This window comes from Leopardus geoffroyi, chromosome C1, assembly GCF_018350155.1.
Source record: "Leopardus geoffroyi isolate Oge1 chromosome C1, O.geoffroyi_Oge1_pat1.0, whole genome shotgun sequence".
Taxonomy (NCBI): Eukaryota; Metazoa; Chordata; class Mammalia; order Carnivora; family Felidae; genus Leopardus; species Leopardus geoffroyi.
This window is the reverse complement of record NC_059328.1, coordinates 13,455,295-13,596,297: the sequence shown is the minus strand read 5'-3', so window position 1 is coordinate 13,596,297 and position 141,003 is coordinate 13,455,295. Positions and strand designations below refer to the sequence as shown.

The window sequence follows — 141,003 nt, the reverse complement described above, 5'->3', positions numbered from 1 at the left end:
CTCAGTTGGTGGAGCACCCAACTCTTGATCTCAGCGTCATGAGTTCGAGCCCCGCTCTGGGCATGGATCCTGCTTCAGGGGCACCTGGGTGGCGCAGTCGGTTAAGCGTCCGACTTCAGCCAGGTCACGATCTCGCGGTCCGTGAGTTCGAGCCCCGTGTCGGGCTCTGGGCTGATGGCTCAGAGCCTGGAGCCTGTTTCTGATTCTGTGTCTCCCTCTCTCTCTGCCCCTCCCCCATTCATGCTCTGTCTCTCTCTGTCCCAAAAATAAATAAACGTTGAAAAAAAAATTAAAAAAAAAATAATAAAAAATAAAATAAAGGTATGACTAAAGTTGTAGTGTTGCCGTTTCACTCGTTGGCTCTGTACCGGGAGTCAGGATGACCCCAAAGCCAGACTGCATCCTGATTCCACCCCTTTGCCCACTCTCTGAAAGAGGACAAGCAGCCTTGGTTTTTTTTTCATGTGGATAATCAGAGTGTGAATGGCTCCCACCTCCTAGGGTAAGAACGCCGCTCGCAGGGTAGGATCAAGGGAGTTCATATATAGAAAACACCTTGGTAAACTTTCATTAGGTGCTAATGATTGTATCCAGATCATTCACTCATTTATCTGTTCTACAAATATTTATTGAAGACGTACTTGGGGACACACACTTGTGTTATAACAGTGAATGAGACCATGTACCTGCTTCACAGGGTTGGCATTTTGGCGACAGAGTGTACTATCTGGGGTCCAGGCTAAGCTACTAGGATGTGTAAACCTCACCATATGGTGACTTAAACAAGTTAAAATTTTTTTTTGTTTTACTTATTTATTTATTTACTAAATTTAATTAATTAATTAATCAATTAATTTACCTTGAGTAACATTCCTAGAGTAAGCAGTTCAGCCCCTCTGAGGGCAACTCTGCCAACTTCAATGTGTGGCTTCTACCTCTGGGTCCAATCTGGCTGCTGCAGCTCCTGCCATCTCATCTGCAACCCAGCAAAGCAGGAAGTAGGAAAGGGTAAAGGAAGTATCTGTCTTTCCTTCTAAGGCATGCCTCCAAAGGGTCCAATTATCACTTTTCCTTGGACTTCTCTGACCAGAACTTACTTGCATGACCACACCTAGCCCCAGAGGGTCTGGGAAATAGAGTCTCTAGCTGTGTGTGTTTTTTTTTTTAAAGAACTTGGGAATTAGGGGTTTGGGGGCACTGACTCCACATCCCCCAGGTGAGCCAGGCCCCTTGTGAGGTAGGTTGAGGTATCTCGAAGCTACGACTGCCAGATTTAGCAAATGAAGATACAGGCCCTCCAGTCAATTAGAATTTCAGATAAGCAACAATATTTGGGACGTATTTATGCTAAAAAGTTATTTATTGTTTATTTGAAATACTATGTTTAAAAAACATTTTTTTAAATGTGTATTTTTGAAGGAGAGAGACACAGTGCGAGTTGGGGAGGGGCAGAGAGAGAGAGGGAGACACAGAATCGGAAGCAGGCTCCAGGCTCCGAGCTGTCAGCACAGAGCCCGGCGCGGGGCTTGAACTCACGAACCGCGAGATCATGACCTGAGCCGAAGTCGGACGCTTAACTGACTAAGCCACCCAGGCACCCCTGAAATACTATATTTTATCCATCATCCTTATTCAAAACTTCCTTGGGGGTTTGCCTAAGCTAGCCTTCCCCGGATCTCCCACTATGTCCTCCCACAGCCTCCTCAGGCGCAGGGGACAGATGGCCAGCCCGCAAGTCTTAACTGTGCACCTAGTGCGTGCCAATGCTGCACACGTATGCGGGGGATGTGGTGCTTGCTCCCGGGGCCGTGGCAGCCGGGACAGGCACCTGCATCTTCCCCACGGAGGTGCAGCAGACAGAGGCTCGCGGTCTGTCGCGGTTTGTCATGTGGACAGCTGGACCGAGGGCAGCCCAGAGGTGCCCGTCCTGGAGGTCTGGTCGCAGTGGCTGAGAAGGCTTCTTGGAGGAGCTGAGCCTTGAACTTGGGGTTTCCATCTGGTGCCAGGGCAAGGCCCAAGTCCCGGAATCCCCCCCGCCCAGCCCTGGTTCAAATCCCAGGTCTGTTCCTTCCCGGCTGCGCGACCCTGGGCAAATCCCATGACCTCTGCAAGCCTGGGTTTTCTGATCTGTCAAATGCGGATCCAAACAGAACCCACCTCACGGTGTGGTCGTGCAGACGGCTTGACCCGGTGCTCCTTGCAAACTGTGATCTGGACTGACGTCTCTGGCTGGGTCGGTTTTCGCTGTTTTTATCGAGCCTTGGAAGGGAACAAAGGATTGGGGATTGGTATGCACGAAGCAGCAGACCCACAGGAGGAAGGGGGTGGGAGGGAGAGCAAAGGCAGAGCCGTGAACGGGGCTGGTCATCGCCCTGGCCACCCAAGGGGGTTGGCACCCGGGTTGGGCTTGGTGTGGAGGGTGTGACCGGGCTGGGGGCAGATGAGGGCCAGGGAGACCCTGAAGGCCAGCAGCCCTGTCCCTTCTCCTGTGCCCATACCCTGCCCCTCGGTACCCCTCTCATCCAGTCCAGTGCGCCTCTGGTTCCCGGGCCCTGCTGCGTCCCAGCCCACCATGGCCATGGCCATGGCCACGGCCACGCTGTGGAATTTCCAATTTTCAGCTAATGTGCGGGTCGTGACAGAGGCTCAGAGGCCCTGGTCGGACATAATGGCAGAAGAATTGTAAATGTCGCCCTGAGTGAATGGCAATGAGGACGGGCGGGGAGGGGACATTTTCCATCGGCCTCGTGGCAGAGCCCGGGAATACATTTTCTCTCGGAGTGTGTCGCATTAGATTTCCAGAGGTGCTCAGGCTCCAGGTACATGTCATTAGTAACAGTTTGGGCGATAATGAATCCTCTTATTTCTTTCCTCACAGCTCATGAATACATAACAAGGCCCCGCTCAGGCGCATCTGGCCTGGGCCCGAGCCTCCTGCCACCTAATCTCATCCTGCTCCAATATCCAGGCGACCCAGCTGGGGCCTGCCTTAAAGGAGCCGCCTGCCCTTTCCTGCCTGGGGATTTGGGCCGTGGCTGCCGGCCGGGGGTCGGGCACCACCGAGACCCAGGACGTGAAGGGGTCCCCAGATCCCGACTCAGTGGTAAGTACACAGAGTGTATTCAGCAGGCGCTCAGCAATGCAGCTTGGCGAACGGTGACGGCCTGGCGGGGGGAGGGCTGTGTGAAGGCTTTCCGAGACTACCTCGCTGAGTCTGGCCGGCCCCTCCATCAGGTGGGATTGTGAGGCGGTGACCCCATTTGACAGCAGAAGAGACTGGGGCCTAGACGTGTGGGGGCTCCATCTCGGGCTCGGTAAGGCAGGCCGAGGCAGAACCCAGCGCCTCTCCGGCTGGCCGGCGCCTCGGGAGGCGGCCAGGAAGGGCATTTTTCAAGTGGTTCTTGGCTTTACAAAATGTTTCCTCTGGAGAATTCTGTTTCTACCTTCACTGTGAATCTGTGCGCCTCTATTGTTTTACTGAGCAAATGCTTAGTGGAAGAACGGAGGGGTAAGTTTGTTTGTTTTAATTTGTTTTAATGTTTATTTATTATCGAGAGACAGAGAGAGAGAGACCGTGAGCAGAGGAGGGGAAGAGAGAGAGGGAGACCCAGAATCCGAAGCAGGCTCCAGGCTCCGAGCCGTCAGCACAGAGCCTGACGCGGGGCTCAAACCCACGGACCGTGAGATTGTGACCTCAGCCGAAGTCGGACGCTTCACCGACTGAGCCACCCAGGCGCCCCACAGAGGGGTGAGTTTTTACAAATTACTTTCCTAGATGTCTACCACCTTCTTTTTGCAAAAACTTCCCTCCTTCCTCCTCACCCTTTTGACCCTCTTTATTTTTCTTTAGGTTCCTGCTGGGTCCTCCCGGCCTCGATTATATCTCACGTCAGGTTACAGTTGTCGACCGTCCGCCTGGGAGGTGAGCTCTGTCAGAGCAGGGACTTTGTTCTCGGCTGGATCTCCAGGGCCACGGATGAGGCGGGTGGTCGGCAAGCAGGTGCGGAATGACGAAGAAGTTTCCTGGCGGGAGGAGTGCGGATTTCAGACACTGGGATGACAGCCCCTTTGCTGATGGCCCGGGTCTCGACTCTCTGAGGGGTCTGCCTCAGCCGGGTGGCACCTGCCTTCCAGAGCCAAGGTCCTGGTATTTGAAGGCCACTCTGATGCTGGGACCAAGCCCGGGACGTCCCTATTGCATGCCTTGCCCTTCTCCGGGCAACACTACAAGCACATTAAAACATTTAAACATTTAAATGTTAGGGGCGCCTCGGTGGCTCAGTTGGTTAAGCGGCCGACTTCGGCTCAGGCCACGATCTCACAGTCCGTGAGTTCGAGCCCCGCGTCGGACTCTGTGCTGGCAGCTCGGAGCCTGGAGCCTGCTTCCGATTCTGTGTCTCCCTCTCTCTCTGGCCCTCCCCTGTTCATGCTCTGTCTCTCTCTCTCTCTCTCAAAAATAAATAAAAATGTTTAAAAAAAAGTTTTAAAAAGCATGATGGGGCTGGGGGTGGGACTCAGGTTAGGGCTCCGCCATGGCCTCATCATCACCTTTCGTCACCTCTTACCCCCCACACTGTCCTCACCTGCACCACCCTCAAGGTCACTCCCACCCCCATCATTGTATTCTCTGTCCAGTCCCCAGGAAGCATAGACCTGGGACCGGATGCAGGGGCCTGGGATGCCTACAGCCCCATCTGGCCGAGGCCATGGCCCATGCCTGCCTTGGATGTGCCGACCCCACTCCACGCCACCAGGAATGTCGAGCTGTGCGGGACTCAGGCTGGCTGGGGTCACCCACAGAGTTACATGCTCAATGGGGTCAGTCCCCAGGCGCTAACCTGATGATTATTGAATACCTACTATGTGCCAAGTCCCGGGGCTAAGTACTTTGCATTTATTGCCTCATGTAATGCTTGCAAAAACCCTGAGAGGAAGGCCTCATTAGTCCTGATAATATAGACGAGGAAACTGGGGCCCAGAGAAATTAAGTAACTTGCCCAAGGTCACACAGCAGGTAGGAGGAGAGCCTGGACTCAAACCCGGGTCTGTCTGACCCCAAAGCCCATGATCTTAACCCCTGCCTTCCCTCCACCCGCCCACCACTGCCTCCTGTTTCTGGACTTCCACCGCAGCCAAGAAGCCTTCCGAGATTGAAGGACAGGGGAGGCATGAATGTTCCTTGTCCCCTGGCCATCATCCAAGTCCAGTTGTTTGTGGTCCAAGGCTTGTCTTACATAGACTAGGTGCAAGGCTTACCCAGAGCCAACCCCTCTCGGGGGCGTGCCTTCGAGCTGCGTGCCTGGAGGGCGGGTGGGAGCTGAGTGTCAGCGCCTCCGTGTCCAGCCCCGCCCCCTGAGGCGCCAGCACCCTTGGCCTAGAACTCACCACCCCTGGCTTTGCAATCTGCACTGCGTGCTTTGGGGGAAGAGGCGTGATCCAGGGAAAGTACACCTTTGAGGGAACAAAAAGGCCCTGATCCCAGCCCCCGCTCGGCCGCTTATTAGCTCTGCGACCTTCTGCGACTCAGTTTCCTCGTTTGTAAAAAGGGTGTAATAATGCTGTTTTTTCCTGTGCTCAAAACCGTGCCGGACCCTGGAAAGTTCTCAGGAAGCATCAAGCTGGAAGTCTAATAAGGCTGATGGCATTCCCTTCTCCTCACGCCGTTGTCGGTCCTGTAGTCCATTCCCTCTGGGCCCTGCCAATATCGTCCTTGCTGCCTGCCTCGCTGTGTGTGCCCTTTTGTCTCTCTAGCCCGTTGATGAGAGCCGCCCCGATGTTTCCTCTGATGGCACATCTCTGATCGTGTCAATGCTATCCCCAGGGACCTTCAATAGCTCCCTACTGCCTCCAAGACAAAGACCGAACCACTTGCCCTGGCATTCGAAGCCCTTCACAAACAGTCCTCAACCTCCCTGTGCGGTCTGGTTGGTACATGGCCCTCCCTGCAAACCCTCCGCTCCCCTTCAGGCCCCCACGCCCACACGAGGGTGGGCCTGCCTGCTGGGTTTGCCCTTGCTTCTCCCCTGCCTGGAGTGCCTTCTCGACCTTTCTCAGCCTCACTTGTCTTCTAGTGTTGAGTTTTGTCTCCTCCAGGAAGCGGGCCCTTTGTCTTCCCTCTCTGAGCCTCCGTTTCCTCATCTGTTTAGTGGACAGTCACCGTGCCAGCTTTGTGGAGCCTCCAGGAGAAAAGAATGTTCTCCGAGCACTTACGGGGGTCACCATGGGATCTCTGCTCTCGGCCCGGCCCTCCCCCAATGCCCCGGCACACAGCAGGGTCTGCCGAACAGCAGCCTGAGCAGCAGTGACGCCCCTGTGCTGAGAACCCCCACCCATGCCCTGCACAACCCCACCGGCCTCGCTGTTGAATTTGGCACTCGGCCCTCACCTGGGCTGCCGTGACCGGCCTGGAATTTCAAGCTGAATTTGATTTGACCTGTTCCGCGGGGCTGGCCCCTAAACCAAACCATATTCCCGCTGAGCCCTCGGTGCCCAGTATCCCCCTGAGACGAGGGGACGGAGCCTGGCTGGGCCACCGCCTGGGGCCACCTTTGCCAACCCCTGGCCAGTGCTGCCTCCTGAACTAATTCCCTAATCCCGCCTCCTGCCTGGCCCCCGGCGGCTCAGGAAGGGTTCTCAGGCCTGCTCTGATCCCACCTTCCTGCTGAGCGGGGACCTGCAGCCCCTCGGCCCCTCACCCCCCCACGCCAGGGCCCTGCTGAGGCTCTGAAACTCATTTAGGCCCTGTGCTGGGCTGCCTCGGCACCCCCCGCCCCCAGACCCCCAGCTAAGCCATGTAACAGGATCCAGATGTTCCCTCCCTTGTCCCCAGGCACCCTGGGATAATCCGTGACAGTTGGGGGGCCAGAGGGAGCAACAGAGCTGCAGGCACTGTTGGGGTAGAGGACGGGGAAGGGGTACGAGGCCCGGCGTCCAGGGTCAGTGGAGGGACGCCCGAACACGCTCCGGGGTGGGCTTCCCTGTCCGGGCAGCTCCACCCTCCCCAGAGAGTCTCCCCAGGTGAGGGTGAAAGTTCCCGGGCTTGCTGGCTGTGTGACCTTGGGTGGACTGCGGGCCTCTCTGTGCTCATCTTCCTCCCTTGCCGAATCAGCTATAACCCCCTGGCATTTGCTCCAAGACCAGGTAGGTGAAGGGCCGATTTGGCACAGGAGTCCGGCACATAGTAGGAGTTCACCAAAGAGTCTTGGATGAGTCATCCCATCCCCTGGACCGACAAAATGGGGATAGGAGTGCCTACCTTTCAGGGTTTCAGGGAGAACGGGCACACAGGAGGAGTTCAACTCCTGGCAGGTGCTTTTCTCCTGCCTTCCAGCGTCTCTGCCTGCACTTATGTGGCCGAAGGAGGGGTGATGAGCCTCCCGGAGCGTGCTTCAGAAGGCCTGGACCGGCTCGGGGAGCCCCTCAGCCCCTGGGGAACTCAGGACAGACACCGGGTGCACATCTAGGCCAGTCCCTTCTGCTGCTGGGCACCAGGTTTCCGTCTGAAACGTAAATCTCTTCCAACCCGAAACACAGTGGATGCTCAATAAATACCTGCTAAATGATACTCGGAGCGCCACCCCCCCCCCCCCCGCCACCGTCTTCTTCCTTCCTTCCTCCCTTCCACGCTCTCTGGCCTCCTCCTTCCCCTTGCTCCTCCCCTGGTGCTCCTCCCCCCACCCCAGATGGCGGAGGGCCCCTTGGGCTGATTCCTTCTCTCACAGGCACCCCCTTCAGTGCCGACACTCAGCAGAGGAGGGCCTGAGGACCAGGTGATGGCAGGAGGGAGGCCCCAAAAGAGCCGCCTGGCCTCCTGGGGGCCCTGCAGGTGTCGCTGGGGACACAGTGGAAGATGGTGAGCCTTGGTGTGGTGGGGGTCTCAAAAAGTCACCCAGCCTCTCTGCGTCTTAAATTCCTCCCTGGAAATAGGCTAAGAGTAGCTACCAAGCGCTGCAAGCTTCATGGGGCATCAGGCTCCGGGTTAAGGTCTTTACTACAGCTTCCCTCCCTTAACCCCATCAGGGAATCTCAAAGCGGTCCCCAGGCGGCAGCTTGTTAGAAATGCAAATTATCCTGCCCCATCCGGGCCCTGCTGAAGCCGAAACTCTGGGGTCTGTGTGGCCAGCCCTCCTGGTGATGTTGGGAACTCGAGCGTGAGAACCACAGATCCTCATCCTCTTGACCCCAGGCCGCCGGAGATGGGCCCTGAGTGGGTCCCTTCCCCTCTCCCACGGGACCCAGGGAGCTCCCCCCCCCCACCCCCCGCCGCTTCCCAGTGTCCCCTTCCCTGGTCTGGAAGCAGCAGCTTTCTGCCAAACACCTGTGATGCCTGCCCGTCCCCTAGCTCGTCACCGGGCCACGTGGACCCCAGTCCCTGTGACGCGTCAGGTGCCAGCCCAGCTCCTTTGTAAGTGGAGGAGCGTCTGGCAGCCATCCAGGACACTGTCCCGTGCCACCCTCTACTTAGTGACCGGGCGAAATGAGGTGACTTCAAGCACTGATAGCCTGGGTTCGAGTCCTGAGTCTTCTACTTCCTGGTTGTGTGCCCTCAGATACGTTTCTTCACCTCTCTGTGCCTGTTTCTCATCTTTAGCACAGAGATAACAATTCTGTTCTGCACACAAATACTCCGATCCGTCCTCCAAGCCTTCAGTCTCGGGGTGCTCAAATGCCCGGTTGGACGTCTGCCTCCTCTCCGAGGGTGTCAGCTCCCTGAGAGCAGCGTCTGACTCTTATCTCCGTATCTTGGGTCTGGCTTTTGGTGGGTGCTTAATAAATGTTCACAGAGTTGAAATGAGGAGTGGATTATAAAAAAAAAAAACAAAGGAATTAAAGTGACAGGGGCTGACAAAGATCTAGATACAGTGAGTAAAGCTTCGAAATGGCAGGAAAAATACACACGGTATGGTCCCAGGTCCTCACCTCCCGTAAACTCCATCTCTGTATACATGTTGAACACACGGAAAGGAGTCTGGACGTGTAAATGGCAAAGTGCTAGCAGGCATGGTCTTGGGTGGGGAGACTAATTTCAGTGGTAGCTGAGGACAGCCCTGTCACCTCGTTGAATTCTTACAAAGAGAATGAATCGAAGTGTTAGCTGTGTGTTAAAAACAAATAAAATGGTTCTCGTCCTCCTGTTAAAGGTTTGATGTGGAACCCTTTCCTCACTGCTCCAGACTCACATAGAAAGTGTGTGTCCACCACAGGGCCTTTGCACTGACTGTTCTTCGTGTCCGAGTGCACAGAATTCCCCAGCTTCTAGGTGGCTGCTTCCTCCGCACCATTCAGGTTTCTATGTCAAGATAGCCTCCCGGAGGCACCTAACTTCAGCGCCATCACCCCGTGGCAGAGCCTCACTCCTGCTTAGCCCAACTGCCTTATTATTTTCAGTCTTTCTTTGTTCAGTTGCTTGCTCTGTCTCCCCTTCCCAGAGCGAGAGCACTCTGAGGTCAGGAACTGTGGCCATGTGGTTCCCTGCTGCACCCCAGTGCCCAACACAGCTCCGGGATCAGTAAGTGCTCATGTAATATTTGTTGAATGAATAAATTCCTATTTAACTGCCTTTTTTTCTTGTTCTTTTTTGGCCCAGTGTTTCTGAGCTTCTCTCTCGCTCTTTCTCTCTTTAGCTTCTCTAGTTTAAATCTTAAAAAAAATTTGTTTAATGTTTATTTATTTTTTGAGAGAGAGGGAGAGAGAGCACGAGCAGGGGAGAAACAGAGAGAGAGAGGGAGACACAGAATCGGAAGCAGGCTCCAGGCTCCGAGCTGTCAGCACAGAGCCCGACGCGGGGCTCGAACTCCCAGACTGTGAGATCATGACCTGAGCCCAAGTCGGACGTTCAACCGACCGAGCCCCCCGGGGCTCTCCTGTAGTTTAGATCTTGGCCATCAAATACACCCCTGCCCTTGGAACCCTGTAGCTCTCCCTAACCCAGGCTCCCTTAGAAGAATTGTCTGATGGTGCGAAAGAGCTTCTCAGACAACGACAGACAAGAAATGCAAGTCAAGCCCTGTGAAACCCGAAAGCTACTCAGGAGAGGTGGCTCGGAGCTCGTGGCTGGGGATGGCCGCCTGCCTGCGTATGCTTTCAAGAGCAGTGTGTTCTTTGTTTTCCCTTACATTTCAAAAGATGCAAAGTTTTGTTCATTTAACATCATAATCCATGTGATTCAGAATCCAGAGGACAAAGGCGGCTCTCTCTGCCCCGCTCTCCGGACGTAACCAATGTAACCGGCTTCTCATACAGTCTGCAAAGGTTTTTCATGCAAATGCACGGCGTATATCTTTTCCTCTTTAATACACAAATGTGGTCCACCATGCCCACAGTTCTGCCCTTTATTGCTATTTGTGTCACCTCCCTGGATATCTTGGAGATCTTTCCATGCTTTCTTTCCGTGCTTTCTTCCGTGGAGTGCCTAGTGAGCTGTCCTTGGTGGTGGTGAAGGTCAGAGAAACCCAGGCTTGGATCCCCGGTTCCGCACTGGCCCCCGAGGGAGCCGCTTAACCGGAAGAACCTCAGAGTGCCCGCCTCCAAAGGGGGACAGTCCCAGCCCCTGCCTCGTGAGCTGTCGCCAGGGTTAAATGACGTGACGCATGTAGGAGTCTCAGCTCTTTACATACGAGGCGCTCGATAAATGGTGGCTTCCATGGCGAGTATTATAAGTGATAAAAATAGGCATTATCGCTCAGTCCCTATGGCTCGGCCAGGTGAGGGTTGTGGGCGGCTATGACGCTAAATGTCCCGTTGACACTGGACCCTCTGTTTAGAATTAGCGGTAGTGATGGCTCGTCAATGGTGGGCTTGGCACGTTTGTGCAGAGAGGGGTAGGGGAGGCGGGGGTCCCCGAATGAGCCCATGCACCCTCCCTGCGCACCATGGGGACAGACGCAGGGAGAGCTTTCCTCTGCTGTGTGAGTCACTAGCTCTTAGTCACTGGATGCACTCAGGCTCGAAGCTTTGGGGATTTTGTTAAATTCCTCGCGTCCCTTTCCTTTCTCTGGCCTGGGGCCATTTCCGCTTTCCTTGGACAGCCGTCATTAATAGAGGTGACGGCCAGCCCAGGCCATTTTCCGTCTCGTCTTCCTGCTCACGCTTATGCCTTGTCTGCCTCTACTGCCTGTGTTGGTTGGTTTTATGATTGGCTACTTCTCGGAGTAATAGAGGGTCCTCTCGGAGCGTTAAAGGAGAGTCGGGACAACGCCCTTCTCAATGGTGGGCCCTTGAACGTTCACCCTGCCCCTTCCCGTCTACCTTCTGGGAATGCTAACGCGCTTGAGATCATATCACAAAGTCAGTTTTCCGTCCTAAGTTATTTGGGCCATCACTGGAGTATCAGCCTTCCCCTAGGTAGTGAAAGATGTTGTAAATGTCCATTAAAACGGCTGCAAAGCAGCTTATCGAGTGGAGATAACATGTTCTCCTTAACCATCCCTCTGTCGTTGGACTTTGACTTGTTCTCATTTTATCTCACTCTCTGGGCATCCTCGTGGAGAGGGCTCTGCCCCCGTCAGAGGCTTTTCCCCTGAGGCTTGGATTCCCCGGACTAGAGAGCCTTGGCCAACAACTATGAAGATGTTTAAGGATCTCTATCCGCCCCCCACCTGCCCCCATCACCTCCACTCAGCTTTAATATGTGGCTTAGCAAATCTCCCTCTTCTGACAGCGTTCTGACACAATTTCATTAAAAAAAAAAATTTTTTTTTAACATTTATTCAGTCCTGAGAGACAAAGAGAGACAGAGCATGAGCAGGGGAGGGGCAGAGAGAGGGGGAGACACAGAATCCAAAGCAGGCTCCAGGCTCTGAGCTGTCAGCACAGAGTTTGACGTGGGGCTCGAACTCACAAACCGTGAGATCATGACCCGAGCCGAAGTCGGCTGCTCAACCAGCTGTGCCACCCAAGCGCCCCGACACAAATTTCACATTCCCCCTCCCCACCCCCCAAAGCATCTCTGAGGTTCCTGAAACCAAGGCCATCAGGACCTGGAACGAGCGACTTTCCAAGGCATCCAGGGTGGCCCTGCGAGGCTGTTGAAACGGCACCACGGAGCCCGGAGAACCCTGCCACGTGCCACAGACCTGCTCTCAGCCGTTCCCATCCACCACTCTGTCCTTGTCGCTTTGTAGCTCTGTGACCTTTCAGAATATCTTAGGTGCTCTGAGCATCGGCGAGCCTTAAAAATAGGGCTAACCCTGCACTCATCTGAATGTTGGCTGATGGTTTCCGAAGCCTGGGACGGTAGACTATCCATTCACTCCCTCGTTTACAATAAGCATTTAATTAATGCGGTGTCCGGCTCTGGGTCCGATTCTTCCCTCTCTGTGGTTCCATCCATACTCACTGGTGCAACAGAGCGAAGAGCTGGGGCCAGACAGTCATGGGCTAGAGCCCCGCCTCTCTCAATCACGAGCAGTGGGAACTGGGCACGTCACTTGGGGATGTCAGCGCATCTATCCGAGCCTCTGTTTTCTCTTCTGTAGTTTAGGAACACGAACAGCAGCCCATAAGGTGCTTTGTGAAGCTTGAACCACATAATGCACGTAGAATACTTAGTAAGCACTCAGCACATGTTAGCTGTAATAATAATTCCATTACATACAACGTCTTTATTTTTTTTTAATTGTTTTTTTTTAATTTTTTTTTCAACATTTATTTATTTTTGGGACAGAGAGAGACAGAGCATGAACGGGGGAGGGGCAGAGAGAGGGGGAGACACAGAATCGGAAGCAGGCTCCAGGCTCCGAGCTGTCAGCACAGACCCCCCCGACACGGGGCTCCAACCCACGAACCACGAGATCAAGACCTGAGCCCGAGTTGGATGCTTAACCGACTGAGCCCCCCAGGCGCCCCACATTACATACGACTTCTAAGAGGATCATTTCGCCCCCACTACCAGGATGACCAAATGCGTTCATTGCATTAAGTGGCAACGGCTGTGAAGGTAGGGGACAGGCTGATCTGCGTGCCTGCAGGAAGTTTCACGGGGCCCACTTGCGCTCCCAGGGGCAAGGAGGCCACCAGGGTCGGAGCCCCTTTCTGCCCATGACTCAGAACCAGACACCGGGAACAGATGAACTGAACACTCGTGGTCCTCGAATGTTGGAGCGAAGCAGTGCCCAAGCGTTAGAATAATGTCATAATCAAGAGTGACGATGTCATACCGTTACGATGTTAAAACGATTCCGTGTTGGAATGTGTGGCTATTATAGTAATAGAATGTGATACCAGAAGAACTTTGGGTTTGGGAGGGCAATTAAAGAGGATGTGGTCTTGTGCTGAATCGGCAGGCGTGCAAGGCCACGGGAACAAAAACGTAGTAGAACATTCCTGGGGGTTGGCGATGGTGGTTTTCGATAGAATTCTAAGAGGGAAGATTCAGAGCCGAGCTGGCACCATTTTTATATTGTGTGTTTTATAATTATAAATCTATAAATATGTTACAGATATGTAAATAGGTATATATTATGTAATTATGGTTTTTATAGGATAGCATGCACTTGGGAGCAGAATGTAAATTTAGGACGCATTTTGGAGAGAAGACGACGAAAGTCTGACGGTTTCAACGAATGTTGGTTTGGGGTGGGCCATTTGGGGTCATTTGCCCACCCCGAGAGCCCCTGGGCATCGGCTCTCACAGGCCCCTTTCTCCTTCCTTGGGAGCCTCATGGAAACATGTGCAGACTGCTGATTTCAGATAAGTCCCTTCATTCTATAGGTGAAGATGCTCAGGCCGGGGACAGCAAGTGATCTAACCAAGCCACGTGGGGGGGCGTTGTGGAACCATGAGTGGGATCAGACCTCCTGACTATGCCTTCCCCATCCCCTCTCCCACTAGAATTCATCAGTGAGTTCTGTTTGGGAGTAAAGCTAATTGTGTGCACATCATACTCAACCCATTAGCCATTGACACGCCTTTGGTTCCAAGGTTCTAGCTTATTTATGTCTTTTCGCTGAGAAAATAAATAGTTGGGGGCAACCGAGTGGCTCAGTCGGTTGAGCATCTGACTTCAGCTCAGGCCATGATCTCACGGTTCCTGAGTTCAAGCCCTGACTCAGGCTCCCTGCTGTTAGCACGGAGCCCCCTTTGGATCCTCTGTTGCCCCCCTCTCTCTGTTCCTCCCCTGCCCACTCTCTCCCCAAAATAAATAAACATTAAAAAAGAAAAGAAAAGAAATACTTAGGAAAAGGTGGTCCTCTGGTCTGCCTTGGACACTTAGCGCAGTTTTTAAGGGCCAAGAAGCTTGGGTTCAAATCCCAGCTGTGTGATCTTGGGCCAATGACATAACTTCTCTGTGACTGGGTTCTTCCATTTGTTAAGTGGGGTTGATAGTAACCTCGTAATATTGTTGTGGAGATTACATGAGATAAAGACCCTTAGCACAATGCCTGTAACTGAGTAGGTGCTCATCAACACGATGTTTACAAGAGTACTTACTCTGTAGCAATAAACTCTCCTTCCTGCCTCCACTCCACTCTCTCCCTGGTTCCTCACACACGAATCTTTCAATACCCTGGGGTCTATGCCAGGCACAAAACTTGACTCACCCCCAAGTACCAACGATTTTCTTTTTTCCTTCCTTTTTTTTTTTTTTAATGTTTATTCATTTATTTTTGAGAGGGGGGGGGGGGGAAAGAAACCCAAGCAGACTCCATACTGTCAGCACAGAGCCTGATGTGGGCTCAAACTCACAACCTTTGAGATCAGGACCTGAGCCAAAATCACGAGCCAGGCACTGGGGCACCTGGGTGGCTCAGTCAGTTAAGTGTCCGACTTCGGCTCAGGTGATGATCTCGCGGTTTGTGGGTTCGAGCCCCGCGTCGGGCTCTGTGCTGACAGCTCGGAGCCTGGAGCCTGCTTTGGATTCTGTGTTTCCTTCTCTCTCTGCCCCTCCGCCAACTTGTGCTCTGTCTCTCTCTGTCTCTCAAAAATAAATGTAAAAAGATTTTTTTTTAAATAAAAAAAAAAGAGTCAGACGCTTAACCAACTGAGCCACCCAGGCTCCCTGCAACGATTTCCTAAGTGGTAGACATTTTGGAGCTTGGATTTTCTTGATGAACTAGAAAGATTTTTTTTTTTAAATATCTCAAAATCCCTTAGCAAGTTGCAGCCACAGCACAAGAGGGGGAAGTTCACAGCTGCTGAAGGCCTGCCCTGTGCTCTCCAAGTTAATTCTCACGGCGTCCATGCAGAAGCATCCTTATTTCCATCTTACAGATGAGAAATGAAGGCAGAGTCCAATCAGATTGGCCAAGGTCAGAGAGCAAAAAGGGTGGAGACGAGATTCTGCAACAGCAAATGGTTGATCTTAAAACCCATTCTCTTTCCACCAATGCATCCTGTTTTGCTTTCTGAGCTGAAGAATGACCCAGTCCTCATCTGGCCCTGGGGTCAGGAAGGGGGTGGGAGGGTAGCGCGTACAAAGGCCCGTGAAGCACCTTCCGCTGGGTCTGGAATTGCTATGATGATGCCCTGCGTTGGTCTGGAATATCTGGTCACTTCCTGTGTAGAATGTGGAGTTTCTCCCTGGTGAGGGAGGTCCTCCGCACAAGGCAGCAGCAAGGTGGGACTGAGCCAAAGCAGGTGGGAATGCTTCGACACAAAAGCCCACAGGCAAAGTATAAAGCAAGGAGCTCTGCACTCTGCTTCTTATCATATATTTTCTCCTTAGGCTTGGGAACATCCCAAAAAGAGAGTTGGGAGGGTGATCCTGCCGAACGGAAGAGGGACCTCTCAGCTAACCCAGGCCGGGCTGAGGGAGAGAAGTGGGACCACACAACAGAGTGGAACCAGGTCCCAAGGGTGGCAGTTGGGGAGGGCGTGGGGTAGGGGCCGGGAGAGGTGAAACCCGCCCAGGAAGCTCAGAATCAAGACCAAGAACCAAGAGGGAGGTCAAAGCTGCCTTTAGGTGGTCTGGATGTGGATTTAATGGCTCAAGAGGTCCACCCAAAGCTCAGAGCAAAGGGACGGGTCATTCATGATGGCGGGCTTACAGACACAGGGAAGAGAGGGATTAGTCTCGGAATGACCTTCATCAAAGTCACCCAGCTCGGGCAGGGGGCAGAGACCCCCGCCCCGGGAGCTGAGACCCGCTGGCCGCCTCCCCGGTCCACTCCTGCCGAACCTCAAAGTTTCTTATCCAGCCCACGGGGCCAGAGCGGGCCCCAGGCAATGCCTGCTCATCCTTCCATCTCCAGCCATAAAGAGACAACAGAATGGAAAAATAATTAAAAAATAAGAGTGGAGGTGGGGGGGGGGGCGCGTGTTGGTAGGGGGAGAGCTGGGGGCTGGGGAAGCGATTTCCAGAGAAGAGACGGGTGGAGGGTTGGAGTGGCTGCCGTTGAGATAACCAACAGATGTGATTCTTCAGATAAGCGTAGCAATTTAGATAAATCTCGGGCTTTGGAGCCGGTCGCCTGCGTCCCTCTCCTCCGTCTGCCTTTTTTCAATTTTATCTCTGAGCCAAGGGAGGGGGTGGGGGAGGGCAGGGAGCTCCTAGGGGTGAGGAGATGGGAGGAGGGGAGGGCAGGGAGGGGGGCCAACTTCATCTTCGGAGACTTTGGCTTTTCTTTTTAATGTGTTTTTCCCAGAAGGTGGGAAATGCCAACACACACTCGGAGACCTAGAAGGCGGCCTATGTTTTTTAAAAAGCGGCGGACAAAAATCAAAATATTTGAAAATGTATTTCATGGTAATTATGTCATATTTCATGGGCTGGTGCCACTACTGAAAGAGAGGCTGAATGCCTTAATTTGTATAGAAATTGTAATCATTTGTTCATTTCAAGGTGAAAATTGCATTTTTTAATTTAAATTGTATCCTGCATGATAGTCTATTATCTAGTAAAATTGTCTCCATGTCTGAATGCCTTATATGCAGCTGCAATGCTTGTTACAAATCCACTTATATTCATAAAAGCAGGTGGACATCTCAGGAAATGGAAGCCGTTGTGTGTGCGTGCGTGTGCGTGCGTGTGGATGCGGGGACCCCTCTTACTCCCGCCTGCCACCCCCCGCCTCTGACTCTCATGTCAGCGTTCCAGACGTACTTAACAAATGATAATTAGTTGGAATAAATGAGGAAGCTGTACAGTGTGGAAGAGGAAGCCCCGGACTGGGTCCTGGGTCCTGGGTCCTGGGTCCGGGGTCCGGGGTCCTGGGTCCGGGGTCCTGGGTCCTGGGTCCGGGGTCCTGGGTCCGGGGTCCTGGGTCTGGGTCCTGGGTCCGGGGTCCGGGGTCCTGGGTCCTGGGTCCGGGGTCCTGGGTCTTGGGTCCTGGGTCCTGGGTCCTGGGTCCGGGGTCCGGGGCCCTGGGTCCTGGATCCGGGGTCCTGGGTCCGGGGTCCAGGTCCCTGGGTCCTGGGTCCGGGGTCCTGGGTACTGGGTCCGGGGTCCGGGGTCCGGGGTCCTGGGTCCTGGGTCCTGGGTCCGGGGTCCGGGGTCCTGGGTGCGGGGTCCGGGGTCCGGGGTCCTGGGTCCTGGGTCTGGGGTCCGGGGTCCGGGGTCCAGGGTCCTGGGTCCTGGGTCTGGGTCCTGGGTCCTGGGTCCGGGGTCCGGGGTCCAGGGTCCAGGGTCCTGGGTCTGGGTCCTGGGTCCGGGGTCCTGGGTCCGGGGTCCTGGGTCTTGGGTCCTGGGTCCTGGGTCCTGGGTCCTGGGTCCTGGGTCCGGGGTCCTGGGTCCTGGGTCCGGGGTCCGGGGTCCTGGGTCCGGGGTCCGGGGTCCGGGGTCCAGGGTCCAGGGTCCTGGGTCCGGGGCCCTGGGTCCTGGGTCCGGGGTCCTGGGTCCTGGGTCCTGGGTCCGGGGTCCAGGCAGGACGTCCCTCCCCCTTGCTGGGTGTCCTTCCGCGGACAGCTCGCCGCCTCCATCCCTACTGTTCGACTCTGAATCCTGGTTCTGCCTCTGCCTAGCTGTGGGACCTTACACAGATCCCTAAACTGCTCTGGGACTTAACTTCTTCATCTTTAAAATGGGGTAACGACACAATCCACTTCTGGTTATCGTCAGCAAGCCACGGCCGGCGGGCCAAATCCACCTGCCACTGTCTAAACAGTCTGCCGGCTGAGAGTGGCTTTTACGTTTTTTAATGGTTGAAATATAAATCTAAAGAAATTGTATGAGGGGCGCCTGGGAGGCTCCGTTGCTTAAGCGGCCGACTTCGGCTCAGGTCGTGACCTCGCGGTCCGTGGGTTTGAGCCCCGCGTCGGGCTCTGTGCTGACAGCTCGGAGCCTGGGTCCTGTTTCGGATTCTGTGTCTCCCTCTCTCTGACCCTCCCCCGTTCATGCTCTGTCTCTCTCTGTCTCTCAAAAAATGAATAAACGTTAAAGAAAAAAGAATTTATATGAAATCACATGAAATTCAAATTTCAGTGTTTATAAATAAAGTTTTAGTGGAACAGACAAGCTCGTGTCTGTATACGTGTCTGCTCTCACACCACATCAGAGCTGAGTAGTTGTGACAGAGACCATATGGCCCGCAAAGCAAAAAATATGTCTTTATAGACAAAGTTTGCCCATTCTCGAAATAACATAAGTGCTTAGCCCAGTGTCTGGCATGCCATAGACCTTCATCCTCTTTAGCAGTCACTGCAGGCGGGGGGACTTAAGGACGTTGGAGCATCCAGAAGGAAAGCATCCAAGGAGGGTTTCTGCGGCCACAGCTACCATGTGTCCAGCTTATACCTGTTATGTGCTGGTCACAGATACAGAGTTTCTCCTTGCGGCAAAAACTAGAAATGGTGACCTTGCTTTCGCAGAGGAATTTCATCCAGAGTTTTCTCAAAACTTCCATGACTTTTTAAAATTTTTATTTTTTTTAATGTTTATTTATTTTTGAGAGAGAGAGAGACAGAGCGTGAGCAGGCGAGGGGCAGAGAGAGGGGAAGACACAGAATCCGAAGCAGGCTCCAGGCTCCGAGCTGTCAGCACAGAGCCCGACGCGGGGCTCGAACTCACAGACTGCGAGATCATGACCTGAGCCGAGTCACTTAACCGACTGAGCCACCCAGGTGCCCCTCTATGGCTTTTCTTAAACCCTGGGGTGTCAGAAGGGGTTCTGGACCAACAGTTAGATACTCTATCCATCCACCTACTCTCGGGCTTAGTTTCTTCCCTGTAAAATGGGTCCCTTCCAGCGAAAGGGCCAGCTCCAAGTGACTCACGCCAGATGTAAAGGTCTAGCATGTTCTTGGCTTATGGCAGCCGCCTGGATGATTCATTTCTTCCTCTCCTTTCACTGGGGTAGGTTCCATAGTCCCTGCAGGACCCTGTTGAGGAGCACTGACTACACATCTTTTAGTCTGTCCATCCATCCATCCATCCATCCATCTCTCTCGCTCTCAATTCCAGGCTCCCTAGGGCAAAGGAAAAAGGAAATCTGCATTTAAACCCAAGCTGGGTGTCATTTGGTGAGTGACTTCATCTCTGAGCCTCATTTCCCCAGTCAGAAAGTAGTTGCCCTCTCCGTCACAGGGTTATGGGGGAGTGTTCAGAGAGGGTGTCAGTCAAAATGCCTCGGAAGCCGTAGAGAGCCATGCAGTTGTTACTTAACGATTTACCTTCCCCAGGAATCAGGTCGGGGACGACTTGCCCAGGGCCACACTGGAGAAGAAGGAACCCAGTTGAGTTGAAGGCCAGTGCTTGGTGTTACAGGTCGTTTATGTCCCGCCCAGCCCCCCCAGTTCTTATGTTGAAGCCCTAACCCCACTGTGATGGTATTTGGAGATGGAGACTTTGGGAGGTAATCGGGGTTAGATGAGGTTGTTAAGGGTGGGTCCTCATGATGGGATTAGTGCCCTTATAAGAAGTGAAAAGACAGCCGAGTCCTCTGTCTCTCTCCATGCACACACTCCAGGGAAAGGCCACGTGAGCACCGAGCAGGAAATACCCATCATCTGCAAGCCAGGCCAAGGTGTTTGCACTAGAACCCCAGCGTGCTGGCACCCCGATCTCGGCCTTCCAGCCTCCAGGACTGGGAGACAGAATCATTTATGCTTTAAGGTAAAATCTGTTACAGACCCCAAGCCGACTAAGATGCCCAGGTTCTTAGCCACCCAGTCTACTCCCTCCCTGGATGTATTTTACAAAGGGAAGAGAATGCCAGCCTCGTGGTAGCCCGGAGGAATCTGGGGTAGGAGAGAGTCAGGAATGAGGCTCTGGGGCCTCAGTTTCCCCACTGGTTGTCAATACCGGTTGTGCAACAGAATCAACCGGGGAGCTAAAATAACGTGACAATAAACATGCCTGATGCCCTTCTCAGAGGTTCTCCTCTACGGGTCTGGGAGGGGCCTGGACCTCAGTGTGTTTAGTCCCGTGAGCCCGAGACCATCCCAGCCCTGCCTGTGAGCCCAAGGGTAGCGGACGGGAAGGGTTCACATGGTGTGTCCACACCTGCCTCAACCCCAGCCAGAATTCCTGCAGGGCTCCCAACGTTCTACATCAGCTCCGGAGAGAGTCTGAGAACACGGGGCTCATTCAGCTGGAATGGATCCCGGGGCTGGGGAGCTGGAACCCCCGGGGCCCCGAGTTTACAGGTCTTCCCTAGGAGCATTTGCACTGTTCCAGAACAGTCTGCAGGTGGGGAGCTTTCCTGGCAACCTTCCGGGCACGGTTCAGCCTTCATAGTAACATTTACCACTTCCTGAGGGCCTACTATGTTCTAGACGCTTGCTTCTGTCCCCTCACTGTCCCACCAGCACCCCCCCCCCCCGAGTCGCTCCCTCTTCCTGGCTTCCAGTGCTTGCCCAAGGCCACACTGGAGAAGAAGGAACCCAGTTGAGTTGAAGGCCAGTGCTTGTTCCCTCCTGACTTCCGGTGCCATGTTCCCTGCTCTCCTCTCGTCCCCTCCACTCCTTTGCATGTTCCTTCACTGGGTTCCCTTTAAAGTCTGAAACCTGGAGTGCCCGCGTGGCCCAGTCCTGGCTTGCTTTTTTTCTTCTGTCTCTACCTCACTCGCTCCCTAAGTGGTCCTCTCCTCCACGCTCCTCGGTCTCCAGGCGGTGCAGTCTCCACACGGGGCCCCGAGGCAGTTCTCAGCTCCCACATGGCTGAACACACCTGCGGAACCCCTGCCCTGCCCTTGACTGGCTCCCCCCCACCAGCCTCCCCATCTCCTACCCCAAATGAATGACTGATTGGCTGCCTGAATGAGCAAACGGATGAATGAATATCCTGAGAAGAACCTGGGCCGAGCACTGAGAGGCATGAACACAAGCCACGGGTTCCTTCTGGAACTTTGGACAGTTCCCCCTGTCCTCTCTGGGCCTCGCTCTCAATATTTGTTGCAATAAATTCTCCTGCGAAGTGGGGTCTGTTACACCCATTTCATAGATGGAAAAGAGGGGTCTTGGAGGGGTTCAGTCCCACGCCACGGTCACCCGCTGGTAACTGACAGGGGTAGGATTGGAACATGGGTCCCTGTGGTTCCAAAGCCCATACGCCTCCCGCTGTGCTTCTGCTGATTGTGTCCATCGTCGCCCCCCGCCCCCGGCAGACTCCTCCCCTTGTCTCCAGGTTGGGGCCAGAGCCACGTCCTGCTGCTGCTGGCCCTGCATTCTGCCTGGGCAGGGGAGCCCGTCACTAGGCACAACCGCGCATCCCCCAGGACCTGACCACTCCCAGGCCTGCTGCACAGGCGTGGAGAGGACACTTCATAAACCACATCCAGCTGTCTTCCGGAAAGACCAGCTCAACTGCGACTCTGGAGAAGGTGAAGAAAGTTCTGCTAACTTGGCTAGTCTGGACTCAGCGGAGGGTGGCCGAGGCCTCTGTGCAACGGAGCTGAGCCCTCCTGATTATTTTCCAATCCAGAGTCTCTCGACCTCGGCACTGTTGACATTTCGGGTCAGATACCTCTCCGTCGGGGGCGGCCCTGTGCACTGTAGGAGTTTAGCAGCATCCCTGGCCCCTACTCACTAGGTGCCCGGAGCCAGCCACCCATCCATTTGTGACAACCACAGCGATCGCCAGCCTGCCACACCTCCTGGGGCACCAAACCACCCCTGGAAGGGAAACAGCGCTCTAATCTTAGACGTAGCCTGGCCCGTCTCTGTGCCGGCTTGCAGGATAGTACCCGTTATCCTGGCTGGTACTTTGCCACGCGGCAGGCGTCTCACGCTGAGTGACTCATATCGAGCCCTTGCTCAGTGCCAGGCGTGAAACACCAACACAGACGAACTCACTTACCCCTCACGGCAGCCCTCTGGGGTAACTGTTATTATGATCCCATTTTACAGATGAAGAGCCGTAGGCACAGAGACACTGGCCGAGTCACCGACCGAGCTCTGATCCTGCAGACGGCGGGGGCCCACATCCACGTTCTCGCTCCATTCTGGCGCCCTGGCGACTCACGGTGTTTCTGTCGCTCAAATTCCAGAGGAGAAAACCTCAGGTAGGTCGTGTGGCTGCGCCCCACGAGCTCACCTGGCGCCCCACAGCCATGGCATTTGGCCGAGTTGGAGCTTGGCCCCCAACCTTATGGTAAAGCCCACTGTCTTCCCACGGCTCCTGGCTGCCTTCTAGACTCCTAAACATGCTTCCAGCTTGACAGGCGCTTGGAGATCGTTCATTTATTCAACAGATACTTATTTTTCCCTTTTTTAAAAAAGCTTATTTATTTATTTCGGGAGAGGGAGAAAGAGAGCGCGAGCATGACGGAGGGAGGGGCAGAGAGAGAGTGGGAGAGAGAGAATCCCAAGAAGGCTCTCTGCCGTCCGCACAGAGCCCAACGTGGGGCTTGAACCCACGAACCATGAGATCGTGACCTGAGCTGAAATCAAGAGTCGGACATTCACTGGACTGAGCCAGCCAGATGCCCCTCAACTTGTATTTATTGACATTGACTCCACACCAGGCCTAAGAATGTGGGTTCTTCCTTATCCTTTAGAGACACGTGCTGAAATTGTCAAGGATGAAATGACGTGGATCTGGAATTTTCTCCAAAGTAGCCCAGGATGTGCTGGGGAGGTTGCCGAGGGTATGGATGAAATGAGCTGGGCGGGGAGCTGATGATTACTGCAGTGGGGGATGGCCGTGTCTTGTGATCTGCTCTCATGGAATTTTCCATCATATAATGCCTTTAGCAGTGTGGACGCTGATTCCCTCTTTGGGTTCAAATCCCAGTCTCACTACCTATGGGATAATCTTGGGTAATTCTTTTTGCCTCTCTAGACCTCGGTTTCCTCACCTGTGAAGCGAGGGGACAATAATTTGGGGCTTGCAGGGTCTTGGTGAGGATTTTAAATGAGGTAACACAGGGGTGCCTGGGTGGCTCAGTTGGTTAAGCATCTGACTCTTGATTTCGGCTCAGGTCATGATCTCACGGTTCATGGGATCGAGCCCTGAGTTGGGCTCCATGCCGACAGCATGGAACCTGCTTGGGGTTCTCTTTCTCCCTCTCTCTCTTCCCCTCCCCAGATCACGCTCTAAATAAATAAACATTAAAAAACAAACAAACCCACAAGGTAACACAGAGCCTGCCTGCCAGCTTCTGCCCTGAGCAGGGACCTGGTCAATAGCAGGGATCCCTGGGAGCCCCCCACTCACTGTCTCCAAGGGGACAGTGGAGAGCCAGTCCCATCACAGAGCTCATCCTAGTGGTGTCCTTGTCCCTCTGCCAGCCTGGGTCACCAGGGAAGCCCCAAGCTCTGTGATGGCCCTGGAAGGACCGTACCCCCAGAGTTACCCAGAGAGTGAGGCAAAGACAAAGCTCCTAATCCCCTTGAAGAACCCTGACTCTGTGTAAGTCAGTCTCCTTTGGTCCCAGCACGAGGAAGCCTCATCTGGAATTCTTGGTGGCCCAGGTGTCACCCTCGCATCCATCCAGGCCTCTGCCCTTGCTTCCTCTGTTTTCCCTGGGGGCTGGCTTCCTTCCCTTGACAGCTCTCTGGGCTGCCTGGATTATTCCCGTGTTCCCAGACTCTCTGGAGTTGGCGTGGAGCGCTGGGATTCCTCCAGGAATTCTGGCTGGGGCTGGGGCACAGGCAGGCACACCACGTGAATTGCTCCCCTCGGGGCCCGTCTGCCTCCCCTGCGGCCGGCCCATGCTTGTGGCGCTGCTGCTTGGGAATCGAGGCCTCACCCAGCAAGTATTCCATGAATTGCCTTACGTTTCCCAGAAGGCCTTGCACTAGTAAGTTGGAGCCTTGTGGCCAATTCTGTGCGAGAAAATGACAGTGCAACCTCTGTTTTTTTTAAGTGTCTTTTTTTTTTAAGTGTTTATTTATTTATTTTGAGAGATGTGGGGAGAGGCAGAGAGAGAGGAGCGAGAGAATCCAGAGCAGCCTCTTGCTGTCAGCGTGGAGTCGATGTGGGGCTCGAACCCACCAACTGTGAGATCGTGACCTGAGCCGAAATCAAGAGTCGGACGCTTAACTGACTGAACCACTCAGGCGCCCCTATTTTTTAATTAAAAAAAACTTTTTATTTATTTAAAAAAGCTTATTTATTTATTTATTTGTGAGAGAGAGCGAGAGCGAGCAAGGGAGGGGATAAGAGAGAGGAGAGAGAGAATCCCAAGCAGGCTCCTCACTGTCAGCGCAGAGCCTGATGCGGGGCTCGATCTTGTGAAATCCAAGATTATGACCTGAGCCGAAATCAAGAGTGGGATGCTTAACCCATGGAGTCACCCAGGTGCCCCGGAAATGACCGTGTGACTTCTGAGCCCAGGCAGCTAAGACCAGTGTGCCCCAGCCACCCTTCTCTTCCCCAGCCATGCATTCCAAATCGTGTAGGAGCACAAAGGAGAAACCAAACCTTTACTGTGCCAGCCCACCGAGATTCGGGGTTTGTCTGTCTCTGCAGCAGAGCCAAACCTCACCTAACACAACAGGGCCTTTAAAAGGGTCAGCGTCAGGGGCGCCTAGGTGGGTCAGTCTGTTGAGCGTCCAACTTCAGCTCAGGTCATGATCTCACAGTTCGTGGTTTCAAGCCCAACATCGGTCTCTGTGCTGACAGCTCAGAGGCTGGAGCCTGATCCCGATTCTGTGTCTTCCTCTTTCTCTCTGCCCTTCCCCCTGTTTGCAACCTGCCTCTCTCTCTCTCTCTCTCTTTCGAAAATAACTAAACATTAAAAAAACTTAAAGGGGTCAGCCCCACCTCCAGAGGGTCTGGAGACTAAAAGTGAGCCACGTGGACAACCGGACATGTCTCCCCAATAAAATCTGTGCACACCGAGGTTCAGATGAGTTTTTCTGGCTAGCGATATTCTGTGTGCATTGGCACACCTCATTGCCAACAGGAGTTATCGCTGGCTTTGACTCCACAGGGCCAGGGGCTCTGTGTTTGGAGCCTCCCGGGATTCCGCCATACATGTCTTCCCAGGGCGGATTTCCTTCTGCATCCTTGTGCTACCCTAAACCATTGCCCTGGGTATGACAGCTTTCAGTGAGCTCTGTGAGTCCTTCTAGCAAAGTAGCAAACCTGAGGGTGGTTTTGGGGACCGCCGAACTCTGAAAGAAAGGAATGTCAGAAGTGAGGGTGGTCTTGGGGACCGCCCCTCCCCCCCTCCCGGACGTCACACTGCCTTTGCCTTCTTCTGTCATCAAAGAACTATACCCGAATGTGGCACCAGGCAAATGGACCAGTGTACCCCGGAGATGTGATTCACGGGCCAGTCTGTCTTCTGGGGACACAATCACAGATGAGGAAAGTGGTGATGGAGGTCACCCCTCGGGAGCACGGTGTCATCCAACAGGGCCTGATGCCCTCACCGATGTCCCGCCCGTTATGGGAGTGGAGACAGGCGACATCTGATGGAATGGTACATAGCGCACAGAGGTGATGCTCAGATATAGTCACATGGAGGAAGTTCAGCGCCACCTGAACACGAGAAGGAGCAGAAGCAAATCTACAGCACAAAGATTTTTATGGAAATTCATCACACACACAAAGGTATTTTTCAGGAATCTGAGGATGTACATTCAACATGGAGGATGCTAATAGATAAAGATGATACACAAAGTAACACCATGATAATTGCATTTTATTAGAGGTTACAGAGCTGCGGGAGGGCATCAGAGATTATAAAATTACTCGCAGAACTGGGCCCCCCTTGTCTTGTCTCTTTTGGGAGGCCTTTGCCTCGTGCTGTCCCCTTTTCTGGCCTTCACTTGGAGCCAGTTTACCTGCCAGCATTGATTTTGATGAACTTCCTTTTGTTTCTTGTGCCTCATGTCTCCCACCTGCCTTCAGTACCCCACAAGCCCAGGCGGATGGGCAGATAGATCTTGACGCCTCCTTCCAGAGAGCCCAGGAGTCTCAGCCCTCATTGCAGCTTAGAATCACTTGGGATGCTTAAAAGATTACCCACACCCCCTGCGCCATGATGCTGGTTCAGTCGGCCGGGGTGGGGTCTAGCGTTGGCCCTTCAAGTGGCCCCGGATTGCGCCCATGGATGGGAACCACTGGGGCGGATGTCCCTCTTGCAAGCTTCCCTCTGTCCGAGCCTGCTCACGTGCCACTGACATCATCTGCCTGACTCTCCCCGACTCAGCTCTTTCTAAAATACCTCGAACAGGACTTGGCACAGCCTGGCCTCTCAGGAGAATGTTTCTTTGAGATGAAGTGGTTTCAAACTGTTCAAACAGATGAGTCACACACGTCTTATTCCGTTCAGCCTGGTGCTGCAATCATAGGATGTTTTTCAGCTGCTCCCCAGTTCAGCCCCTAATTCCTACCTGGATCCTTGAACTCTCACAAAGGAAAACATGGTCTTCTTTTTTTTTATTTTTAAAGTTTTAAACAGCTGGGATCACCCCTTCCCAGTGGGCTCACTGCTTTGGAGCCCATGGGTTTGAGGCAGGAAGCCCAGCAAGTAAGGACAGGCTCTGGGGTCATTTGGGCCTGGGCTTGGTGCTGATCTACTACTCCCCTGGCATGAGATCCAGAGCAGGATACCAACTGCTCGTCATAAAATGGGCTGACTTGAGAGTGGAGAGAGATTGTATATGCAGAATGCTTAGTGCACTGCCTAGCACCCATAAGATGTATCATTAATAGAAAACTATTCTTAGCATTTGCTTTGGGTGATGTTAGACACCTCTAAGCATTAAGGCCACCTGAAGAACCAGGGGCCCAAGAAGTCACAGAAGCTTGGGGCCAGTAGGCAGAGAGTTTATGGGTAACTCCAAGAGCCAGTGGCCATATGGAGCCCATTTACCTGCCAGTGGGACAGATCCAAAACCTTGTCTTTCTGGCCACAGGATCAGGGGAAAAGGTTCCTGTGAGCCAGAGAGTGTCGGAAATCTCTGGGATTTTAAAAATTGCTGTTTTAACCTCTGCCCTGCCCCCTGAGACCAACCACTATGGTGGAGCTACACTGAGATGATGGCACTGGTGGTCACCGGGCATCTAGGAACCAGAGAAAAAACCTGTCCATCTGGATAGAAGGGGCCCATGCTTTGAAGAGTGTGGAAGAAGTTCCACAGTTGTTGTTTTTTTTAAATATTTATTTCCTATGTCTTCTCCCTGAAGGCAGGTCCAGTCACATGCAGCTGTGACAGTCTGGGAACCTAAACACTAATAGAACCTTGTCTTTCTGGCCAGAAGGACGAGAAGCAGGGGCCCCTGGGAGCCAGGGGATATAGGGGAAATCTCCAAAAGGAAAGAGAGGGAGAAGAGGAATCCCTAATTCTTTCTTTGAATGGACACAAGTACTTATCTTCAGCCTGCGAGGCACAGAACACACATTAAAACACAGAATAAGATGTAGCAAAGGTTTTGAGGGCTGAAAGGTACTCTAAACCACTGCCCGAGTCCCAGACCAACACTTAAGTGGCAGATGAGTGCCACAGACCCAAACACCAGAGCAAAGTCTTTGAAAACTGGACTGAAGTTGAAATTCTTGTTCCCGAAGGCAAGTCAGACCTCGAGATCTGAACTCAAATGGGTTGATTGTCTGCTAAATTTAAACAACAGCAAAATAAACAAAACCCCCATTCTCCAAAGGATTTTAACAGGATCCAGAGTCTAACAACATGATGTTTTAAAAGCCCCAAATTACTTGGTGTATCGAGAACCAGCAAACTCAACCAATTCTCAAGGGAAAAAGCAATCAATAGATGCTAACCCTGAAATGACCCCTGTACTGGAATTACTAAAGATTTTAATGTGGCTTTTAGAACTACACTCCATGAGGTAGGTTGAGCAGTCTTGAAATAAATGGAATTATAGACATTCACGACAGTGAAATAGAAACTACAAAAAAGAACTAAATAAACATTTTATAAGTGAAGCATACAATATCAGAAAAATTATAAAAATCATGGGTGTGTTTAATAGCAAGATGGGGATAACAGAGAAAATAGTCACTGAACTTGAGAACAGAGCAATAAAAATTATTCAATTTGAAGAACAGAGAAAAAAAAGATTGAAAAAACATGAACAGAGCTTCAGACACTGTGGGACAATAATAAAAGATCTAACATTTCTATCATTGAAATCCCTGAATAAGGGGAGTAAGAGATAGATACAGGAAAAAAATATTAAATAAAAAATTATGGCTGAAGATGTCCCAAATGTAAGTGAAAAAAACCATAAATGAACAGATTCAAGAGGTCAGTGAGTCCCAAAGAGGACAAGCTCAAAGAAAACTATGCCTAAACGTAATCTAATCAAGCTTCTGCAAATAAAAGATAAAGAAAAGGCTTTAAAGCAGTCAGATAGAAACTACATGTACACAAAAGAGAGCAACAGTTCAAGTAACTGTGGACGTTTCATCAGCAACCTTTGGGGCCAGAAGACACTGGAACGTCTCTTGTGGAAGAAAATAAACCATAGACTCAGAATTCCATACCTAGCAAAAAAAAAAAATCCTTTGGAAGGCTAAGAGAATTCTTAATCAGCAGACATCTCTAAAAGAAAGGGCAAAAGAAGTTCTGGCTGAAGGTATCAGCTCTGAACTGATACCAGAGGCAACTTTGGAACTTCAGGAATAGAGAAAAGGCAACAGAAGTGAGAGATATCTGGGAAAATATAACAGACGATTTTTCTCCCCTTAAGATCTTTAAAATATATGATTGTTCAAAGGAAAAAATATAATATTATTTGGGAGTGTTCAATATATGTACATGTATACATATGTCAGCTATAATATCAAGGGTTTTAAGCCTTCTATATTTTATTTGAAACTTTAAAATATTAACTTAAGTAGAATGGTAAGTATATAATAATCTCTAGACCAATCACAGAAAAATAATATAAAAATATATGCTAAAAGGCCAACAGATAAACTAAAATGAAATAGATTAAAACAATCCAAAAGAAGGCAACAAGAAAGAAAAGAGAAATTTAAAAAGGAGGTTACAAAGAAATAATGATACAGTAGACCTAAATCCAATTACATCAATCATTATATTAAATGTAAAAGGTCTAAACATAGATCTTAAGGACAGAGATTGTCAGACTCTCACAATGCCATCTATAAGAAACATGATTCAGCATCTATATAATCATACTCTGAAAATTCTCCAGGATGTTTATTGCCCAGTTATTTTCCATTTAATATTTATCAAAAGTTCCATTGGGAAAAAAGTCATGTGAAGTGTGATTTTTTTTTTTTTGATAGGCTTACTCTTCCTCTTTAGATATTCCAAAAATGATCTTGGATCAAGTGCAGTCATCAGGGAACCCAGTATCTAGATCATATCCTGTTCTTATCTCTCCCCACCTCCCACCAGGGTTATTTTTACTGAATTACTAACAACCTGTATTGAAGAACTTTATAAGAATTATCCCTTGCAGCACATCTTTATATATTTCAGGAGTTTATTCTTGAGTTTGTATATATTACATCATATGGTCCTATTCAGGAAGACACCAGGGAGAACCATCCTTTAGCAAGTTTCTTATTTTCTCATTGACATAAGTACTCGGTAACTCATTGGTTTTCTTATTTTCCATCGGCTGCTAGGAAACTCCAGGCATCTCTCTATAACGTTAATAAGGATTCTTGCAACAAAAGACCTGGGGCACCTAGGTGGCTATGTCAGTTAAGTGTCCAACTCTTGATTTAGGCTTTGGTCATGATCTCATGATTCATGGGATTGAGCCCTGCATAGGGCTTTGTGCTGATAGCATGGAGCCTGCTTGAGATTCTCTCTCTCCCTCTCTCTCTTCACCTCCCTCTCTTTCTCTCAAAATAAATAAACTTAAAAAAATTTAAAAAAAAATAGCTCCCACTCCCCCAAATTATTCCCTGCTTAAAAAAATCCAATAGTCACATAAGTTTGTGAAACAGAGCTAAAGAAAGTGACATTGGTTTCTTTATGTGATCTCATGCAATCTTCACAATTGCCTTGGAGGTTGGTACTATCATTATGCCAGTTTTATAGATGATGAGAAAACTGGGTCCTCAGAGACTACTTGCCCAAGGTTAGCTAGTAGTGGTGTTAGGATTCGAACATAGGCTGACTTCAATATGCTCTCTTAAAACCATAGACAAGTCATGTGTATAAAATACCTGGCACCAAGGACATGTGCATCCATATGACATGGGCAGCTAATGGGCTGGCCTTAATGGCTAGCTTCACAAGAAGATGGAGTTCTGTAGGGTCAGGTGGGTGTGATCCAGCTCAAAGAATCAAGGAATCCAGCTACCCATACCACAATGCTTACCTAAGCCCATCTGCCTGGGAGTGGTCCTGTTCATGTCAATTTTACTGAAAGCTCCTCCTGTAACCCACAAACCTCACAGTAGTACCCGCTCTTCACCCTGACTTCTGGTTCCCACTTTCCTCTCTTAGAAGCCTACTCTCTACGGATCAATTCGACAGGGCTAGGGAAGGGGGTTTCATGGACTTCAAATATACCATGGAGGTAAATGCTTATTGGTCAGCTGTGTACTGGTGGGCATGGAGGGAGGTAGAACCAGATGGAGGTTTGTTTGTTTGTTTTTTGCTAAATTTCATGAGTAATGTATCCTAATTCTTAAACTCCCCTGTAACAGACATCCAAAATTTTTCCATGCTTCAAGGTGGGTGGAATGGACTTCCTTATACCTTGATCTTGGGCTTGACCATGAGACTTGCCTTGGCCAATCGGATGTTAGTGGATCTGACAAGAGAAGAAGCTTGAAATGGGGCTTGAAATGGAAAATGCCCTTTGAACACTGGTGATCTGGTGATCTATACTCATGGTCCTGTAGCTGCCTTCTTCATAGACCCCCCCCCCCCCCGGAATAAATATCATCAGACCTAGAGACTGAAGTCTTCCTGCCCATCTGTATTAGTTTTCTATTGCTGCATAACCATTTACTACAAACTTGGTGGCTTAACACAACCCCCCTCCCTTTATTATCTCACAGTTTCTGTAGGTCAAGAGTCTGGACACAGTATAACTGAGCCTTCTGCTCAGGATTTCATCAGGCTGAAATCAAGGTGTCAGCAAGGGCTGTGACTTCATCAGAAGGCTCAACTGTGGAAGAATCTATTCCCAAACCCATTTAGAGTGTTGGTAGAATTCAGTTCCTTGGGTAGGACTGAAGTCTCCACTTTTTTCCTGGCTGTTGCATAGATTACTCTCATCTCCTGAAGGGTGCCCTAATCTCCTAGCAATAGCCTTCTCATGACATAGCATCTGACTTCTTAAAAACCACAGGAGAACCTCACTCCAGTCTGCTGTGATGGAGCCTTGTGTAATGTAACGTAATCACAAGAGTGACTGTATTCCCACCTTTGCCAGACAGTGTAACCATGTTGAGGTTGTGACCATCCCACCATATTCACAGACCCCTCCCACACTCAAGAACATGTATACCAGGTGGCCTGGTATACCAGGTATACATCTTGGTGGCCATCCTACAGGTGGTCTGCCTACCATACTTTAACCCAAGCCTAGATTAGCCAAACCAGAGAAACCATGGATGACCTACAAACCTGGTTAAGTGAGAATTCATATTTGTTGTAAGCCAGAGCTTTGATGTGGCTTATTATGCAGCATTACTCTGGCAACAACTGACTGATACACTTCAAAATGCATTGTCCTCCTAGTTCATGCAATGTCCTATCTGCACTTAGGGAGCAGCCTGCTATGATGGACAGGACACTGGGACGAGTCATGGGTTTGAATCTCTACTCCTCCACCTTGTGGTTGGGGGCCTGGAACCAGCTGCCTCACTTCTCTGGGTCCATTTCCTCATGTGTATACTAGGGCCCACAATGCTTGCCATATGCAGATGTTGGGAGTGTTAACTAAAACAATGGATGAGAATCACCCGGCACACAGTAGGAAGCATACATGTTAGGGTCTATTCTCTCTAAAGCTCATATTTCTATCCAACATGCCCTTGTCTTCCAAGAATGAATGTGGTACGAATTCTGGGAGGGGTCACTGCAGTGCTGATATCTGTGGATTATCTGATGGTATCTCCTCATCAGATGATGGCAGTGACCTACAGGGCTCTCTGCCCCTGAGCCAGACTGTGGAAGACAGCCATCGGCATCCACCCTCAGACAAGGCCCCTCCTCCATGTCTCCGGCACTCCAATACTGGAACGTGACACAGAAGTCTTCTTTTTAAAAAAAATTTTTTAATGTTTATTTATTTTTGAGACAGAGAGAGACAGAGCATGAACGGGGGAGGGGCAGAGAGAGAGGGAGACACAGAATCAGAAGCAGGCTCCAGGCTCTGAGCCATCAGCCCAGAGCCCGACGCGGGGCTCGAACTCACCGACCGCGAGATCGTGACCTGAGCTGAAGTCAGATGCTTAACCGACTAAGCCACCCAGGCGCCCCAAGGAAGTCTTCTTTTGAAGAGCTCAGTCCCTATCAGTAACTAGCCATGTGAGAGTGGGCAAGTGACTCTAACTTTCTGACTCTTGGCTTCCTTTCTTATATATTAATGGTGAAATTCCCACCTCACAATGTTGTTATGAGCATAAGACAAAAAGTGCACGCATGGGCACATTGCAGGAGCCTCGTAGTTAGTGTTGCCTTTCCCTCAGAGAAGAGACCATCTTTGTGGTTCTTTTAGTGTCACTCCCTGCCCAGCCTCACCTCCAGGGCCCACCACGGCAAGGAGCATAGAGCAGGTCCTTAAAGAGATGCTTGCTTTCACATCAGTTTTTCTCATTTGGTCCTCATGAAATTCCCTCGCACAGGTGGGTGTGGCAGCCCCAAGTGCTGTTCCCGATAGCCCAGCCTCCCATCTCCCAGGCACAAGATGGATTATGTTTCCTTTGAAGGTCAGTGTGGCCATATGAATTGCTTTGGCCAATGGAACCTGAGCAGAAATGTCCCACACCAGCCACTTCAGGTGGATGCTTTAAGAACCAGTGTACAATTTACATCTCTCTTTCCTTCTGGTACCAGTGGCCAGCAGTGCTCGAGATGATGCCCATTCTCTATCAAGATGACCATGATGGGCCGCAGTCACAAATATGAGCAAGAAAAAAATTAAACCTTTCGTGTTTTAAGCCAGGAGATTTGAAGTTGGTTATTGTTTTCCAGCCTGATATAATGGGACAGACTTTATTCTCATTTGAAGGATTGGGGGAAGTGGCTTTTCTACAGTCACACAGAGGGTACCTGGGACCAAATACAAGGCTTGACATGAGGGGGCATTTTGATTCTTTCCAGGGGAGAGAGCAGAGGTGCCTGGAGCCCTGAACGTACCCTCCCTGGTGCCTCTGAGAAGTGAGTCCCTGATCCTTGCAACAGGTATTTACATCATTAGAGCCAGGAGAATGAATTCTCTGCTCAGAGCAAGTCAGTGGCAATCTGGGGAAGGGAAGGAGTGGGGTTCTAGAAACTGTGCTCTCAGGAGGACCAGGTATTCATAGACTCCACAACAGATGAAATTATACAGAAACCTCATCTCTCTGTCCTGTGTGTCCCTCCCCATCTCAGGGCTCCTGTGTCTTCTCTCTTTCCTTCACTAGTAAATTTTACTCCAGGAAAGATTGTGAAACTTATTCATATAAGATGTGCATGGGCAATGAGACCAGAAACAGAGGCTACTATGTTACAAAGCATTACGGTGGCAAAAGCTGACTGATACACTCTTCCATCCAATAGCCATTCTTCCTTTTTCCTTTAGACAGAAACCTGGTTTTATTCTGGGTAGTAGTGCGCCTGGGCAGAAGATTAAATTTCTCAGCTTTCCTTGGTCTGTAAACAAAGATTGTTGGATGGGACTCTTAGGAAAGCTCCCTTAGAGGGGGTCAGAGAGCTCTCTGAGGGCCCCCAAGGGCAGATCTGTGTCTGGGAGCAGCTTGGCCTCACTCAGCACCCAGCACTGAGTGTTGTTTTCCCAGCACTGGTAGCAGACAGCTCTGAGCCATCGGGGTACTCTCTGGGCCACCTTCCAGAACAGCTATTGGCTCAGTTTATTGTTAGGGTAACCTAGAAGATTCTTAGGGATTATCTAGGCTGCTTTTTAAAGAATATATAGAAATAGGGTCTGAGAAGGGAAGAAAATTATCTCAGGACCCACATAGAGTCACATGCAAAGCTAAGAGCAGAACTTGACCCGTTCTTGGTTCTCCCCCATATCTTCCTGACTTACTGAACACTAGGCGGGGGAGGGAAGATCCAATCTCCTGTAGTCCTAACCTGGAACACTTGGCTGGGTTAGATGGGCTCAGGTCCATAAAACACCTTACCAATCCTCCATATACGTTATCTCCCAGCAACCCCTTCACCTCTCCCCCTTCCTGTTCAGATCATCCCAGTAAACCCATACACTGGAATGACACAGGTAACCCAATTTAGAGCCAGGGGGACATATGTGGAGTAGAAGCTGCTGTTCCTTGCCCAGATCCCTTTCACTGAGCCAGTGCACCTGTACCCTAACGGACGTGTTGTCGCTGCTATGGGTACATCCTTGCACCTTTCTCTGGAGAACTGCCCCCAGCCCACAGGATGCACTTGGGCCAGAGTTGCTTGGGTACATTAGCCTTTACCCACATATCCACATACCCACATTCCCGAGGAACAGCCAGCAGCCATGAATGACTGACAGTTTAGCACAAGAGGCCAGTCCTCTAGTCTCAAGGTGAGACTAGCTCTGTGCTATTCATGCTCGAGAGTCCCCGGCACTATCAGGTTGAAACTAGACTCCAGTTAAAAGCCCCTCCTGCTTAGCTCCCTCCCTGTCCTGTGTTGCTTCCTTCACTCATTTGTGCATTTCTCTTGAGGGCTCCCCCTCCATAAATCCACCTGCCCATGAATCCCCATATCAGGTTCTGCTCCTTAAGGAAACATGGAAGCTTCTGAGCTCCCTCCTACCTTCCAAATTCTATGTCCTAGGAAAGGGACACTGAGGGCTCTAAGCTTAGCAGCAGGAAGTCTGTCCTGGTGAACAGAACTGAAATTTCATCAGAGAGATGCTTAAACAACAGCATTCCATTGGTCAAATACTGATTAAGCATCCACTACCTGTCTAACAGCTGCTTGGCACTGAGGGGCCCGGCGGTCCTATTCTGACACTCTAAATTAGGTCAAAGAGCTTCTCAGCCACCCCTCGGTCCCTTTTAGGGCAGCTGCCTAATGACAGTCAATTAAGGACACAGAACCTTGGAAATGCTTTAATTTCTTTTAATGTATAACAGTTACGCCTGAGTTACAGAGGAAGCGCTCACAAGCAGGTAGTTAAAGCAAATGCCAGTTTCTCTTTCTAATCTACTACTCCATATAGCTGAATAAATTATGGTGCGATTATATTTAAACACACACCCTTGCACCCACAAGCCCACTCACACGCCCCACTCACACTCTCAAGCACACACACTCACTTCTACATGGAGGCATATGGCTGTGAGTCAAACACGAAAGCAACCGAGTTGCAATCACTAGGAAGAAGGAATGATCTAGAGTGCTATGTGGATACGTCCCAGGTGGGGGATTGGCCGTGTTAGAGCTGACAGAAAGAGTCCCCAGTACACAGCTGCCTCTGAGCATTTCAAGATGGCGGCCGGAGTACCCCCATTTTGGTCTCGGTTCGGTGCCTTTGCAGGAGAGAGCGGACAACCCCAAAAAGCATCTAGTAGTGAAGGGAACATCGGGAGCTGGGCGAGAACATCAACCTGAGAGAGGCCCCAGAGAATGTCTTTTTCGGGCAATCATGGAATTTCACCAAGTTCCAGGATCCAAATCTCAGCATGCTTCAAAAGCTCCATCTGAAACAACATTGGATCTCCGTGGAGTCTGGGCCAAGTCTCGGACCTGCTCTGCTCTCAAGCCATAGTCAGATTGGAAATCTGACCTTCTCATTTGTCTTCGGGCAACCCCCCCTCTTCATCCTTCTTTCCTTCTGTCTCATTCCTCTATCTCTCTTCTTCATGTTCTTCTGGCAAAAGAATGGCAAAGGTAAATCAAGTAAAAAATAAGAGTGTGAAGCATAGCTTGGTTCTTACACATCACTTCTTTCTTTTTTCATAGCAAGAGAGAAACAGCAAATGAAAAAAAGAAAGCAATAAAAATGAAAGAACCCAACAGAGACTGGAATGTATAAATTGAAACACACAATATGCAGATATATCCCTACAGATGGTCTCTGGCCACTAGCACGACACACACTGTGGGGGTTTTCTTTCCTTTTTTAGTATATATATATATATATATATTTATTTATATAAAAGTCGACTTCCTATAAACGAACAGCACATCACCACATTTCCAACTAATGTACAATGAGCTCAGAAGAGGGACCTCCCCCCCCCCCCATAGGTAGGACCAACAGCTACTTGTGGTAAGTTGGAGGAAACATCTCTTATTTTGCTATGGATTCTATTTACAGGAATGGATGGGGATTGCTTCTGGGCTGACCTGGCCACGGGGATTCAGGCCTTCTTTCTTAGGCTGTGGTCAACCCTCAAGAGTTTGAAGCCTTGTACCTCTTGTCCCACATCATCTGTCCGGTGAGGTTGTGAGCTGCCAGCCCAAGATGGAGTTTTATGGACTGAGTTGGCTAGACACATTAATACACAGGATTTTAGGGAAATTTTGCCAGGTGGGGGTGGGGCTTCAGGGAGAATAAGTCCCATTTTCTACCAAGATGGTGGCTTGGGAGAACTCCAGAGAAATTGGACATAAAGAGAAATCACTTGGTTTATTCCCATTTCATCATGGGGGCCGGCGGGGGGGGGGGGGGGGATTTGAGATTGGTCCTAGCATGGGAATGTCACCTCCTGGGAGTGAGGCTGGGTGGTTTTGATGTCACCTGCCTGAGAGCTCTGAGCCAGGCCTCCAGGGGGGAGGACTGACCATTCAAGGAATGTGGATGAAGACTGTGGTTGATCTTAAGAGCTGCTTCCTGGCTGTGATGGTTACAAACATGGGGACTGGGTCACCAAGGGACAACACAGTCTTCCTTTCTGTCCAGAGCCTGAAGAACCAAAAGTCTCCCGCAGTAGATGCCCCAGTTGAAAACTGGGCTGACCTCCATGGGCCACACATGTCCAGGTATCTGCTGCTACCAAAGAGTCTGTTTGTCTCCGTGTATCCATAGGTTCCTCTAAACCAGAGATACGAGCCACCCTGGCCGTGGTCCAGGACAGGCTTGATGTTACCAAGTCTGAAGATGAGAAAACAGGTGAGCATTTGTCACAGAAGCGGCATCCACGCAGGAAAGTGTCCTAGCATCTTGCCAGCCCAGTTCCCCAGGAGGGAGGTACTCGGGTTGACTGAATCCCAAAGCAGCAGCCCTTCCCTCCGGGAATGTCTTGTTGGCTGAGAGCAAGCGGCATGGGTTGAGCAAAGAGGTGGCCTCATGTGCCCAGCTGTCACAAGTGCCTCTAACCTAGCAGCACTTGATAAAGGTGATCCAAGTATAGATGATAACAATGGTGATGGTGGAGACAAATATAATTTTGATAAATAGGTGAAGGTAGTAAAAAGTTCCAAGGGAGGCAAAGTGAGGGGCTCGAACCATTCCCCAAAGATTTCAACTTTTAAAGAGAAGGGATATGAAGAAGCCACCGGCGTGGCCAAGGAAGGCGCCTTTCCCCTAGTCTCTGGAACCTTGGGCATCCCCCACCTGTCTAGGAGCGGTGGCCTGAACACTGGCCACATCTGCCCCCACCTAGCTGTACTGGATGAGTAGACAGGGCCCTCTCGACCTAGAGTGGATCAACACTGAAAGGTGCCACTGTCAGTGGGACAATGACATGCCCCTTCCACTGCCCCCCCCCGCCCCCCGCCACCAAATGTTAAGGGGAGTCTGTGGTTTTGCCTGTGGACAAGCAGTCCCTGCTGGTCCCATAACCCCCCTCCAGAGCTCCAAGGGAAGCCCTCTGCTCCCCAGCAGCTTAAGGGGCAGATGAAGGTGCCCTTACCAGAGGGCCAGGCATGGAGGGGACAGGCTCAGCTCTCCAAGGGAGGCTTTGTGAGAAATCGCAGCTCCAGGGGTCGTGGGCTTGAAGGCACAGCACTAAAACCTCTGGCAACAAAGGGCTGCTCTCCACAAGCACAGGAACCCCAGCTAAGCAACGCCCTTCTGAGCCTGCCCTCTGCCCTCTGCCTCTCCATACACGACTTGCTCCCTTCCCCCTCCCGCCTGATTCAGAGAATGGGAAACTGAAGAGCCCGTGGGCTCCCTAGGCCCCGCACGGGGTGAGCAAGGCTGGAACCCGGACTTCAGTCTAGGAGCCTGCTGCTTCGGGGTGCCTGGGTTGGGTCTTTGGCTGCTGGCCGCCCACTGCTGATGAGCCCCTCTCCCCGGGTAAGCCTCTGCCTGGTCCTTCTGGAGCCCCCACCTGGGCTAGATTCCCACCCCCTACACCCAGCAGAGGTGTGTGGGGAGGGTCCTGGAGTCCTCAGAATTCCTGGGTGATTCCCCTGGGAAGACCCCAGGACTAGGATCCCCTCTCTGCTGGCGTCCCAGCATCCAGAGGAGGAATGGGCTGTGGTTCGGGCCCTGGGCCAGAGATCCACCTGGGAGGAGAGGGCTGGCTCCCAGCACTTCCAGCTGGGAGGGACCCTGTGAGCTCCACCCCCACCTCTGGCGTCGGGTCCAAAGGGCTCCAGTACCTCATCCCAGATACCATCCTCCTTTGGGTGCCCAGGTTGCTCTATTCGGGGTGAGCTTCCACCTCTGTGCCTGAGATAGCACAGAGGCCACGACAGGATTTGACTGGGGGAATGGCTGCAGGCTGACAGAAACCCTCCTGGAGAGAAAGTGGAGGGGCAGACTCCAAGGGGGTTGCTCTGGGTTCCTAAGCATAGGTGAACGGTAGACTGGCTGCACATCTCCAGAGGGCTGGCTATGAGAAGGGAGTGGGCTCCTTTCCTGGTCTCCTGAGACCCCAGGGTAATGAAAGGGCTGAGGCTGGGAGGCTCAGGGATCAGTAAGGATTGGGCTGGGACTTGGTCTGGGGCAAGTCGCCCCAGGGTCCCTAGTAGGCCTGGCCAGTTTCCACAGGCAGGAGTCCCAGCACAGCAGAATGTTCCCCAAGCTTCATGCGACGCTGTGTGGAGAGGCTCACGTTTTTGGCCAGGTAATCAACAGCAGCTGGAAAAAAAAAGAGAAGCTCCTAGAAATTAAGGTCCTTTTGCCTATTGTTCCATCTGCCCCGTATCCATCATCCATCCATCCATCCATCCATCCATCCATCCATCCATCCACACCTCTGTCCATCTATCCACCTGTTCTTCCATCCATCCAACCATCCATCCATCCATCCATCCATCCATCCATCCATCCATCCACACTTCTGTCCATCTATCCACCTGTTCTTCCATCCATCCAACCATCCATCCATCCATCCATCCATCCATCCATCCATCCATCCACACTTCTGTCCATCTATCCACCTGTTCTTCCATCCTTCCATCCATCCACCCATCCATCCATCCATCCGTCCACCCTTCTGTCCATCTATACACCTGTTCACTCAACCATCCATCCATCCATCCATCCATCCATCCATCCATCTATCCACCTGTTCTTCCATCCATCCATCCATCCATCCATCCATCCAACCATCCTTCTGTCCATCTATCCACCTGTTCTTCCATCCATCCATCCATCCATCCATCCATCCATCCATCCATCTCTTCATGAAGCTCATTCTCTTACCTCCTCTCTAACCATTAAGCAAATATTTACTTAACACTTTTATTTGCCCAGCTCTCTCACAGGTTCTATAGGAAAGTACAAAAGATTCCACATCGTTGAGAGAAGAATTAGTTCCCTTTCCAATACACCTGTACATATGCCTGCTATGGGGGATGTCCGGTGAATCCCACGGAGCCTGGGTAGTAATGAGGAAAAGATCCTTCTTTTTTCTCTGGAGCCTGAGCCCAGCTCATGGGTGAGACACAGCAACATCCCTTACATCCCTTACTCAAAGTTGAGCCAAGAGATCCATGCAGAACAAGGAGCCAGGACCTTGATATGCTGGGAGCTGAGACCTTTAGCCTTGAAGTTCTAGCCATCCAGAGGGATGAGAGTCAGAGGGGGTGTGCTTGTGTGTGTGAACAGCGGAAACAACAATCTCTGCATAGTAACAGGCACTAACATGAATGTTCACCCATGAACAATGCTCACGCGTGTACATGTGGACAGATGTGGATGAGCTGTATGTACCTGTGTGAGTAGAGCAGGGGAATGCCCACGCATGCCCAGGTAACCGTGTCCAGGTGAGTTGCACCTAAGCCAGGTACGCATGTCGGTGTACGTGTGTGCGCAGGCGTGACTGCTAGGTCTGTGTGTGCACGCGTTCTGTCTCGACTCTGCTGTGTCTGCCTGAGGCTACAGCAGAGATCAGCTCTGACCAAATGATGTGACTGGCATGGGACCGAGGCCTCTTGAGGCACAGAGATGCTACCTCCCAACCTGGAATCCATGGCCGAGGCCAAGGCGAGAGGAAATATAACGACTACTGCCCTGGACTCACGAGGCCTGACCCGATACTCTCCTTGTCACCTGCCCGCTGAGGGGCCCTATAGCACTCCACATGCCTCCCCAAAGTCGAGGGTCCCTGCCTATGGCAGGTGGGTAGAGCCAGGTGTGGGCACAGCCAGAGACAAGGCCCAGGGAGGTGAGTTGGGAAGTATCAATAATTGAGACCATATTCTTTAGGGGTTCAAATCCTGCACCTGCCAACTTTTAGTGTGTGATCTGGGGCATACCAACCATCTCACCTATACAAGCCTCAGTTTCCTTGTCTGTAAACATGGGGATAACGACAGCGCCTAGGTGGAAGAATTGTGGGGAGAAAGTGAGAAAATGCATATAAAGAGGTTAGCACTGTGCCTGGTACATGGTGAGCTCAGAGGCCTTGGGCTCTCACAGGACTGGGATTTAGGGAGCAGGTGTGACCTTTGATAGAGGCAAGAAGGAAAGGAACAGTGAATGGGGCAATCTGGAGTCCCAACTATCTCCGGTGCATGTGGCTTTGGGCAAATCATGTTGCCTCTCCAGGCCTGTCACCCCGGTCTGTAAGATGGGGAGAGCAGATCCCAGCCTCCTCAAGGGCTGTTATGAAGATCAAACGAGATGATGTGCTTTGAGATGCTGGGCACAGAAGACTCAGGGACTGTACCGATTCCTAAAGGATATGCAAATGTCCTGGGGTTTCTGGAGTGTCTGGGCTCTGTGTTCCTTAGCTTCCAGGCTCTAGGGCCTGAACTGAGGCCCTGGGTGCTGTCCCTGACGTCACTCAGCCTCCAGGCTCCCAGCTGGTAACACAGAAGGGGTGGTGGCCTGTCTCACCCCTCACTCCACGGTGGGGGCGAGGGGCAGGTGGAAGAAACTTCAATCTCTGGGTCTCTGGCCTCAGGGGCAGCCTGCAACTCAGGCATCTCGTCTCTGCTCCTTGGAGCAAGTCTTATCTGGGCCCCAGGGCCTGACCTTGAGGAAGCTAGTCTGTAGAGCCACAGCAGGAAGAGGGGGAGGAGCTACAGGAAGAGAGGGAGGAGCTACCCACCGACCGAGCTCATTCTCCGCCCACCGTGCTCTATGTCCCTCACGCATGCGCGATCTCGCTTAATGCTCACCACTGCCAGGCTGCTAGTTCCGCTGTCCCATTTTACAGGTGGTGGAGCCAAGGCCCTGCCCTAAGAGACTGTGTAACTGGGAAGGTCACGTGGCCCTCCGGCTGTGGACCCAGGCGGTCTGTTGCCAGCTCCGAACCACCCCCACGCGCCTCGCCCGCAGCGTCCTGGGTGTGTGCACTTTAGAGGGTTACGGAGCACTCGACACCCCAAATCCTGCGTGGGCCCCAGTTTCGACTCCAGGAAGTGTGGGTGGCTTCCCAGGGCACGCGGCCGAGTCAGGCGACCTCTCCTGACTCACCGAACGCCTCTGCCTGTTCCCCCTTATTCCACCTGTCGTCAGCCGGTGCGGCTGTCCCCGGGGGGTGGGGTGGGAAGGCCTGGCTCTGGAGAACAGTCAGAACAACAATGCTCGATCCCTCACATACGGAACGCTTACCACGGGGCGAGGCGGACACGGTGTCCTTTAATTTCTCACCAACCCCATGGTTTAGGCACAGCTGTTCCCATTTTACAAAGGTGGAGACTGAGGCACAGGAAGATTGCTGACACACGGTCAGGCACTGCATGTGAGACGGAGGAACCCGAATATGTCCTGCTTGTGCCTCTGGTCACTCTGTGTCCTCCTTTTTCGCCTCTCCTGGCTGCCAGCCAGGGTTCAGCCCACAGGACTTTCCCCAGGCCCTGCCAAGGTGGGCGATTTGACCCCAAGAAGCCCAACTTTACTAACGACCAGCCAACTTCAAGGGCACCCTCCGTGCGCGGAGCCCGCCTCTCCCTGGGGTCGAGCCAGGGACCGGCGAGGGCAGGGCTGTGACATTTCTCATTACAGCCTCTGTCAGCGGCCCTGCCTGTCCCTCTGTCTCTCTGCGTCCCCTCTCCTCCGCCTTGTGCCCGCGCCTGGGCTCTGAACGTCTCAAATTAGATTAATCGGGAGTTGGCAGGAGATGCCAACCAGTAAACAAATCTCAGCCGTCAGCGCCTCGTCAGCCCGCGGCCCCAGAGGAGGACCCTTCTAGACACAAATTCTTATTAGACTTGTCAGATCTATTAAAATTCTTTTCACACTTCTGCGTTCTATCAGCCCCATCATTAGTACGGCCCTGGCCTCTGGGAACACCAGGGCCATATTAATCTGCCGTGTGCCCCGTCCCTGCCCCCTGCCCCCACCCCCTCCAGGGACAGGAGAGACAGACAGATGGACAGATAATGGCTGGGAGCGAGAAAAAGTGTGGAGGTGTCCCTGGGAAGACAAGAGGCCCAGGGAGAGGAGTGGACTGAAGAGTTTAGCCACGTGCACCCTCCACGCACACCTACACCTGCAAGGGAGGCTCTCAGAGGTCAGGGCCGTAGGTGTGGCGGTGTTCGCATCGATGCCGGATCTCAGGCAAATACCCTCTCTGGGATCCATTTCCTCGCCTGTCTGCACGCCATACAAAGCAGCCGTGAGTGCCAGGCCCCATAGTAGATGCTCACTAAAGGGTTATCTATCCTTCCTTTACACGCGTCTATTTTGCGTAATTATACCTCGAAGCCAGGTACACATAAAGTCATGAACGTGAATCGACACAAAGGCGGGTCGAGGGCTGTGTCACTACTGATAACACAAGTTGGCGGTTTGGCCAGAAGAGAACCGGGTTGGAAGTTCAGGGGACCTGGAGTTCGCCATTCACCTACTGTGTGACCTTGGGAAAGTCCTTGGCTCTCGAGTCTATAGCCTGAGGACACATAACACCTACTCTGGGTAGGGTTTTGAACACGGCAGGAAATGAATACGCGATCTGCCCAGTGCCTGGTGGGCTAAACTCCTGCGTGGGACAGATGTGAGCAGGTGACAGGTGGACCTGGGCATACACAGGGGCTGTTTGGGACGTGCACACTCTTGCACGTGGACTGGGAGCCCCGCCATAGGCGTATTCAGTCACCCTTAAACACGGGGCAGGCGGTCAGTGGGAACACGACGGGTCCCTGTCCCTGGCTGTCCCAGAATGTCAAAGGTGAGGAAGACAGCAGAATGGAAAAACGTTGGGGGTCTAATCCCTGGACTCCCGTTTCCCGGATGGCAAAACTGAGGCAGGGTGACTTGGTGGCAGACTTCGTGATGGTGGGGCCAACACTCCCCCAGGCCCCTCCCAGCCCAGACCTGGAATCTTGGTGGGGTGGGGTGGGGTCTGCCCCGGGATTCCCTCTGGGTAGGGCTGGAAAATACGGCTCGGGAGGATCCGGGATTGGGAGGGGAGGGGGGCAGGGGCTGGAGCTAGATGGGGTGAGTGGGGAGGGTGGAGGGGAGGGGAAATCGCCCTGGCCGGCCTCTTCCCTTCTCGCCTCCTGGGCCCTTTCGCTTTTGATCCCCCCTCCCCGGTGGCCCCCATGCTGACTCTGGGGTTAATTTTATTTCCGACTTGGGCAGGCCCCCTGCAGCAGGGCACGGGGCTCCGGGGGTGACGAACGCCTGCCCCAGGCCGGGGCTGCTGCCTCTGCGGAGCGGCTCTAAACTCTTTATCAAGAGCATGTGTGTCCGCTCTGCCTGGGAACGCGGGGCCGGGGCCGGGGCTCGCCTCGGGCCCCTCTGGAAACACTCGCACGCATGTGTGCGCGCCCCGCTCTCCGCCGTCCCTGCGCACGGGTTCCACCCCCTCTCGCACTTCCTCCTCGTGCACGCAAACCCACACGGGCGCAGCTGCACACGCAGGCCACACGCGTACCCGCCCGGATGCACGGGGACACACAGCCACACCTGCGTGCACACCTTAGCGTGCACACACCCGTGTTTACACACTGCACACACAGTGTATGTGTCCGTGCTCCAAATATATACACACCCACGGACACATTCAAGCCTCCGTGCACGTCTGGATGCACACGCGTTGCCCGCACGGATAACCACACACCCCTGCACACTCTCGCACACATCTATTCACATGCGCACCTGTTTGGTGCACGTGCCATGAGGTGACACAGCATCACATGTGCAAATACACAGACAGACATGTGGACGCTCGGTCACACGGACACACCTGAATGTGCACTGAAACCCATGGGTGCATCTTACGGACACACATACCCACATGACCAAATGTGTGCACCTGTGCACTCACACACAAATTCACATGCACACCGTGCGGACACAATATGCTCACTGAAAGTCAGATATGCGAGGGGCGCCTGGTGGCTCGGTCGGTTGAGTGTCCGACTTCGCCTCAGGTCATGATCTCACAGTTCGTGGGTTTGAGCCCCGCGTCGGGCTCTGGGCTGACGGCTCAGAGGCTGGAGCCTGCTTTGGATTCTGTGCCTCCCTCTCTCTCTGACTCTCCCCCGTTCATGCTCTGTCTCAAAAATAAATAAACGTTAAAAAAAATTTTTTTTAAAGAAAAATAAACATTAAAAATTTTTTATTTAAAAAGCAGGGGGGCGCCTGGGTGCTCAGTCAGTTAGGTGCCTGCTTCTGCTCAGGTCATGATCTCATGGTTCGTGAGTTTGAGCCCTGCATGGGGCTCTGTGCTGACAGCTCAGAGCCTGGAGCCTGCTTCACATTCTGTGTCTCCTTCTCTATCTGCCCTGCCCGACTTGCTCTCTTTCTCTCTCTCTCTATCGCAAAAAATAAACATTAAAAGTTGAACCATCGGGCGCCTGAGTGGCTCAGTGGGTTGAGCGTCCAACTTCAACTTAGGTCATGATCTCACAGTTCGTGGGTTCGAGCCCCGCGTCAGGCTCCGTGCTGACAGCTCAGAGCCTGGAGCCTGTTTCGGATCCTGTGTCTCCCTCTCTCTGACCCTCCCCCGTTCATGCTCTGTCTCTCTCTGTCTCAAAAATAAATAAACATTAAAAAAAAATTTTTTAAAATTCAGATATGCGAATAGTCACGTATACATACACTCACACATTCACACACACAAACGCACATCTACACACAAAAAGATGCGTGCACAAACACATGTATGCTGAAATACACGATACACACACACACACATCACACGTATCTATGAGGCGTGTTTTCACGCTCACACGCATACATACATGCACATACACATATCGAACACACACGTACATGGGGCAGGGGCCATGAACACAGCCAGGAGGTGGAGACGGGCACAGCTGGCCCTCATTTAGCTGTGGAGGCCAAGGCCGAGTGGGGAGGAAGCAGAGGTCAGTGAGGCCGGGCGGGGGTGCCCTCAGGCTGGGACCTCAGCCTCTCACCACACGCCCTTCTGATTAGTTTGACACCAGCAGGTGAGGCCTTGGCCGGGAGGGGGGCAGGAGGGGAGCCCGGTGACCTCGGCTCTCTGTGCCTCTCCACTTGCCCTGCCACTGCCCCATCTGGCAGCTGGGGGCGGCGACCGGGCCTGCCTTCTGCAGCCTTCGGTCCGAGGGTCTGGTGCCCACCACCTCCGGGCAAGATGCCGGCGGCGGGGGGACGGTGGCTGGGGAGGGCATGTGAGACCAGCTCCGAGTGGGGGGGCAGTCGGGGCTGAGGACGGGGTGGGGGGTACAGGAGAGAGATCAAAATACAGCTGTCCCCCCTACCCAGGGGGCAGAAAGGGGCAGGGTCTCTAGCATCACACCAGCTTCATGTGGCCATCGAGCCCCTGAAATGTGGCCACAGGCAACTGAGGGACCGAATTTTACATCGTAATTTAATTTGATCTAATGTAAACGCTAAAACTGCAATGTAATTTAGCTTCGTGGTTGGGAAACTTTATAGCGTACTTGGAAACTTTATAGCGTGCTTCTCCGTTGTGATTTTATGAAATTTAAAGACAGACCAAACAGTTTTCCAATGAAAACTTGGTGCCTGAATTCACATGGGCTGGATTTCAAAGACGCAGCGTGAAGAGAAAGAACGGGAAACATCCCATTCATGACTTTGTACGGCTTATGTGGCAAAATGATCATCACTTCAGATATGCTGGGTCAAACAAAATATGCCGGGAAGAACAGCTGCGCTCGTTTCTTCTGACGTTTTAATCTGCGGCTACTGGGAAATTTGAAACGCCACGTGTGGCTCATATTAACGTTTCTACGGGGCGACGCTGCTCGAAGGCCACGAAAGTCGCGGGAGTGCAGGGGCCTGGCTCGGCATCACCTGAGGACAACGGTCCATCCCGTCCGGACCTCAATTTCCTCGCCTGTGGAATGGGCGCCCCCACCCCAACTCCACCTTGCAGCTCTCTGCAAATAAACAGAACGTCCTCGGAGCGGGGCAGGGAGGGGGAAGAGGAGGTCTAGGGCGCCGGGCACTCACTCTGGCCGTACTGGCCGTACTGGTAGCCAGCCACGGGGTCCACGCTGTAGCCGGTGGTGCTGTAGGTGGGCGGGCAGTAGGACTGGGAGGTGGGCAGGCTGTCTCCCGGCTTGATAGAGTCGGCCCGCTGGCTGCAGCTGGCCGAGATGGAGGTGGCCGAGTCCAGACCGCCGTGCAGCGGGGAGATGGAGAAGTCGGCCTGCGGCTGCGGTGGCACGGCGCTGGGGTTGCTCAGAATGCTCATCACCTGCAGGGGAGAGACCATCAGTGCGGCCCGAGCAGCAGGCGTGGCGGGGGGGGGGGGGGGGGGGGCTCGGAGGACGGACCCCGCAGACACGTGTGTCTGTGGGGGGGGGGCGGGGGTGGGGACGATGCCAGGCGGGCCCCAGACAGGCCTTTGCTCCCTTAAGATCCCCGCAAGGCACCGAGATGTTCAGTTTACTCGGTCTGCTTGCCCTCGTGGGTAGGACGGTTAGTGGTTTCTCCTGGTTAGGTTCTGACCTACGGGATCTCCCCTGGCTGAGAGCTCCAGGCAGCTGGGCAGGGCTTCGTTTGCCTCTGGGATATCCCCATGGCCTGGCTCTAAGGGACACCTTGTGCCTGTCCAATGAATGAATGAATGAATGAATGAATGAACGAATGAACGAACGAACGAACGAATGAATGAACGAACTAGCTATGTCTCTCCCATCCGACGGGGCGTCCCTCGGACGGGAAACTGCGCGTCCCATCAGATGGGGATGCCCCCATCTTCTGACACAAAGGTTAGAGAAGGACTCTGGGTCTGTCCGGCTTCCCCATGGCAGGCCTGCTATGCTCTTGACTTGGAGACCCTTGGAGATCCTACAACACCAACACCCATGGCCAATGCTTCCAGATAGCGTCGTAGGCAACCTTCTTTGACTCTGGTAGCTCTCAGCTGTCTGTGACCATCACCCCTTCCCTGCTTGGCCCATACAGCAAACGGGAAGTCACCATCGGTGCTGGCAACCCAGACAGGCAGGGGTGAGGCTCATCTCTGTAAACTCAGCTTAAAGAACTTGGTGCTGGCTCCCTGGTGTGTCCACTTACTCATTCAACAAACATGCATGGATGGTGACTGCGGCCCCAGGATTTCAGAGGAGGAAGAGCCATGGTCCCTGTCCTCGGCAGGAGGGTGTCTGGGGCTGGTGGGGGGAGGCAGCTGAGAGCACAGCATCTCTGCTATGACGTGGTGAGGGGCATGACAGAGGCAGCTCTCAGGGGGCTCTGGGAGCCCAGGGGAGGGGACTCAGCCAGTGTGGTAGTCCAGGAAAGCTTCTGGGAGAGGTGACAGTGGCTGTCCGGCTCTCCAGGAGAGAGAGTGGGGAAAGGCAGTGCAGACAGCTGGGTGGGGACATGGGGGCACGGGTGTCCCGCTCAGTCCAGGGAGACGATGGCAAGGCAGGTCGTTGTGAGCTGACCTGCAGGGCCCAGCCCCTGGTGGTGACACCCCTTATAGGAATGAGGCCGCCGGGCCAGGAGGGGAGGCTTGCTGGTGGAGGGTGGCAGGGGGGATAAGGTGGGGTCTGTGTGCAGGGGGCTTTGCACCCGCCCAGCACTCCAGAATCAGGACCCCGGCTCCCCTAAGCCTCGTCTTCCCTTTCTCCTTCTTTTCCTTCCTCCTGGCATGAACTCAGATGACCCTCCCAATCTAGAGCCCTGCAGAGATGTGTGAGGCGAGCTCTGAGGCCCCCTCCCCAGACGAAGTAACCGAGGTCTTCAAAAGCCTGTGGCTTCTTCAGACCTCACGGCAACTCTTTGGAGAGCAGCTCAGAGTCCAGAGGCCAGAACCCACCCGCCTGACAGGGTCAGGACTGACTGTCAAGGATGAGTGTGGGCGTCTGACCTCTTCAGAGATAGGTCCTCACCCCAGGGGCTGGCAGCCTCTGGTGGGGGCGAGTGGGGCTGGGGTCCCAGGGGCTGGGGCATGAGCACAGCCTCTCCGTGACCCTTCCCTCCGTGCTCCCAACACAATCCCCTCACCCTGGGCTCACTCTCCTCAGTCTTTTTGCTGCCCACCCCCTGAGCCCGAGTCAAGGGCACTGGGCCTCGGGGGCTGGTCTTGGTCTTCTCCGCAGCCGGCAGGGCTCAGATGGGACTTAATGGTTCATCAGCCCCATCGACCTGGAGCGGGAGAAGGGGGGAGTCTAGGCGGGTGCCCGTGGAATCTCCCGAACTCACTCTCTTTCAGGGGAGGGTCCACATAGGGTACACGGGTGATGGCAAGAGGGACCCCGTGAAGGGGGGGGCGGTGTGAGGATGGCTGACACCATTGGACTGTGTTTGTTGCTTTCTGACTGTGGAGACAGGTTCTCCCGGGTCGAGGAGTTTGTGGATCGCAGGGCATCTGGCACTCGCCAGGGAATTAGGAGACCCGATTCTCTTCCAGGCTGCCTGTCAGGTTCCCACTCGAGACCTTACTTTCCATCTAAGAAAATTAGGAAACTCGCCACCCGTCCCATCGCCCCCAAATAAACATCAGCCTCGCTATCCCTTCCAAGGAGGCCTGGACTCCGAGAATAGACTCAGGGGCTCAGGGAAAACACACAGGCCTCGTTTCCTTTCCTCCAGGAGGATAACTGTAGGGGGCGGGGAGACTCTCGGGAGGGTTTGTCAGCTCTGGTGAGACCCCGGTTTAATCCTCCCCTCCCCGCACACCACCAAGATGCCAAGCTCACGAGAGACAATGGACTGGGGGAGGGGAGGGCTGGGCGAGGGGAGGGAAAGGGGGAGGGGTTAGGAAGAGGACAGGCATGTTTTGGGATGGGCTGGGAGCCACGCACACAGACAGTACTCATCCTGCAAGACGGAGACCGGCAGAGAACTACCACGAGTCTGACCACAGCACTCAAGAATTATCAGTGGCTCCCCATTACCTCCCAGATAAACAGGACAAAGTCTTCTTGTGATCAGACCGCTGCCTGCCTGTCCCAGCTTCTCCCCCTCTTTCTGCCGGACACGTCGTATCCCCGAGACACCAAATAATCCGGTGTCTCCCAAAGACATCCGCCATTCATTCATTAATTCACTCAGCAAACATCATAGAGTGCTACCATGTGCCAGGCCGCAAAGAGGGCTGGGCTGTGAGCTCTTTGAGGACGGGATAGAACCATGGCTCATCTACCTTTGCAGCCCCAGCACCTCCATTGTGCCTGCTACATACTAGAAAAACCCTGTTGAATTCATGGTTATCACTTAACAAATACTTAGTGAGCACCTAAGTGCTCACCTTAGTGAGCCAGACACTGAGCTGGGCCCCGAGCATCAGCGACTCAATGCCCTCCTGGGGCCACCAGTCTAATGAAGGAGACAGACAAGAAACAAATTATATAAATTCCTGATACCGAGAAGTGCTATAGAGGAAAAATAAAGGGGGGATGTGAAATAGGCAGGCAAGAACTCCCCAAAGAGGTGATATCCAGCAAGACCTAAAAGGGCCAGCCATGGGAGGGTACAGCAGAAGAGCCTTCCGGGCAGACCAGTCAGCAAGTGCAAAGGTCCTGAGGTGGGAACACACCCAGCAGGTTTAAGAAAGAGCAAGGAGGTCAATGCTGAGTGAAATCCCGAGAGTTGCAAGGCCTCCTGGGGCCTCTGTCAGAAAGGGCTTGCGTGGTGCCCAGTGGCTTGGGAGGCCTTGGACCCTGGGCCATTAACAGACAGCTCAGAATCAGCTCAGGCCCAGGGAGATTTTCCTGTAATGGGATTTGTTCAGTGGGATTTGCCCTGGAACATCAAATCAAATCCACATCTGGGATAGGTGTGAATAGGGATGTGCTTACTCTCTCCCAGAGTCCCTGGCGGCCTCTCTCCATTTCATCTAACCCCCTGACTCTAGGCATGGCAGTTTCCAAGCTATTATCTCCCCTATTTTGCAGATGGGGAAACTGAGGCACAGAGAGGCGAAATCACAGAGATCACACAGCCAGTAAGTGGCAGCGTTGTGATTTGAACCCGGGTCTCCCTGCCCTCTAGCTGTGTTCCTTCCCAACAGGCTGTGCTGGAGACCGTGGGGGAGGAGAGGCCCTTGGCGACCCTGACAGAGCGGGTCCTGTGGACCCAAGTGGCCCTCCATGCCCCCCAGTTGGCCCGGGGACCCCTGGGAGCAGAAGCAGGGCCCGCAGAAGCAGGAAGCGTTTGCCCAGGGTTAGGGGCCCAGCTGAGAGGTCTGGGGCCTGCAAACTTTTGAACTTGAGGAAGTCCCAGTCTGATGCGGTAATCCACCCCCCTCAAGAATGCTAAGGCCTCTCCCCCGGTGGGTTTTACTTTTTTCCCGGTGACCTTGCTTTCGCTAATGTATTACTTCTTGGTACGTTACCGTTACTAACTCAAAATCAATACCGACCTCCACATCTGTAAGGTTTTATCTGAAGGCAAAGCTCCGGGCTGTCCGTCAGGCTGAGTGACAGCCATCCCTTCCTCTGCCCCCACCCGCCGTGGCCCCCGCCCGCCCCCAGCCCCTTCCTCTCCCTCAGCTCTAAATCAGTCCCAGCCTCCACCAGACTAAATCAATAAGGGGCAGCCTCAGCCCCCTTCCGCCCGCTGGGGAGAGGCTGGCTCGCCGGTTTGGGGGTGGGGGCTGCAGGAGCCCCGCGCCAGCCCTCCTTCCACATCCTCCGCTCGCCACCCCCCCCCCCCCCCCCCCAGGATGCGGTGGCGCGCTCCGGTCCTTTAAAAGAAGGGGATGGGAAAAATGTAATTAATTCCCTCCGCTCCTGAGCTGGCCCCAGGGCCTGGGACCGAGGAGGCAGAGCGGTGGGATCTGCACCCTCTGTGATAACCGAGCGCGCTTCGGAAGCGAGGCTGCAATTAGAAGGGGTTCGCCATCACTCGGGCTCCGTGGCAGGGTGCGGGGTGGGCGGAGGGGGCCGCGGAGGGACACACAGGAGGGGGGGGGGCGGGGATCACGCCTGGAGAGGTCAAGGCAGTGGGACCCGGAGATGGGACCGGGGCTGGAAGGAGGCCAAGGACCACCTGGACCGTGGGCGGGTCAGGGAGCCCCACCCTGGCACGGACAGAGGGGACCCCGAGCCCCCGGAGGGACAGCCGTTTCACACACACACACACACACACACACACACACACACACACCCCACTCAGCCATCAGGGCTCCCAGGAGCTTCCCTGCAGCACCGGGGACCAGGATATCTGCACTAACATTCATGCTCAGCCCAGGGTGAGCTGTGAACCCTGGGCAGTTTCTTTAGCCTTCTATGTCTCAGTTTTCTCATCTGTATAATGGCACCGGCAATAACTGTAGCTACCGACAGGGTCCCTTTAAGAATTAAACGGTCCGTGCACGCTGAATGCTTAAGACAGTGCCAGGCCCACGGTCTGTTCTCCGCGCACGCTAGCTGCCCCTCCCCTTCCACCTGGATCAGAAGGGACTGAGCTTGAAAGCCACCCTTGAGGGCGGACTCAGGGAGCTCCTCCCTGTGTCTTTTTCACCCCCTCCTCCCCATGGGGACTGGCACGCAGTGGGCGCTTTCTGAGTGGGGAATCTCTGCTCCCCCCGCCCCCGCCCCACAGAAGCTGGGGCCTGCACCCTGACAAGGGAGCCGGGTGTGAGTCAGCGGGCCAAGGCACACCTTCACGAGGACACCCCACCTGAGTCCAGGGAGGCGAGGCGGCCCCCAAAGCCTCTGTCTGGATCACCCAATAGCTTCCGGGACACTTGCCCCCACGCCCGCTTACACGGAAGGGCACGTAAATACATACAAACCCGGGAGACTGCCACGTGTTCACAGGTGGGGAAACTGAGGCCCAAAGGGGGCAGTGACTTCCACTCCAGGAGAGTGGCACCACAAACTGATGGGAGTATAGCCCATCCCTGGGCTTACGGCCGCTCCCGCCTGCCCTCAGCCTCGGGTTTGGCTCCAAAAGGACCGGCTGGTGGGGCCCACTGAACGCTTTTATCTCCGACGACAGCCCTGGTCCCCCATCTCACTAATTCATTCTCCTGACTTCCAGAAGAGGTGAGGGGGGCACGGGGGGAGGGCTGCCGATTGCCCACTGTCAGGAGAGAAGGCAAAGGTATGGAACACAATGCTTGAACTTTGTGACATCTGTCTCTGGGGACTGAGGGACTACCGGGGGCAGCCCCGCTCGTGACTTGCCCTGGTCCCTAAGGGTCTGGGGCCTGGAGTCCCTCACTGGGTCCACATGGAGCTCCTGGGGGCATGCCCGGCTGAGGGTCAAGGCTGCTCCACTGGGGTCTGTCTGCTCAGCTCTGTGTCTCCGCCTTGCTCGCCCACTGGAATCAGCGGGGGAGTCTCGTGAAATGCTGGTCCCAGGATCTCACACCCCCGCAGGCTCCCAGGAGTCGGTCTGAGGCTCTGGGCATCAGGAGGGTTTAAAGCCCGCTCCCCCGGTGATTCTAACGTGCAGCCAAGTCGGCAAACCGCGGCGCCCAAGTCACTGCCGTTGTTGCTACCCACGCGTAATAACGGGCGCCAATCCGCACCCACGCGGATGGACACGTGGGCACGCACGCAAAACACGCTGACGCGCGTGCTGACTGCACGCGGCGTTATGCAGACAGGCCAACGCGAACACGCACAGAAGGATACGCACGGGAAAGTGCACATACGCACGCGGCCAGGCCGCGCGCCGTCACACGCTTCGCGGATGCACACGCAGGCAGACACGCTTACACAGTCACGGACACCGCAGTCTCACAACCCCACGGTCGCCGGCTCCCGACGGATACGCAGACACTCTTCACACAAACACCCCCCCCCCACCCCCCGCCCGTCCCACTGCCTGTCCCCCAGCTGCACACTGGGATTACTGCAAGCGAGAAATCACCCACCCAGGCAGCCGAGCACCCCCCGCTCCCCCTCTCTCCTGCTCGCGTCTTGCTAAGAGGATCGGGGCCCCCTCCCCTCTCCCTGCCCCCTGTGGACAGCGGTAATGGGCTTCGGGTGCTGACTTTGAGGTTCCAAACAAGATTTCCTGCACGTCTCCCTGTCCCTGCTCCCCCCTCCCCACCCCCTCCTTCGCCATCCATCTCTCTGCTCACGGGCCTCACCCTCCCTCCACCATCCACATCTCAACCAGGAGAGCCGGTGCTCAGCCTGGCCGGCAAGGTCCCCTCCCTCCTCCGCCCCCACCCCCACCCCCACCCCCCCAGCCCCTCTCAGATCCTTTTCTAAGCCCGGCTACTGCCATTCTCTTGCCCACAGCTCTTCTACGAAGCAGTCACCCCACTTTCCAGATGAGGCACAGGCTTAGGGGCTCACCCAGAGTCACCTGGCGAATGAGTGGCAGTCCTCTACCCCGACTCCTAGTCCGGTGCGCTTGTCCTGCCCTTGACTGTGGTCTTCGTGTACCATATACAGCCCTGGGTCATTCTCAGGTTGATGTGTGCATGCGTGCATAATGTGTGGGTGCAGGTGGGAGGACCACACGTGGGAATACTGCATGTGTGTGCACGTTCGTGAGTCTGCATGCACATGCCAGTGTGGCTTATGTGTGGGTACGTGTCCCGCCTGCCCCTCTAGCTGACCTCCCCAAGGGCACACCCTGGGGCCGGGGGGCCATCTGGTCACTGACTGCTCTCTCTGACCGGAGGGGCATTTGCCATCCCCAGACTCCTTCGGATTTTCTCTCCCTTCCACGTCCAACACAGCCGACCTCAAAAGACTCAGGGGGGCAGGCTCTGTCTGGTTGGGGAGGAAGGCAGGCAGGATAATTTCTGCAGAGAACGGGCTTCAGCCTAGATGGGGAAGAAGACTCGGGAAGGCTAAGCCGGGATGAGGCCTTGGGCTCGGGCCTCACCCAGAGGACGCTTTCAGCCTTTCTGTGGCCCTGCCTTCTGCCCTGGGCACAGCCTGACCCTGACCCTGGATTTGGCCTATTGCCAAATAGGCTTGCTGTCCTACTCCCAGTGCCTGGCACATAGTAGGTGTCCAACAAATATTAGTTGAATGAATGAATGAATGAATGAATGAATGAATGAATTTATCTGTTATCCCCAGCACAGGGCCTGGCATAGGGGAGGGTGAATGAAAAGAATAAACAGAGGGGTCTTGTGGCATACTCACACCAGCCCCTCAACTCAACAGAGCCCCCTCCCCACCCCAGGGGTCCTTGGAGGCCTAGCTAAAGACGGCCCGGGGGAGTGGGGGAGCTGGACAGAATGACTCCCCACTGGTTGTCTAAGAAGTCAAAGATATTCTCTCTCTCTCACAAACACACACACACACGCACACACCCATTTCCGATGTTTGCTCCGTGAGATGCCAGGCTCCAAAATCCGGAAACATCTAGAAATATCTGGAAGCACCGGAGGGGGGCTGGCCTTGGCGTCCCCTCCCTGGGTGGTTCCCGGGTTCGATGGTGTCCATGCCAGGACAAGGCCCAGGACTCCCGGCCCCCAGCAGGGGCTGGGGCTAGCGGGGTGCGGTGGGATTCAGGGACCATCTCTGATGGCGCGATAATGGCGGAGGGGGATTAGAGCGAGCGCTCTGAGCGGCGGCCGGGTTGGAGAAGGAAGGGGCCGATCGCCGGGAAAGATATGACTATTTAAAGATAATGATTGCATAAATTTAATTAGCACACTTTCACGCGGCAAATGGCCGTTTTGTAATTAATGTATCTGGCCTTACTAAGCATGAAAGATCCCATCTCCTCCCCCTCCCCTCCCGCTCCCCCTCCTCTGCGGCCCTAATGAAAGACAGAGAGCAAGTGACAGAAACAGTTTGTCAGTGGCTCCAGGTGTCAGGGGCCTAATTGGCTGAGCTGAGGGGAGGGAAGGGGTGGGAGGGCTGAGAGGGGGGCGGAGGGGGGCCTCCTGGACTTTGGGCCCAGGTTGGGAGAACAGGAGGGTGGGGAGGCCTAGGCTCTCAGCCTCCCTGGCGTGGGGGGTGCTCCCCCTCGGTAATTGCCCGAGACGAGGACGCAGAATGGCAGTGACAGGGAGTGAGTGGGGGCAGGGAGGCCTCGTTAGTACCTGGGCAGACAAGCTGGCTCATATCACAATGCGTTAAGGGCTCGCAGCCATGATAGCTCAGGCCCGCTTCCCCTCTCTAAGAAGCAGAGTCCCTCAAGCAGACAGAATGCGTGAATGAATGAATGGGCCTCAGTTTCCTTTCCTAGAAAATGGCCCTCGGTTATGGAGAGTCTCAAAAGGAAAAGTGATCAAAGGTGTCATTATTAAGCACCTACTGTGCATGCCAAGGACCTACTGTGGGCAGGCAGCACTGCCCTTCACGCCTTAGAACGGCGGTCCGAGGGGCGGGTGCTTTAGTCTTCCCGAGATCGGAACGCATTTTACCGTCATCCATGACGCCTGGCTGCGGCTGCGGCCGCGGCCAGATAGCATCAAAGGCGGGCAGCAATGGTGACAGAGCCGTGTCTGGTGCTTTTGTTGACCTCTTCCGGTAAGATCAAGGGTGGGCCAGCATCAAACCGTCTTAGATTCGAGGAAATCTGGGTATTGGCTGTTCCACGTTACAGGTCGGGAGACTGAGGCTCGGGGAAGCTAAGTGATTCGCCCCAGTCTACACAGTAAGTGGGGGGCTGGGATCTGAACTCAGAAGCTCTAATCCCAGAGACGATTCTCCCTCCAGCATTTACCTAAGGGACCCACTGCAGGGCCAGCTCAGCACCTTTCCTGCCCCCAGGGTGCCATGCCCTGCCATCCCGGGTAAGATACTTGACTGACTCCAGAGAGGAAAGCCTCTTTGTTAGGTGGGGACAGCTGTCCTGCAAAGGACAGCGATGTCCTGCGAAGTCAGAGCGGCCTGGTTTTCCCGTAGGATAATCAGGTAGCAGAAGCGAGAGGGTGGGCAACAGCGATGCCCGACCTTTGCGCCCTGGCCGCCTTGGGGCGTGTGCACACCCGCCTCTCCGACAGTGCCTGTCCACTGTCTTCACCAGCTGCCCTCTGCCGGCCCCTGCCCCGGCCCCTGCCCGGTTTTCTCCAAGGGAGGCGGGGCAGGGAGGCCTGGAGCCAGCCTAGGCCCGGTGGAGCAGGGCCCAGCCAGCCCTCTCCTGGACCAAATTCAATTTCAAAGCTTAATGAGTTTGCACAGGAGCCGGGTGAGCTCGCTGACGCTACTCCTTGCCGGCTGGGTGGTTCCCGGCCGGGCCACCGAGCGCTCAGCGGCCCGAGCAGGGAGAGCCCTGGGCTCCATCGAGAGCGGCGGGGGCACCGAGCGAGTGAAAAATGTCAGAGCAAATTGCTGTTGACAGCGTTAATATCTGCACCTCATAGCAATAATTACATGTAAATAAATAGCAAAATCACACTCAGCTGGAGGCAGCTTGGGGAGGACGGACGCTGCTAAGGACCAGCTGGGGACCCAAATGCTTCGTTCCATCCTTTTCTTTCCTTCTGAGAGTCTCTGCTCCCCCCTCGCCCTCAACCAGATTCTTCTTGCTGCACAGGACAGGGACCTCGAGCTCCCGGCCGCTCATAGTAAACATGGGAGGGAAGACGAAAACATGTGGGTACCCCCACACCCCGCTCTCATCCAGCTGTGGGGCAACAGCTGGAACGAGCGTCCGCCCGCCTCTGTCTCCTCCCTCCCTGAGCGGAACATTCCACCTGCGGGTCTTACAGAAACCCACACCTCGGCCCTGCCCTCCATCCTGGGCACCCTCCCGGCTGCCTCCTGGCCTTGACCTCCGTCCGCACGGCCACCCCCTGATTCAGGTGGCCGGGCCAGCATCCTCTCAGTCGCCCAGGCCCCGGGCAGCCCGGTCATCTTCACCCCCCCCCCCCCCCCACCGATGGGTCCCAACACCCACAGTGCCGTGCAACATCACGTGCTGGTGCAGAGTCGCCGGCCGAACGTGGCGCAACTTCCCGGGGAGCCAACCTGACCCGATGCTCCTCGATTGTGTTACCGTGAGCGACAAATACGGCTGCACCGTGCCCAAGAATACAAAGTGTGCGTGCGTGTTTGTGGGGAAAAGTTTGAGAGGCCCAGTGTGCAACCAGAGTCCCCTCTTGCTACGTGTTCGGGGGCCCAGGGGTTTGCTTTTGTTTTTTGTCTGCAAGAGCGAGGACCATGTCCTGCCCACGTCTGGATTCACAGGACTTGGGCAAAAGGCCTCTGGGGCTGTTTGAGGGAGGAAGAGAGGAAAAGGCAGCGGAAGGCTAGAAGGAGAGAGGAGGAAGGAAGGGGAAGGTGTAGGGAAGGAGGAGGCAGGGAGAAGGCAGCTGCTGTCCAGGCAGGCGATAGTCTTCAAAGGGGCCCAGGTGTCCTGAAGTGGCTGGATTGAATCCAAGGCTCCGTTCATTCCCTTCTCCCCAGAGGGACCCAGGGGCCCTGTCTTCCGGGGACCCAGCCTCCCTCCCATTTCCTGTCTGCGTGGTGCAGAGTTCCCACGAGTCGGGGCTCCGCTGCCCCAGGAGGAGTGTGGAGGGCCCTCCAGCTACTTCGTTGCCCGGCCTGCCTTGCCTGCACAGGGCAGGGAACGCAGACTCCATTCTTCGCGAAACAAATATCTTCTCCAGAGCAGCCCCCGCGTCCCACACCGTCTTATTTAGTTCACCGACTAATCCACTTATCGAGGATAAAGCGCCTGTGAATCCCCATTTGATAAAGGCAGTCACAAAATTAGCAAAAATGTGCCCACGGCTCCCGCGTACCAAACAAACAAGAGGCTGGGGACGGCTGCGGAGAGATGTTGTCTCGCTCTAGTCCCCGGGGCCCCCGAGAGATTCGGGAAGAGATACAGCAGCTCTCTCACTGGCGCTGAGGGCTGGGAAGGCGATGCCGGGGGTTATTCGGGGAAGGGGGTTGGGCAAGGTGGGGAAAGGAGCCGGAATGGAGTCCCTGCCTCATCCCACACGGCACGCACCCCAACGCCAGCGCGGGTCCCTGGCTCCCGTCACGGCCCAGCTCCACGACCCTGTGCCTGCGACACCTCCACACGTTCATCCACGACATTCATCATCCTTCAGCGCTGGCTCCGTGCCAGGCAGCGTTCCAAGCAAACTCGCTTGCCGCTCATGACAACCCTGTGAACTAGCCACCACTGTCATCCACGGGTTATAGGAACAGAGAGGTCGAGTCACTTGCTGAAGATCACACAGCTGGTAGCCACTGCCCCCCAACTGGAGGGTTATTATCGACAACTCTCCCGTTCAACCCTGGCCGATTCAAACTCCACCTGTGTCTCCAACCACGGTCCCCAACCCTGACAGCAATCCCCCAGCCCCCTGCTCTACCCCCCACTACTCGCGGCCCCTCCTCTGCCACCGCACAGAGCCTTCAGGTTGCTGAAGCCTGTACGCCCCCTCCACGATCTGACGACTGTCAAGTTCACACCTTCCGGTGCTCCTGTCAGAGCCAAAGTTATTCTCCTGTGCTCCACCTCCACCATTAGGGGCTGTGGTATCAGGGCTGGGGGGCGTCCTCCTCGCAGAGCCCAGAGGTCTCCCTATTTTACCCCAGAGGGCTCCGGGCACCTGGCTGACACCTTGTCCTGATCATGGCGGCAGGGCTATTAATGCCATCACACAGATGGGAAAACACAGACTGGAATAAAAGCTCAGCCAGAAGTCAACCGGCTCATCCGGAGGGTGGTTCTGAGGAAGAGGGAGGGACCAGGAGGGGATTCTGGAAGGCTCGGTCCCTGTGCTGCCCACACGGCCACCAGCTTGACTTGGGAAGGAGGGGCTGGTCTCAGGCCTCGGGGGTGGGGACATTAATCACGGGGAGCACCTGTCAGGGTGGCCTCTGGAACTAAAGGGAAACACTTGTCAGAAGGGCAGCACTTCTCACCCCGGGCTCCCGGGCCTCTGAGACTAACCACTGCCCCTCCAGGAGGCCATGGCCGGGAGCAGGGCATCTGGGGTTCAGGCCCCGGCAGCCCCCTTGGCTGGGGAAAAGGCCCTCCACAGACACCTAGACTGTAGGTGGGAGGAAGCAGCAGGGAGTAGCAGAGGGAAGGAACCAAGGGCAGGAGCCGGGGGAGGGGTGGGACTGGGATTCACGGCTGGCCGCAGAGCCCCTGCCCTCTCCAGCTTTGGGGCCGCCCTCCTGTCTCAGCCCCCTGTCCCGCCTCATTTCTATAAGTTCGTGTCCCTGAGTCCCCAGCACGCCTTGATCCCTGCTGGCCTCCTGTGTTTGCCCTTTGTCTTCCCTGCCTGTGCACCCCTCTCTGTCTCTGTCTCTCGTTCTTTCCTTCTCTCTCTTCCTGTTTCTATCCCTCAGAGTGCTTCGCCCCCCCCCCAGACTCTCCTTATCTCCCCCTGTCTCTCTCCCTCTCTCCCCCTGCCCCTGCTGCTTCCTCTCCCTGACCTTCTCTCCGCCAGCATCTTAACACCCTGTTTCTCTCTACGGTCTGTCCGTCTGTCCGGGCACTTCCCCGCCTTTCTGCCCATCACTCCTGCATACCTCCAGCAGGAGGCGCCTCTGGAATCACTCTGGACCTTCTCCCACCAAAGCTGAGCCCGCCAGGCCGGGTGCCGGGCTCACGCCCTGGTCCAGCTGGGGGTCACCATAGCATGGGACCGCAGGACCGGGGTAACCCTCAGCCTACCTCCCCTGCTCCCCCTCTGGGCCTTCCCTCCAAGGCCCCTTCCGTTCTCCGCCCTCTGCCTTCAAGGGTGGTCCACCGAGTCACTGCAGGGAGCTTCTGAGGCATCTGAAAACTGGGCGGTCAGAAAGGACCCCTCACCCAGTGCTTCTCAGACTCTCCTGAACACGTGAATCCCCTGGGGGCTTCAAGGGCAGACCAGACCCGGAGCCGCCAGGGTCCAGGCCAGCCTCTGTCTGATCTGGCAGCCCAGCACGGAGGAGAGTTGAATCTCTGCCAGAGGGCAGACCTGGGTTTTGGATTCCGACGCTGTCCCTTGCCGCTGACCTCGAGCTTTGCCTCTCTGAGTCTGCAAAATGGGCATGACGATTCTAGACCCTCAGGACGTGGCGACGATCAGATCACGAACAGGGCAAAAGTGCCTCACGGACCCCCACGTTCTAAACAAATCACGGAGGTCACTGCCATTATTATGGACAGTATCGGTGCTCAAGGAACAACTCTGCTCCTTTTCCTTTACTCCTGTCCCTTCGGGGGCTGAAGCAGGGTGGGACCCCAGCTGGGACAGCTGCTTCCTCCTCACAGGGGCAATATGGAATCAGCTGGGGTTGAGATCAGCACCCAGGGGGCTCAGGAAAGAACATGGGGAGCTGGGGGGTGGGGGGGGAGCATTCTCTGTGGTGGGGAAAGGAAGGCAGGCCCCGTGGGAGGCTCAGGAACTTCTACCCTGGGCATCACCTCCCAGTTTCAGGCTGGGTGTGCCCTTTGTGTAAGACACCTGACAGGCCCTCACAGGACCTTAATGCTGTGACTTCCGAAGGTCAGACCCACTGTCTGGAGCGAAGGTCAAGGGTCTGGTCGCTTGCTGAGCCCTCATGCTCTCTGCAGGGGGGGAGAGGGGAGGCAAGAGACCAGCAGGGTGCCAGGAACAGGGGCAGGGGTGGGGCTTCCTCATACATTCCATCCAGGGCCCCCTCTTCTGCTGAATGCTTGACAAGATTCCCCGGGGCTTTGCTGGCAAAGCGGGGACTGCCCACACCACTGCGGGCAGAGGCAGAGATGAAGGTAAAGGCCGCTGCCATACCCACTCGTGCCCTCGGCAAAGCCCTGCTAATCCCGGAGTCCTTCTAGGCGGTGGAAAGCATGCAGGGCCATTGTGGGTGTCTTTCTTAGCAAAAAGAGGCAATGCGTTAAATGAACTATTCCTAGGATGAACTATTTCTGGCTTGGACGTTGCTGGAAAAGGGATCTCAGTTCAATTCAAACAGACCCTCCTCTGAGGCCTCCCCTGAGGTCACTTCCTAACGAAATCGGAGGTCAAGGTGCTCATGTGAGGCTGACAAGGTGAAAGCTTGCTAATCCAGCGCTTTGATAATCCCAGGTCGCCTCACACGGGCGTCTTCCTTAAAATATAGATTCTCCTGGTCCCGGTGCAGACCTAGGGCTCCGGCCAGTCAGGGTGGAGCCCGGGATTTAGATCTTTAACAGGCATTCTGATCATTCTGATGCACAGGTTTGGGAGCCACAGTCTCTCCTGAAGCCTCCACACTTCAAAGAACCCACTCTCCAACAGTCCTGACAAAACCAGATTCTGCTTGCATGCCCCCCCCCCCAAAAACAAGATGCTCCGTGCTTTACAAGGCCACCCCTTCCCTGTACAGCCGGCCTGGACGTGGACAGCCCTTCCCCTTCACGTCCTGAGCTGAATTCTGCCGCCTCCCCATGACTGCCACACCCTGCCTCCAATGGGACCACCCTGGCGGTCTCTGTGCCCCCGACAGACAGCTCTGAGGTTTCTGGGGGGGATTGCGAAGGTCTCCTTTTGACCTTACTTTACAATATCTGACCTCCCGAACCCCCAAATCGCAGTATTGCTTGCCAAGGGAGATGGTTACCACGTACAATGGGACTTCCCAGTGGTCCGTCCAGCCCAGCCAGGCCAGCCCCGGGGAAGGTGTTTCCTTCCTCATAGGAGGATTTTGGGGGTCACGGGTACCCCCCTGCCCCCATCCCTCCCCTCGTCTGGGATATCGCCTCTTCTCTGGAGGCTTTTGGCTCCTGGTTTGCTTGCTTGTCTCTGACGGGAACTAACTGGAAGGAAGGTCCTCGAAGGCAGGTGCACGGGGCTGGGCAGAGAATGAATGTTCACGGTGTCCAGCTGTGCCCACGGCAGTTTACTGGCTCCCTACTGTGTGCTAGGCTTCGCGGCCGAGTCATGGGCCACTAGGGTAACCTAGCCCTTGCTTTAGGGGGAGACAGCGGTATCCAGAAAGTTAGAATTCAGAGCCCCAATTGCTACCCTGGGAGGCAGTGTGCCCACCCAGACTGGACGGTTGGTCTGGGAAGGCTTCTGGGAGGAAGCGGCCTCTGAGCTGACACCAGAGAGATGAATGGGGCTTGGCTAAGTGAAGAGAGGGAGGACGCCAATGTTTCAGGCTCAGGGATGGGCATGTGCATTGGTGGAGGGGGAGGGAATGAAGGGGAGTGGGGGTGGAGCCCTGACACTGCCCCGGAAGTGAGTTCCTGCCGGCTTCCCAGGGACGGCTGGCCCTCGTCCCATCCGCCCCACCACCAGGCCACCACTTTGCGTGCATCGGCGGGCCGGCTGGGCCGGCCGTGCGGGCAGGGCGGGCAGCGTGTTCCGGGGGCCGCCGGGCTCACGCTGCTCCCCGATCCCGGGCCCGGGCAGCAGGAATTAAGCAGGCCGCCGAGCCCGAGCGCGTCCTTATCTCGGGGAGACAGTTGTTGGGAATCACTTTGACTGAGTGGTTTTGTCTCCCCGCATTTTCCACTGTCAGGCGGCCTCGGGCCATGGATCAAAGGCGCGCGGAGGAGCGCAGGGAGGGGCTGGAGTGGGGATCCGGTCTCCTCCCCCGGTCCCCTCCCCCCCACGCCACCCCCGCCCCCGCCCCGACCCAGCTCTCCCACCCCCCACCCAGAACCGCGCCCAGCCCCCGCCCTGAGAGTGGGCAGATTGCGGGGGGGGGGGGGGGGGCGGGGGGACGGAGGGGGACGGGGGGGGGGGGGGCTGGAGAAATCGGGAAATGAGAGAAGGAGTGGAGAAGAATGAGAGATTAGGGGAAAGAGAGTGGGGAGGAGGGCTGGGTTTGCGGAGAGAAGGAGGGAGGGCGGAAAGGGGTCTGAGAGCAGGCTGGGTGCAAATGGGGTGAGGGACAAGGGGCAGGGACAAGTGGGGCACTTGGAGGGGAGGGCGTGGGTTAAGGAGAGAAGCGGGAAGCAGAGGAGGGTGCGGGGAAGAAATCACAGCTGGGACCCAGAGAAAGTTCTGGGCTGAGGGACAGGACATGGAGGCAAGACAGGCTGGAGGAGAAGGAAGGTGGGGGGCATGCCTGGCTGGGCTGGGGGGTGCCAAAGAGTCTGTCCTCCCTCTGAAGAAAGTGCTGGCCTTCATCACTCTGGAGGAAACAGGTGCCGGGTGGAAGTGACTGGCCAAGGCCACACGGGAGTAGGGGAGGCCCTCAGGCCTGACCTTCCAGAACAACGGCCCTGGAGACACCGGCTGAGATCTCAGATGCTCCCTGAAGCCCCAGGGGGAGGAAGGTTCTCTGCCTGTTTCCTCCCCATCAGCTGTTATCCTGCAGCGGCACTCCCCGGGGTGGCTCAGAACACCTGTCCCCACTCCCAAAGGTGTTGGAGAAACGTTCACAGCTGGGGAGAGGGCCAGGAGAGAGGAGGGGCTGGAGAGAGGACAGCCCTGGGGCTGAGGCTGGGGCAGGGCAGACACCTAGACCAGGAGGCGGGAAGGAGCAGGGGAACTCAGGGACCCTGGGGAAAATTAATTCTGCAACAGGAGGTCTGGGGCCTGGCCCTGCCCCCAACTCACGTGTGGCCTTGGAGCCCCTGTCTGCAAACAGCTCCCCTGAAGTGTGCCGGAGGCCAACATGCCTCGCGTATCTCAACATGCTTGTTCCTCAGCTTACTCTAGGAGATGGAACCTACTGCTAGCCCCACTTTACGGAGGGGTAAACTGAGGCAGAGAAGAACCTCTCTGGAATCGCACAGGCAGGACGTGACAGTACTGGTGATTGGAACCAGGCGCAGGGACCCCAGAGCCCACGTCTTGGTACCCCTGCTCTGTTGCCCCTGAGGGCACTGGGAGTAGCCGAGATCAGAGTCACGCGTGGGGCCCCCCACATCCTACCAGCCAGTGGGCCACAGACCATTCTCGCGACAGATGCTGGGTGAGAGCATGGGCTCTGGGAGCAGGCAGACTGTTCAAGTCCAGGGCCGGCCACTTGTTCGCGATTTATCTCAGGCCAATTATGTACACTGCTGGGTTCCTCTGTCCCCCCATTTGCGAGACAGAAATAATTGAGGTTCTCCCCTTCCAAAGGGGATCGTGTGAAGATTAAATGAGATCGTCCATGTGATGGGCTTAGCACAGCATCTGGCCTGTGATAAGTGCTCAAAAAAAAGAGAACGTTATTCTTAGGTAATATCTGCCTAGTAATACAAGTACTTTTATTTTTATTTTTTTTTTTTAAATTTTTTTTTTAAACGTTTATTTATTTTTGGGACAGAGAGAGACAGAGCATGAACGGGGGAGGGGCAGAGAGAGAGGGAGACACAGAATCGGAAACAGGCTCCAGGCTCTGAGCCATCAGCCCAGAGCCCTACGCGGGGCTCGAACTCACGGACCGCGAGATCGTGACCTGGCTGAAGTCAGACGCTTAACCGACTGCGCCACCCAGGCGCCCCATACTTTTAACACACTGATACGATGTGATAAACGCACAGGGAAAGCACAACTAACCCAGCACGAGGGGGAGAGCGAAGGCTTCCCGGAAGGCGGCCAGGTCCTAAGGAGTAAGCAGGAGTGGTTTTGAGATGGGGACAGGGTGGCGGACAAGGAGTCCCAGCAGAGAGAGCAGCAGGCACAATACCTTGGAGGCAGGGAAGAGCGTGACTCTTTGGGGTCCCTCAAAGTCACCCTCCCTCTCCTACCCGGGGTGCCACCGGCCTCCCAGGTCCTGTGGCTGGCCATCCCGGCGGCCTCCCTCCCGCTGGGGACCCCAGGGACCAGCCTGTGCCGCTCCGAGTCTGCCCGCCGTATTAATTGCTAATCTCCCTCATTTTCTTCCCCTCTATCTGCCGGGACTGTCTCATTCCAAGCCCCCGTACTAATCAGAAAGAAGGACAAATCCGCTATTTGCATTCTTTCCCACCAAACCAGGCAGCTCTGGAAGGCTAAACCCCTGGCCTGCTGGGAAGCCCAGAAGGCCCAGGCTGGGGCCCACGAGCCTGAGGAGGGGGGGGGCGCAGGCTGGAGAGGAGGGCCAGTCCCTGCCCACAGATCTAGAGGCTGTGACTCATGTGCTTGTACAAAGAACCCACAGAAATCTCAGACTCTGAGCAGGAAGGTGCCTTACGAACAGACTGATTCATCTCTTTCGTTGCACAGATGGGGAAACTGAGGCCCAGGGGGAGGCATCTACCAAGGTCACACAGAGGGTGAGAAGCGGAGCGGAGAGGGAGCTCAGATGTCCTGCCTTTCCAATCGGTGACCAGGCGTGGCCTGGGCTAAGCCAGACCTCCAGTCCCAAAAAGGACATGGCCAGAGAAAGGACATCACTCATTCAATTTCTAATCAGGGCAAGGAGAAGCAGAGACCGGAAGACTGTCACTTATCAGGCGCTTGCTATATGCCCAGCCTGGTACTACGTGTTTCACATGAACAAAGTCTCATTATTTGTCATAATTCTGCACGACGGGTAGTATCGGCCCCGTCTTCCAGCTGAGGAAACTGAGGCTCAGAGAGCTCATGTGACTGGCCTGTGACCACACAGCAAGTAAGTAGAGAACCCAGTATCCGAACTCCCGTCCGTATGATCATTCCACTTGTCCCTGATGTATCTGCATTAGACACCGTGTTAGTATTCGCTTGATGATTCGCTGCTGTCCTGTGTGCACCAACCTCCTAGCCCTTCGCTGATTGTCCCCTGAGCAAACCCCACCTCCCCGCTGAGACTCCTCCAGGGAGCCTTCCGTGACCATCCCCTTCCTTCCCCAGACCCCTCTGCACTTCCTATCCTCCGCGACCGGAAATCCCACTAAATTGTCCACGACAGTTTTGGTGGGGAGGCGGCCCCTGAAATACGCGAGGTTAGAGAGGGACAGCCCAAGTACATGTCTTTTTCGAGTCTCCCTAGACGCTGTGTGTATAACGGGAGTTAGGTAAATGGAGGGCATTGTAGGTAATGACATTCAAATATAGACTGAACGATCGGCTGCCTCCAACACCTGTTGGGAGCAGAGCGTAGCTGCAGACGCAGGGGGCTCACCACCCGTGGCTGATGGCCTACTGCGTGCCAGACGCCGGGTTCCGTGTGGTACCAACATGAGTCATCAGGCACTGGGTACTGCCTGTGGTCCCACCGAGGAGCGCGGGGGTGCATGGAGCATCCGGGCCCCCCTCCCCACCTTACTCTGCCCCGTGGGAAGCTCCCGCCCACACCTCTCCAAGGTGTGCTGTCCAGATTCCTGCACACGATTTGGTGGTGGGCAAAAAAAAGTCCCAGAGCGGCCCACGTCTCTTGTCCAGACTCAGGGATGTGGACTTAAGATGCTATCTTCCCAGAATCCTACCTAGTCCTCTAAGAAAGGAGAACGGGTCAGGGTCACCCTCCTACTTCTCTCTCTCGAAGATTAAAAAAAAGAGCCTAAAGTCACCCAGAAGCAATAAACCGCCCCCCTCCCCCCCCCCCCCCCAGTTCCTGTACACAGGCACGACCTGCCTCTCTCAACAGCAGTCTAGAAAGTTCCTGATCCCAGTCTTGCCTTCCCCCACGCCCGGCCCAGCCCTGGCCCCTCCACCCAGGAAAAGGGGGTGAGAAAGGCAGAGAAATAAACAAGGGTCTGTGTTCACAGGAGGCGGGGCTCTGTCCAGGCCTCTCCCTCTGGGCTGGAGCTGAGCCCTTGACTGACGGGAGCAGGTGGTTTTGTTTGGAGCTTCCAGGGGGGAAATAGCTCAGCTTTTCCCACTGAGGTAGGTTCACTGTGGACAAAGGCAAAGCTGGATGTGAGGCCGGATCTTGGCAGCGTGCGTCCCTCCGGGGGATGGCGGGGCTCGCAGATGCCCGGGGCCCTGTGGCCGATTCTCTGAGCCTGGAAGCTCGTCCCTGCCCCAGGGCTGGGCTGGCCAGGAGTCAGGGGGAGAGGGCACTTGGGGCGTGGGGTTGCCTGATGAACTGAGAAGACAGTACCCGTGGCCCCCTGCCTGGTACGCCTGACAGAGGCGGGCAGACGTGGCTTGTGGCAGAGGGTCTCTGGGAGCTGGGCTGTGGTGGGTATGGAGGAAGCCAGCCGGGGAGGCCAGATGCTGCCACATGGCCTTTGGCTTCGGGACTGAGAAAATCTGGCCACAGACTGTGGCCCTTCCCACCAGCTGACCCCTGACCCGCCCCCCCCCCCCCACCATCATCGTTGGTCACGGTGAGAAATGGGTACGTGGGTGGGTGGGGTGACTCAGCTCTTCCCTAACCCTGGGGAAAACCACTCAGGATCAGAGCTGTGTCCTTCCAACCTGAGCCAGTCGCTTGTTATGTCCTTGCTCATCCTTTCCCAAGGCCCGAGCAGAGCAGGGAGAGCATCCTGTGTGTTCAGCAGAAAAGGGTGCTTCCCGCACCCAGCATTCTTTCCCCCCAGGACTGGGCTCAGGGGAACACACACACCATGTGGTCCTGGACTGGAGCCCAACTCGGGCATTTTCCAACCAATGGAAGGGAGGGTAGGCGAGAGGGGAGGGAGGGGAAGGGGGTAAGGCAGAGCAGGAGGCCAGGGCGCGGATGCAGGGCAGAGGGAGGCGGAGAAGTAAAGGATGGATTAGAATTTATTAAGCACCTATTATGTGCCAGGCACTTTCCTCGAATTCTCGCTTTATCCTCACAGCGCCCCCGGAGAGGCAGAGATTATCACTTCCCGTTTTCAGATGAGAAAAAATGAAGCCCAGAGAGGTTAAGCAAGCTGCCCCAGGGCCACACAGCAGCTCAGTGAATGGCAGAACCAGAACTCCAGCCCAGAGCTGTTTCTCTAGCCCCTGAGCTTCCTCCTACTCGGGGGTGGGGTGGGGCGCGGGGGCTTGTGGCAGAGACCCCTGGGAGAGCGAAAGCCTGGAGGAGATCCTGAGAAGGCAAAGGGAAGGAAGCCGGAGGCAGAAGAGGCCAGAAAGGAGAAGAAGGAAGGGCTGGGCGGGGCACAGAGGCGCGCGCTCACTCGGCTGGGGGCTGGGGTTAAAGCCCCCGTGTTCCTACAACCCACTAAGCCGGAGAAATGAATTCTGATCCCTCCAAAACCCAACCTTGGAAAATGTGCGAGAGAAGGGTCTCCTTTCAGGGGAGCAAGAAATCCTGCGCACTCCTCCCGATGCCCCGGTAATGCCAGGATGTCCCCAATCTGCTTTGAGGAATGGAGAGATTAAGAATAATAAAAAAATTGCAATAAAATACGTGTGAAGGAGGGGGTAATTGTGGACAAACGCAGCATTCAAATTCATTTTTCAGGTCTTTTACACACCATTTCAATCTTATTTTCTGCTTGTTAATGAGATCTTGTTGCCTGGGCTAGGCAAAACCTTCCAATATCAGGACGTAATTGCACATAATTTTCTCTCCTACCAGTGATTTGCATCAGTTTTTAAAAAATTCTGGGCTATTTAACACCCCACCATCCCCCTCCCCGTCTTCCTGCCTACAAATCTCCCACTCCCTCCTCCTTCCTCGTCCCTGGTCCAGCAAGACTCATTTTAAATGCTTATTATAAACGCAGTGTCGCCAATAAAGAGAAAAAAAAACACACACACACACAAGGAGGAAGTGAGAGGAGAAAGCGGCACACAGAGTTTCCAGGGCTCATCGCACGAGGGGCACCGCGAGGCATGGCTCGTGGGTCAGGCAGATCGGTGTCAGTGTCCCATCTCGGCCGCTCAGCTGCTCTGTGGCCTTCAGCAAGTCACTTAACCTCTCTGAGCCTGTTTCCCCAAGTAGAGCGTTTCTGCGGTGCTTGAATGACTTCACAGAGCCCACGCGATTCCGTGGGATCTGGCCCTCGGCAGGTATTCAGCGGATGGAGTGCCTTTCCTTGCTGGATTGGGTCCCCTGAGGCCCTCAAGTGATGCCAGGAGCGAAGTCTGCTGTGGCAAATCACTCAGGAGACCCCTTTTCATCAAGAAATTAAATAAAAGCCTTGAGATTTATTCCTGCCGGTTTTAGGAGGAAGGGGACGCTTCGCATTGGATGATCTGGACCCTGAACCTGACTATGCCCCGTGGCTGCAAACTTCAGCTTCACCAGATGGACCGCAGGACGGACCTTGGGGGGTGGGGCTGGGGTGGGGGCGGGGGGCAGCCAGAGACCACAGAATAGCACAGAGGGCTCTGGAGGCAGACCGTTCCAATCCCAGCTCTGTCACTTTCCAGAACCTATCGCAGAGCCTGGCACGTGGCAGGCACACGGATGGATGGAGAGGTAGCTGACCCTGGACAAGTCAGTTTCCTCTTCTGTGAAATGAAGGTCACAAGATAACGGCCAGGGTTCGGTGAGTGAAAGCAGCCGGAGCATTTGGCCCCGTCCGTGCCGGCCCTCCGGAAGCATCCACCCCACCTTGGCCGTCACAGCCAAGAGGGAAAGGAGAAGAGAACATCAAGGAGCCCAAAAGGACAAAAAGGCTTGTTTTTACTGTGACTGCGGCCGTGTGATGAACCGCACACTCAGAGAATATTTTTCATTAGTTCAGTTGGGGGAAATCGTAAATATGTAAATCCCTTTTACGGGTTCCTTCCTGTGAAGCTCCAGCGAGGAGCAAAGGACACAATGAATGTGGGACATTATGAAGGAGCAAAATGAGCCACGGTGGCAAAAAAGAAACACCCCCTTCCTGTGAAGCAGTGGCAGGAGCCCTCCGCTGGGGGTCTGGGGCTCTGGGGGCCGGCCCTGCTGCTAAGCTAACTACGGTTTGGGGCAATTCTCTCCCCTGTCTGGGCTTTCCAGAAGTTTCCACTTCCAGCTCTGCTAGAATCTGCACTGAAAAAGTTTGGGGGAGAAGGAAGCTCAGGCCCAGGGCGCCCCACCCCCACCCCAGGGACACGCCCACAAGGGCCCTAAAGAAGCTGCCAGCATCAGACGCCCTGCCCGGAGCCTTTGGCCAGACGGGACTGTGTTCCTGATTCTTCGCTCAGGACTTCAGACTGCTCAGCGGCCATGAGCGACTTTCTGAGCCTGTCTCCCCTCACACCGGGAGGCCCCCGGGACAGCGCTGGCTTCTGCCATCACACCAGGGCATCTAAGGACGGGGGTTTTCCTCTTCTGTCTGACTGTGGGCTCCTCAGGATGGGTGAAGTCCTTCCTCGGCCAGACCAGGAGCCTCTCAAGGCAGTGGCTGCGTCTCCCCCATCAGACCGGGGAATTCTTAAGGGCAGGCATCCTAAGGGACCTACATATAGGTGTCCCCTTTATCTCCCTGCCCACTACCTCTGCCTCCCAGCGTGCCCTGTGTGCAATTCCTAGCCACGGCGGGCATCATATTACTCACTGTAATTCATAACCACGAAAGGTTCCTCTTGTCCTAAGCTGTCCTGAGTTGTTTTCTAAGAGCTGTGTCCAAGGACCTCAGCCTGGGCTAAAGGGGCGAGAGCGGGCTGGGCGGGAGGGTCTGCAACAAGTCCCCAACAAGCCATCAGGGACGAGACCGCACGGGCAGTACACTGACCCTTGAAGAGCACAGGTTTGAACGGCGTGGGCCCAGTTATACATGGAGGTTTTCAATAAATATAGCACAGCACTGCAAATGTATTTTCTCTTCCGTAGGCTTTTCTTCATAACGTTTCCTTTCCTCTAGCTTGCTTTATTGTAAGGACACAGCGTCAAAGAAACAGAACGTATAGAATAAGCAGTTAATGGACTGCGTATGTTCTCAGTAAGGCTTTGGATCAACAGGAAGTAGGCTGTTAGTAACATTTTAGGGAGAGTCAAAAGTTATATGTGAGTTTTCAATCGTGGGGTGGGGGGGCTCGGCACCCCTAATCCTCACATGGTCGAAGGGTCAAACTGTCTTTGTTTTCCTGGTACCTCTTCAGGGGGACCCCGTGCACAAAGCCGGGGCTATCTTACCGAGCGCTGAGCCCCTGATCTTGTAAAGCTGAGCTTTGCACATGGCTGAGGGGCTGGGCTCATTATTGTCTAAACCTCTCAGGAGGCCTCTGCCCGTGTGACTCAACTCTGCCCACTGGCCCCTAACCTGAGGTCCTGGCCTCAGTTTTCTCATCCATGACATGGGCTGAATGAGCTTTCCCCTCTGCGGAGCTACAGGGGACAGGATTTTTTTTTTTACTGCCAGCCAATCTCCAAAAAAAAAAAGAGAGAGAGAGAGAGAGGGCATCTCTGAGGCAGAGGGCAGTGTTAGTTATGTTCTCAGGCTCTAGAAATGAGGGCTGAAGCCTGGCTTTGCTACCCAGTATTTACCATATAAGAAACTCTCAGGACAGAGTGAGTCACAGGGGCTGGCAAGTTAAGCTGTCCTTGTCAACAGCGTATCAGACACACCGCATGGCCCGCTGTTCTATTATGTATTGTCTGTCTGTCCTGTTACACTGTCACCTCCGCAAGGGCAGGGGTCTTCATCCTTGACGCTCACTGATTCATCCGCAGTGCCTAGAACGGTGCCTGGCACGTAGTAGGCCCTCTGTAAGTATCTGTTAGCCTGAGGGCCAGGGTTCAGCACGGAGCTGCATAGATGGATTTCCCAGGGGATTTCGGCTAGGCAGTCTCTCCGTGGAGTCTCTGAGCCTTGACAAGCCCCCCTTCCCGGGATGGCTCGGAGACAAGGACCCGGGTCAGGCCCCGGGAGGGGGCACTTCTCCAGCCAGCAGCAAACTGACCAGTGCAATGAGCAGGTGCTCCGCAGAGCCCCAACTTCACCCCCACCCCCACAACATAATAATCGCCTTGGGGTTTTGTGAGAACAAAGGCCAAGGCTACTGGGGGGGGGGGCGTGGTACGGACCTGCAGTCTCGGGTGAGGGGTGATGTCCCCAGCCCAGACAGACCCCATCCCATCCCTCTCACCCAGGGGAGCTCCGGAGAACCTCCCTGCCGGTGGGGAGGCAGGGCCTGGGAAGCGGGTCTGTCCTGGTGGGGAGTGTACCCCCCCACACACCCCTCCCAAGACCACGGAGGTGTGTGGCTGGCCTGCCCAGAGGGCGGAGGGAGCGTACGGGGAGTCACAAATACCAGCAGCTTTGGTACAGACCCAGACACCCCCCCCTCGCTGTCCCCTTCCGCAGGACGTGTTCGAAGCTTAACCCCGGCAGTTCACACGGACAGAAGCGCACCCGGACTGCCCTCCCGCCCACCCTGCGCACGGCCCCCTCTCCCCTGCCAGCAGCTGTTCACCTCCTGGTCCCCTCTGCCCCTGTCAGACCCTCCATCTGTCTTCACACCTTTGGTGGGAACCTCTGGGCAAGTCTCTGGAGTCAGCCCAATCCATCACGTCCTGACAGCCTCTCCGCCTGAGGAGTGGAGGAAAGCCTCCCGAGGGTCTCTGGGAGGAGAGGGGAGCGTCCAGCTCGGGCAGGGAGAAGGCTGGGCTACTGGCTGCTTACGGTAATGGCTGGGTTTTTTTTCTCGTCTTCGCTCCCTCCCCGAGGCTGGTCTCTGGGCCCAAACAGTGCATGGAACACCCTTGCTCCGTATCCCTCTCATCGCTGAATCGTGCTCCAGAAGCCAAGCGCCCCCTATTTGCTCGTCTCTCCTCTGCCCTGTGACAAAACTGCCACTTTGGGGAGAAACTTCGGCCCCGTGGGCCGCAAGGAGCAGTGGTCAGCCCCGGACTCTGGGCCCTGGCCCGGCCAACGCCTCCCGGGCCCTGTTGAGATGAATTGAGAAGACTGGCCTGCATAATCTCAACATCCCTCTTCAGATTTCCAAGTGAGGCTCCTCCAGCCTGTTTCATACCTCGAGGCCAGGCCTGGACCACATCCTCAGATATGGATACCTCGGCTCTCTGCAGCCACGGCCGCCCAGCCAGCTCTGGGATCCTGTCTGCCTCTTGACTCTGGAAGGTCAGCTCAGCCGCTTCGTCCTCCGCACTAATGGCATGGAAGTCATGGCCTTGAGCACCAAAGAGGCCAACGAGGTTCCACCGGGAAAGCATTCTGGTCTGCAGGCTGCATCACCCCGGCCCCTAATGTGGGCCCCAAGAGGACCTCGGGCATCACTGTTAGGAGCTCTGAATTCAACTGTTAGGAGCTCTGGATTCAGCGGCTCGCTCAACTCTGCCCCGGCCTGGGGAAGACTTGGCACACGTCAGCTCATCCCATCCTCAACAACCCTACCAGACAGAGGCTTAGTACCATCCCCATTTCACAGATGGGGACAATTGAGGCACAGAGAGGGGAAGGGATCTTACCCATAAGTAAACGAGGAGACTAAAATGCAGTTAGCTCTCCACCACACTCACTAATGGAGGCACACAGCGACGGACCCAAAACCATGCAGAAAATTAAAACCTCGGGAAGGTTTTAGACCAGGGGTTGGCAATTTTTTTTTTTTTTTTTTTCCCTATAAGGGCCACGTAGCAAACATTTTTCACTTTGTGGGCCACGTGATCTGTTTTGAAACTTCTCAGCTCTGGCGTTACAGCCCCAAAGCAGCCAGAAATCTGTAAAGAAGCGGGCGTGGCTATATTCCAATAAAGCTTTATTGACAACAGCAGGAAGCTAGATGGATGTGGCCTGGGGGCTGTAGTGGACCTTCCCTTTGGCCCCCTTTTTTCTTCAAGTAACAGGGTTCTCATACTGATTATATCGTCCTGGCAATTGTGGGGGGCGGGGGGTTGACACGAGGACGAATGTTTATTCGGCCCCTATGTTGTGCCAGGCTCTGCGCTAAGGTTTCGGCCAGTTAGCAAGCTGAGCACAAACAACACCCTTCTTAGGAGGTTAGCAACACCCGGTTTAATCACTTTTTAGGTCAACGCGGGCTAAAGTGAGGCTCAGAGATGCTAACTTCCCCGACGCCCTGAGCCGCGGAGCTGGGGTTTAACCCTCTTCCAGCCTTCACCCTTCCTACCGAACCAGAGCCGTTCAGGAAAGCTTGCGTCACACTCAGAAGGTGGGAGGCAGGCTAAAACTAGCCTTCGATTTCCGCCTTTCCTCCGTGGATATTTGAGAACCCGCTGTGGCTACAGAAGGGGACCCATCAGCTCCTCAAAGCCACCAGGACGGCCAGCATCCCCGCGTCCTGCTCCCCAAACCACCAGCCACCACCATCAGCCTCAGCGATGCCTTCTGCACTGGATCGCAGGGTGGCCCCAACGACTTCCAACAGCCCCGGCAACGAGTGACGCAGCCAGCAACCAATCACACACGAGGGAACGAGCTCCAAGACCCAATGGGAGCAGAGCCCCCAGTCTAGAACCCCAGCCGCGTTTCTCTCTACCAACAGGAGGCGGTCCTGCCTCTCATTCGGTGGTCACGCCTGGGGAAAGGCAAGAGATGGGGGGAGCACAGGGTGGAATCCAGGAAGGACTCCTGGTTCGAGAACCAAGCCCCAAAACCACAGTCAGCATCCCACAGGAAACGGTACAAGGCTTCTGCCAACACGCTGCCTGAAAATGCCTGACTTTCGTGAACCGAACAGCCACGAGGTGGGCGGGGGGCCGGACTCACAAGCTCTGGGGGGGGCTGTCGGGCCAGGAGCACGTCTCTAAGGCAACAGCTTTTTGTTTCTGGTGGCCAGGAGCAGGGAAACCCATTCTCCGTACCTGCCCACAGAGTCACCCGGGCCTGCGGCTCGGAGATAAAGCCCAGGCAAAGGATCCCAGGGTCCTGACCAGCAAGGGTGGCAGGGGCGTCCCTGCTTCCCACTTTAACACTCTCTCTCTCTCTCTCTCTCTCTCTCTCTCAAGGTGCCCCGGAGCCCGCGGCTTCCCAGGGACCAGACTGGTGAGGCCACCTACCTGGGGAGACAGGCCGTTGCTGACAGGGTTCATGTGGTTGGAGGACGCCGCCGGGTTCATGAAGCTGTCTGAGTAGCTGGAGAAGCTGTGGCGGGCTCCGTAGGCAGAACCGGTGTCGGCGGCCGCGGCGGCCAGCCCCCCCTGGTGCATGGTAGACGGCGGGAGGGGCTGGGGCCGGTGCACGGTGCTGCCCCCGTCTGCGGAGAGACCCAGGAGAGGGCCTGAGCCAGTGGCCCCGGCCCAGATGGCGGGCGTCCCAGGGCAGGGAAAGAACCGTCCGTGTGGAAGGCGAGCCACGAGCCTCTTCCTCCTCGTCGCCATCCAGCGGACGGAGGGGACCTCCTCTCGCTACTCGGGATGGGACCAGCTGGCTTCTGGACAGGACGCCGGGGACTAGCCAAGGCTCGACTGACAGCTAACCGGCGTTCCAGACAACCTCCAGGCATCTGCACCGGCCACACTGCACAGCGTTTGGCACACAGTTGGTGCTCAATCAAAGTCTTCTGGACTGAAAGTCAGACCTCACTGGGGACTCTCTTAATCTACCCAGGCCTGTCCCGACAGCATTTTGGGGGCACCGACCACCGGCCAGGTGCTTCTGCAAATACTGTCTAAGGGTGTGAAGCGGGCACAGGATTCCCATTTTACAGATGAGGAAACCGAGGCTCGGAGGGGCCGGGCACTCGTGCAAGGCGAAAAGGCCACTGAGTGATGGGGCCAGGGTCCGAGCTGCCATTTCTCTTCCTGGCTGCTGGGCTGCTGTTCTGCTCTGTCAGGGCCCCTCCATGCAGCCTTCCGGGGGATGAGACCATCATCGTCAATTTCTCATCAAGAATTACAGGGAGGGGAGAAAAAGAATCATAGGGAGGATCCCCTGCCTCTCTCCTCAGTTTCCAGAACTCCAGCCTGCCAGCCCTTTAAGAGGGAGCCCCAGGGGCGTCATGAGTCAGATGTCAGGTAGTGGGGCTCCCAACGTGCGCCCCCGGGGCGGGTGGGAGGGTGGGGAGAGAGAGGAGGGGGAGGACAGGACGGAGGGAGGGGTCCAGGGAGGGATAGTAGCCTTGTCTGTCACTTCTGCGTTTTAGTAAGACCGCAGCGGATGCATGTGACTTCACAGTTTGAGAAGCTCCGTTCTAAACGTGTGCGGGAAGGCTACCTGTTAACCCTCACCTGGATGCTCTGTGGCCTGTTGGCAAAACCAAGAAGTTCAAAGGCAGGAACTCACTGTTCCCGTGGTAATCGTCTGTCCACGTGCAAACAGACAAATGGCCATTAAAAAGAAAATGGCCCTTGGGGGCGGCTGGGTGGCTCGGTCAGCTGAGCATCCGATTTCGGCTCAGGTCACCATCTCACGGTCCGTGAGTTCGAGCCCCACGTCGGGCTCTGTGCTGACAGCTCGGGGAGCCCGCTTCAGATCCTGCGTCCCCCTCCCTCCTTGTCCCTCCCCTGCTTGTGCTTGTTCTCAACGATAAATAAACGTTAAAGAAATAAATAGCCCTTATCGTTCCTTCTAAGTTAAGGAAGGGAGGAATGGGGGGCAGGGCGCGGCTGCGTGCCAGGACAATCTCGTGCGCTCACCTTGGGAGATGGTGGTGGTGGGGTAGGTGGAGTCCGGCAGCTGGTAGGGGGGCAGCGTGGGCATGCCGGTGGGCGGGAAGCCCCCTGGCAGAAGGTGGTTGAACGCTGCCAGCTGGTTGGCTCCTGCCTGCTTCCGCCAACGGGCGCGGCGATTACTGAACCAGACCTGGGCAGGTGGAGAGCAGAGAGCGGGGATCCCTCAGCTTGGCTCCTGGCGGAGAGCTGAGGCACGGCTACCACTGGTCCCCGAGCCGTCACCCTGTGTCCAGCCCGCGTCCAATCCCCGCCTTCCCACGGCCGGGGACGGGGTGCAGCGCACTTGCGTGGGTGTGAGCCCATCGTGGCCTCACCACCACCCAGCGAAGGGATTATTATGGGATTATTATTGTTCTCCCCATTTTACAGATGAGCAAACTGAGGGGCAGAGGTAGTGAGTGACCTGTCCACGTAATGGGGCGGGTCGGAGACACAGCCACGTCTGGGCGACTCCGTGCAACGTTCTCTCCACCGCAGCTGCTCGGGGGGCGACCATCCTTGTCTTAACACACGCTCCCTCCCACCCTTTCACGTCGGCCCAGTAGACCCAGGAGACGTGTACTCCTATTCCCATTTCACAGAAGGGGAAACTGAGGCTCACAGAGGTCAAAGAACTTGCCCGAGGCCACACAGCTATAGCTGAAATGAATCTGAGGTTCAAACTTCAATCAGTCTGACTTTCTAGAAGTCACTTGTCTGGATTTTGCAACGAGCTCTGGTCCAGAAAAGGAGGAAAAGGCTTATGGGAAAGCATATGGGCTTTGCATATGCCGTTCCCTCTAAGCCAGACACTCTTCCTACAGCCAACTCCTGCATCTACACGGAATACTTGTTGAATGAATGAAGGAAGGAAGGAAGGAAGGAAGGAAGGAACGGATGAACGAGAGAACAAGGAAATACAGAGCTTGCTCTGGTGTATCTTTGCCAGGGCCGATGCGACAAAGCTCAGATGGGAGCCCCTCCTGGTGGGGTCCCCTCCAACCTTCAGCAGCACAGGATCACTTAAGACCCTCCCCCCACCCGTCCAGCCTCCGCTGAGTGGAGGGGTGCTTCTGTGTCCCTGGTGTCTTTTGTCTTCCAGATCCTTCTGGAGGAGAGAAGCCGCACTTAGCTTTCTGAGCTGGAGGAACAGCGCAGCCGGCTCTGACTCGTTTAGGGTGCACAGAGCAAGGAGTCGAGGCAGTCCGGTCAGGAGAGGCAACTGGCTCTGGAATGAAATTGCGGCCCCCGCTTCTCCCCACTCCCCAGGGCACGGAGGGCTTCCCCAGGGGCGTCCTGACCGAGGGGCTTCTGAACTGGTGGGGAATGGGCAGTGTTTCCTCGCTCCCCGCTTCTGGGAGAGGGTGTGGGGCACATTTTTGTTCCCATTCAAAGTTTCCTCCTTCTACAAGGGAGGGACATCCCAGATGGCAGTGACACAGACATTCAGTAACCCTGAGCCTCTCCACTCCTCCTCCGGGCCTTCTGGGCGTGTGGAAGACAAGGTCCGGGCTTGGTGCTAACTTATCCTCGGTGCCTCACTGACACCCGTGCTGAGCTTCCTCTTGAACACACAGAAAAGCGCATCCGCAGCTGATGTTTTCCAGCAAGTCCCCCATCAATGTTGTTTAGTCTTCCCTGATGTGTGTTTCCAGCTGCCTGCCTTATGTGACAGTGAGAGACACTTTTATTTTCAAATATATTGATTTGGGGGCGCCGGGGTGGCTCAGTCAGTTAAGCGTCTGACTTCCGCTCAGGTCATGATCTCGCGGTTCGTGGGTTCGAGCCCCGCGTCGGGCTCTGTGCTGATGGCTCAGAGCCTGGAGCCTGCTTTGGATTCTGTGTCTCTCTCTGTCTCTCTTCCGCTCACACTGTCTGTCCCTCTCTCTCAAAAATAAATAATCATTTGAAAAAATAACATACATTGATTTTATTTTAAAAGCAAATAGTGGGGTGCCTGGGTGGCTCAGTCAGTTAAGCGTCCCACTTCCGCTCAGGTCATGATCTCGCGGTTCGTGGGTTCGAGCCCCATGTCGGGCTCTGTGCTGACAGCTCAGGGCCTGGAGCCTGCTTCTGATTCTGTGTCTCCCTCCCCTCAGCTCCTCCCCTGCTCACATTCTGTCTCTCTCTCAAAAATAAATAAAGATGAAAAAAAAAATAAAATAAATAAAATAAAAACAAATAGTGATTTGGATGATACACATATGTAGCAAAAACCTTGAAGTCAGATGGAGAATGACGCAGGCGTGGGACACGCCATTCCCGATTGGCACACCGCAGCTGCCCGTGGGTCATCCTTCCCTCGGATAAAGAATACCAAAGAGAGTTGGAAAAGTTCTTCCCCTTCCGTCCTTTCCTATCCTTTCCTTCTCTTTCCCTCCTTCCTTACTTCCCTCCTTCTCATCACGAACCTCTACTGGGACTGTGCTCTATGCCAAGCGAGATGTGAAGGATAGAGAGATGGACGGGACCGTCCTAGCCCTCAAGCTGCCCTGTGCCCCGGGCACACAACAGACAAGGCAGAGAACCACTGCCTCCCGGGACCTCAAGTGACTTAACACAGGCCAAGCGCTTAGAACAACATATACAACTATCATTCTGGTGGCCGAGCTCTTAGCTGGCATCCAGTGTAAGCTGCCCATTCACAGAGGGGGGGCTGGAGGCTCCAGGAGGGACAGGGGTAAGCCCCATCACCCCCTCCGCCCTTCCTCCCACACACAGACGCACCCCTGCACCAGAACCCCTGATCAGGGCTGAGTTCTTTGAAAGCAGACGCTGAGTTTTATTATCCACTTTTGATCCCTCCCACAACACCCAGCACTGGGAACACGATGCCATAGGAAGCAGCTGTTTACGGGGCTGAACATTCCATCTGGTCCTTCTCTCCACGGAGCACAGAATTAAAGAACATGACGGGCAGCCTTGGGTTCAAGTCCCGGCACTGCTGATTAACTGTCTTTAGGAAATTTCTTCCCTCAGGTTTTCTCAGCTGGAAATGGAGAGACTGATCATACCTGCCTCCTAACGTCACGGGGAGGATGACAGTGACCGTGTACGTGGAACACTGAGCATCGTGCCCCGCAAATGAGAAGTGTCCCGTAAGCGTGATCGACTGTGAGGGAAAGGTCAAGTCCAAGTCGTTAATTAGTGATGACTCCCTCCAGTGCTTCTGAAATGGGATTCCTCTCAGGGAGGCTTCTGCTTCTGGGGGAAACACTCAGGCTCAGAGATCTTGGTACTTGGGACACAGCGGATCTGTCCACCTCCGAGGAAGACGGATACAAGGTCGGGCTTGGCCCCTCGCTATTCAGGAGCGAAGGCTCCTCCAGAGAAAGGTTACTGGTCCCCAGGCACGCGTCCTCCTGCCTGATGCCCCCTTTCCCACCCTTCCTGGTGGCTTTCCGCCGGCTGAGACACTAGGGATGCCAAGTATCACCCTGCAGGCTTCAGAAGCAGGGCTGGAGCAGAGCCAGAGGGAGGCAACGCATTTGAGTTACTGGAACCCCGCCTGACACGTTTACCTGTGTCCTTGTTCATGCAAGCGTCAGCTCCGTGACAGCGGTTTCTGTCTGCTGACTCCCCGGGGCCCGCAACAGCGTCGGCACAGAGTAGGTGCTCAATAAATGAGTGCCAGCTGAACGAACTGGGGGTTTCCAGGGTGGCCAGGATTGGAAAGAGCAGGTGGAGTTTTACTAAGAATGTACCCTACTTCTGGAGCTCCTGTGTGCCAGGCACCTCCTAATGCGGAATATGTGGTTTTTTACAGGTAAGCACTCGTCCTTAGAACAAGGTAGACTCTTCCTATCACCTCCACTTTGCAGATAAGAAAACTGAGGCTGCAGATGTAAGTGCTGGGGCTGGGATTCACACCTCAGCGTCTGGCTCTGAGCCCACTCAGGACCCCTTCACCATCTCCCCGGGCCACTGACACGAGACGTCTCAGGACTGCGGAATCCCAGAATCACAGACTTTTAGAATCCGACACCCGAGACCTCAGATCCATAGGGTCTCAGCGGTGCTCGGGAGGCTTGGAGGTCTCTGCCCCACCGTCCACAGCAGGAACCCTAGCAGAAACTAGGGTTTCTGGTTGATGGCACACTGTATTTTGCCTTACACACTTCCAGGAATGGGGATCTCATCACCTCACAAGGCAGCTCTGATTGTCAATAAACAAAATTCCTAGGGGCGCCTGGGTGGCTCAGTCGGTCAAGGGTCCGACTTCGGCTCAAGTCACGACCTCACGGTTCGTGAGTTCAAGCCCCGTGTGCTGACAGCTCGGAGCCTGGAGCCTGCTTCGGAATCTGTGTCTCCCTCTGTCTCTGCTCCTCCCGTTTGCACCCTGACTCCCTTGCTCTCTCTCAAAAATTAACAAAACATCAAAAGAAAATGAAAAAAAAAAAAACAAGTGAGGATCCTAGAACTTTAAGGAGCCGCAGTGACCATTTCGTTCCATTCCTTTATTTATAGATGAGAAACTAAGTCTCAAGAAAGGAAACAGATCTATTGAAGGTGATACAGAGACCAAGGGAAACCTAGGCCTGCGGTTCCCAGTCCCTGCAGACCTTTATGTAGGCCTGGGGACGTTCCCCGACTGGCCCTGGTCCCACCCTCCGGGGCCTCTTAGAGCAGCCCCGTCCTCCAGATCGCTTCTCCGGGCCAAATGTTCTATCATCCTGGTCTCGATGTCTTTGGTCAGCTTTGGTCATTTGTTAAAAACCCAACGTATAATCGATCCCTCCTCTGCTGGGATCACGCTAAGTTCTCAGGCCAAGGTTGGGCACACTCACTGCCCTGGAGAAGCCCACAGGATGTTACGGGAGTCAGCATGTGCAGGAGGCTGCCTGGGCCCCCACACTGTGGGTCTGCCCGGCCTCTGGCTGCTCCCCCTGTTCCCAGCCCCCCTCCCTCCTTGGACCTTGAGTGACACCTGTTTCTGGGTCCCCTGGGCCAATAAAAGCACTGCCCTGACAGCCAGGAAATTTTACAAGGAGCGGTCAGGCTTCAAGGTGATGGGAAGCAGCCGCGGCCGCCAGACGTGGGAATGAGAAAGCACCCAGGAATGTGCCCAGGAGAACAGCTGCAGGACGATCAGAGCAGGGGGAGGGAGGCCCGGAGCCCAGGCCAGGCTCAGATATCACCCTGGAGAGGAGGGGAGAGAATGAGACAAGCTGGCTGCTGCCGCCTGCCCCCTTCCCCTCGGGGTCTCCCTCAAAGGCAGCCAAGGACCCCCCCGCTCCAGCAGTGGGGGTGGGGAGGGCGGAGCTAGGTACACCGGTTCCCGGAGCGTTTAAGTGCCAGTTGCTTCTAGATCTTGCCCCACGGCTTTCAGGTCCCCGGCTCTGAGGCAGCTTCTTCCTTCCGCATGGAAAGACCTTGGCTTTGGTACCTGCCAGGCCCGAGTTCCGGTCCAGCTCAGCCCCAGCCGAGCTCTGTCGCTTCTCTAGGCCTGCTGCTTCTGCACCTGCGGCCTGCCTGGAGGTGACCTGCCTGACAAGGTGGCCTGACGTTCCGCCGGGTCATGCGTGAGGAGGGCTGGGGCAAGGTGGGCGCCTAGCAAAGCCGGGTTCCCCGCTGGAAGTGTCCAGGGAGCAGTCTGGGGTGGCCCCTCCCGCAGACCCGCCTCCCCCGTTTATGGGGAAGGCAGGCCGGGAACGCATTCCCCCAGGAGCTAGCCGTCATGACCCTCTCTCACTTCCTCCCCGACCTGGGGAGAGGAGGCCATTCCCTCCCCCGCTGGGGCCAGGTGGCAGGTGGGGGCCTGCGAGCCCAGGCAGGTGCTGCTTTCGCCGCCCGCCCTTCCCCCAGCCCCGCCGATGAGGACCCACCCACCCCCTTGAGGGTGTGGATGGGGGCGTCCGAGGTCTGCCCATCCTTCCTCTGATGCTTCCAACCCACCAGGAACAAGCCTGCCCGGTGTGCTCACATGCTTCCTGTGACGGGAAACTCATTACCTGTCCTAAAAAGCCGGGCCCTTCAGAAAATTTCCTCCTAATCACTTCCTCCCCTCATCGGAGATTAGGAGACTCTTGTGCTTCCTGAGCCCTGTCCTCTGGCTCATCTCGGAAGGGATGACTGCTCTCCAGCAGGACCTCACTGCAGCTCCTGGCTGCCCAGGGCTGCCCACCGCTGGCCCAGCCGGTCAACCGACGCGTGCTGCCCGCTTAGTCTGCATCAAGTGCTGGGGGCATTCCTTGTCTACAAGGTCCCCGGACCACCTGCTGCAGAACCCCCTGGGGGCCCCCTAAACCCTGGGACCCCGGCCACACCTCCAACCCTCTCCGTTCCCGCCTCTTCGATACGCCCGCCGACACCCGAGGCGCCGCCTCACCTGGACACGCGCCTCCGTCAGCTTGGTCCTCTGCGCCAGCTCCTCGCGGGTGTAGATGTCCGGGTAGTGGGTCCTCTCGAAGGCCTTCTCCAGCTCTTCCAGCTGCTCGGCCGTGAACGTGGTCCGACTTCGACGCTGCTTGCGCTTCAGAGGGAGGTCGGGTTCCGACTCCACATCCGAGCCCTCGTCCAGCCGGTTCCCTGCAGGCAGGCGAGAGGGAGGGAGAGGGTGAGGGCCTGGTGAGACGGAGTAGCGCCCCGCGCCCGCCTTCCGACCCTTGCCGCGCGGACAGCCAGACCCCTCCTGAGTACAAGGGCAAGTATGTTCCCCGCAGCTCTGCTCATCACGGTGAAGGGGGGGAAGCAACCTCCATGCCCAACCCGAGGGGATTCGTTAAATACTTCCTGGCACAATGAAATTTTTTTTTTTTTAATCCCCTATCGTTGGGTATTTAGGTTAGTTCCCCTGACAGAGAAGGATGTCTATGACCGAAGACTCAGGGTAGTTTCGTGACGAAATACCTTTGCTGAAATTCCTAGAACGATATTCTCCAAAATGGGAGAAGTTGGCTGCGCGTTAGTGATACCTCCATACACCTGACTCTAAGAAAAAGGCGAGGCACCAACCGGCGCGCAAAGACGGATCCCGCTTTCGGAAAAAGCACGCGTGACACATTCCAGAACACCGTGCTCAAAAGATTAGCAAACGTTAACCTTCAGGGTGACGGAGCTTTTGTTTGTTTGTCTGTTTTCTTTACACTTGTTTATAGTTAGTATTTTTAAACTGATGACCATTTAGGGGCGCCCGGGTGGCTCCGTCGGTGGAGCGTCCGACTTCGGCTCAGGTCATGATCTCACAGCTCGTGAGTTCGAGCCCCTCGTCGGGCTCTGGGCGGACGGCTCGGAGCCTGGGGCCTGCTTCGGATTCTGTGGCTCCCTCTCTCTGCCCCTAACCCATTCGCATGCTGTCTCTGTCTCTCTCAAAAATACATAAAATATAAATAAATAAATAAATAAATAAATAAACAAACAAACAAAATAAAATAAAATAATGACCATTTAAGCAGCAATGCTATTGTTTTCAAGGAAAATACTGCAAAAACGAAAGGAGGAGGGCCAGGAGAAAGGGAGGGAGGGAGACAGAGCAAATGCACGTGCTTAGGGCTGGCAGTCAGGCAGCTTAGATTCCATACCTGGTTCTGCCCCTAAACGCCCAGAACCGTGACCCTAAGAAGGCTACCTTCCCTCCTTGGGCCTCAGTTTCCCCCATTTATAACATGAAGCGTTTGGACTAGGTGACTTCTGTACCCAGGCCCTTCCTGGGTTGCTTCAGGATCTCTGAGTAACCCTCCAGGCTGGAAGAGACCTTACCTGATGACCTTGGTTGTGACCATGGCCCCTACCTGAGAGTCCCCACTGATTTCCACCCAGGAGCCTGGGGATGGAGAAAAGCCTTTGCTTCCTATGCAGAGAGAGCCCAGGAGTCTGCGGCCAGCTTACGTCTCATCCCTGGACGGGGCTATCAGGCCAGCAATCTGCCTACCCCAGGTCCAGGCTAGAGAGGTTGCAGGAAGGGCTTGGTCAAGCTCCTTGGCCTCAGAGCTGAAGACACCCCGGGGACTGAACTGGTTTCCCGACTCCATCAGTCCTGTGCCTCTTACCCATCTTGGTCCAGCAGAGGGAATGCCAGCAAGGAGTGGCCTGGCCGGGGCTCTGGAGCTGCACCCTCCGTGGACCCTGGGGGACTATGGGGAGCACAGAGGAGGGCCAGGAGAAGAGGAGACCAAGGAAGGGAGAGGGAAAGAGGAAGTAGGCGGTCAGTGGTGACCTTCCTCCCACTCCTGCTTTCTCTTTCTTCTTTTGCCTTCAGTTCTCCCTCCCCCTCGCCTAGCATCCCATTTTGGGAATTTCTGGAAGCACTTCACGTTTCGTCATCCACTCGGTCACCGGAGCGATAGTGCTGCGCCCGGGCTGGGGACACTGTGCTCACGGTGTTCAGCCGGAGTCAAGCAGGAAGAGCCTCAGAGATCATGTGAGCCCACTGCAGATGGGGGAAACTGAGTCACCGAGAAGCAGCGTGACCTGCCCAGAGTCTCTCAGGAAAGGGGCACACCGGCCCCCTGCTCTCCTGTTGCCTGCCCCCACGCTGTCCTTGCTCAACTGCTTTAAATGTCTGTTATCCGAATAAGGGTAGGCCTTGCCCACAAGGGACACCCTCCTTCTTCCCCCAAACACCGCATATGGCCTCTTAGATGTTAGGCGAGGGGACAGGTATCCCAGGCCGCAGGAAGAGCACGTACAAAAGCCTGGCTCGGCAAAGTGCATGACGGGCAACGTTGTCATGGGGCTCCATCCACAGCTGGGACGTCATCCGGTCTTGAGCAACGCTCCTCTGCCCCAGGTCCCCTCCCCTCCAACCTGCTCTCTTGGCCATTGGGCAGTCGTCTGTGCTTTTGATTGGTCACTGCCAGGTTGCCTTTGATCGTGACGCCACAGGACAAGGGAACCAGTGGCAGGGAAGCCCTCCCGTCATTACTCATCCCTAAAGGCAGAGACCTGGGGTCAGATCTAACCCCCTCCTCTCTCCTTTCCCGGCTGCCCAGCTTCCCGTCACTGAGAGGAGGCTGTGGGGGCACAGTAGGCATCCTGGGGCACCTTCCCCAGCACAGCTGGGGCTCAGAGCCAAATACACCCAGTCCCAGGGATTCAATCCCGAAATGCACTGCATAACCCAGAGGGGCACGGGGAAAGGGGCCACGTGGGCAGAGTGGACGTGAAGCACGTTCATTAGACACAGGCTGGATTTGGGGTGGGGTGGGGGGGCAGCCTCCTGGCCAGCAGCAGCTCCTGCCCTCCCCCCACACAGCTGTGAGATGGAAAATTCCCGAAGGGGGTGGGACAGAGCCGGTACAGGTGTGGGGATAGCCCCAAGACAGAGGGATATGGCGACGGGCCTTCTCTCTGGGTTCCTGGTTTCTGCTCAGGGACGTGGGGAGTCCAATCCCGAGCAGGGAAGAAACAGCCCCACCTCCCAATCTTCTGGGGGAAAAACAGCCTCTGTCTTAGGAAGCTCCCAATCTGATGGAGGAGGTACCATCCCTATTCTGGGAATTTCCCAGTCTACTGAAGGAAACCCTGCTTCCGTAGGAACTGGGGCCAGGACAGGCACAGAACACAAGACAGCGACAGCCTCAGAGCCCCCTGAGAACAGAATGAATGAGGGACAGGAAGGGTGACAGGAGCCACCTGGTCTGTCAAAGCTTAAGGGTGGGCAGGACTGAGGTCCGCTCAGGACAGAGGCCAGCCTAGGCGAGGTGGATGGACGTGGGTAGAGAGTCACCGGGGGTAGAGAGTCACCGGGGAGCATCTTTCACGGCTTCTCCTTCAGCCTCTGCCTCTCCTTCCAAGCTTGCCAGCTCCCGTGGCGGATGACTCCGGAAGCCTCAGCAAGGCCAGTGAGGCGCCCTCCCCAAGCCCCCCACTGTCAGCCCTGCCCACGTGCTCAGGCCCACCCTGTCACTCCACGAGGTTCCCTGGCCAGCTCTTGGCACCCTTAAATGGCCAAGCCGGGGCCGTCTCAGACCTCCATGCCTTTGACTTTGACCGTGAGCTTCCTCTACCTGGAACACCACACCCCCTTCCACTGGGCTCGCTCCTGCTTACCCAGCACAACGCAATTCATGGGTAGCCTCCCCCCGCTCTCTGAGCATGTCCAGGCCGGGCTGCACGTCCATTCTCAGGCTCTCAAAGCTCATCGGGGGACACCCAACCTGCCTGTCTATGGGTCTCTCGGTCCGACTGGACTGGGAAATCCCTGCATGGAGCAGAGCCTACGCCTGGGACACAGCAGGTGCTCAATAAGGGCGTCTTAGACGAACAGGGCCTGGCAGTACAATTACAAAGTTCCTTTGGCCCCCAACACACGGCAGCGGTCACCACCCTACGCGTGTGTGCCACACCCTACGGTTTCCAAGCTCTGTCACTGTCCCCACTCCAGACTCTCCCAAAAACCATGGAGGGCCCAGCAGGCAGTATCAGCCCCATTTTCAGATGGTCAGTGGAGCCCAGGGGCAGGGAGGCTGCGAAGAAAACCCAGGACTCGGGACTCACAGCCTAGCGAGAGCCAGCTTTGCAACAGAGAACTCCCAGGCGATGGAGAATTCCATTTCTGAGCGCGAAAGCCAACGCGGCTTGCTCTCTACCCTCACCCCCAAACATTCCCTGCTGTCCCCTTCTGCCAGAGGAAAAGACGGGAAATGAGATGGTCACGATTGCTACACCTACCGACTTTCTCAGGAGGCAGGAGGGGAGCTGACCGTCTGCAGGTCCCTGTCATCTAGATTCGAGGAAGCCAGCAGTGGCCTTGAGGTCGGGGGTCCTTCTCTCAGCTCCCCCCGGCCCCCTCCCCCGACCCAGAGACGCCCTCCCACCCCTGCTCCTTCGCCCCCCCCCCCCCCCCCCGCTGCCTCCAAACTCAGCCTTTATTACAGTTTTAACATAGGCCCGGCTCGAGCTGCGGCAGAGAAACGAATCACATAATAGTTGATATGCGTTTTAATCAAGTAATTCGGGCAGAGCCGAGAGCTGGTGAGTGTGGGCCCGGCGTCCCTGAATACCAAACAGGCCTGGGCGCAGGTCTCGGAAAATGGAAAAGTCATTTACAGCTCAGCTGGGGGCCCGGCGAGCCGGGGCCATGGTGGGAGCCCTCCCGGCCCCTCCGCAGAACTGCTCAGCTGTAACCGGCGTGCCGTGCGGTGCGTGAGGCTGGGAACGTCTGCGGGAGCCTGGCCGCACACAAGGGCCGGGCAACCCGGCTGGGCCGAGGGGCAGGGCTCGCTCGGACCCCGCGTGAAAGCTCCCCGGAAGTGAGCCCCTCCTGTCCACCACGAGTGCCCCAACTTGTCTCAGGTGCCCATCCAGCACTGCCACCCAGGTGTCCGGATCGAAGGCCTGGCCCTCTTCCTCCACACCCTCTTCCTCTGTCGGCAACGCCTCCCATGCAACCAGCCCAGCACCAGCTCCGAACCCACCCTGCCCCGCCCCTGTATGCCCTCTTCCTCATTCCCTGGACTCCAGCAACCACAGGCCTTTGCCGAGGCTGTGCCCTCTGCTTCCAGCACCCTCCCCACGCCCCCCCCCCCTGCAGTGAGCAGGTGTCCAGGCCAATGTAGAGCGGGCTATTTAAGAGCACAGGTTCCTGATGCAGTTTGCCCGGATTCTGTGGATTCCGCACATGTAAAACACGGACGATGTTAGGGACGCCCTCCCCCCTTCCTTGCTTTGTATTTTTCCACCACACCTATCACAATTAGATAGGCTAACTCTTCTATTTTATGGCCCTCCCCACATTGTCCTGGCCGTAATTAGAGCTCCATGTGGCTGGGTGGTTTCATCTTTCTTGTTCACTGATAAATACCCAGTGCTTGGCACAAAGTGGCCACCCAAGTATCTGTTGCACGAACGAACGAACGAGTAAATAAATGAGCACACGAAGGCACAGGAAACCGTGTCAGGGACAGCAGTGCTCAGCCAATGCTAGCTGTCACTGCTCCTCGGCCTTTCTGATCAGCTTGGAAAGCCTTCCGAGCTCGCTCTCCGCCATCTGGCTCTGACACAGCCGTCTCTGTGCGCTCATTGCTGGGGCTCAGCAAAACCATCCACGCTTCAGTCCTGCTTTCTGGGAGGCCCCCTCGGGGGGGCTGGGAGGCACTGGAGAGGTGGGGGGGTTTCCGTCTGACTCCACGTCCTCCGCTATTTCTCACCAACGAGTCAACGGGCCCAACTTCACTCTCCCACCTCTCACTGTATTAGTGAGAGTTTACCTTCACAACCTAACCCTGACAAAACGTTTCTTTCTCCAGGAGCGTCCCTATCCGACCCCATCAGGCTGCTTTTTTTTTTTTTTAAACTTGAAACTGCAGGTATACAATTTGCATTACAAAATGTGGGGCCCCCGTGGGGTGTTCTCTGATCACCGCTTCTCTGCTAACGGCCTGGTACTGTTCTCAGGCACTAGAGGGCACTCTTTATACATCCCTGCTAAGAGGGGGCCTATCAAGGAAAAAGGAAATAGTACTGTTTGAAACGGTACTGTGTAGTTAAACTGCCAGAATTCAGAGCCACATTTTCTCATGATGCAACCACAACTCTTTCTGCGTGGAACCGTGAACCAAGCACAAGTCACATGTGAGAGAGAAGGGAGGGTTTCTGGAGGGCTGCAACTCTCTGGGTGCAGAGAATTCAAAAGTAAGGTGTCCCTGTTAAGGCAGGAGGTTGAAACTAACGACGTCACAAGGGTCCTTCCAACTCGGTCTCTTTAACCTGTTGGCGTCATATGCAGCAAATGGGGAGTTCTGGAAGGGGACAGCAGCTGTGGAGTAGGGGAGGGGAGAAGGCAGGACATTTTAAGACACTTAGGAGGGTCTCGGCTCACCATCCCCTTTAACTCTCTTCCTGGGATTTGAAGACAATCTTGAAAATAATCAGTTTTCCTGTATCTCTTTGTTGGGCTATTTCTGTCATTTACTCACCAGCCTCCTGTAAGGCCAGGAAAAGCAATGCTTGGTGCTGAGCAGAGAACAGAGCTCACTAGATCAGAACCTTAAAGGAAGCCTAACAACTGGGTCCCATCTTTTTTTTTAATGTTTATTCATTTTTGAGAGAGAGAGACACAGAGAGAGAGCATGAGTGGGAGAGGGATAGAGAGAGACACACACAGAATCCGAAGCAGGCTCCAGGCTCCGAGCTGCTAGCACAGAGCCCAACGCAGGGCTCGAACTCACAAACCGCGAGATCATGACCTGGGCCAAAGTCGGACGCTCAACCGACTGAGCCACCCAGGTGCCCCAACTGGGTCCCACCTTACAGAGTGTGGCCAGGCAGCCACAGGCAGACACTGGCGGGCAGCCGGGACAGAAGCTGGGAGACCGGAGGGGCCTGAGCTTGCGTTCGGGATCTGCCTCCAACAAGCTACAGGTGCTGGGTGGGTTGTTGAACATCGGAGCCTCACTTTCGTCATTGCTAAAATGCGACAGTGGTGGGATGCAGGGGCACCCGTCTGAGCAGCTGTACCTCCAGGCCCGGTCTCTCCTCTCATTCGGAGAGCCTGGGGCCCAGGGGCGGGGGATGGGGTGGGGGTGGGCCTGGCCCTCCAGACTCACGCCTTGACCTGCGGTGTGACCCTGAGCATGTCACGTGTCCCCTTGGAATCTCCATCTCCCCGTCCAGCCCCGGGAATAAGAACTCCGTGCGCCTATGCTCCTCAGGGTGCTGGTGCGGCTGCCCGCGTGGGAGCCTCAAAACATACCACGCGGTGCCTTTGTCCCAACGATCAACTCAGGAAGGCCACGCCCCCTCCTCTGGGCCAGTTTCCTCATCTGTAAAGCGAGGAAAGTAGGAACAGAGGCGTCGGGCGTGAAGGTTACATGACTTGCCCCAAGACAAGGGTTTAAAACGGTGCCAGGTATACAGTAAGCGCTCAACGTACGCGAGCTGTTATTGTCGTTATCGCGGCTGTCATCACGGGTGTCTGCAAACGACGAGAACTTCATCTACCTCCGTACCCTCCAGAGGCAAGCACGTTTGCGTGGCACGAAACACAAAGGCAAGGAAGGAATGCGTCCATGAACCAACGACTGCGTGAACAGCAGTCCCTCCCTTGTTCCCTTCCTTGTTCTCCTATGGCGAGTGCTCTGAACAAACCCCAGCACGCCCACAGACCGCCCGCACCCTCTTTCCCCAGGGGAGGCCGTCCCAGATGCCGGTGGTGCCCGCAGAGGAGAGGGGTGCAGCGGGCTCGGATACAAGGGCTGGCAGGCATGAAGGGCCAGCGAAGGAGACAGGCCCTCAGGAAGCTGGGCCCGGGGAGGCCCGGCTCGAGGGCTCAAGGTCAGCGAAGAGGAAACAGCAGCTGGGGCCGCGGCGAGGAAAAGGCAGGCAGGCCACCCGTTGGCGCCCCACAAAGCCGCTGTGAAAGGGCCATATGCCTGAGAAGTCAAGCCTGCCCCACCAGCCTTCTCTCCCCGTCACTCCCTCACCCCTCCTCACTGCTGGAACTCTGGGAGGCACAGAGGGGTTGCAGACAGTTGCAAAGTCATCAAAGGAGGCAGAGATGGTAAATGGCTCAGGACCCCCGGCCCCTGCCCCCCTTCATCCATCGAACCACCCCCCGCCCGCCTCCAGATTCAGCCGTGAGGAAGGGCTTCAACCTGGGGCTCGCTGAACCCTAAGACGGGGCTCTGTGGTCACACAAAGTCTCCTGCCACAGGACTGGGGACGAAGGATGCAGGAGAATTAACCTACACGTGGCTGATGTGTTTCGGACACACTATGTGCCTTTAGCAGCGTGAATCACAGAGTAAGGGCTGTTATCAGCTCCGTTTTATAGGCGAGGAAAATGAGGCTCAAACAGGGTAGACCAGCCCATGGCACAGCGACAGTGAAACCCAGGCAGCTGGCCCGGAGGCCCATCGGAGCCTGGCATCCGAGGTCCTTGCCCTGACCCGGGCATGCCTTGCCCTGTGGGCTCCTTCCAGACCTTCGTACCTCGCTGCGGCCCGAGATGATGCTCTAAACCACTTCCTAGTCCCCCCATCCTGCAAAGCCGCACCTGACGTCCCCCTAGACCACGAAGCTCTCCGTGACCGCTACACCCAGTCAGCTCTCCCTGAATGCCCGTGTTATCTGCTGCCCACGCCACCCTCCCGGCACCTGGCATCGACTCCTGCCAGAGACCAACCATTAACTTGTAATGCACATGTTCTGTTTACCAAATACACCATATCAAAGGGCTTGTAAGAGGGTTATCTGAACTTCTTGAGTGTGACAGTTGGGCCTCCTCCCATCAAACTGGGGACACCCTCAGAGAGACTGTGCCTTTGCTAGGAGTATCTTGAGGGTAGAAACTCTGTTTCTCTGTTATAACTGGGTGTTACCCTGCCCTGTGGTTCCTATCGTTCTAGAATGTTCTTTTTTTTTTTAAGTGTATTTATCTATTTTGAGAGGGGGGAGGGGCAGGGAGACAGAGGGAGACAGAGAATCCCAAGCTGATAGCAGAGACCCTTACGTGGGGCTCAATCCCATGAACCCGTGAGATCATGACCTGAGCTGAAATCAAGAGTTGGATGCTTAACCGACTGAGCCACCCAGGCGCCCCATCATTCTAGAGTGTTCTTTTTTAATTTTCTAGAATGTTCTTAATGACAGTCTTTGGTAGGAACTGCAGCCACCCGTTTAACAAAGAAACCATGCGCCTTGTCATCCCAGGCACAATCGGAAGCTGTGATTCAAGCTTCCCCAGAGTCACAGATTCTCTCTCAGGACCCTGTGCTGAGTCATTTCTATCCACCCAACTCCCGACTCTTCCCTCCTCCACCTTTCTTTAAATAGGCCTCCCAGAAAATTCTATAAAACCCAGTGTTCTGTTGCACGTCAAGGAGCACAGAGGAGCGTGGGCCCAACAGGTATTTATCAGTCCCCTCCTGGGTGCCCCACAGACCCACGCTGATAAAAGCAACAGCAGTGAATGTTCACCACAACGGAAACCAGCAGACATGTTGGAATCCTGCTTTCAGAGAGAGAACCACTCTCTTAAAGGTGGGCAGTGGCGTGGGCTGAGCCTAGAACACAAATACGAAGGAAGAATGGGGTCACTGGAAATGCAAGCCAGGACTGCAGGGTCACTGGGGCGAGTCACTCTAAGGGAGGCCAGCCTCGCTCCTTAGAAAGGAAAAGCTTCACCTGGGAGGCTCACCTAATAGAACAGACTTCCCCTCTGTGGCCCAACAGGAAAGCCATCAGCCTGAGTTACTTCTCCACCAGCAGTGCCAGGTTCGGATGCAAAATGTTCACGCAGAAATGCCCTCCACCCCGGCCACAGGCACCCAGTGCCCTGGCCAGATGAGGCAACGATCACCTGGCCCAGAGACGGCTCCCCAGGGAGGCCATGGGCTGGCTGGAGAGACTGGGGGCTCTGGATTGCAGCCCTGAAGTTTGTTCCTGGCTTTGCCTTCAACTTCCTGTGTGGCCTCTGGCAAGTCTAGACCCCTCTCTGAGCACCATTTGCCCTATCCCTAAAAACCAGAGGTCCTCCTGGATCTTTAAGAACAGCCTTGAGAAGGGGACGTCAGGTCTATCTGATTTATTCACCACTTTCTACTCCCAGAGCTTAATACAGTTGGCTTTCAATAAATGCCTGTCGCTGGATAAAGAATGGTCAATCGATGGCAGTAGGGGCGAGGTCCAGAGGGACTGGGATTCTAAGTTGGGGGGTGCCGTGTGGGGTACAGGACACCCTGAGATCCTCTGATTCTTGTGGGGGCAGGGAAGGACAGATTTCATGACCCTTATATTCTGTTTCTCAATAGTCCTCAGGCCCTTCTTCTTCTCTTAGGGGAAGGGGTTAGGGAAGGTTTATCCCTCCTCTCCCCTCCCCAGGCCAGTCCTGGGCCCCTTGTGTCTCAGGCTGGGCTGGTCGCTGGGCAGCCAGAGGCCTTTCATGGCGCATTCTCGCATTCTCGGCTGCCCCTCCCCACCCTCTCTCCCCAGCAACCCCACCCTGTCATGCTCCCATCAATCTGCGGCAGCCCAGCCTCTCCAGCTGGCCTGGCTGGGCTGTTCCCAGGCGGAGCAGGTCCACAGTGGAAGGTGGTGGAAAAATGTGGACAAATTTCTGATTTGCAACACTCTGGGAAAGAGTTTATTGCCATTGTTTGAGGACGAATGTATAAATAAAGCAAGGCGAAGATTGCAGGGGGAGGCTGATGAAAGGCAGAAAACGAGAAATTTTATGGCCATAAGGAGCGTACTCTAATGGTGATTTTTGAGGCACTGGACCATGGTAGTTACTTAGCCAAATGATCGCTGTGAGGCTGGGCAAGGCGGCTTATTTCTTAATTACTGTTACGTATTATGTCAGGCAGATACCCCAACCCTGGAAAACTTGGTCCCGGAGCGGACACCAGCTCAGAGTCAGGTCCCAGTGCTGGACTGATGGCAGGCTGATGGGAGGCACCCACCGAGAGCAGGGGGCCCCCTGGGCCTGCTGCCCTCTCTCCCTGCCCAGGTTCCCGCCTCCAGGTGTTAATCGGTCCACTTCAACCTAGGTGTTGGGCACGTGCAGGTTGCGGCTGATAATGGCACAGAGTCTGGCTTCCAGAGATAGTTGCAAAAAGCAGCCAGGGGCTCGTTTGGGACTCCTCGCTGTGAGTCTCGGCGCAGGATAACTCGGGACGGGACAGAAGGTGGAAGGAGACAGGCCGGGTGGTCAGAAGGGGGCCAGTGTGGGGAGGAGGGTGGCTGGGACACGCGCCCTCTGTTTCTTCACCTGTAAACAAAGGGGCGGAACCAAATCACCCCCTTTTGGGTCGTGATGCCAAGATGCTGTGATTCTCTTGATCTCAGAGTTGCTGAGGCTGAATTTTCAAAGGTGACCAGCACCTGCCCCACGGAACGCTTTTCTCTTACTGGTTCACCCCTGTCGAGTAACGCACACAAGGATCAAGGGGGTTACGGTTTACCGAGGGGGTCCTGTGTGCCAGGAGCTCAGCGTGCGGTACGTCCTCTCATGGAATCCTCTCGGCCATCTCAGGGGCCAGTGCTCCTGGGTAAACGCTTCCGGAAGGGGTGGAGACTTTCTCAGATGCGAAGTGGGAAAGCCTCCTTTCGACCCAGGTGGGTGCCCAGAGTCACCAAATACATTTTCAAGGAAATCAAGCCGCCTCCCTAGCATCTTCTAAACCAACCATTCCCAAGCTCGGGGCATCAGGACCCCCTGGAGGGCTCGCTGGAACCCAGACTCTGCTGGGCCCTCGGTGGGAGTTTCTGATTCAGCAGATGAAGCCGGAAGATAGATTTCCACCGACTTTTTCTGTGGCGCTCATGCTGCTGGTGGGGGTCATGCTCTGAGAAGCACTGTTCTCCAGAAATTCAGAGAAAAATAGCAAACAAACCCAAACCATGCTGCTGTGGGCAAAGGGAGAACCATGCGACTTCCTACCTATCTATTATCGGAATGGAAATGGAGGCACCGAAACAGCCTGCCTCTTGGTTCCCCCCCCCCCCCCGGGCCTCCAAAGCCCGCATATTTGTCACACATGGCGTTGGTGGGGAGGAGACACTCGGCCCAAGGTGAGCCCAGCCCAGGGGGCACACTTGGCAGGTGGACTTTCTTCTCTGTGGTCCCTGCTTCTGCCACTTGCCATGGCGCCTGGGTTATCAGATTCTTGACAGGCCACAGCCCGGGGTGCCTGAAGCCCTAACCAGGGCCGAGCCTGTCCCAGCCCACCTCAGCCTCCGGATGCACCTGTTTCCACCCCTTCTCTCCGCCCTGGTTCCATACTTAGGTCCTCTCTTCCTTTCCCCCACTGCGTCCACCAATCAGATTCCGTCACTTGTATTAACAAGGGGAAAGAGTTGTCACAGCATCAGGGGACCGAGCTTTGCAAGGCTCACCTCAGGGACTACACCTGACCCCTGCTTCCTCTGTGACCCACCTTCCAGCCTTCTAGTTTGAACGGTTGGCAGGGGCAATATTTCTGCTCCGGAAGGATGATGCTTTTTCTCTTTTAATCTGTTTTGTTCATTGCTTTATTCCCAGCGCCCAGGAGAGGGCGTGGCCCACGGAGAGGGCTCAACACACGTTTGTCGAATGGATGAACGAATGAGTGAGAGGGGGAATGAATGCATGGCCTCCTCCTACATGCCCAGATCCATGCAATAACTTGCAATGTTCCCACAGACGCCTGTGACTGTTTGCTCTTCAAGCTAACGTGATTACCGGTGAGTATGTTAGGGTCACCCTGCACAACCGTCTCATTAGAGATGTATTTATGCAACAGCAGACACCTGGCCCCACGCTGAGAGCCCCAGCTAGCCAGCTGAACCGTTCCAAGAGGTCTGGGGGATTGACGCTCTGTAAACCAACACACGGGTACCCCGCTGGATCCCACCCCCGTCTACATCCAGATGTTTGGTCCACTCAGAGGTGGCCCAGATGCAAACGTGGCACCTTAACGAAGGCTGCAAAACAGCCCCCACTGCCGTGGGAATGATCCCCCCGCCACTCTGGACTGCAAGCATCTCGCTGCAGAGTCAGACGGCTCTGGAAGCAGGTGAGCCAGTTTTTAGAGGAGTTAAAATCCAATTTGATCCCACTGCTTACGCCTTTTCTAGTTTGATGTGTTTTTGATAAAAAAAATTTTTTTTTCTTTTGATCAATAAAAATAAAATCTGTTACTCGCACCCTGGGGCAAATTATCGCCTCGGGCCCTGTTTGCTGAATCTTGATAGAATAAATGATGTTATTTTTTTTCCAAAATGGGGCTGGCCATAGGTTAGTTACGTTAACCTGCAACGATCTGGTTAATCTGCAAACGATCTGGTTCTCAGCGGGGGCAAGAGGGGTGAGGGATGGGGCTCCCCAGTTCTGAAGAATGAGAGGTCCACCCCACAGGGCTAAAACAGGGATAAAGGGCGTCCATGATGCTCTCACCCGGTGCCAGGTACTGTGCTTGGCACACATAAGTGGCATCACCCCACAACACTCAGCCCCGGGCACTGATTATCAGAGCAGTTCCACGGAGAAGCCTCAGAGAAGGGCAATGATTTACCCAAGGCCACACGGCTGTATGCGGCCACGTCAGGACTGGAATTCAGGTCCATCAGGAGGCTGGCTGAGGTCATGTGCAGACCCCCTGCCTTTCATTTCTCTGAGTGAGGGCAGCGAAGAGGCCTTGGGAACCGGAGAACATCCCCACTCCAACGCTTCTCTCCGACCGTCCCTTGCGTCCCTCCCTTCTCGCCGAGTGCCATCCCGCCCCGATCGGGGCAGCTGGAAAGACCGGCACCCTCCGGCCCGGGGCTGCATGCGCTGGGAGACGACGCAGCATTTGAGATACGGACGTGGTCATCACGGGAGGGTGCGGGGTCCGGCGCTTTCGCGAATGCACGCGGAAGGACACACGTCTACGGTCAGCCATGGTCCTGTTGTGTTCACGCGCGTGTGCACACGTGCTTCCGATTGCAGGCACTTCTGCCTTCTGTTATGGATTTCGGAACAACGGCGACGACGACAAAATAGGATCGCTCATTGGAAGAATCCTCTGGATCCCGCAAGAGGCCGGGTGGGGTGGGGTGGGCTGCGGTGGGGGTGGGGGGGTGGGTGGCTGGATGGCCTCACAGGCTGCACCAGATGTGTGATACGAGGCTAGGGGACCCGGTGACTAGATTCGGAGGGTCGGGGCTGAAAGAGGGGGAGATTCTGAGCCAGGGGAATGCTGAAGGGGGCCTGGGGATGAGGGAGGGGTTCATGTTGGAAGCGTGGAGGGTGGTAACCATTGTGGCGGCCTCAGGACAGGAACAAGCAAACGCCGAGCGCCCAGTGTGTGTCGGGCCCTATTTATACACTCCCTCGTCCCCACCCCCACCCCCCCCCCCCCGACGACGGCAGCGTGAAGGAGTCACATTCTTCCCGTTCTAAAATTCAGAAGCAGAGCCTCCCGTTAGGCCACCAACTCGAAGGCACACAGCAGAGCAGAGACGCAGGATTCGAACCCACGCCAGCGGAACCTCCCGTGAGGCGGGGAGGGGAAATGCCTCCCCAAAGCCCAGGGTTTGCCCTCCCAGCCCCCTCCCACGCAGCCACGGGGGCCCCCCGGCCCAACCTCCAGCTTCCAGCGCTCTCAGGCTCGGCTGCCTGCCCGCTAATTAGATTCCCCTGGAAATAAGAGTGCATTGTACAGTTCCGCTAAAGGCAAACTGATTTCACAATTTCTTTTCTTTCCTTCTCTTAATAACTCGCAATGTCTCAAGGAGGTTTTACTTACAGCCTGCACGCTGGAAAATTATTCTGTCTCTCGTGCACTCATTTTTCTCTTAAGGAAAATTGAAAACTAGATTTCTCCGGCATCACCGCCGCCCCCACCACCCCCCCCCCCCGCCCCGCCTGTCTTGCGCCCAGACTGTTCTAGTCTTTGGCCCCCTCTCTACCTCGAAAGCAAGGCCCCCTGCCTTCCTGCCCCACAGCCTGGAAAGGCTGGCAGGCCCAACTGATCTTGGGAACAGCAAAGACTTTCAAAAGTTGAGAGAGGGGCCGGGGGTGGGGGGGAGGGAGGCGGGGAGGGAGGCCTGCGGTGGGGGGGGGGGGAGGTGCAGAGGGGTCCTCTCCACTGCGGGATGCATTTGCCTTCAGAGAACTGAACTGACTCCAGGACTTTTGAGGGAGGAGCTGGGTGATGAGGGGCCTTCATTGGTCCCATCGGGTTCCCGTTAAGTGTCAGGGAGTAAATTATAAACAAATGGGTCCCATTTCCACTTCTGAGGGCATCTCCAGCCCTGCCTTCGCCCTCCACATTTAAGGGTACATCCCCTTAAGTGGTGCCTGATGGGGCAAGGAGCCAGGTGGAGGGTGGCACGCAGACGGGGCTTGTCCCCACACCCTGCAGCCCCTGCTGGCCGCCTGGCACCCACTCCCCGGGCCCTGGGGCCAGACCAGCGAGTGACATGAGACGGACAGACGGATGGACAGAGGGACGGACATGCCGGGGCGGGGACTGTGGATCTGGGCCGTAAGTCAGTTAGGGTTCACGAAACGGGTTTGAGAGCCCCCGAGGGGAAGCAAGAGGGTGACGAGGGTGCTTGCTGGAGAACGAGGCCGGGGCCAGAGCGGCCACAGCCACGGGCTGGAGCCTGGGAGGGATGCCAGACGTGTCCCACCCAAAGCCACCCACCCTGCCGCCACTTCTGCCCGCTTCCCGGCTTCTGCTGCCTCTGGTCCCAGGATGACAGCTGGAAGTAGGAGAAAGATCCAGCCACACCCGTGCAAACAACAGGGCAACAGTAACGGGGATCATCTGCCAGGCACCGAGGCCCCGGGGCACTTAGGAGCTCACTGAATCCTGGCAACAGCGCCCCCACAAGGGCTCTGGAGTGCAGACCTCATCACCAGGGCTCACCGTAGCTCACAGGAAGCACGTCCTGTGTGCTCGTTTCATTTACAGATCAGGAATCCGAGGCTCAGAGAGGGAGGGGGGAGGTTGATCTCAGGTCGGGTGCAGAGGCACCCGCCTCCCTGTTCAGGATGGCTTCTCCGGACGGACTTGGTCTCTAGTGCTCGAGACCTCCTTTCTATGTCAGCAGAGTCCGGAGGTTCAAACTAGAAGCAACCTGAAAGGTACTTCGGCTCCAACTCATTGTCCTACAGATGAGAAAACTGAGCCCAGAGAGGGCATGCGACTTGCCAGAGGTCACACAGCAGGTCAGTGAAAGAGCTCATACTGCTGTCGGGTGTCAGGCCACCCCTCTCGTCCCAGAGACCCACAGACACTCTCAGGGTATGTCAGCAAAGGGTGGAGGGGTGGCCAGCAAGCAGGCTGCCCCATCTAGGGGTGCCGATATCTCCGTTTGGCCAAGTCCTGGGGCCACTGACTCAGGACAGGCTCTGGAGCTCTATATAGGTTCTGGATTCCTCCTGGCCTCCCCTGCCAGGCCGGAAGCAATGCCATGAGAGGAGAACCAAGGAGAAGGCAGAGTGAGGAGGCCAAGTGCTAGGAACTGAGTCACGTCCGGCCAGGCTGGGGATCCAGAAACATCATTCCTTTGCTCCCGAAGGGGAACTCTCGGCTGCCAGCGGCACAGTGGGGCTTTGGAGGCCAAGCACTGGGTGGGGGGAGTCTGAATCCTGGGTGACCTCAAGCTGGACACTTAGCCTCTCTGAGCCCGAAGCATCTAGGAGGCGGGAGGGTGCTCGGGTAAAGCAATGATCTGAAGAAGGGAAGGCAAAAGAGAGGCCCCTATCCTGCGGCCCCTGATCCCTCCAAGGGCCCCAAAGAAAACCCGCACGGTTACTTGCTGTATCCTCGTGGGCCCTGACCTGTTGCAGGAAGAAACCTGAAGACGGGCCTGGCCTGGGAAGGGACTTGGCTAAGGCTGAGTCACTGTTTGCCGAAGGTTACCCAAGATGTGTCCACACAAGAACCAGCCAGCGTCCTCCTCCAGGGCCTCCAGACACACCAGCCTGCCCAAAACCAGGGCAGAAGCAACCCTCCTTCTGGGGAAAGCCTTGCCAAGCCAGGAATCAACAGGGAGGAAAGCTGATGTACATGAATGGAAAATATCTGGACGGCAACCGTTATTTACTCTAACAAGCATTTAATTAGCACCTACTAGGTACCAGGTGCTTTCTCACACACGGTGGCCCTTCTATCCGCCTCCCTGCTCTCTGAGAGGGTTCTGTGGTTCTTGGTGTTTGTAGGTGAGGACATCGAAGCTGGGAGGGTGTGGCTCAGGGATCCCCGTGGCTGCGACACCCACAGCTCTGACTCTGGGCGAGGGGTTCTCAACCAGGGCTGTTCATTGGAATCACGGAATAATGGTCTGGGGTGCAGCTTGGGCACTGGAATATTAAAAAAAAAAAAAAAAAAACTTTTTTTTAATGTTTATTCATTTTTGAGAGACAGAGCACGAGCGGAGGAGGGGCAGAGAGAGAGGGAGACAGAGAATCCAAAGCAGGCTCCGAGCTGTCGGCACAGAGCCCGACGCGGGGCTCGATCCCACGAACCGAGAGATCACGACCTGAGCCGAAATCAAGAGACAGATGTTCAACCGACTGAGCCACCCAGGCGCCCCGGCTTCTACCGTATTCTTAGAGCAAATTCCACCCCTGCCCCCTGCCACTGCCAATCTCCCCCCTCACTCCCTGACTCATGACTCGCAGAGACTACAGGTACGTATTTCCTTAAATCTACCCTCAGACCCCTCCGACTGCACATCTGCTGGGGTTCGTCTGCCTTGTGCGGCCTCGTCGTGGGAGGATGTGGCTTCTTGGGACAAGGTCTCCCTTTACCGGGCTGTTGCAAAGCCAGGGCTGTGTGCGGACTGAAGCATCCCTGCTCCCCCTACGGCTCTCTGAAGGATGTAGGCGAAGCCCAGCCACAGGACAAACTCCCCCCCGACGCTTTCCCTCTCTGTAGGATTTCACACTTGACCAAGAACCTCAGAATGTTATTAATCTCCCCATTTTACAGATGGGGAACAGGCATACGGCGGTAAAGCGGCTGGCCCGACGGCACGCACACCTAGCCGTGGGAGGGTCAGGCCTCGAACCCGGCGCCTTCTCGAACCTGGCCAGGGGCAAGCCGCTGAGGTCACACCATCTTCCCAATCGGCAGCAGGAGGGAAGGAAGTCAGATTAGAGGAAGGACTGCTCGCCCTCAGGTGTCTGAGCCCTAGAGCCAGCTGCTTGGGAGAAACCACAGGATGTCTCAGGGGCCTCTCCCGATGACCCCAGAGGACCCCTGCCCCCTTAAGCGGGCTGCTAGAGTCAAGCTCCCAGATGCCCCCACCACCAAGCAGTCTGAATTTTTCCCCAGGTGAGTGGGAGGGGAAATTCAATCCTGTTTCCTTTTCTTCAAACGTGCCAAAAGCTTGTTTGCTCTGAGAGGCCCGTGAGGCCTTGGCTTCCCTGGTTTCAAATAATTGACTTTCAAAGCCTGTCTTCAGGTGGAACGCAGCCACACAGCACCTGGGCGAAGAGCTGAACCCCCGAGGACCTGGCCGGGGAGTGAATGGGGAGGTGTCTGGGCTCCAGGAGTGGCCAGGCGCCTTCAGTCACCTCTGCTCCCACCGGCCCCTTCCCCCACCCCACAGCCTGTCCCACAGTCACCGGCTGGCGCTGGGGGCTCTTACTGGGCGGCTATTAGAGAGAATGCGGTACGGGCAGGTACGTTCACCTGGGCCACTTCTGGGGCTTGAGGCACAGAGCAAGCCCCCCCCCACCCCTTCTTCTGCCCCCCAACAGCTTCTTCCCTGGAGAGCCCATGAGGTCCCCACAGGCCAGAGCACTCAGCGTCTCCCCTAGATCCCAACTGGGCCACTGTGTACAGAAGGGGGGTGGGGAGAGGCTTGAGGTTTGGGGTGCAGAGCTGGGTGCTTCCCGCCCCCAAAACACACACCGAATTACTTTGAAATAGGATGAGTTGACTTGGCATCGTCTCGTTCCTCGCCGGAGACAATGAAGGACACACGGTACAGGGTGTTGTCAAGGCCACCGGGGTCGAGAGCCGGGTCAGTCTCAACCCCTCTCAGTCTGCCCTGACCGCAAACACGATAAGCTGCCACGTTTATCGAGCACCCATGGTAACGAGGCTGTCGTTCTATCGTCTCACAGCCACTCTGTATGGAGCCCCATTTGCACCTGAGGAAGCCGAGGCCCAGAGAGGGGAGGTGGTTTTCCCGGGGACACACAGCAGAGTCAGGATGGGGGTCCGGGTCTAGCTGACTGGGGCACCTGGGAGCTTAGCTGCCTTCCTGCCCTGCTGTGTTTAGACACTAGAACCAGAGGGTGGTGTCTCTGGCCAGGCCTCATCAGATGCTCCCTGGGAAAGGGACTGCATTATCCTGCTTCTCCACAGGAGCAGGGGTTCACCGGACACGTGTCTATGGGGACAGCATGTGTCGGGGGAACAGATCCCAGAATAGGGAGCCCTTGGCTCCCCCCTCCTCGGGGCCTCGCCTTCCTCATCTATACAATGGGGGCATCGAAGTAGACAGTCCAGAGCTCTCCCCTCCTCCAGGTCTGACACTCTGTGTGCCTCTGAGCTACTGGTGTCACCCTTTGGGCCTCAGTTTCCCCATGACTCAAACGGGGGTGACAAGGCTACTTTGCAGAGACACTGTGGGGATCACAGTCTTGGGAGGACTTCGTAAGCTGTAGGGTGCTGGCCAAGAGGGACGGCTGCGATAACTTTGTAAACGGACTTCCAGCGCGGCTGCCTCAACCTCACCCCCGGGGCAGCCCCTCTCCCCTGCCCACAGCCGCCCCCCTCACCCCATCCCAGGCTTTGTCTTCCTTCTACCAGGTCACCAGCTCCCCATTTGTTATGCCTCCTGGCCTCCTCCGGGTTCAGAAGATTCTCAACAGTTGGGAAGGAAAAACCCAGATGTGGCTAGAGGCAGCGTGGGGGCCAGAAGAGAGGTCACCACTGCCTCAGAGGAGTAAGATCATCTTTCCAGCAGGATGGAATCTGTCTAGGCCCTGCCACTAATTAGCTGTGTGACCTTGGGCAAGTCACTTAACCTTTCTGGGGCCCCTGCCCCTCCCTCTGTGAAAGCGAGAGGGTCGGACTAGATGCTTCCAGAGCTGACACTGGAGGAGGCTCTGATGGAGGAGGAGCTTTTTTTCTGCTCCAAATCCCAGCCCTCGTACAGCGACTGGGGGGAGCTGTGAGTTTCAAGACCCCCAGATCAGGAGAGAGAATTACACCCCATGTTCTTGCTGCCCGTGGGTGAGGCGCAGGCTTTCCAAGTCTCCCTGTCTCTCTGTTCTCTCTTGGGAGTCGGGGCCGGGGGAGGGACCCGTCCCGGATGGGCTGGTAACCGCTGGCCTGCGCTTCAAGTTCACGTGAAAGCCACCTGCTTAATGGCTCCTGGCCTGTCGGGAGAATGTCAGTGCTGCTAGTTTCTCCCCTCAAGGCCAGGCTGCCGATCTGACCTGAAGTCCGTCCTCTGTGGTTGTATCTTAGGATAGAGCCAACTCCTCCACACTCCCCCAGAATATTCCAGAGTTAGAATCAGAAAACTCAGATTCAACTTCCAGCTCAGCTATGTTGTAGCAGGAGGCCTGAGGTGACCATTCCAATCCCCTGAGCCTCAGTCTTATCCTCTATAAAACAGGGACAACGGGGCGCCTGGGTGACTTGTGGGTTAAGCACCCGACTCTTGGTGTCGGCTCAGGTCACGATCTCATGGTTCGTGAGATTGAGTCCCGCGTCGGGCTCTGTGCTGACAGCTCGGGGCCAGCTTTGAATTGTCTCTCTTCCTCCCTTTCTCTCTGCCCCTCCCCTGCTCACACTGTCTCTATCTGTCTCAAAATAAATAAATGAACATTTTTTAAAAATAGCATTAAAAAAAAAAAACAGGACAGCAATGGCTCCTTGAATTAACAGGTGAACCTGACAGGCACAAGTCAGGCACACCTGTCCTCACGTGTCAGACTGACAGCGACTAAACCAACTGATAAAACCCACTGCCGGTGGGGCATCAGGAAGAGGCCGCCTCTTGCCCCAGCCTCCGGAAAACAACGTCCCTGACGTGTCGTCAACTATGTGGGTCCAGAAGAGTGTGTGTTGCAAAGCCCGTTTTGCCAAAATAAACAATGCGTGTGTGCGCGCACGCATTTCCCCGCGGAGAAATACCTAGACGATCAGATTCCTAAATGATTCACAATATTTAACACTGGGAGCCGGGTGGGGGGTGGTGGGGGGGTTGACAAACTTTTTGCTCTCTGTACCCTTCCAGCATTTGACTTTTTTTCCCCACGATAAGTACGCCCTTCTTGCATAATAAAGAACGAATGTTAGAAACCAGCTTTCTTTTTTTCGAATTCCGAGCAGAGGCCTGACCCGAAGCTGCGGTCTCTCTCACAGGGCAAGAGCCTAAGCGATCGCGTGAATGAATGAATGAATGAACGAACGAACGAACTAAAGAAGGAACAAAGGAGCAAATGCCACGGCTTCCCAGAGGTTACCCGGTGTTACCACACCACTGGACGTCACTTAGCACATCCCTCGAGGTTGTGGGGCAGAGGTCATCATCCTCGGGCCCCTCTGGAAGACAAGATCACCGACGCTCAGAGAGAGGAGGCGAGCTGTGACTTGGCCGGGGCCCGGTCACAGGCTTCGTGCCTTGGGAAGCCAGAGTCCCCTCCCCCCGCCCCAATTCAGAGTCCTCCCCCCCCCCCCCCGCCTGCCAGAAGCTCATGGAAGGCCAGTCCTCCCCCACCCCCCACCCCCCCGCCCACCCCGGCCCCTGAACGCCGGCCCTGTCCCTGGCAAAGCGCCAACCCCTGTTGTCCAGCCCCGGAGCAGACCTGTGAGGACCAGTCTGTGCTCAACCAGGGACCAAAAAATAAATAACATCGCTGCTCTCTGGGCTCCAGGAGGCTGGCTTCCACCCCCTCCTTGGAAACGTTCTTTGATTTCAAAACAGGCTGGAGTGTAAAACCAATAAAGCTTCCTGGGCCCATAAACAAACAGGCAGCCGCTTAACCTCCCTCCTCCCGGTGCCCTCCGCCCACCCCGGCCCACCCCCTGCCACTCGAAGGCGAGGACAGAGGGCAGGGCTGAGCACCATTGTCCCGGGGTAATTAATTGCGGTAATAAGGAGCTGTACTAAGCTTCAAAGGCCAGGCCCGGCAGCAGGAGCTGGAGCCCTGGTTCCCGTGTTGCAGCCAGAAGCCAGCCTGGGCTCCAGGCCCACCTCTGGCACCCGTACCCATGCTCTGAGGACCTACTGTGTGCGGACCCAGCATCAGGCGCTTGGTTTTTTCCAGCACTGAGCTGAGTGTCATTCGCCCTGTTTTCCGGACGAGGAGAGTGAGGCTCAGAGGGGTCGTCTCTTGCCTGAATTACAGAGCAAAGGCAGGAGCTGAGTGGACACGGAACCCAGGCCCACGTGGGAGAGCCGGGACCAACCATGACCCTTCCCCAGCCCCTGCGTTCCCATCAGGAAGACTGGGGGAGAACGACAGGCTCGCCAGGAGATGTGCACACATCACGCCAGGTTTGGGGTGGGCAAGAGCGGTAGGTGGGAGCAGAGGTCAGAAAGTTTCTGGAAAGATGCACAGGAAACGTGAGCTTGAAGAAATAAAGACAGATGCATTTTCATCTCATGAACCCCAAAGCCCGAATCTCCCACGGCCTCTGGGCCCCACCCTAAGCTCCCCTCACAATGAATATGGGGGGGGCTATATATTTTCCTGTCTGCTTCCCCCACCAAACAGGGGGCCCCCAAGGGCAAGGACGTTCCTGGGCCGCTGCCCACCTCGGCCAGCGCCTGGCATGTAGTTAGTGCTCAAAAAAGACGGACTGATCTCAACCTACCGAAATCCTCAAGTGCCCCCCTAGGGTGTGGCCCCCGCTGATCACATTTTTCCTGTCATCTTTCCCCCCCTGGCACTGCTGAGCCCCTGGCACGCTCCGGGCTTTAGGGGAGTGGCGGTCACCCACATCAATTCACCAAATCCTTGCAAAAACCCTATGGGGACAGTCTCTCTGGCTCCATTTTACAGGTGAGAAAACAGGGTCAGAGAGAGGAAATCCACCCCTATGTGGAGGGTAGGCTGCCCCTTCTCCCCCAACGCCTTCAACCTCCCTGATCGTCCTCCCACCCGCGCCCACCCCCTCCTCGGCCATGTGCTCACAGGCCAGGCCAGGCCCCATCTCTGGCTCCCTTCTGGTTTTTCGCTCAGGATTCCTGAGCCCAAGGAGCCCCACTTGTTTATAGCCCTGCCTGCCTGGTTGCCTTGGTCCCAGCTCAGGTCAGCTCTCTGGGGCTAGTAGGGGCTTTTGAACGTGCTAAATACAGGTTACAGGGGTCAGGGGTCATAGCCCTTCCTTGGGGGAAGTTCGACTTGAATCATCCATGAAACAGCAACTCTTATCTGGGGGGAGGGAGGAGAGGCAGATTTCTTAAATTATGGTGATTCTTAAGCAGCCTCCCCCCCCCCCCCCGCCCCGCTTTGGTCTCTCTGGATAGATTCCGCATCTGGATTTCCCGTTTCCTTCCCTCTAATTCTGTCCACAAGCCAGAAAAAAATAAGGGGTCTGGGGGATGAGCAGAGTAGGAGCGAAGGGAGGGGTGTAGTATCTGCTAGAGGCCCACTTGGTCCCGAGCAGAGCCAGATCTGGGTGGCATCACTTTCCTGTCCCAGGCCAGGGAACAACTGTGCCTAAACTGCCTGGCCAGCAAGTGACAGATGCAAACCTGGAGCTCGGTTAGCCAAGCTCCCTCTGCCCTTCCCCTGCCAGGCTCCCCTGGGCTCCAGCCCAGGCTCCGCTTCCAGCCACACAGGACCCCCCACCCCCACCCCGCAGCCGCCCGGCTGCCCAGTACAAGGCTTCCCTCCTCGAGAGAAACCCTCCAAGCACCTGGCACCCCCCCTGCTTCTCAAAGTCCCTCTGCCGGCCCTTCTCCCTGCCCACCCAGCCTTTTAACAAAGCTGGGACGAGGCTGGGATGCCCCCAACTCGGAGGTGACAGACCTGAGCCTTGAGGTCAAAGGGCCTGTCTTCGCAAACCAGAGAAGAGAATGACCAACCACCCAGTTTGCCCAGGACCGAGGGGATCCCAGGACATGGCACTCTCAGTGCTAAAACCGGGACAGTCCCAGGTAGGCGGGGACACTGGGCCACCCCGCTGGAGCGGCCAAGGCCAGGCTCCTACCTCTGGGGCAGAAGCGATTTTCCTTCTACCTGCTACTTGCCTGAGCCCCCTCCCCTTTCTCTCCATCCCTTTCCCCAGGGAGAAGCCACCGGGGAGGATGGGTGCAAACACCCTCTGGGCATTGCTGTGAGGCAAGCTGTTCAGAAGGTGAAGGTAAATGAAGGCAAGTGGGGCATCCAGTTCTCCAACCAAGGTCATTAGGGACACTCCCTTTTCAGGCCTCCTCCAAGCCAAATTCAGACAGGTGTGGGGGTGGGGGTGGGGGCGAGGGAGGGGGAGAAGGGGAAGGGGAGGCGAGGGAGGGGCTAGGCCTCACGCCTCACAGAGGCCTGGTTGTCCCTCTCCCCTCCGCTGCTCATGTGTCTCAGGAAAGTTCTGGATTTATGGAGTGCTCATGGAGCACCTACTCTGCTTACGGTATCGTGCCGGGCAGAACGCCCCCAAAGAACATTCCAGTCTGCCACTCGGAGACGCAAGCACAGAGCTAACCTCGCTGGGACAGTGCATCTGCAGTGCACGCACACGCACACACACGCGCACCTACTCTACGCACACATTCACACATGCATGCAAGCAGGTGCACACACTCACGGGCACACACTCACAGGCACACACATACATTGCTCATCTACTCTACACACACTTTCACACGTGCTTACAAACACAGGTGCACACACTCATGGGCGTGCACACATACACGCACGCACACTAGACACCTATACACATACTCACACGTGCTTGCACACACGTGCACATGCACACACTACACACCTACTCTACACGCGCATTCACAAATGCTTGCACACACATGCACGCACACTCACGTGCACGCACACATACGTGCACACACATCACAACCTACTCTATACGTGCATTCACAAATGCTTGCACACATATGTACGCGCTCGCATGCAGGCACACATACATGCACACACATACTATGCACCTCCATTACACACATTTACACACGCTTGCACACATTTGCACGCACACACTCACACACACGGGCACGCACACTCTCCATCTCAGTTAGAAGGTAGGCACGGGGGCTTACTGGAGCCACAGCGCGTGCCTTCTCCTTCAGCTGTGATCGACAAGAAAGGACCGTCCCAGGGACACTTCAGATCTCTCTTGACCTCGCGCGCTCAGCATGCTGGGGGCCAGGCCCCTCCCAGACAACCTCCCTCTCGGAACGGAACGCGTGGATCCTCCCTGAGCCCACCGAGCCACAGCCAGCCGGTCCGGAAGCCTCCATACAACCAGGGCTGACATATATGTCCTGCCTCAACCTGTTCTGAACGAAGCCGCTGACGCACAGGGGGAGGCCTCAAGAGTGAGTTGAGCCCATCGTCACTCCCCAACTCAGGCACGCTCGCCCCACCTTGCTGTCCCATCATAACTTGCTGGGAAATAACACCCACCTTGCTGGAAAAGCCCACATGGGCGATGACACACATATGGTCCTCCTCCAGCCCCAGGACACAGTGAGTGCTCAGTAAGCGTGCTTCTTACTAAGAGGACAGACGGGAAGGGCCAGAGGCTCGAGAACCCCATTCTCTGCTCTTCTCCAGAAACACCCACCCCGGGGTCCCTCAAAGACACAGCAGGCAGCGCTCACAACATATGGCTGCAGGGCCGCTGGGTGAGGGGGCGGGGCGGGAAAGGGGGGGAGGGAGGGGCAGGTGGGGGCAGGGAAGAGGAGGAGGAAGGGTGTATTTAGGAAAAAAGAAAAACCCACACAAAACCGACAGAATTCCAGCCGATTATTCCTCCCGCTGCTGCAGATGTACATTAATGCAGGAGGAGTGGGGGACGGAGCTCCGGGCTGGGGAAAGAGAAACAGCTCGAAGTTCCTTTTAACAAGCCCTTGTCTGGCTTGATCTTGTCACTCTAAAGAGGGCCATTGAGAGGTATTCATGCGTCGGCCCTGGGGGGACAAAAGGGCCCAGTATATATACTGACTGTTCAGTTGCCGGCAGGCCTTGGGGCTTTTGTCTAACCTTCCCTTAATAAACTTTTGGGAAGAGTTCATCAATCCGCTTCAATAGCTGATGTTCTCATTTTCAGAGAGAGAAGGAAAATAGCAGAAGGCCGGCGTGGGTTTTTTTTTTTTTTTCTTTTTTTCTTTTTCTTTTTCTTTTCTCTTTTTTTAAGGAGGCATTCTCAATAAGAAGGTGAATGGGAGAGAGAAAGGGAGAAAGCCTGTGGACACCCCACTTTAAAGGCAAAAAGAACACATCACAAGTACAGCCACAAATCCTAAATGGGGCCCCAGACAAAACCGCTATTCATCGGGGCCCTGGAGCAGGCCTCCGGCCGCCGAGCAACAATCTCTGGGCCCTCTGGAGCCCCGTCCCCTCGGCAGAGGTGGGGAAGACTCAGTCCCAGCTGTAGGGAGCGGGAGAGAGAAGGAATTTCTTAGAAGCAAAGTGTGTATTAGAACCAGCAGCAGGCAGGAGCCTGCCCTCCAGCTTCTGTTTTAGATCTGGGGTCACCTGGTTGCCTTCCCATCAGGCGTTTTTTGTTTGTTTGTTTGTTTGTTTTAACCGGTGGTGTTTTTCTTTATTGAGGGCAAGGTGGGTGTGGTTTTTGCTTCTGCTTCTAAGGCCACAGGGACCTCTACCCTCAGGTGGGGTGGGCTTACATCCCTGGCCTCTCCTGCAAGCCTGTATCTCCTCCCGCCACCCCCCCCCCCCGGCCCCACACACACCCCGGCTTTGCTTTGGGTGATAGGAAAGTGCTCCCATGGTCCTCACCAAAGGAGGGAGCTTGGAATGCCCCCCACATTCTTCGCTGCATGGTAGGGGGCGGGGCATGTGGGGTGAACGGGGAGTCCCTACCCCAGGGAAGGAAGGGCGTCCCTCACATCCCTACAATGCCAGGCACCGTGCTAGCTCTGACTCTGGATGTCACTTCTCACCATAAGCGCATGTGCTAACATACCTTTTCCTCAGCGATCCCTTACATTTGAAGGGATTCTTAATAATAATAGCTAAAAAGACTCCTGCGACTACTACCAATAATAACAGCCACCAGCGAGAGTGCTCCTAGCAGGTGCCAGACATTGCTACGAGCCCCGTGAGGTGGGGCCTAATTAAAACGCCCATTTTCCAGAAGGGGGAGACTGAGGCACAGAGGATAAGGGACTGGCCCACGTCGGACAGGCAGGAGAGGCCAAGGCAGATCCCAACTGACTCCAGGCTGAGTCTGGAACTGTGCCTTGACCCCCACACCGTTCCGCCCTGGATGAAAGGAACCCGCGGGAGGAAGGAAGTGGATGAACAAATGAATGACTTCTGCCCCTGCCAAGCCTCAGAGGTGGGTCTCCCAGGGCCCAGTTCGGCTTTGCAGTGCGTGCTCTCAGGCGCGCGCGCGCGCGCACACACACACACACACACACACACACCCTCTGCAAGTCTCCCCAGCGGCTCTAGTTCAATGTTTTACAGGCTTAATGAGTGTTGACAAGTTTAATGAGTTTGTTTTAAAGAGGGGAGGGGGAACCTGGTCAATTTGAGATTTCCGAGTCAAATGAATTAGTGGAGACCGCCAGACTTCAGCTGACAGGTCTGGAAACCCTCCCGCCGATAGCAGCCTTGGGCCACGGACCCTGGCTCTCCTCGCTGGGAGCCGGGCCCCACGCCAGATACTGGGGGCTCCAGGGGCCTCTGAGCGGCCCTTGGGTGCCCAGGTCCCAGCCGAAGCCCAGCTCCTCATCCTGCAGCCCCCTCCCCTGCCAGCCCACCCCTGATGCCCCCCCCCTTCTGCTGGACTCTCCTCCCCCACTGGGTCCCCAATGAGAAATTTGATTCAAACCCAGTTTGGCACTTGTTTGCATATTGATTGCGTGGTAATTAAGTGGCTTCATCTGCGGAGGGGATGCGCCACCTGCATTTCTAAGCTTCCCAGGCTTGGGCTGGGACCGGCCGCAGCCCTTGCCTCTAACCGTGGAAACCGGAATCCAGGGAGACCAGCTTCTGGCCGCAGGAAGGGAGTACGTCGTCTTTGTTTAACACAGTATTTGGTTTTTGCAGAGAGATGAACTACGGGGGAGTTTGCACACACCCGACCAGCTCCCGACGAAATAGCGGAGTGAAAATTAAATCATAGAAGTTATGCCAAAGCTAAAGGGATACCTATGCGCTTCTGGCCTAGGAGCTGATGTCGCTTTGGCACGGTAGGCACCTGCAAAGCTAGATTAGTTCTCACCTTGACTGGCCCCTCCTGAGCCACCCGGGGACTGACATGAGTCCTGGACCCAAAGCAGGAGGGGCCCGGTTCAAACTCCTTCTGCCTCTTTCTCCAGTCCCGACCTTGGGAACCCTGAGCCTCAGTTCCCTCATCTGTAAAATGGGATTAGCAAGATCTGTGACTGTGGGGCTTACGGGGGACGTGCTCCTCCCACGGTAAGTCCTCCACAATCCCGAGGTGGCTTTCCAGAGCTGCCTCCCAGCTGAAAGTGAGCACGATCTCTTCATCTCTAATGATCACAGCCTTGCAAATGAGCCCCCCCCCCCATGTTGGCTGGTGTTTTCCCCCCTCCGCTAGCCCGGAGAAGCCAGTGACGTTCTCAGGCGCCTTGCCACTCACCAGGAGGAAGCGGGTGAGTGGAGACTCGGGAAGGAAAAAGGCACCGCGTCCCCGTGTGTTGGTTTTACTTATTTGGTTGTGTCGTGTCATCCGTTCAGGAGAACAGAGTGGGAGGCGACGCATCTCAGGCTGGGTCACGGCGTCCGAGTAGGATTCCAGCTGCACCCCCTCCAGCTCTCTCGCTCTCTCTCACGCACACACACACACGTGTGATTGTTTATTGGCTATTTCCCCCTGGGATCGGGCACTCCTCTCCTTCTTTAAGTTTCCCCTAACCTCTGGTCCAAGGTGGTGAACCTGTAAGAAGTGATCTTTCCAGGAAGAATTTCTTTACAGACTCTGTTTTCCCTTTGCAGCTGGGCGCACGGGGCTGGGGTGGGGCGAGGGGTCACTCCAAGTCAAGTGGGCAGACCCTGTGAGCCGCCCCTCTGGACAGGGCTGTCGTGCCTCTCCGGCTATTTCTTCACTTCCTAGCTCTCGCCATTGTTCAAGGCTGCAGCCAGCTGCAGTGTTAATCTTTGACGTATTTGCAATCCCAGGAAAGAAAGGCCCGCGTGCGACAGGGCTGGGCTGGGGGCCCGGGGAACAGGCAGAGGCCGAGAGACACCAGAAGGAGGAGGGGGACGTGCGTGTGACTACCCATGCGTCCGCCCGGCTCACCCTGGCATTTAAACCTTTTTTGTCTGCCACTTAAACCTTTCCTGGGGAGCAGCGGAAAAAGGCTGGACTGAGAAGGCAGTCCTGGTGTCCCTTCCTGGCTCAGACACTTACTGGCTGGCGACTTCTGCCTTCCCCAAGCCTCAGTTTCCCATCTGCAAGATGGGGGCAGATGCATTGACAACACACTGACCTGCACCTGTTTCTGGTGGAACCGACACAGCCCCACGAGAACACCGATTCCTTAGTCTCCAGTGACAGCCCCGGGGACATTCCACCGCACAGCACCGACAGAGGCACACCCGTATCGACGCAAACCACACACCCCTGAACACGTTCACCCCCAGCCGTCACACTTCAAGTCACAAGGACCTACCTACACGTGCCATCAAATGAAGACAAAGCCCCCCCCCCGACCCCATCTATCCAAGACCCACTCTCTTCCTTCCCGACTCCTAAAATAGTGCCCACCAGCAGCCATGCATACACAGTAAACAACAAAATACACACACAGGCAAGAACACTCCCTCAACAGAGTCCCAGCGTTTACCTTCCGACACACTCACCCCCAAGGCCAACTGGGATTTCTCAGTTCAGAATCCCAAACACAAGTCATGTATGTGGGCAGGGCCCTCGCGAGCGAAAACGCGTCAGCAAGCCCTCCTGCTGAATCTTCTGTTAATGACAAGCCCTCTGCTCCAGAGATAGGGGAAGCCACTTCCCAGGGACACAGCATGCTGTGAATTAGTGGAGGGCAGCCCAAGGTCAGATGCCTGCCAAGAAGCTGGGGTGTGACAGCAGGAAGCGTTTGTGGCACCCGAATTCAGGGTCTGGTTCTGCCACTTGCCGACCCTAGGGAACTGGGCAAACCTCTCTGAATTCTTACTTTCATCGGCAAAATTGGGATACTAGGTCCCTGTGGGGCAGGGTTGGGGTTGAGGCGGGCAGTGACAGGAGGGGAACAGAGCGCCTGGCTGGGCTCCTGACCTATAGTAGCAGGAGGTGAGCAGGTTGAGAGCACAGGCTACCAGTGAGATGCACCTGCCCATCTGGGCTCACGGAGCCTAGGCACCTCCTTCTGTCTATAAATGGGCATCTTAATAAATAAGCCCTTCCTTAAGGTACTCTTGGCAGGATATCACGAATGCACAAAGGTGCTTAACCCAGTCAGCGGCCGGCCGACGGGCTATTCTCCTAAGTAGTAGATGTTCAATAAACGGCTGTTGCTTTCCAGCCCGCCAGGTCTCCCATCAAATATCACCTCCCCGGGGAGGGGCTCCGTGATCACCCATCACCTCCCCAGGCAGCCACTTCCTACTGCTCTGCTTTATATTCTCCGAGTCCTTGTCCACCTTCCCAAAGTCTTCCCCGATTCGTGGACCTGTTCATTGCCTCCCTGCCCCCAGGGCGAAAGCTCCACGACCTCGTGCATCTCGAGGCTGTACCTCCAGCCCCTAGAACAGCGCCTGGTGCCTGGCACGTAGTGGGCACATTGCTGCTGTGGGAATAAACGGTGTTGTATCTCCACCTTCCCGGGGCACTAGGGGTGGGGGGGGGGGAAGATGGTGGAGGGGGCCTCCCGTCTCCTCCCACTCCCTGCCCTCCCTGTGAGCGCACACACACACACACACACACACACACACACACACACACACACACACACTCTCTGTCGCCTCCCTTGGGAATGTGATTCCCAGCTGCTGGCCCAGCCTTTCCACTGCGGGCGGGATTCCCTTGCTGCCTCCTGCCAAGGGGCCCGGTGAGCCTTGATGGGTTTACCTGGGTGTTAATCCCCCCCAACAATCCCCTCTGGCCTGACCAGACAGCCAGCCTCTATTCTTGTCCTGGGTCTAATTAAGTGCCTGAAATGCCACTTCCCCTTTCAGAGATGAGGCAGGTAAAGCCTAGCCTGCCTGGAGCTCTGCTTTGAAGCAGAGGAGGCCGGAAGCCAGGGCAGGTGCACAAGAGGAAGGAGAAGGCGAGAGGCACTGAGGGGGCCAAGGGGAGCGGTGTGGGGGGGGGGGACTTCTCCTGCCCCTCCTTAAAGAGGACAGACACCTGCAAATCCCCTACTTCAAGACGCTTAACCTTTTGGGGACCCCGAGCCCTAGAGACCCAGGAAAACGAAGGATCCCTCACTGGGGAAACGTACACGTACCCACAACCGGGATTCAATTCTAGGGTCTCACGCTCACCTCCAAAGCCTCTAACAGTCCCCAGCTTAAGTTGCTACAATGCCATTTTAACTATATATATCTAAGTCTAGATGGATGGACGGAGGCATAGATACAGATACAGATGTAGCGACATAAATCCCGACAGCTATTCCCCCAAACTCAACAAGACCATCTCCGGAGGAGGAAAAGGATTCTCCGTCTTAATTGTATCTGCTTTTTCTATCATTTGAACTTGGGCAAGTACATGCTACTTTTGTAATAAATCTTTATGAAAAAATACGCACACGTATTTTAGAGCCTTCCCCTCCCCATAAAACAACCTGCATTTGACGTGGGAAATTCTTATCTGAGAAATCTCCACGGGTCATCTGTCCTGCACGAATCGCTTTCAGGTTTTCCACCGCATTGTGAATACACACTCCCTATGTGCCGGCCACGTTTTCTGTGTTTCGACGTGTGCTCCTGTTGTGGTTTCTAGACCCACCGGACGGGTGAGAAGACCATGGCTGAGAGATGTGAGCAGCTCATCCAGGGGACCCGCGGGGTAGGGGGGGGGGCTGAGATGAAAGGGGGGGGTGTCTGGGAGGCCACGCTCACGCTCGAGGTGTGGGCAGGAGGGCGGCACAGCAGGACAGGCAGGGGGCTCGTCCTGACAGTCCCCTTCTTCCTAGCCTGGTGCCCTTACTGATCAAGACCCTCAGCAGGGGCAGGTGACAGTAATGAAAAGTGAGGGACCCAGCGGCTTTGGATGAATGTTCCATTCATGGTGCCTGGTTTGAAAGTCTGGAGATCGGGGTCCCTGTTCTGACTCTGTTCCTGATTTGCTGTGCAACAAGGAACAAGTGTCTTCCCCTCCCTGGGCCTCAGTTTCTCCATCTATAAAACACAGTGCGGCAGCAGACCAGTGACTCTCAACTGGGGCGGCCAGCAGACCGACCAGAGCCGCTTACCCAAAAAGCCACGCCCCTCGGATGTCCCAAACCAAGCAAGTGCCCCTGTGTGCACACTTTGCAAAAGCCCCCGGGTGGCTCTGCCACACAGCCCTCCGCCTTCCTGCCTCATCGGATCTTTCCGTCTCCCACACTCTGCACTGAATCCTCCCTCCAGGGCCACGCCAGGACAGCACTGCAGTCTGGCCCCGCCACGGGTACCCCTCCCCAGTGAAGCACAGAGAGGGTAACTGCCCCCCCCCCCCCTGGTCACAGAGCAAGCTGGGCAAGCACTCAAAAGGTAGACCCCAGTGTCTGGAGACCGGCCATGCCTGTTCTCCCAAAGAGACCTCCCGGCCAGGAGAGAAAGTTCCCTAATCAAGGGAATAGAAGAGGAGTGAAATCATTTGTCACCAGATAAGCAATATCAGCTTATCTCTGAAGACCAATAACCACAGCCCCGGGCTCTGATTCCAGGCGTAAACACAGCTTCTCTCGCCCTCCCCCTCCTCCAGAGTAGCCTCCATTGGAGGTAGGCCCCTGCTCCCCGCCCTGGGACAAAGCCCTGCCTCATCAGAGTTCCCTCCTTCAATGAGGAACACATTGGTTTTTTACTTCCTCCCCTCCAGTGCCTATGTGCTCAGAGTATCAGAGCTCAAAGGGTCCCCGCCGGCCGTATCACCCCTGAAGCTCTTGCTAGGAACCCCAAGTCTCCACGGAACTCACTATGAAAACCACTAGGCTGATCCTGCCTTGCCATTGTTCAGACAAAGGGGGAAGGACCAGAGAAATTAAGTGGCTCCTTCAGGGTTACGTGGCAGTTAGTGCCAAAGCCCGGGCCTGTCCGTGGGGGCCATTCACATGGGATCTGAGTTCCAACCCTAGCCGCCATATTGCAGTTACTTTCTGTCTTTCTCCAAGTCATTTATTTGTCCTTGCTACTCAAGGGACTCTTCCCAAGGAAGATGGCCAAGTCTGTGACATCTGTCAAGTCTCAAGATCCCCGTAGGTGCTCATGGGTGCTGGGACTGTGGGTGGTAGTGGGGGGTATGGCTGGAGCCATAGTCTCCCCTGGGCCAGCCTCCCCTGGGCCGGGCTCCTGAAGAATAGAAGGGAGGGGCTGGGGGCTTGCAATTATCCCAATGGGACAAGAGTAGCCAGACTTGTGCCCTTCAGGCGTCTGGGGGTAATGGTCTCAAGGTCCTATAGACCGTACTAGGAGAAAACCTTCCTTTCCCTCCTTCCTTGAGCTAATCTCTCGGAGCCTCAGTGTCCCCCTCTGTGAAATGGAGCTTAAAAAAAAAAAAAAAAAAAAAAAACAGTATCACACATTAAACACAAAGGGTAGGGGCGCCTGGGTGGCTCAGTTGGTTAAGCGGCCGACTTCGGCTCAGGTCATGATCTCACGGTCCGTGAGTTCGAGCCCCGCGTCGGGCTCTGTGCTGACAGCTCAGAGCCTGGAGCCTGTTTCAGATTCTGTGTCTCCCTCTCTCTGACCCTCCCCCGTTCATGCTCTGTCTCTCTCTGTCTCAAAAATAAAATAAAAATAAAAGTAAATAAAAAATAAACACAAAGGGTGACAAACTGCAGGGATGGAAAAGGGCCAGATTCCCGAGGCCCTCACCCCTGGCCTTCCTGGAAGCAAGACTTCAACTCGCTTCTTTGGCTGTTCTGCGGGTGAAGCTGCCAGAAAACAAGCGTTCCCTTCCCCTCCTTTGGCCTCAACTCATGCCACGCTCTCTGGACCTCAGCTTTTCCATCTAGAAAATGACCAGATGAGCTCTAAGGCCTGTTCAACTCTGGCTCACCCTTTGGGATCCCAGCCTGATCCCTGTCATTGTCCTGGGAGCCAGCCACAGGCTCAGCACTCCCTGCTGAAGTCCCTTCCTTGGCTCCCCACTGCTCTTGGAACAAGTCCCAGCTTCTTAGCTCAGCCTGGAGAAGCCCCACCACCTGGGCTGGGCTGGGGGGGGGTATAACCCCCCCCCCCCAGCCCAGCCCACAGGAAGTAAGGCTTAACAGACGGTCGTGATGAATGGATGAAGAGTCTAGATGCCTTCAGGTCACTTCCAAGTCACTGGAGTCAGTGTACAGACCTCCCCTATTTCAAGAGAACTGGGGGGGGGGGGCAGCAGCTATTCTCGGGGAGAAGGTGTGATTGGGGGACTGTGTCATATACCCTCACCTGCTTCCTCTACGCCGGGAGGATGTTTCTACTATCTCCTTCAGTCACCAAATAGGGCTCACCTTGACTCTCCCAACCCTGCCCACCAAAGCTGGGAGGTCCCCGTTTGTTTGTTTCTGCCTTCTTCACCCCCCATCCCCTGCCTTCTGTTGAATGAGCTGCCTCCAAGCCCCACTCACTTCTTCTAGATCAGGGAGGATGCCACTCATTTGCACATGGCTCAGCACCTGCCCCGACCCCAGCCCGGTCAAACGAGGTGATCACCTACAGATTTACAGTCCCTACTCTTTCTCAAGTCATAGGGGAGTGGCCTTGGAGCACAGGAGGAGGTGGAAGGGACTGGAGAGTTCTGTTTATCTGGTGTCCTCATCTGCCCTGCAGTTTCTATAATTATATCACCGACTCTTCTGCAGTTGACATCCATGGGACAGTTTTGCAGATGGGGACTCTGAGGCTCCAGGGGCACCTCACTCAAAGTTACCCAGATCTTTCGGTCAGGGGACGGGGCTTTTCTTTGTCCTTCATCCCCCTCCTCGCTGAGGCCCCAGCTCAGGCACCTTTCCTAGAGCATCTCAGGAGTGGCCTCTGCCCACCAGATGTCCCTGATCACAGAACCACAGGTGGCCACAGCAGGGGACGACTTTTGGAGACCTCTGGACCCAGCTCCCCAGGTTCATGGAGGAAGGGAAGGGCTGCGAGCCAGAGCCTGGAGCCCAAGCCACCGCAGCCCTTAGCGACAGACACACCAGCCTCGCCGGGGGAACTTTCTCCTCTCCGCCAGCATCCCCTCCCAAGAAGGCCACCGACCGCCTCGCAGACGGGCCTTAACTCCTTTGCCCCGCACCCCGCTCCGTGGGTCGCCCGCCCGGGGCAGCTGACCCAGCAGAAGCCCAGGGACCAAGCCCCTCCACCGCCAGCTTCCCTCGCCCGAAGCTTAGTTTTTGTTGTGGGGTTTTGTGCGTCCTGTTTTGTTCCGTCTCCCCGCCCCTTCCCCCGCGCGGGGCCGATCCCCTCGCTCCCCTCCCCCCTCCCCCTCCCCCCCAGGGCTCCCAGCGTGCCCGCTCTTGACTTCATCCACTAAGTCAATAGCCCGGGCGCGGGCAGCCCGCTCCCCCAGCTCCCCCCGCCCCGCGCCGCCCCCGGTTTTCTTCTCGGGATAATGGGGGCTCTTTGTGGCCTAATCAGCCTCCTGAGGGGCCGGGAGGCCCGGAGCGCTTCCCCCGCGGCCGTCGGTGAAAATGAAAGCGGGATTAGGCCGGGGCCTCGGCCCACACCATAGTAAAGCGCCACCAGGCATTCGCCCCTTCAAAGCCCCTTTCGGGGGTTTGGTTACTTTATTTCTAAAGTTGTTTGTATTTCTAAAGTGGCCATTGAGGCGCGAGCGGGGACTGCGCCGAGTTGGGGGGGGGGGCGGTCAGCCCGGGGAAGGAGAAACCCCTGGAGCCTGCCCCTCCCCCTCCTCGGACCCGCTGACCAGTTTCTGAGGCGCTTTCCCGGCGCTTATTTCCTCCTGCCCCAGGAGGTGGAGACGGGCAGACACGCCCACTAATCAGATGGGGAAACTGAGGCTGGCCACTGCAAGTCACTGAGGCAGGGCTCCGCAACAGAAGAGCTACCAGCATTCAAACCTACCACCAGCCAGGAGGGGAGAAGCGTGTGTGTGTGTGTGTGTGTGTGTGTGTGTGTGTGTGTGTGTGTTTGGCACGGAGAGGCAAAGGTGCAATTAGGGGGGTAATCGCCCCTGCGGGGCTCAGCCCTGAGGGCACCAGCTACACCTCCGTGGTGTCAGCTGCACCAGCTACGGAAGGGAAAGTCCCAATCCAGAAACCATCCGACCCTCAAGGGAGGAAAGGAGGTTCCAGAGCCTCTTTGCTTAGGGTTCACTCCCAGCACCTCCAGTAAACCCTAAAAATGCCAGCGCAATAATTCAGAACCTTCCCCATCACCCAAGATGGGAGGGGCGGCATTTGCAGGCGGCTGGAGGGACCATAATAGAAGAAGAGAACGGAGGGGGCAAAAAGCAGTAGAAGAAAGCAGACAGACGGGCATCTCCTAGCTTTTTCTCGCGGGGGCATGCGCGCGCGCGCGCGCGCGCACACACACACACACACACACACACACACACACACACACACTGGAATTTCTTTTTTTCTATCGGACGTCTCATTCTCCCGAGAGTGAATCTAAGACCCAGAAGACCTGGTGTGGAGAAAAACTTGCAAAGAGGAGGAACGGGGGTGGGGGTGGGGAGGGGATTAGTACAAAATCAGTCCCGAAAGTCCTGGGTTCCTCCTTCTGCCACTGGACCAGCAGTTGGGGTTGGTTCTGTGGTTACAAGAGACCGCAGGAGACAGGAGGTCTTCTGCAGGCTTCCGCTGGGAATGACAGAGTTCCCGAAGGTTCCTTAGAACTTCCCCTGACCCCTACCAACCCCAAAGTTGATGCTCTGGAGATGAACTCTGAACCTGACTTTTGTGCAGCCCAGATAAACCTGATGCAGACCATAGGACAAGTTTCCAGAGAACTGGAGCGCGTTTGATTCCAGACACACAATCTCTGCGCAAAAGTATACGCAACACAGGACATCCCACGAAACTTCCCCAAATGTTACCTTCTCTCCACTTTCCCCAGGCACCTACAGACCCACAACTGTAATTTGAACCCACGTCCAAGAGTGGACCCTCTCCACCTGTTACCCCACAGAGGCTGGGGACCGGGGAGGATCCTGCAGAAAGGCAGCTGCCCATTCCACTGGGGCCCCGCTGGGTCTGGGTCCCGTGAAAAGACCCCAGAAAAGTTCAGGCTGGAGTTTTCCAAGCTGCTTCTCCGGAGGACTCCCCACGCCTTTTTCTGTCCTGTCCTAGGGGCTGTTTGATCTTTTTTTTTCAGTGGCAAAGAGCACAGGGAAGGCGCTTGGGCCCAGGCCGCCCCTCCCGCCTCCTCTTAGCTGGAACCCTGGGCGCTTCCCGCGCCCTGTCTTCCAGGCCTGTGACCCCCCAAGTCAGGTTGGGGGCTGCCTGCCAAATCCAGCCCGGGCCCCAAGCACATCCTGTTGTTGCGTGCAGTCACGCGCACACAGACATAAAGACAACACTCACAAACACCAAAACACACAGGCAGCCTGGCAAGGGGGCGAGGCGCACTCAGAGATCCAGGTAAACATGCACACAAACACATGCGCTGGGGCACATCTCTTCATCGTAGGCTTGTTTATTTTCTGTCTCAACCACCTGGCTCAAAAGTCTCTGAAGGCAGAGACCTTCTTGGTGTCTCAGGTGCTCCTGGGCACTTATCACAATGCCTGGCACAATGCATAGTAGGTGCTCAACAAAATTTTACAGATTGAAGAAATTCACCCTCTGAAACAATTCTTTTATTTCTTTTCTTCCTTCCTCCCTTTCTCTCTTCTCCTCTTTCTTTTCTTTTCCTTCCCTCTTTCCCTTCCCTTCCCCCCTTCCTTCCTTTCTCTCTCTCTCCCTCCCTCCCTCTCTTTCTTTGACAAAAAAGGGGAACACCACATCTATGCTTATTTCAACCTCAGAAAGGACCCTTCCAACAACCAAATGGGGGTGACTGGGTGGATACTGCTGCATGCTTTGGAAAGGGGTGGCAGCAGCAAGGGCCAGATAGAGGGCAGGCTTCCAGCCTCAACACCCCTCCTCCAATTCCAGATCCTCATCCTGGGCTCTCTCATCCAGGAGTGTCTGGAGAGACACTCCCTCGAGAATATTGGAGTCACCAGGAAACCTGCCTGTGTGAAGTTCCCAATGGGGCATGGCCTCCAGAGGCCCAGAGACCCGAAATTCTGTCTGTACGAACTTGTGTGGTTGGCCAGTTTGTTGGTGTGTTATCCAATTCCCAAAGGGGTCTAAGGTCCCCCCAAGGAGGACAAGAATCTTCGACTTAGTCCAGGGCTCTGGCTTTCATAGGAGGAGACCGAGAGCCAGGGAGACTGAGCAAGTTGTCCAAGATTACACTCCAGTGAGTTGGGGACAGGAACGACACTGGCACCCTTCCTTCCCAGGCCCACCACGATGCCCTCTGCCCCTCCTGATTCCTCCTGCCTGGCGCAGCTGGGATCGTTTGGGGACAGGGCAAGCCGCAGGAGGGGGGAATCTGACCCTCTGGCCGCTGGTACCCTGCGGGTGTGAACTGGGCCCAGAGCAGCGTGAAGCCTTCAGCTCTCCAGCCTTGTAAGGTCACCCTTACTCACCCTCTCACCCTCCAGTCTGCGGCGTGGGAAGCCAGGGAGTGGGGATGCCGGCCTGCGCCATTTCTTCCCCAAAGCCGAGAACTTAGAAGGGGCGGCTGCGAACATCCCGAAGGCAGGGAGCCTCACTCTCGTGGCAGTGAAACCCCGACAGGCCCGTTTAAGGAGCAGCGCTCCGAATGAGGGCCCCACCCCCACCCCCCGCCCTTGTTCCCGGTCCCGGCTGGACCAGGCTCTCGGGCCGGCCCCTGCTCAGCGCCCCGGGTCGGAGCGCGGCGCCCAGGCCCCCGCCTCGGGCTCGGCCTCCCTCCCGCTCCGCCGGCCCCGAGTCGCTCGCCTCTAATTAAGCGGCGGGATCGCAGCGAGCCGCCGGGCCGCGCTGTAATATGATGAACTGCCTTTGTGCCAGTGTCACCGAAAGCGCTTCTGATAAGGGGAAGCCGCGGAGGATCAAAAGGACGACAGCGGCTCGCCCGCCTCCCGCCGCCGCCCGGCTCCGCGCGCTCGCCCTCTCCGCCCGCGCTCTCCCGCGGGCTGCCTCGGGGGCCTACGGCTTCTCCCGACCCGCCCGTCCCCGGCCAGCCTTTCGGGGACTCGGCGTCCCTTTGTCTTCCTTCCTGCCGCTCCGCGCCTCCCGCGGCCCCTCCGCATTTCTCGGCGCCCTCCAACGCTCCGGGCAGGTTCTCTACCCCCCGCGCTCGGTCTTTCTCGCTTCAGTTTTCCAGCGCGCAGCGTTCTCTCTCTCTTCCCCTCCCCCTGTTGCCGTTCTCCTCCGCTCTGCCTCTCTCTCGTACCCCCTCTGGGCCTCTGTGTCTCCCCGGTCTCTGCTCACCCCTCCCTTGGGCTCGACCTGGGCGCAGGCCCAGCGCACAGCCAGGGCCCGGGCGACCAAATCTTGGACCATTTAGCTGACCCGCAGTCTCGGAGAAACCGTGCGGACCCTTCCGCAGCAAGCTTGCGGGGCTCTGCGGCTCCGGGAGGTGCCCAACTGAGGGCCAGGCTGGAGCGCCCAGGCGCCTTGGGATGCCCTAGGGGCCTCATGGAAGCACGGCTTGGGGCGCACACAACCCCCCCCCCCCATCCCTCCCCAGGCTGCAGCGCCGCGAAGCCTTGCCTCTCCCCGGGGGCTGAAGTTCCAAGTGCAGCCGACCCCCCTCCGGCATATCATATCCCCTTTCCTACACCCCTTCCCTTGGCCCCCACCTCCCCTCTGCCCTCGACCGTTTCTCTTCCTCCTCCGGGCCCCTCCCCTTCGCAGGCTCCCGGTCCCCCCTGAGCTGCCTGCGGACCCCTTCCCCGCCTGGCCTCTGCCTACCCAGCTTCACCGCTCCCTTCCCCCCACCCCCACCCCACTTTGTTTGAAGTTTTGGAGAGATCTATCTACTAATGGCGACGTTTCCCCCTTAGGTCACCGTTCTGCCTTGATTCGATTTGGGAAGGCAAGTTCCCTCCCTCCCCCTGCCCGACCCCAGCCGGGGCCAATCGCTCCAGAGCGGGTCAGAAAGCGCTGACCCCATTTCCACCTTTTCCTCTTTCAGCCAGAGTTGGGGGGAGGGGGGGGGAGAGGGAAGGCCTAGGACAGTAAAAACTGAGGGGGGCATCCCCACCTTCCAATCTCCTCTTATCCCCATCCCCAACCGGGTTTCCTAATTACCTCATTAGTCTGGGATGGGAGAAGGAGACGAGCTATTTTTCCTGGAATTCCTGGAATGTGCCCCCCCCCTTAGTCATGGCCTTCAAGGCCCCAAAGCCCCTGGAGAATCTCCCCTTTGGGGTTTCTCTTCTGTGTTCTTAACAGTTGGAAGGCTTCTCCTCACCAGGCACTTCTGTGCCCCTTCTGTGGTGTGAACTCTGGCTTTAGGTGATTGTACATTTCATGTTTCTTTAGGTGCCCATTGGGAACGAGGCCTCATCAACGTTGCTGATGATGATAAACAGAAAGTCCCAAGAGGCAACCTGGAAGGAAATCTTTGCTCAACTCTCTCTCTATGTATAAAAAATATATATGGTTTTATATCGTATTATTTACATAAGATGTAATGTGTGACAACTATCATTTTCAGAAAGGCATTCTTTAAAAAAAAAAAAAAAAAGCCCAAATAATCACCTTACTGCTTTAAGGCTACTGTTATATGTGCTTTTAAATCCTTCCATGTAAATTCCAGTGAAAAATTTGGAAAGCTGTGAAAGGGGAGGGGGCGGCGGGGGTGGGGGGGAGGTTAATCCGGGTTTAACGCTGCGATGCCGTCTTAGGACCAGGGTTATAGCCTGATTGCGTTATCTCTTCCCAACATTTGAGACGCCCATATTTCACCCAGCCAAATAGCTCCAAGAGCCGCGCAGATGGCTGCCGTGGTCGCGCCTCAGGAAAATGTGTTATTAATATCTAAATAACTTCCCAATACTGTCTGGTAAATCTCCCCTCCACCATTCCAAATGATGAATTCGTTTGAAGTCTTCCCCCAGCCAGCCTCGTCTTTTCAATGTCTCTCTCTCTCTCTTCTCTCTTCTTCTTAGCCAGGCTTATTTCAAACTGGTAAATATCTAATTCCTTTCACGGCTGCGCCGCGCACACGAGTCTTTTAGGTACAAACGCCTCGAAACAGCCGGTGTGTGTGGCGGTGCGTGCCCGGAGGTGAACATAAAACCCGCACGCCTCCGCGGCGGGGGACCCCCACCCCGTGTAGAAATGCGTCCGGGAGGCTGGAGCCGCGCGGGAGCCTCAATCTGGGAGCCGAGCCCTTCCCCTGCGCGCCCTGGGGACCCTGGCCCGGTTCCCCGTGGAGTCCCAAAGGCCTTCCCCTGCGCGCCCTGGGGACCCTGGCCCGGTTCCCCGTGGAGTCCCAAAGGCCTTCCCCTGAGCGCCCTGGGGACCCTGGCCCGGTTTCCCGTGGAGTCCCAAAGGCCTCTCGCCTCCCCGTCTCCCCAGCACGCCCCACCCCCGCGGCTCCGGGCCCCCCCGCACCCCCCCCCCCCCCGAACCCCCAGCCCTCCGAAGGCTTCCCTCGCTCTCTGGGGCGGATAATTACCCTCCGCTCCCCTGTTCTTGTCTCAAGTTTGTTTGCTAAATGTCTTCTATTAGATTATGCTCGTTCATTCCCCCTCCAACCTTATCTCCTTCTGTCTCGACTCTCCTTGCCCGTCACACTCGATTTAGGCACGAGTTTATCTGGCAAACAGTTTGCCGACTTTGTTTATTTACCGCGGGTTCCGGGGCTGCGAGCGCGCGCGCGAGCGCCAGTGTTTGCCTTTGTAATAGTTAGATCTCATTGTTGTTCTCCGTGAGTCTCCGCTCCCTCCTTCCCCTCTCGCGGCTTCGGTTGGGGGGGATGCAGGGAAGAAAGGGGGAGCCTTGTCAGCCCAGTGTGGGCTCGCCCCTCGCCGGGAGCCCCCCTCCTGCGGGATATTCCCCCACCCCCGCCCCGCACGCCCCCTCTCCGCTCACCCCATCCCCCCACCACCCGGGCGCGGCGGAGGCCTCGCCCCCCTCCCTCTCTCCCTCTGGTCTCACCACTGAGCTCAGCCTAAAGCCGGGGAATTGCCTGACACCCTCCCATCTTCCTCCGAGCCCCCATTATGCGAAGCTGATCCCCACTCTGAACAGCCTCAAATCCCGCCTGGACTCTGTTTGATTAGATTGCCAACCCGGGGTAATCCTTTGATTTGGTAGAGTGTCAATTACCTTTCTCTAAACACACATTTACAGAGGAGGGAACTTGTTGGTTTAAATCAATGCAGATTGTTTCTTGATAAATGGACTATCTCCGTCCGCTCCCCGGCTCCCGCTCCCAAGGCCCCGCTCCCTCCGCGCCGCCTCCCTTTGCCTCGGCCGCTCTCGCCTATCCGGTAAACAATGCCCTTTCCAGGTGTGAAGCCGGGGGAAGGGAAAAAAGAAAAAAAAAAAAAAAAACCGGTGTGGGCTGAGGGGAGCCGAGCCCCCCCTTCCCCTATTCATGCGCTCCCCCGGAGCCTAATTAAATTTAGCAGGTCCTTGTACACACAATCAAAACAGCTTCCTCCAGTGTAGCGAACGACCGAAAACCGCATTAGCAGCTATCCGCGCTGCCAAATTAAATTGTTTCCCACCTCCTTTTACAAGTGTCTAAAACCGACACTTCGGGGCTCTCCTCTCCTTTCCGATCCTCCTCCGTCATTTGCCACTCCACACCTGTACGTTCGCGGCTTTAAAAATGCATTAAGGAAAGACGGAAAGAAGCACAGACCTGCCTTACACAGCAGCCCCCTCGGCCCCCACCTCGGACGGTCTTCCCGACCCGGGGAAGTCAGCAAAGTCTCCGCCCGGCTGTGACCATGGCACTCTCCCCCACAGAGGAAAATGCACCCTCTTCTTTTTAGTTTGTGAGTCCCCCCTCTCCCTCCTTATTTCGTATTAATCGTGACCCCTCTGGGCGCCGGACCCCAGAGGCCCAGACGGAGCCCCACCTCTGATCTGGTCAGTTTCAGCCTACGTTTGTGCAACGTCAGAGGCATGAGGTTTTGGGGTGCTGATTACTACTGATATTGCTCCCCCCCCCATTTCTTTACACTGGCCCCCTTAGTTCCCCCAGAGAGATGGCTCCACTTTTTGCAAACCCCTATCAAATTTCCCAGCAGAGTCTCTCTGGGCTCAGGCTAGGCAAATCTTTTTCTTCTCCGTCCCTCCTCCAGTCCTTTCCCACTTGGGTCTCCGGCCTGTCTCTCCCCTGGTCCTCGGGGCAGGGCTGAGGGGAAGAGGGTCCAAGTGGATGAGGGCAAGAACTGTCCATGTCCCTCTCCAGGTGAGCAGAGCGTGGCCGGAGCCCCTCTCCGCAGCGGTCTGAAATTCTCACCGCCAACAATCCTAATAACTCGGTCTTAACAAGGATAAGAGCAAAAAAAAAAAAAAAAAAAAAAAAAAAATACGAACAGCCTCATGAATATCAGCCCAAGGGGAGCAGGAGTGAGCTGTTCAGAGATGAAAGTGCACAGAAATAAAAGCTCAATTTAATCTGCTTTAAAACCCTTCAACTTAACGTTTGTGCTTCAAACTCTGAGAGTGAGGACTGATTGCGGATAAATAGTTTCTTACCATGCCTGGAAGCTATTACACCCCTCTCCAACACAGTTTCCTATTCAGGAGTCCCAGTTTTCATTACCAGCTCTAATAAGTCTTAACATTATTAAATGCCAAGCGGACGATAGGGAAAAACGGACTCAGGGAGGGATCTCTCTTTAGCGCTTAAAGAGGAGAGCTCTTAAACCCCTTCTTCCAAGGCTCCCCGCCACGAGAGGGGCAACCCCCGGAGAAAGCGTTCGTCAAGAGCAAGAAACCAAAACAAAGTTTGTGGGCGTGCACCCCTCCCTTTGCTCTGCGCTTTGAGGGGTCTCTGCCTCTCCCCACCTGGCCGGCTTGGGTGGAGGTTAAGGGGTCTTTTCACCTCTAACTTGGCCGTGAAGCTGATGGCCGGGGCCTAGGAGGGAGAGGAGAGGTTCCCACTGGGGGGGGGGGGGGTGGTCGCCTGGATGCCTGCCCAGGTACTCAGGGGGCTGATGTGACTTGTCACCAGATGGACAGGCAACCCTCACTCATCCCCACGGTCGCTCTGCCCATTCACACCCACGTACGACCACCCTGCACAGCCCCACGGCACCACGATCCAGAGGGCCACGGGCAACGAGCCACACGGAGAGTCACATGCGCTGATCACAGCCACCCAGCCCACAGTCCCGGCGCCCGACATGCCCACTGTCACTCAGAAAACTGCTGGGCTTTCTGGATACCAGACCCACGGGTGCCATTTCATTTCTGCAACTCCTCTCCAGACTCAGCTCCTGTGCTCTCTGCCTCCTCCCCGCAAACCCCTGGAGAACTGAAGCTTCCTGGTTGTGCTACAGGGAAATCCTCTCTGCAGCGAAGTTGCCTGTTAGCTGGTTTCGTAAGCCCTGACCAACACCAGAAGCACAGGACCTCCCTGGAGGCGGAGGGCTCCCCGAAGCCCACCCTTTCTATCCCCTTCCCTTCCTTCTTTCTCAGGACAGACTTCTCTACGCTGCGTCCTCACAGACAGAACTGGACAAACCCCAGCCACACACACACACACCTAAAGTCTCTCCAAATAAAACCAAACCTCCTTCCGCCTCTCCCCCGGTACCTCCCAGAAACGGCGTCTGCCGTGTGCTAAGGCACCAGGAAAGAGCCCTTCAAGTTCAAAGTGCCCCACCCCACAAAAAAAGGAAGTGCCCCTAAGCCCCTCTCTGCTACAAACTGAAGTAAGGAGTGGGTCCCCCCACAGGTGGTCGCAGGGCTCAGGGCCGCCTGGGCCAAGCCAGAGGCGCTCCTTGGCGGCACAGGACCCCTTCCCACTGCAGACCTGAGGCTGTGCGACAGGCCCGGCGCAGCGGGGTGCCAGGCGCGGCTCCCTCCCTTTCTTCCCTCGCCCTTTTGTCCCTGGCGGGACTGGGCTCCACTTGGGGCCCTGAATGTCAATAGCCCGGCCCTTCCCCAGCTCTAGGCTGCTCTCAAAGGGGCTGCCCCTGCCCCTCCTCCCACCTTCCCACTCCACCAGGCCAGTGGGGGCTGGGCCTCCCTGGGTGTTGTCTTTGGAAGCGGGCTTTGTCTCTGAAGTTCATCTTCAAGGTTGGGAGAGTCTGCTGAAAACTGGGGAGAGACCCGGGCTGGGAGTTCGCAGGACGCAAGGAAGGAGGTACCTCGAGAAACCTCTGCAAAGAAATTCCAGCCAAATGTGCTCCTTCCAAGTTCCCAGGTTCGGGGCGCTTCCCCACTTTCCACAAAGCTACTGTTTTGCTGGTTCAGAGGAGCACTGTCTTTGCTGCCTGCCTGCCTGCAGCCCCCCACCCCTGCCCCGGCCCCGCATGCCTGCTGGGGGGCTTGCTTCTTCTCCCCAGCCAGCCTCCCCGGCTCTGGCTCTTGTCTTTCTGTCTCTCCTCCATGCCCCCACGGAAGACGCAGTCTCAGAGAGAACTCCGAGGGGAGGGGGTAATGAGAAAGACTTCCCCTTCTCCCGAAACTTCCCCCCTCCACGCCCCGTCAATAAACAAAAGCACGCCCCCCTTTCCCGGGGCGTGCAGGCGCTTGAAAGATAAATGCCTTCCCTAGCAGATCCGGGGAAAAAGCCGGGCGCCAGGCTCAGACTCCCGGCAGCGGCCCAGCCGCGCTGAAAAGTGGGGAGAGTGCGAGGAGCGTCCGAATCTTTCTCCTCGCCCGAGACCTCCCCACCCCGGGCCTCTGGGAACTTGGCCTCCGCCTCGTGCGCCCAGCTGCACCCACTCGGCGCTGCCTCGGTCCGCGCGCCCTGACAACGCGAGGCTGAGGGTTCGGCGGCGGCCCACGCGGCCCTCGCTAATTTTTATTGATTGCAGCGGTCAGTCAACTGTCAGGCAGGGTTTCAAGGGACCGTTTAGAGAGCGTGTGCGGGTCTGGTTAACAAATTCATTTAGGGAGCCGCGGGCCGGCTCCTCCTTCCTCGCCCCCCCCCCCCCCCGCCCTTGCCCAAGCTTCCTATAAATAATAGATCCACGCCGGGACCAGCCGCCAAAACGCCAGCGCCGGAGGACACACGCGCCGGAGGGCTCGGCGAGGCCCTGCGCGCGGGGCTCGCGCACTCGGCGGCGCGCAGTGCACCAACCTGCCGCCGGCTCCCCGGGGAGGCGGGGTCCGTCTGCGCCCCGGCTCCGCGCCCTGCCCTGGCCCCGGGCGCGCCGAGGGGGCGCTCTCGGCAACCCTCGAGGGGGCTCCCGGCTGCCCCCCCCCCGCCCCCCCCCTCCCGGAGGCTGCGAGTCCTCCCGCTGAAGTTCGGTCGCCAGCCTTGGGCGGCGGAAGCGCAGCACCGGCCCGCACGCTGGCGGGTGGGGACGCGCGGCTCCGCCGTGGCGTCCCCGGGGAGGCTCCCTACCTTTGTCTCCCAGGATGCCGTCGATGCTGTGCTTGGCTTTCTTCTCGCCGTCCTCCTCCTTCTTGTCCGCTTCATCCTCCTCCTCTTTCTTCCCGAACTTGATTCTGAGCACGCGGCTAATCGAACTCACTAAACCTCAGAAATTCAAAGGCAAAAGAGCGAGTATAAGTCGTTGGGGCAGCGGAGCCCGGCGCGACCTGGGCCCCTGGGAGAAAGCCGCGCAGCCACCCACCCCCCCCCCCCAACACGCGGCAATGAGATTCACACCCGCTGCCCCCCTCCCCGGTTAAGCGTCTCCACCTAAGGACAGTCACTCGCTAGGGAAGCTGACCCACCTGGGGCATGTCACGGCGGCTTTCCTATACCCATCCTTACACACACTTGTGCCCTACACCCGCGCATCCCCTAGATACACTCACACCCACACCCGCTCCCCCAGGGCCTTCCCGGAGGCCCTCCAGCCCCTGTGCTGCGGTCTCCACACTCAGGTGTGCGGCCCAGCCCTGCGTGCCCCTGCATACGGACATCCCAGGCCGCTTTCTGTCTCACAAGGCAGGATGCTGGAAGGCCCCCACATTTGGGACCCATTGCTGGCTGGTGGCACTATCGAAACAGAAATTGTGACTTGGGGAAAGGGGTCCAGGGAGCCCACCGGAGATCAACCCTCCTAAGGATGGACCCATCTCTCTAGGCCACTTCCCGCAGAAAGTGCCCAGGGAGCTCCTGTTATCACCCAGCCTTATAGGATTAACTTTTTGCCCCTTCCGTCCCTCCTTCCGTTCTGTCCATCCATCCCTCCTTCTCTCCTTCCTCCTCCTCTTCTCTCTTTCTGAACTTTCTTCCCAACTCTCTCCACGCTCCTGTCCCCCTTGCTCCCCCCAACCTTCCTTCAAGCTCCGCGTCATTCAGCACCTCCTGTCCTCTTTCTTCCACCCCCAGCCCCGAACCCCGAGCCTGAACCAGACTCCGCCGGCTCAGCTGCCTTCTCACCTGAGGGCACCGTGCTGCGGTCACAGTGCCCATCCTTTAGCAGCCGGTCTCGGATCTCCCAGCTGAACATGCCTGGGTTTTCCCTCTTGTACTCCTCGATCTTTTTCTCCACATCCGGAGTCGCCACCTGCTTCAGAGGTGGAGGTGGGAGAGCAGGAGTGGAAAGATGGGGTGGGGGGAGGGAGATACTTTTAATATCAACCTCCCAAGAGCCCCAGGCCCGGCTGGTGGCTCTGGTTCCCATCCCCCCCCCCACCACCGCCCCCTTCTGAGATTGGCGTTATCCCTTCACAAAACCTGAGCCTGGTTCCCAGGAAGGCAGCTGACCGAGGGCCCAGGGAAGTGATAGGTAATAAAATAAAAAGCTAATTAGGACTCCTAGGATCTCCCTTTCACTATTTCAGGCAAGACAGAGGGGAGATTTTTCCCTGCTCTGGGATGATGATAGGGGATGGGGCAGACATAGGGACGGCCCAGGGATGACGCATGGGCCTCCAAGTCTTGGACAACCTGGAACCTCAGTTATCTCCATCCACTAGAAATTCAAGTAAGGAGGGAGCTATCCGGGGGTGAGGACACTCTCCCCCTGTACTTTCACAGGAAGCGTACGGAATCCCCAGTGACACTGGATGATGGAGGGCATTGACAGGGGCTACGGCCAGGATCCCCCAACCGTGGGAAGGCCGACTGTCGGCTCGCAGCAAAGACACTCACTCTGGGCTTGCTGCCTCCGATGGCCCCAGGCCGGATGGACCCGGTCTCCTGGTAGCGGCAGAGAATCTTGGAGACACAGCCATGGGAGACACGCAGCTGGCGGGAGATGACACAGGGCCGGATGCCATGGTGGGCCATCTCCACTATCTTGTGGCGGATGTGGTTAGGCAGGGGTCGCCCGTTGATGAAGACCCCGCCAAGCTGATTGACCCGGCCTTGGCCAAGTGGTGTGGACACTGGAGAAGGGAGGGCAGATGGGGAAGGAGAGAGGCACAGGGTAAGGATGGGGAGGAGACACTGAGCACACCTCCCTGGCTGGTCTCATTTGAGCCCCAAGACCCCTGACAGAGGATCCCTGAGCCCCCCCCCCCCACACACACACACACACACATTTGGAGCCCAGGCAGTACAGAGGTCAGGCGAAAACCGCCCTAAAGCTGAGAGAAGGTCCTGCAAGGATGGAGGGGGGGAGTCACGGCTGGCTGCTACAGTCCCCCAGACGCCGCGTGCCCCTGCTCCTGTCACACCATGGGGAATGAGGACGACGGATCTGATGCTTCTGAGGACGGGAGGGAGGGGACAGAGCCAAGAGGCTGATGGAGTCTTGGAGTCTCTGGGACCAATGTCCCCCGGGATGCAGTTTGGGCCACAGGTCTGTCTGCCTCTTAGAGAGGCCACTAGCGGGTGAGATGTGGCCGCTCTGGTCCGCTCCGTGCCCTAGGTGGTCAAGACTGATCCATTTTGGAGGGAGCCAGAAGGCGCTGGTTAACTACCAGTGTTTATTGCTCTGGCCTGGGCTGGCAGAGCCGTCCAACTTCTAACTGAACAGTCGAGGGACTGGTGACAGGACGCCGTTGGTCCCTGCCTCTGGGGTCACCTGGCTGTCCCTTGAGGGACTCTCCTTGCTTCCAACCCCTCTCAAAGCTCTAATTTCGTTTTGGGGAGATCTGGGGAGATGCTCCAAGCTTCCAAATCAAATACTAGTTGGCTTCAGAAATCCATGAACTGTCCCTGCGGGCTCTGAGAAGCTGGTACACAGATGGGCCAGAGTCCCCCCCCCCCCCCCGGGGTGTGGGTGACTTTGGGAACCTGGGAGACAGACATCCCCGGCGGTCAGTCCCTGCCGTATGCTGGGGAGGGGAGAGCTCCTCAGAAGCCTTAATGCAAAGTGTACACAATTTCCTCCCAGAAGGTTGGGGGACACCCGGTGCACTAATCCGGCCTCGATCCCCCCAATTTGGGGACTCGGCGGCTGCGGAGATCTGGCAGATTAGAACGATTTCACAGCCGCCGGAGTGGAGGGAGCTGTATAATTGGAAGGGAGGAGGCGAGAAGAGACTCGGCTGTTCCTACCGCCTCCTTCCTTGCGCTCCCGGTCCCCCCCCCCCCACCTCTCTTTGCAAAAGTAGGAGTCTGAAGCCACCCTCGGATTTAATCAGAAATCGTGCGTCGCCAAGTCAGAGTCACTCGGTCTCCGTGGCGGGATATGCCATTAGCACTGGAGAGCTCTCGAGCGCCCAACTTTATATTCAAGAGCCTCTTTAGCGACCGGCGCTCGGCTCTCCTCAGTATTCTCCGTCATGTTGGGCAAATATTGTTCTAATCCGCTGCGCGTCCTCGGCCGCCTGTTTCACTTGCATTCGCTACAGGAGAGTGTTACGGCAAATCCCCGGGCTTGTGCGCTCTCCCGCCTGCGTGGCTGCTCGCGCGCACTTGATCACGGAGCCACTCTCTTCGCCTCTGTCTAATGCAGGGACCCGCGCCCGGCCCGCTGCCGGAGGGACCCCTCCCTCCCCAGATCGCAGGCTGCCTGCCCGTCCATCCCCTCCCCGCCTCCTTTCGCCTTCCTCGCGCAACAAGGGGGCTCATACAATTACCAGAAGAGTAATTAAAAAATGAAAGTGGTGTCCCGTGTGACACCGTGGCTACCTGCCCCCAGAAGCCCAGTGATCCCTCGGTTGACAGGTTGAAGCCCTTCCATCCGTTTAGAAAGAAAGCAACACAACACAAAACCAAGCCAAAAAAAAAAAAAAAAAAAAAAAAAAGAAAAAAAAAAACCCGCAGGAAAGGGTCTCGGCAGCCCGCTCGCACCCTTTTCTGGAGCCGGGAACCGTCCACGGTGCGTCGTTCCCTGCTCGCCCCGGCGCTGGATATTTCTTTAGGGAGGACGCATTACAGAATCGCGCACTTTCCCCGTCCCGGGGTCCCCTCCCAGGAGAGTTCCAGAGTTCCGAAGCCCAAGTGAAAAGTTGTGGGGGTGGGGCCGGGGGAAATCGTTGCTATCGATTATTTCGCATTAGTTTGTTTCCAGACCCCAAGAGCAGGAGTTTCTGACTGTTGCTTTGGAAGAAGCGGAGAACCTTCCTGGTTTGGACACACACACTATCCACATGCTGTCGGCATTTCGAAATAAAAGGGGTTTTGGAAGACCATCCCAGCAGTGGGGAAAACAAACAAACAAAAAAGAACAATTCGGAACGAGGAGTAGGACGCGCTTGCAGGGGCGAACGCAGGAGAGCTGCGAGAAACTATAGGGGTTGGGGGGGGAGGGAAGTATCTGAAAATAGTGGAACGAGCTGAAATTCACGAAGAGCTGGCATTTCCTAGGGGCCGAAATCTGCCCCGGGTTCCGCCCGGCGGAGGAAGGCCAGGGCCCGCGCGACCTGTGAGGCCGGGCCGCCGGCCACCGAAAGCCACGCAGAAACGGACAAGTGTCGGCCCCGGAAACTTCCGGGGTCCAGCGCCCGGACTCCGTCCCAGATGAGACGGGGAGCGCGCCCCCCCCCTCCTCCCGCCCCACTGCCGCTGGCGCCGCCGCCACCCCTGGAGATGGCTGCGTCTCCGCGGACCCCGGGCTCCCGGCGGAGGCGCGGAGGCGCTCTTACCTTCCAGAGGAAAGCCGGTGCGCGGGTAGTTCTGCCCGGGCGCCGGCCGCATCATCCTGGGGACGGTGCCGGGAAGGGCCGCCATTCTTACGCACGCCGGGGACGAGTCCAGAGTCGGCAAAAATCGCTGCCCGTCCGCTCCCTTCACCCCCGCTGCGCTCTCTTTCTTTCCTTCTTCTGCCACTTCGCTTTTTTTAACCTCTTCCCCCTCCTCCCCTCTCCGCACGCGCTCCCTGCCCCCACCCCCACCCCCGGCTGCAGCCGTTCGCGTCCAGAAGCTGGGGAGGGGGGCGAGGTGGGGGGCGGAGGTTGGTGGAGGGGGGCGGTCGGGAGCGGGGGGGAAGGTGGCGACAGGGAAGTTCAAACAAACAAACACGCCAACCCCAAGTCCGCCTGTGCCCGCTCCGCTCGGCCAGAAGTTGTGCGGGCGGATGCGCCGGGCGGAACCGGGAGGCGAGGCCGGTGGCGGAGCGGGGCTGGGGTAGGGAGGGGGGAGCCGCGGCCGGAGGCAGGGCCCGGCCTCGGACGGGCGGCCGTGCGCGCTCGCGCGCTCCGGGCCAAAGTTTCTGAGCCGGGAGGCTGCCGAGTGGGTTCTCGCCCGTATTTATTTATATATTTACTCCCGCGCTCGCCCGCTCCCTCCCTGCGCTCCCCTCCACGCCTCGCTGCAGACCACACTCACGTCCCCCTCGCGCACCGGCTTTCGCCCCCCGCCCCCCACAAGGCTCGGGGAGGGGATGAGGTGGCTCTGTCGGAGTTTCGGGGCTGGAGGGGAGGCGACTGGGGGTGACGGGGTTGGGAAGGCAAGAGGGGAAGCGAGGGGGCGAGCGATCCGCCGGGTAAGTTGTGCAAAAGTGCTCAGCTGGAGTACGAGGAGGAGTGGGGGGGGGGGGGACGGGGGTGGCGGCGGCGGGGGGGTGGGGGAGGCAGCGAACGAGATCTGATAGGTTCGGACTTTTCTTTTATTCATGAGATGGAAAAGGGGGCCAGGGCGGAAGGGAGGCGAGGACCAATAACGAAAAGAAATCGCCAACGAATATTTTTTTTTCTCTCTCTTTTCTAATCCCTGGCTCGACCTGGTTTTTGGGGGAGAATTTGAACCGCCCGTTAACACAGAGGGAGCGAGGCCCCGGGGCTGGGGGAAGGGGGCAGAAGGGAAGGGGAGGGGGCCAACTTTGTGCAAGTGTCTTCTTTTGACGAATGGGCCACAGCGGCCGAGCGCCCAGCCCCTGGTCGCCCACGGCCCCTCTCGGCGTCCCGGCTGCTTGGGAATGTCTGCTGCAGGGTTGGCGGCTCCGCTGAATTCTCGCCTTTTCTCTGGCCTCCCAGGGCCAGAGTGGGCTGATTGCGGATCTCCTCCATGTCTCTCACACGTTCTGAAATCTCCGCCAGTGGGGCCACTCGGGCGAGCGGCCTAGGGTGACTTCAGGAGAAGGGTTGATGACTTTCTCTGTGAAATAACGTCCGCGCCCCAGTGGCGGGTCCTCGCCCAGCCTTCCGCGGCTTCCAGCCGCCCAGAGTGCTTAGAAAACTGGGCGTGCCAAATATTAGGGACTGCGTCTTCTCCCCTCGTCTCCCCCTTCCCTTCACCCAGCTGCAGCCGGGTTTAAACTTGCCTTCCTCTTCAGGCACCCTGGCCACGACCCAGAACCTCTTTTCCGAGGGCAGTCTGGTGCCCGGAGGCTGACAGCGAGCGTGGTGCCCCGGATCTGGGGGGGAGAGTCTTGGTGCCACGGGGAGCCCGTCAATTCTGAGCTCCCCCCCCCACCCCGCTCAGAATTTACAGGGGGAAGTGCCCCAATTAAAGGGTCAGCAGTGGGGGTGGTGATTCCCCCCCCCCCCCATCCCGGCCAGAGTGGCCAGACGCCCCTGCCCCGGGACACGAGTCCTGGGGGCGAACCGCCCTCCCAGCGGGGCAGGACGCCAGGACAGCAGGCCTTTTGTCTCCCTCGGGAAAGAGTGTCTCCGGCCCAGCGCTGGAGGCAAAATACAATAAAATAAACCCAGCCCTCCAACTCGGCCCCCGCCCCGCAGCCCGCCCCCTGCCCGCCCTCTCCGGGTCCTGGGGTCAGCCTCGTCTTGGCCTGGGGGGCTCTCCTCGGGCTGGCCCTAGTGTGCCCCCTTCCCCTCCCCTTTTCCTCACCTGTGACCTTTGCCCCTCTCAGCATGTGACAGACTCCCTCCTCTCCTGTCTGTCCCAGCACTTGGGGGGGAGGTGGGGGGTGGGGAGGGTTCATCAGGCTCTTGGTGGGGAGGCACTCTGGGAATGGGGGCCTACAGAAAACCTGTTAAACCCACACCTTCCAGGGGCTCCAGAATTGAGGAGGGGGAGGCCAGGTAGCTTTAGAATTGGAAAGGGGGAATCCAGGTTGCACTTGCCCAGGCCCGGGTACCAGGCTGGCCTGAGTTTTAGGGGCCCGACAAGGTTTTCTGGGCTCTTTTCTTCGTTAGAGGTGCTACCCTGCTATATCCATTGCCCCTGAGGAGAAGGACTGAGAGATGAAGTTTGAGGCCACCGTGTACGTGTCTGGGGAAGTCCAGTTACACTTGGGGTCCCTTTACATCTTGTCTTGCTGGAGGGTCTGGCCCGGGACCTGCAGAAGTGGCTGTATATTTTATGTATGCACGTATGCATGTGTGTACGGATATACACATACAGATATGCACACAATATACACTCATTCGTAGAGATACTTACAATACAGTGTACGTTCATTCATTCATTCATTCATTCATTCATCAGTAACTTCCATCCTGGCGAGGAAGGGTTTAAGGCACCGGTTCTCTACGTCTGTGGGTGGACCGAGGGGTGTGTTTGTGTGTGAATTTAAGCCCCTGTGTGTCTCTAGGTGGAGGTCGGCTTGTGTGTTAGGCTCCTTGTAGGCATGAGGGCCAGTCTGAGTATGCCAGTGCTTCTAAGTGAAGGTCTCTGTCTGTGTTTATGTTTTAGAGTCGCTTCCATGCTGTGTCAGCTGTCAAGAAGGTGTGAATGTGTGTTTGGGTCAGTTCCCTGGGCGAGGAGAGGCCTCTGGGGCGCGCTGGCGTGGAGGCTGGAAGAGTCGGTCCCTCCTTGCTGACTTCACCGCCTGGCCGCGCTCGCGCGTGCATCTCCTGGGGTCAGGGCCCACCAGCTGCGGCTGGGGACATCGAACTCGGGGTGCTCCATGGGGGGCCACCTAACCTTTGGCACGGTCCCCACCGTGCCATGCAGAGGACTGAGCTGTGGGCCCAGTCGCGAGGGAGGCCCCGAGCAGGCTCCCCGAAACCCCGTGATAGCGGCACCAACCCTGAGTATTCGCAGCTTGGGGATTCCGTGGGCTCCCGCGGGGCAGGCGGAGGGGGAGGAAGGGGGGTGTCTGTCAGAATGAGCGTGGCCGTTCTCGCCTGTTGGAGACCAATTTCACAAATGATTTTTGCAACAATTAAGAAGTGTGGCGGGGTGAAATGGCAATTTCACATCCAGCAGGGGAAAGGGGGGTTCACCTGGGAACTGGGGCTGGCGGCTGCAGCTGGAGGTGGCGGGGGGGGGGGGGATCTTTCCCTCTCCTCTCAGTTCCCCTGGCTAACCCCCTTGCCGAAATTCACTCCCCACACAGACATTAATCAACTGCAAAGACCGCCAGCCATTCTGCTGCTTCGAGCGCTGGGGGGGCTCAGGTCTCCATTGTGTGTGTCAGGCTGGACTCTTGGCCTGGAAAGTTCCCGTTCAAGCCCTCACCCTAATCTGTCTCTCTCCCTGCTCCTTTCTCCCTCCCTCTTCTTCTCTCTTGGTCTTGATCTGCCTGTCTCTCTCTGTCTCTCCCTGTCTCTTCACACACACACACACACACACACACACACACACACACACACACACAGACTTTTCTGTCTCATGCGCCCCCTCTATCTCTCTTTTGTCACCCCCCCCCTTTCCTCCTTGCCTTTCTGACTTCTTCCCAGTGGGTTTCCTCTCTCAATCGGTTCATCCCGTCCCTGCCTCCCCCATCTCCATGGTGTGCTCAAGTATGTAGGGGCCTCCACTCTGCACCAGGCTATAACTCAGACCTGAATCCCTGGGGGACCCCTTTGGTCCACGTGGGGTTGGGCAAAGACCTTCCAGAAGGGTCCCTCCTCTGCTTTGCATCTACTCAGGCTGTCTCAAAAGGGGCATCTCCAGGCTCAGCCCAACATGATTCTGGCACCCCCTCCCTCTAGAAATTCCTTGGGTCCTGGTGCTCTGTGGCTTGGGTAAGTAACTGTCCCCTCCCTATCTGGTCTGAGTTCCTATCTGCCCCCCCACCCCCCCGCTGCTTTGCCCCCAGCACCTCCTTTCTAAGAGCCACGACAAGGCACATGGAATTCCTCCTCCCAATTTCCCCAGATGAACCCTCCAAGTGGGAAAGAGGCCTAAGGATCTGGAGCAAGACCTCAGTGTGTCATCGGCCTGGGGAAGCTGGCCTTTCTCTGGCTGCTTCAGCCCCAGACTGTGAATTGATGGGTCCGACGCATGAGAGACTTAGGGCCACAACTGAGGCTTCCTTTTCGCTGCCGGCAGTGGCCAGGGATCCCTCCCCCCCAGCCCGAGGGAGAGGACACTCTTTTTCTTTCAGATCCCTGTGTGATGAGCACTTTCTGAAAGCGATTACCCAAGGAATCTTCCTTTAAAGGGTGATAAATCCACCTTGAAAACCAGGGGTCCTGATTTCGGCGGGGCCTTTTGCATTTTCAGAAGCTCTGGCCAAAGACGTCAACAAATGGAATTATTCCGTCTTCAAATGTTTGATAATGAGAGAGGAGGGGGGTGGGCGTGGGGGTGGGGAGAGAAATAGAATATCCATGAACAAAGGACCTTCTGGAGACTCGCTCCCGGTTCCGGATGCCAGAATTCCTCAGTGCAGCTTGTGAAGGGGCACCCTTGAAAAAGAACACCTTTCCCCCCCCACTCCCCCAACCTTCTGCTACTATTTTTTCTCTCGTAAGTAGTAGCACTCTTAGAAGAGCGACCTTGAGATATCTGCTCCAACCGGGATAGGAAGGAGAGGGAAACTAGGATGTTTTCCTGCTTGGCGTTTTCTCTTTTCCGAGCAAAAGAAAATAGTGTGGTTGGATTCCACTTCCCGAGGTAGATAACAGCAGTAATGGTAACAGTCAGACTTCTCCCCGGCAGACCGCTACATAGGATCTCAGTGATCCTTTCTCCTGGCCTTCCTCCACCCTCTCTCCTCCCCTCTCCACCTCCTCTCTTTGCCTCCTTTTCCACTTCCTTCTCTTTCCTCCTCTGGGCCTCTGCCTCTTGCTAACTGCTTTCCACTGGCTTCCAGAAAGGCAACCAAGGCCATCTTTGCAGCGTGTTCCCCGACATCCGTAGAAGCCTCCCCTCTGCCCAGCAACCCCTCTCTCCTTTGCACTCCTGGTGTGGGGCAAAGGGGCCTCCGTGGGACGGAGAGAAGGTTTCTTTTTGGGGTGGCCTCCCGGGGACGGCGTGAGGCGGAGGGGACCGTGCGCGTGAGTGCGCGTGCGGCCGTAGGTGAGGCCGAGAGCCCGTGTGTACCTGTGCAAGAGGCGAGGAGAGCAGGTGAGTGTGCGTGTCCACAGGTGTGCACGCGGGAGTGCACTGCGCACCTGCAGACAGGCGGGGCTGGAGGTGTGTGAGCAGCCGGGATTTCTGTTCCCTGCAACCGCTGGACAGCCAGAGGACGGAGGTCTCCTCCCAAGCTCCCAGCTGCCCGAACAAAAGACCAAGTGCCCGATGGCTCTGGGCTGCCTGCGCTGGCCCCTTTAGATCACTACTCCAAGTTCAATTTGCAGGAGTCCAGCGTTAATGGGTTGTAGACTGCGCCCTTGCACAATTACCTTATCACAACCGAGCATCTATGGAACCGGCAAGGCATTTTCATTGAACAAATCAAAGGGGGGAGGGGTGCTGGCGCCCGGCTCCAGCTTGCCTGGAGCTCCCGGCTGGCCACGAGTTCCAGGGGAGGCCCACAAGCCCAGACTAACTTTCCCTGCAGGCCCCC

The 141,003-nt window shown here is 56.0% G+C and overlaps 1 protein-coding gene across 3 annotated transcripts; it reads right to left on the bottom strand.

Annotated features, from left to right (window-relative positions):
- Window positions 1-35,502: 35,502 nt before the first annotated feature.
- Window positions 35,503-135,207, bottom strand: PAX7 (paired box 7). Of its 3 annotated transcripts, none has more exons than XM_045475845.1 (9): window positions 135,008-135,207; window positions 132,123-132,358; window positions 131,409-131,538; window positions 130,419-130,553; window positions 83,565-83,764; window positions 77,222-77,387; window positions 75,644-75,840; window positions 47,160-47,406; window positions 35,503-39,431 (listed from the first exon to the last, which is right to left on the bottom strand). In XM_045475845.1, the coding sequence occupies exons 1-9, from the start codon at window positions 135,090-135,092 to the stop codon at window positions 39,316-39,318; spliced, it is 1,512 nt and encodes a 503-aa protein (XP_045331801.1). In that variant the 5' UTR covers window positions 135,093-135,207; the 3' UTR covers window positions 35,503-39,315. The 3 variants fall into 3 exon arrangements, with proteins under 3 accessions (XP_045331801.1, XP_045331803.1, XP_045331802.1); XM_045475847.1 differs by having other exon boundaries at window positions 130,419-130,547; XM_045475846.1 differs by having other exon boundaries at window positions 131,409-131,535.
- Window positions 135,208-141,003: the final 5,796 nt, after the last annotated feature.

Excerpts from the sequence above, each read along its gene's own strand:
- PAX7 (XM_045475845.1), bottom strand. The coding sequence starts at position 135,092 with ATGGCGGCCCTTCCCGGCACCGTCCCCAGGATGATGCGGCCGGCGCCC. Across the intron at positions 132,359-135,007 it reads CACCGGCTTTCCTCTGGAAG|TGTCCACACCACTTGGCCAA; the intron begins GTAAGAGCGCCT and ends TCCCTTCTCCAG. Across the intron at positions 130,554-131,408 it reads CCGCAGCACGGTGCCCTCAG|GTTTAGTGAGTTCGATTAGC; the intron begins GTGAGAAGGCAG and ends TGAATTTCTGAG.